The sequence below is a fragment of the Coenobita brevimanus genome, chromosome 89 (genome assembly GCF_032717465.1).
Source record: "Coenobita brevimanus isolate Jiangsu-jjx chromosome 89, ASM3271746v2, whole genome shotgun sequence".
Lineage (NCBI taxonomy): Eukaryota > Metazoa > Arthropoda > Malacostraca > Decapoda > Coenobitidae > Coenobita > Coenobita brevimanus.
In genome coordinates, this window is record NC_137042.1 from 29,097,101 (window position 1) to 29,206,778 (window position 109,678).

Genomic DNA, 109,678 nt, shown 5'->3' on the forward strand with positions numbered 1-109,678 from the left:
GAAAGGATAAAAAAATGATATATATTTTGATTAGTAGCTAATTTTCATATTTTGTCAGTCTTTTATAAATATTTTTCCCTAATGTTACTTTTACATATCAAGCATAAATTCATTTAAAGCTGTTCATAAACTGCATGCAGATCTGTCACTATGTGATGTATATTCATACCATACTGTATTCATATTATTACAGTATGAAGTTTATCATGATAAATTTTTTGTAGAGATCAGACAGCAGTTTCAGGATATGCTATATCACGTCAGTAATTTTTCACTGCCTTCAGTAATGCTGAACTTTCTCTGGAACACACTGAAGAGACTTTACTGTAGAGAACTACCTGTATAAGTCTTCATTGTTTTTGTTGTCAAGAATTATTTTTGGTAAATATTATAACCCAAGTGCAAAAAAAATAAATAAATAAATAAAATAAAAATACAATAGGCAGATTTTAGCCATACTTTTTTTTCTGTCATCTTACATAGTTATTGGTGTATAAATGTATGTAAGTTTACCGCATTCATTAGAGGTCGTGAATGTAGTTCGACGGATCATCTCCTTTGAAGAAACTTGCCTTGTAGGAGATTGAAAGTGCCTCAGCAGCTACTTCTGTACATTACCTGTATTTGAAAACTACTGGAACAACTGAGTGCAGCTCTTGTAATAATGATATATTTAGCTACCATGTGAGCTGATTCAGACACTTGTGTGGGGACTGCATTAGCGACCTCTGATTGAAGTAAAGTTAAGTGTATAGTGGAGAGTCAGTGCTGTAGATATTGTTGCCAGGCAAGCTGGAAATACGTCAGAAAGGTCAGCATTCAAGGAATATGTGCAAAATTAACTAGGTTGATGACCTTGTACTTGCATGATGGTGTGTAAATATTATATTTATAGCAGTCAAGAATGCCTCGTCTGCTTTCCACAGGCTTTGAGACTATCAATGCTTTGTGCCAGCTAGAGTGCAGGTCTTGAGCAAGGGTCAGTATTTGTTTGTATATAGTTGAATTCCTTGATGACTGAATATATCCCAGGTTTGTTGCTGTTAAGTATTGTACATTCCACGGTTATTTTCCTTTATACAGTATTTCGTAGTTTGCATGATCAGATACAGAGATGACTTTCCCTGTCATGAAAATGTAATTAATTTTTAATTTTTTAATTCAGATTTCTTCCTTAGTTTGATCACATTGGACTTAGCTTTTTGGATGCTGTGGTAAATTTTGTTTTTCTTTACTCCCCCTAATGTGGTTGACCCCTTTGCTTGGACCAAGCCCCACTGCCTCTCGGTATTATGCATTTCAGATCTGTAGAGGTATGTCAGTAATTTTCATTTTCAGTGAAGAAGATAAACTTTTTATAATCTATCTATCTATCTATCTATAGCCCGACGCCCTAATCCCGCAAAGGGTGGCCGCAGACGAAACGCCTCCAAGTCACTCTGTCACCCACCATTTGACTCCCCTCCCCCCAACTCACCCCCCCCTCCCTCATATACCTCTCAACTCCATCCCTCCACCTCATCCTCGGTCTACCCCTCCCTCTCCCTCCCTCCACCTCACTTGTATTAATTCAGAAATACAGTTAAAGTATTTTGTAGTGAAATACAGTACTATTACAAATGCTGCTGTTATAGGAAAATATTGTGTATATGGTCTACATATATCTCTTTTAAAACCTTAATTAAACATAAGTATATATGCTGTTTTTAAGAAATGCATAGAAGACTAAAAATATATATATGTTGCTAAACATTGGGAAAGGATAATATGACTGATTGCACGATCATGATCAGCAGCAGAAAACAGCTCATTTTCTTCCCTTGCCATTTTCCTTTCACATGTGCGCTTTAGTAATATTTTTCTTTCCCTATATTATGTATGTGTGTATTTTTGCAGACTAATAACTGGAGCCTGTTCAGTGAAATTCATATACAGTAATAGATGCTAATACTGTTTTACTTCTAATTTTGTTTTTGTGCATCATTGTCAAAGAATACACTTATGATTTGCCAAAAAATACACTTATGATTTATCTGGTGACCACAAGCAAGGGGGTTACTTTTTCACTAGTTCTTCAATTTAAGGAAAGTAAAAATACCATTACTATAATAAAATATTAATAATGATAACTATTTAAGAGACAATAAGATGGGTCAATTGGGTAAGTATATAAATGCAGCTTAGTGCTTGGGCCACAAGTCAACGAATCTCAATATTGTGCTCTCAAGGAATAGGCTGTTGATGAGTATCATCCTTTAAGTACTTTAATGAGCTTTTTGTGATCATTTCTTAGTATTGTATTTATATGTTGACCTTTCTCTGTAATGGAATGTATTGTAATGCACACAATAAAAGTGCTTGAAACAGGTGCTTGTATTTAATCATACATTATAATTACAAGCCACAGATGATGGGTGGTGGTGACCATCATCCACTCACTTGATTTAGTGCTGCCTACTTCGTTCTCCTTTATCATTCTTTTTCCGTTTTCTGTCCTTCTGTCTTCCTGTTTCTCCCATCCACTCTGTCACTTTTTATAAGTCTTCTTCCCACTTCAGGTAGCTCTGCAAAGAGTGACAAGCCTAATGGTTTCATGTAACCCAGGAAACCATTTACAACTCTAGGTGGTAACCATATTACCAAATAACAGGGTGTTTTGGAGCCTGCTCAGGAACCAAACTACTCTCATCCCCGTGCCTCCCTGTGGCGAAGTGCTATCTGCTGCAGGGAACATTGGCTTACTGCATGGGATAGTCTGTCAGAGGTGGTTGCTTGCCTGTGGTTGATAGGTCTGCTTAGCAAAACTGACTGGGGTTACTTAACAACAAGAAGCCACAATTTACTGTCACATGTAGACATGTACAAATATGTAATACAGTAGTTGATGTAAGTACTCCCCTTTACAATTGAATATGAAGCAGGGCACGTGTAGCACTGTCACATAAGTTTAAACTTACCATGGAAATCTATCAAGGAATTTTTTTAAGTGTCTTTAAAGTGGTGTGAAGATTATGCCAATATACACTACTACCTTGAGCAACAACTTCAAATGATGCATTTTTTTTTTTTTTTTTTTTTTTTTTTTTTTATATAAACTACAGCAGGTAAAAGTGTAACTTTATGCCCAAAATGTAGTCAGGGCAGGCTATGACACAGGATCTTAATGACATAGGTAACTGGCTTGAGCCAAGCATGAAGTCCTTCAAATGTATAGGCTGGTTGGGACTGATGGTGAAAACAAAAATGTGTTCAGAGCTGTGCTCTCTCTCCATGTCGGAAATGTATGTAATTAGCTACATTGGAATGAGTCACAGTAAATGAACTGAACTGAAACATTGTTGAAAAGGCATACAGAGTACTTATCCAACAGAAGAAGGTGGTTGGTCTTGCCACAAACCTCCTTCAGCAAATAGTTATACAGTCAGTGGTTATAAATTCGTGGGTGTAGCCAGACGCCCTTTAGCGAATATTAGAAATAGTACAGTGCTAAAAAATGTAAATGAATTTATAAGATATATTACAGAATGAGAAGTAGCATCACAGCAGTATAGAAGTAGAGCATGACAGCACTGACCACAGCCTAAGATGATGACATCGCACTGCCTTATCAGTGGGTTGTATCAAAGTGTAGTCTATATACTTTGGGTTGTATGGGGTCAGTGAGTGATGTTCAAAACACCAACCTACACGACACCACTCCCTCCTTCCCTCTTTCTCTCTCTATTTATTTTATATAAGTCCTTCACTGGTACACACTAATGGCTTGAGTGGTATATTTATTAGCGTCTATGGTTTGGTTGTGGAAGACGTATGCTGAGGCTATGATGTAAAAATAATTGCAAAATATATATAGTTTTGAGTAATAATGAATGTTGCCGATAAATGTAAGAGATTGAATGGCAACTATTTGTATGTGTAACCATACATTTAATCAGTGTAGCTTTTTCTAGAAATTAGGTACATATTTGAAATATGAGGTGTACCAAGGGGAGACCACATAGAGGTGCAAGAAGAGAACAAACGACCAGGACAAGACAGACATACGTCCCCAACCACCACGCACCCCTCTTCCCCTCAACGGAATCCATGAGAGGTATGTCGCCCTGCCATGTTGCCCTCTACCTGGACCAGCGCTCACCAGAATCGGGGCAGGATCTGTGTACCAGCAGACTCCCCAAGTAGGACCATGACGACGGCGACCGTGCACGTGTCGAGAAAAGGAAGCCCACCGTGCTCCTTTCACCTACTGCCTTCTGTAGGACCGCAACGATGCTCACCATGCTTGTCTCGCCTGCAGTCCCAGGGCCTAGCTGAACCGCGGCGGTGTCCACAGTGCCTGCCAGGGAGACCCCGCCCAACGTGCGGGCCTCATCAGCTGAACCTTCGGCGCTTATAGAGGGCCATGACCTTTGCTCACCTCACTCCTCCAGAGGAGAAGCGGGTCGCACCCCTTGCTTGCCTCACTCTTCCAGGGGCAGAGCAGGCTCCCCCGTGGAGTTGCTATGGGAAAGGGTCTGGAGTGGCCCTACGGTAAGTGTTGGGGTGCACTCAATCCAGCCAGCACCCCTAAGTCTCCAGTCACTGTAGGACTCCCGAAGGATGAGAGACCGCAGGCAGCCCCTGTTGGACTACCGACAGAGGCGAGGCCGCAGGCACTGGTTGCAAAGGGACGCCCCCAGAACTCCTGGCCGAGACCTCCCTAGACAAGCCAGTGAGCCGTCCTCCCTCAAGGGCAGGTGCAAGGAAGCATGTCTATTCGACCTGTTTGGCCCCAGCCCCAAAGGCCAACACACCGACGGAGGCCCCTTCAGTGAAAGGCCTCCCTCTATAACACCTCGCAGCCCTCACCCAACGATCAGGAGAGAAGTAGTGGTCCCATGCCCCTTCAGAGAGCACACACCTGACAAGACACCTCCCACACCTGGGCACCACCTGCAGTTATCTTACCAGACCAATAGTCCCAGACTCAGACCCTTATAGTGTGTATAATCTATCATATTGTTTTGTGTCAGGGCACTGTATAAAGTGGTCCTCCTGTTGCTGCAAACGTTTCTTGACTCGCTGGAGTCTCCAGGATAGGTCCTGCCAAGTGGAGATCCCCAACCTGACAACATTCCGTAGACTGGTGTTGTGCTGGCTGGAATCACTATCTGGAGGCTTGCTGAGGATTTAGCAGGACGTACTTACGGCTGATTGTGCACAGGTGCATCAGTGGTTGTCTTCCTTTGCCGTGGGAAATTCGAGGCCTGTAGACAGGTGTCTCAAAAACTGGTTGGAGGCGGCGGTGGTGCCAGGGTCGTCCGTGGTTTCTGGGGACACAAGGACGAGTGGGCACTGTGTTTCCCTCCACAGTTGCAGCACTACGGTTTGAAGTGTTCGCCTCTCAGTTTTTTCCAGAAAGATGCTACCTTTGTGCCTCCCAGCACAAAAACGACACCTGCTTCCATGCCAGATGCCCTCACTTGCTGCTGCGGTTCTCTTCATCCACAGACACTCTGGAGCTTCAAGATCCTCCACTGCCCAGCTGACAGGAACATTATGAATAATAAATTCTAGTCTGGAGTTGGTTGGTAACAGCTTCCAAAACAACGCCATTAAATCTACCTCGTCAAATAATCCACAGCATGGCCACTTCTCACGTTCTTTGAAGAGTAGTACTTCAAATTTAGTTTTGCTACAGAAACAGTCCATCTGGCTTTATGTGAGGAGGAGAGCTCACAATCCGAGAGGAAATTCAGCTTCACTCTGATTTGCTCCAGCTCTCTGCATTCCAATTCATGCTCAGCAACTGATGCATCGCTGCCCTACCCCGTGCGTTAGCGTTGGATAGGACTGTGTCTTTTATCATTCGCGTCGTTTGCACTGGCACACTACGGCACAGGTACTGCCATTGGTTGCTCCTGCCCTTTTCCGATGTCGAGATTATCACAGGCGCCAGTCTGTCCCATGGTCCTGAATATGTGGGAAAGGCTAAGCCCTCGGCGTTTACGGCGACGACTGCGTGAGGACATTTTAGCACGCACACCCACCTGCGTTTTATGCCGGTTTATCAAACCAAATACGCGACAATCCCCTTTCGGGCTCCACCCCGCTAAAGAATTGGAAACAAGAAAAGTGGCTATTTTCTGACCCAACGCTACTGTATTTTCGACCATTGAAGATTGCTTGGACAGAGAGAGAGAGAACAAACATTAACACCCGTTAACTTTGTACAGTACCATTATAAGATTTTTAAATCATGCGGTTCTTACATTGCTACATAAAAGTGAAAGGATGTGTTGGATGCTGATAGTCTCTGTTGAGGATCTTAAAACTTTCCACTGAACAATTTCTATAGTAATTTTGTTTACGCTTGATGGTTTTGATGAATTCCACTTCTGCTGAGGTGGTTTTTCTGTAAGATTATTACAAGATGTACAATGATTATCGTACACAAACATGGCGACAGTGGTTGACATGTAAACAAAGGTTGACGGCCCAAGTTGACCACATTAGGTGGCGTGTAATTGACAAAGGTTGATAGACCTGTTCTAAAAAATAAAAACCATCCTGTTGTGTGGGAACAATATGGTACTATTTAGGGAGAAAGTGAACCAGACCAACACGGGCTCCTCTGAATATGCACAGTTGCAGAATTATACCATTTCAATTGTATATACATAATGTTCACGGAGCCATGCCTAGAAAGATGACTATATATTTGTTACGATATATTCACGAACAGTACAGAAACTTAAAGTAGTACGACAGTCAGGAAATTGGCAATTGGCAACTTGATTATTACTCAAGACAGCTGGGTGGCGTTGGAACACAGGGACGAGATTTTGACAGATATTTAGGTTAGTCATATTGCTAATTTATTTGGCGAATTTATAGTATAGCACTTGAATATTAATGGTAGCATTGAAAGATATGTGCACAGGATGTTCATGAGACGGTAAAAAACAGCCTTGAAATTGTACCAGCTTGGTATGATTAATTTGCTTAAGTAAAGCCTCACCCAAATTATTTTATGCAGTAGAGAGAATTTGCCCCAGAAATGTTGGTGACTGGATTTGTTTAGCTGTACAGTTAAGCTTATGAAGCTATTTAAGTTGACATAGGTAAGTTAGGATGGATTAAGGTGCCATTTTCATTGTTTCATATTTTTAAGTCTTTAAGGTTGCACCATTTGGATTGGTTTTTGCTTGATGAATTCTTTTAACCCTTTATTTCAAACTTCTTTGCAAAGCTTCAGCCTCATGAGCAAATAATGGTGGAAATACGGTACTGTACATACTGCTTGGCTTATTGTTTAGTAGAAATTGACAACATTCAAGTAAATATAAGTAAAAACTGAAATTCATGCAAATTGAGATATTCTCAAGATATCAGGTGAAGAATTGGGGTTACGTTACGGTTCCAGCCCTTAACTGATGGAATTTTTTTTCCTTTGTTTCATGCATGACTGTCGGTTATTTTATTGTGTACTGTGACATTATATCTCCAATTTAGAGGGGACTTCTCTATGGCATTTCTGTCATAAATGTTTTTATGTAGGTTTCAATATAGCCCTGTGAGTAATTTCTTCGATCGTGACATGTAACCAACACCCTGTGATAGCTTCCATCCCCAGCAGTGCCGAGATTGCTGAAGAGGCCTAAACTACACCTCCCAAAGGTAAACTGCTTTTGGTTTAGTTTCCTTCATTTTATACTTTTTAATTTTTTATTTAACAGTTTTTAACATTTCTTTTTGTTTGGAGACAATTGTCACAAATGACTTCTGTCTCAACGGGGGTGTGAAATCAGATATGGAATGAAATCAGCAAAATTAATTTAATTACATCACCTAAAAAGTCAGACACGGAATAATATCCAAGTCAATCAAAATATGTGATAAATCTACTCAAATTGATCCTAACCAACCCTTCATAACCAAACTTAACCTGACCCTGTCCTAACTGAGGGGTGGGAGCAAGGCTCTCCAGACCCCTCCTCCCCCCTTCATGTCAATAACCAATCCAAACTTAACCTAGCATTAAAAGCTGCTTAAGCCTTGAAAAGCAGCTTACCTTAGGGAGAAGGTGTGGTTTAGGCCTCTTCAGCCACCTCGGCACTGCTGGGAATGGGAGCTATGGCTGGGTGAAGGTCATGTGTCACAATTGGAGAAATTATTTGATGGTATTGATACCTCCAAATAGAGAAGACCCTCCTAAATTGGGAATATAATGTCACAGAGGATGCTGAAATAATCAGTGAGTGTGGGAGCAGCAAAGAGAAATTAAATCTAACTGACTTGGTGAGAAATCACTTTATCCTTTACCATAATTTTTGTTGTGATTCATGGAATATTTATAAAATTTTGCCACACAGATGTGCCCTTTTCATATTACTTATTGACATTAGTGTTTTACAGGTTAATTGTTATCTCTGTCCATCTGTCAATAGCCAGATGCTATAGTCCCGTAAGTGGTGGCTGTTTGTCCTGAGGTATGGTAGTGGTTTTATGAGGAGGGGCACTAACCCAATTGTTGACACGCAGGAAACACATATGGGCTATTTGGTTACCACCCATTGTTGTAAATGATTTCCCGGCTTACAGGAAACCATTAAGCTTGTCTCTCAGTGTAAAGCCACCTGAAAAGGAAAGAATAGTAATAAAAAATGACAGGAAACATTGTTGAAGTAAATGGAAGACAGACTCAGAAAAAGAATGATAAAGGTGAAGGAAGATGTAGGCAGCACTACATCAAGTGAGTGGGTGATGGTTACCACCACCTACCACAATACAGTATTTGTTATGCTTCATAGATTACCATAGAGATCAGGCATTTTTAAAATTATACTTGTGAAATATGTAAAGGCTTGTTTATATCACACATGCCATCGCCCCAACAAAGTTACCACCAAGAGCAAAACTTGTTGCCAAACTTGCCAAAGCACATCTTATTTTCAACCTAATTTCAACTTCTTTACTGATATGTTCCCCGTGTAGGGAGAGGAGGAAAGACTACTTCCCCAGTGTCCCTGCTTGTCGTAAGAGGTGACTAAAAGGGACATTTTTGTCTCCAGTTGTTCTCTCCCTACTGTCCTCTTCAGCTCTTTTGTCATATCTCTCTTCTTGGTATTTCTGTTTCTGCCAGCCTTTATTTTCCCTCTACCCCTGTAGTGCCATATAGCCATATTATGGCTTTGGTGCTAATTCTTCATTATTCTCTCTTCTCTGCTGATTTTAGGTTTGAATAGTTTTGTCATTTAAGTTAAGATAGGTTAGGGTAGGTTAAGGTAAGATGGGTTAGGTACCAGAATAGGTTACCATATGTTAGATTATTTAGGTTTGATAAGTTATGACTCTGAGATTTTGCCTGGTAAGTATTCTGGGGCTCTCTAGGTTAGGTAAAGTGGCAGTTCTAGGTGGTTAAAGTTGTGGGAGGATCTAGGGGGTAAAGCCCTCCCCCCCCAGTGAGAAGTTAGTCAAGGATAGATTAGGCTTTGCTGGATCATTCAGTTTCCTATAGATTTTAACATTTCATGCACCAGCATGTCCTGTTAGTGAGATTGTCAGTAATCCATGGGTCCAGTCAGTACATAGGCTGCTACAGATGAACCCACAGGCTTAAGGACCCCAAAATAGGTACAGTATACTGTATTTTATTTTTTTCTATATACTTTTGTAGTCAAAAATAACCAGATAACCACATAGGCTGCATATTGTACTGAAATTACTTTCCTGAAGATTGTAACGTTGTAAGAATACATATACAGTCGCTGTGCCTGTGTGATAAAGTTTTACCTAGCATTTTTCCTTCATTTTCAATTATTTTCATCAGAAATGAGACCAGTTTTTGAGATATTCCCTCCAATTCCCATCAGTAATAGGGGACCCATTGGAAGTCAGGATTTAGGTTTACTCACCAAGGTTAGGGTAGGGATGAGCAGCAAAAAATTTTTATTTCCAATGGAAATTGATATCACATTAAAAAAAAGGGAAAAAAAATAGATTTCTGACTCATCCTTTGTCTTTTGAGTGGTGGAAATGTACAGAAACAACCTAATTATGAAAGGCCATATTACATGACAGCCTACCCCAACCTACCCAGTCCATTTGTGGTCTTTCATGTGTTAGGAAAATATAGGAACAGGTGATTTATGAAAGGACATTCTGTTCATAAATCTGTCCTAGCCTAACCAATTTAATCATGATGGCTTTTATTGGATTGGGAAAATACATTACGGTACCGTGTGATTTACAACTGCCACTGATTTCCATCTTCTGATAATACAGTACATTCCTGTCAGCCGTCGCCTTGCGTGCTTGATAATAGCAACTGAGATGAGTTCCCAAGCCTTCAGAATGTTTGTGACAACATTCCGTATGTTGTACCATTTCCAGAAGGCAGTCATAGTCACAGGAGCACGTTCTGCAGGATCAGGCTGAGGCAAACATGATGGGCCAGGCAGTGGTTCAGCTAGGTGAGGCAGAAACACATGGGACGAGCCAGGAAGTGGTTCAACTGGGTGAGGCAGACACACGGGATGGGCCAGGTAGCGGTTCAGCAGGGTCATCCAGGAACTCCTCGTCTGATGACAACCTCAGCCTCATTGTCACTTTCAAGCGCTTCCTCTTCCAGAAGATGTTCTTCCTTGCAGGTGTCCGTTGCCTTGCATAGATATTCAGACATGAATCCTTCATAGTGATACTTAAAACTTGCGATTACCTCCAGGTCTAGGGGTTGCAGAAGAGAAGTCATGTTTGGTGGCAAAAATACTACCTTTACACAAGGATGCAACCCCTCCAAGTAGGCTGGGTGACCTGGGGCATTATCTAGTGCCAAGAGAATCTTAAATGGTATGCCAAGATCACACCTCCTCCTCCTTGCATCAGGAATAAAATGATTTTTAAACCACCCATTAATAATCACATGCAACATCCACCCAGTCTTAGACTATTCCCAGCACACTCCAGATTCATTCTTATCCCGTATCTTTTATTTTTTTTTATTTTTTTTTATTTTATTTTTTTTTTAACCCACGACTAAGGGATGCATCTTGTGGCCAGCAGCATTGCAAGATAGTAGAATAGTTATGCTTACCTTGTCAGCCTTCTGCCGCCGGCCTTGCCTGTGTTCTCTAGTGATGTATGTCATCCTTGGCATCTTGCAGCTCATCCCAGTCTCATGGATGTTATAAATCTGTTCGTTGGTATTGCTCACCCCTCGCTGATGTTTTCCCTCAGGACAGATATAAATGTCTCTGCTGCTCTGATGTCTGCTGATGCTCGTTCTCCAGTAACTTGCACCCTCCTCAGTTCCTTCCTTTTCTTGAATTTTGCAAACCAGCCACTCAGTGCCTAAAATCTTCCTTGGGGTCTTGAGAGCTTGCAGCAGGCAATAGCATAAAGGTGGCTGACCATCCTCCGAATATTTAACGAGTCAGTTGGCACATCCTCCCTTTCCTTCCGGTCGCAGTATATTAGCAGAAACCTCTCCATCATTATGAGAGCAGGGTCAGACACTCGTATCCTCTTGTCCATGGGTGAGCCTCCATATGCCCGAGCCGGCTTCAAAATGGCGTCCTTCTTGTCGAGAATCGTATGAATAGTGGACTTGTTAACTTGCAATATCACAGTTCTGCTGTTCTCTCTCCTTCCTCTTGATGGCATCCACTTTCTGCTGCTGCGTCAGAGATTTCCAACATTTGGCAGGGTCACGGTACAGCGACATGGTTGGGCTGGGTTAGGTGGCCAAAAAAAAGAGCAAAGATCACACAGAGGACGTGTGCAGGCCAGAGCGTTGGGAGAGGGTAGGCTCATCTGGGGCAGGAATGATCAGTGGATTGTGATGACACCCTGCACGGACACGTGATAACAATATGTCATGGGCTGATGCAATCCACACTGTCTATCGCATGCTACTTTCTGTGAATTCCAACCGCAGTTTTATGCCTCGAGCTGCATTCTGTCTATAATTGGCTGCATAGTATGGCTTTGAAACATAAATTGGGGCCTCCTGCCGCGTTATATCCATCGTCACCGCGTAGTCAGGTTCTGTAAAAAATGAACAGCTTCCTCTGACCACGTTGTATCTATTTTTTTCTGTGTTCTGACATTATTGGGACAAAAAATGGCACCTCCCATGTTATGCCAGATTCATGCTTTGTAAACGCTCGCTGTACAGTAAATCTTCATTATAAGTACTGTAGAATGGGCAACTCTGACTGCTGTGGGCAGTTTCAACTGGTTTGACAAATAAAAAAATATAAAATGTCTGATCTCTGTCTGTCTGTCTATCTGTCCATATGTCTATCTATTTATGTCTGTCTATCTATCTATATATCATTTCATATTTGTTAAATCCGGTATTTATTTTTGTCAAACTAGTTAGAGTTGCTCCCAGTAGTTGGAAGTGCCGCTTTCTATGGCGGCATTTCTTGACATTTGTTTTGACTATTAGATTCTCAGTAACATAAAGAAAAATGCATATTACAGGCATGTAGTTACCTGTTGCCAGTTTGTTTTTATCTGATATATCTCAATCACTCCTATAAATTGAATACTAAGTTATAGTTAAATGAATAAGGTAAGCCCTTGTTATATGGTAGGAATAAGTTTCCTAAGTTACTAGGCAAATCAACCCTCCAGTATAACAGCACTTGGCTCTTGGCCAAGCTAAAAGGGCTAGGGATCTTCATCAGGTGAGAGTAAATTCACTATAATATACAGTAATATTGATTTGGCCTTTTTAACCAGATTTACAGTATTGGTTGTATAAAAAATGTTGTATTATTCTGGAACATGTCTTTGACTTATGAAGACTGTCTTATAAATTTCATTGATGTACATATGTACCAAAGCTTGTTTATCTATCTATCTATCTATTGCCAGATGCCTCAATCCCGTTTGGGGTGGCCACAAACAAATCGCCTCCAAGTCGCCCTGTCCCCCGCCATTTCACTCCCCTGCTCCCAACTCACACCTCCCTCTCTCATATACCTCTCCACCCCATCCCTCCATCTCATCCTCGACCTCCCCCTCCCTCTTTCCCCCTCCACCTCACTCACATACACTCTCTTCGTCAGTCTTTCACCCTCCATCTTGTTTATAATTTATTGTTATTTATTTATTTTTTTTCAGGCAAAACAACACACAAGCATGAAGAGATGACACATCGAAAAGTTGATTTGCGTTCCTCAAGTAAGTTCTGTATTAAGAGCATTGTAGGGAAAAAAAAAAAAATTCATTCATTCATTCATCATTTAACCCAGTGTTGCCCCATAAGGAGCTTAGGAGCCTGGGGCTTGGGAAGTTGGTCCTGATATTTAAGATGAAAGTGACTAGCCTCACTCATCCTTGCGTGGCTTTACATGATCTATAAACCCATTAGTTTATACAGCTACTGTACTTATATAGTACCTTTTAGTTTATGCAACTACATACTTATATTATTTTCCCTGTATTACAGTTCATTCCTCTTAGCTATACAGTTCAGTATTTATAATGTCAGTTGTGATGAATGTCTCTTGTCCCCATGTTGTTGTTGAGGTGGCCTCAGGCTCAGCTGGATGTGAACACAGTGGGCTACAAGAAACCATCCGTTTCAGTCATGTGCTCTTAGAGACCTCTTTTTTTTTTTTTTTTAATTATATATTTTTAAAGGTTATGTTGAAGGATTGTCTTGGTTGTGAAAGTGAGATGTGTGGGGTGAGTAAGTGTGTTGTGATTTGAGAAGTGTATTACAGTGAAAGTTTCATTTCCACACATCATTCCTCTCAGACATTTATCTTTCATCAACAAAGGAATGTTTCCCCCTACTTGTCCCACATCTTTTCATACCTGACCTTGCTGATTGTAAACCCTCCTATATACCCATTTCACTCCCTCTCTTTTATCGGTGTTCACGAGGGTTGCCTTCATGTGATGACACCAATATAACTGAGCTGCCCTGCTGCCTGGTTATATAAACATCCTTAAACTCCCTCCCTGTCCTCTCAAAGGAGGAGGATGAAATGCAGGAGAGTAACTTTATTCTGCAGCCCACCAGGTTCATATTCACATGAACATGGGGTTGCTACTACTGTTACTACCTTTTGTTTTAGTTTCACACAGTGCCATTACATCATACCATCCTTGCGTAAACACTTTCATTAGGTCCACTGTTTTAACCCCTTAAACGCGGATCGTCTCGTTTGCGACGCTCGGCAAAAAGGACATAACGGCAGATCGTCGCATTTGCGATTCTAGTAAATTTTGAATAACCGCGGGCAAGCAGGCTCCAGCTGGTATTGTCTATCAGTAGCACCACCCTTTAGCTACAACTAGCATACTTTACCTTTGTACTACTGACCTCAGTTGTTGCCAAGTATCGCATTTTTCCCCCATCCCCCCCCCCCACCACCACCACCACGGCCTGGCCAGCCTGGCTGTGATACATGGCAGCGCTCTGAGTGCTCAGAACTGTAAATCTGTGCTTTCCTCTCACAAGCAGTTTATGCTAATAGGAAACACTTGTTTCCCCAGTTGTAACACTAGCTTTTTTTCTCACGGTTTGCCCCTGTTTAGCTTCAGTTTACTGCAGGCTTTCAAAGTGACATTATGGCGAGTTCTAGCTCTTCCCAGTCAGTGCAAGCGGCCGACAGGAACGAGAATAAAGTGGCGGGCGTAAGGCAGAATAAAAAGCGCGCCGTGGTGATCTTTTGGGAAGTAATATGATTGAAAATAATGTAGTATACATGTTTTTAGCTGTGAAAATGGAAATGCTTGTTGAGTGACGGGAAGACCGCTGCCACGGTGCATGTCGGCCGTAGGCTCCGTTGATTTTAGCCTTATTTTCAGTGCTTATTGTACAAATACGGATTCCAAACTACCTTTACGTTGTAGTATAAAGTTTACTGTGACAGAATGAGGCTGTGGTAGAGGGGAAACCGGGTAGCTGGAGGTGTGAAATTGAAGATTTGGTTACCCAATTTTGCAAGTCTCCACAAGTCCTTGGGTAGTCCACGAAGGCTCAACACCTGTCTCTGGAGAAAGTTGAATGTAAGTACTATCTGCCATACCAAGTATAATGTTCTAGGGTTAATCTCTGATTTTTGGCTAATATTTTCCTACAGGTACTCAGACCGCGATACAACCCCGCCATTCGGGGGGGGGGTCGACTGTTCACGACCGCGTTTAAGGGGTTAACATTCTTTTTCACACCTCTCACATTCCATACAGCCATATGAGCCTGTGCAGGTACAGGACCTAGATCTTCGTTTTCTTTTTTTTTTTCTTTTTTTTTGTATACTGTATATACATTTACAGTATATATATATATATATATATATATATATATATTACGAGGCGTCTAGCAATTTTTGAGATTGGGATGGTTCCTCTCATCATCATTTCTAATGCCGGCATGGTGTTATAAGCTGCTCAAAGCCACTTCCTAGGGTGCCTGCAAAAGGAGGGAGCTTAAAGTGGAAATCGTATTTACAGTATGTAATTTGACTTTCTTCATAATTTTTCATTCCTGAGTATGAAATAGAGTAAAGAATTGATTTTGAAAGTTATTTCCTCCATTTGCTTATCATTGAGATGTTGAACCTTTAATATCAGAGAGTAGGCATAGTTGCCAGGTTGGATCACTGGGATGTACAAAGCCAGCCATATGCACTGATTTTCTTTTTCAGTGGTGGGCATGGCGTATGACCGTCTGAGTGAGGATGGACAGAGATCAGAGATAGATGAACCAGCCAGCCACCGACAAGTTCTCTATCCAGGCACAGAGGATGAATTAACACTGTTGGCATACCGAGGCAGCCTCTGCAGTAGCTTTCTGTCTTACTTTCTTTGTCTGTTGTCCCTTGGGGTTGTCCCATTGGTTTGGCACTGGCGACCAGAATGGCAAGTCTACTGCCAGCGACGCAAGTCAGCCCTGAGTGATGCTGATACCCTCATATTGCAGGTACTGTTGCTCATATGTACAGTAGGTTGATGATCTTGATGGTTATTAACCCCTGGAATCTGACATGTATTCATTTAGTTTATTCCTGCTACTTCAAGAAGATTTGGTTAACTTAGGAGATCTCTTTTATAATGATGGGATGAGAAACAGTTTCAGTTAACCCCTTTGCAGCCTAAGTTCTGTCTCTAAGCTGAATAAAATTGTGTGAAGGTAGCAGGAATAAATTTTGAAATGGGTCATCAGTCTTAAAGGTTTATTAGACATTATTAAAGAAATAATCCAGAAGGTGGATGATAGTGAAGTTTATTTAATACCTAATAATTAACAACTCTGTCATGTTAGTGATGAACAGATAGGTGGGCCATATGGATCTAGTATTAGCAGTAGTATGTATAGTGAAGAAAGAATGTGAGAAGGAATGTAGGCTTCTTTTTGGCCAGTGTTTGCCAGTAGCCAGAATATACTGTAATTCTAAAGTTTCCCATCTATTTTGTAGGTTTTAATAATTCAAATAAAGTTTTGTACTTCTATTGCAATAGAGTCCTGGTGGTCTGGTGAGCAGAAGGCAGAGTAAAAATTTGCCATGTGCAAGGGTTTGAAACTCCCAGAGGTGATGTGACTGGAGGTTTACTGATCCTGTCAGGGGCAGAGTTTGATCCCCTACTTTTAAATTTACTTGATTGTGGTAATGTATTGATGGGTCCTTATATCTCAAAAGGAGAAATATTTGATTGGCCTTTACCATTTTTACCTTTATTGCAGTAGAAGATATGGTAATCATACTGTTGTACACTTCATTTCCTCATGGACTAAGTGCTTTTCACAGTACAGGTACACATGTGAAGTGAAGTAAATACGAGTATAAATATGAATACAGTATATAAATGAATAAATATATGGTACATACAAAGTATTTGTATTTATATGGTAACAGTAAAAGCCAGTCCTTTATCAGCCCTTTGCAGGGCCATAGTAGGACTTGAGACTAGACTAACTTAGATCAAATCATTTAAACTATAGGGTACTGACCTACATCTCTGGCAGTTTTAAGTTGAGAGAAAACCTGTGACCATCTCTTGGATTTGAATCATGGTGCAGTCACCCTCATCCCAGAACTTCTTCCAATCATGCCATATACAAACAGGATGCAGATGGACAAACCCATGTGGCGAAAGTGGAGATAGAGATGGTGGAAGTTGGTTTTCCATCTGAGTACACAGTAACATCCCATAGCCCTAATGGAACAGTCAGTGGAGTTGAGAATGGAGCACAGGACTCAACTCGCCTTACACAGTCCCCTCTCAGGTATAAATTTTCATATGTTGATCTTTGCCCAGCCATTTTTTCAGAGAAAGAAAGAAAGAAGAATACAGGTAGTCTGAAATTAACCGAGAGCAGAGGGAAAATACTGGAGGTAGATAATGCACATTTGAGCCTTCATTCATTCAGGGCTTGTTCACTCAAGCACAGAATTTTTAATCTCTAATTGACTCAAGCCCTTAGTTTGACAATCATTCAAAAAATGAACTTCATGATTCAGTAAAATTTGACTCATCATTATCTGCTAGTCAGTAGACAGAGGTTGAACAATGCCATACACACTTGGTGATGGATTTGTCACCCATGAACTCAGCTGTCTATTTCTTATCCACCTCATCACTTCTTGCACACCTCAGACACATCAGTCATGGGCATTTATTATCCAGCTCACATGCAGATGCATTTATACTTTCTCTCTATCTATCTATCTTTTGTCAGACACCGTGATCCAATAAGGGGTGGCCACAAACAAATTTCCTCCATGTCGCCCTGTCCTCTGCCATTTCACTGCCCAGCTCTCAGCTCACCCCCCCCCCTCTTATATACCTCTCCACTCCATCCCTCCATCCCATTCTCGGCCTCCCCCTCCCTCCCTCCACCTCACTCACATGCACTGTCCTCGTTAGTACCTTGCTCTCCCTTCTCTCCACATGGCCAGACCACCTCAGTGTATTTCTCCTTATGCTTTCTGTCACATCCACATCCACACCACAATGCTCCTTCATTTCCTTAATTGTCAGTTTGTCTCTCTTTGTAACTCCACATGCTTCTCTCAAATAACTCATTTCCATTGCCCTCACTCTTGATTTGTGTCATTCCAACAAGGCCTAAGCTTCACCTCCACACATTAGAGTTGGTATCACAATACTGTCATGCAACGGCTTTTTTATTTCCATGCGTACTTTCGTATTTCCTATCACTGCTTTCAAAGAACCAGCAACCCTTCTTCCTTGTTGTACCCTTTCAAGCACTTCGCCCTCCAAACTTCCATCCTTACTCATCACACTATCCAAGTACTAAATGCACTCACATTTTCCATTTCCTCATCATCCAGCCTCACTGTACATTCAGTGACTTCATTTCTCTTGAAGACCATAACTTTCATTTACACTTTTCTTTCACAACAAGTCATAACCGAAAGATTCAGAATCTTTTTACTGCAACCACCAAAAGGATTCTGCTTAGTTGAATAACTGACCTGATTCACTGTTGTGGTATACTGTATCACATGCAAGACCAGTTTGTGCAAAATATTCATTTTTCTGAAGACTTTAAGGTAGCATGAGACCACTGAAAGATGCACCAAAACAAGTTTTTGAATGCAAAATTTGAAGATGATAGGGAAGTCCAGATTTTCTAGATTCAGACGATTTGCCAGAAAAGAAAAGAATTGCCTGTTTATTGAATACCCAATTTTTAGGATGGCATTTAATGGAGGCGTACTGTACTTAATATGTACAGGTTTACCTTGATATACGATACCCCTGGATGTGATACCCCAGCTTAATGATGGGGGTAGAAATACCACCATACCCTGCCTAACAATGACCAAACCCCAGTTTCATGATGGGGTTTGATTTTTTTTTATTACCAATTTTGATGCTATTTTAGACTAATATTGTGTGTTTAGGTTGATTTATAAACTGTTTTTAGACACAGATTAATGTGTTTTAACCATAGGTGGGGTAACATTGTCATTTTGGGATACAGTCAGTGAAAGACTGACGAAGAGAGTGTATGTGAGTGAGGTGGAGGGGGGAAGAGGGAGGGGGAGGCCGAGGATGAGATGGAGGGATAGGGTGGAGAGGTATATGAGAGAGGGGGGTGTGAGTTGGGAGCAGGGCAGTGAAATGGCGGGGGACAGGGCGACTTGGAGGCGATTTGTTTGTGGCCACCCCAAACGGGATTGAGGCGTCTGGCAATAGATAGATAGATAGTTTGCTAAGATTGATTTTTTCCAGACATATTTGACAATTTTCAGATTTTGTTTGTTGGTTTTAGTGAGTTATTTATAAGTGTTAGGCTTAGGTTGCTTCTTCTATGGTTGCTAGGCCATTTAGATTGGCTTTAAACTTGTTTTTGGACTCATTTGGGTGGGTTTAGGACTTGGTTGGGGGGGAAACCCAAGCCTCAGAAATACCTCCCTATACTTTACATGTTAAACCTACCCCGAGATACGATACCCTGCCTAATGATGGGCTTTTACCTAACCAGTTGCATTGTTAAACTGGGTTATACCTGTACTTTTGATGTTACAGGGTGGTGCGGTTTTTCGTCTTCCAGCATCTGAAGTATGTATGGGCAACAGAAGAGCAAGTATTTGTCCGAATGCGTGGATATGATGTTGATACACCCATCAGCATATTTCTTACTGATTTCAGGGGCTACACCATTGAGGAACAGATGCATAGGTATAGTAAGAACTTCTGTTATGGCTGTTATTCACCATGTCGTATGGTTGATGCAGTCAGTTATCCATTGAGATATGAGGTATTTCATGCTGTCAGAGCGAATGTGTGAGCTTAGGATATAAGTGATTTAGTCTGAAACAAAGATGCAGTTTAGAAGTTTGATAGCTTACTTTTTTCCACCACAGGCAACAGTTGTATGGCCGCAATGCAATCAGTGTGGAAGTCAAATCTTACCTCAGTCTGCTTGTCACTGAGGTACTCAATCCATTTTATGTCTTCCAAATTGCATCCATCATCCTTTGGTCCTTTGACAACTACATTCTCTATGCCAGCTGTATATTCCTTATCTCCTGCCTCTCCATTCTTGTCTCCCTCGTGGAAACACGTAAGGTAAGATGTTGAACTGCTTTTCAAATTGTTTGCCAATGCCCTCTTGCATTACTGTATATTTAGTTGGAATGGCTACCAGTGACATAGAAGATACCACCATGAGAGTGAGAATGAAGTTTGGCAGTACACTTAGTAACTAGTCCATAACCGTTCACTCATAGCTAAAGGCTTCAGCAACAAATACTGTACATAAAATCAGAATCCAAGCTGAGATTCAATGACACTCAGAGTCTTCATACAGATTTCTGACTTCTTTACCAGTAGGTGATTCTGGAAAGAATACTGTCCATGTACTTCCAATTTAAAGGTGACTAAAAGGGAGAGGTTGGTATGGACTGGGAATCTCCTTTCTGTCAAGACAACCACCGAGGCTATGATTTTAAAATTCTCAGATTACTGTCATTGCATTTATGTGAGAAGTTACTGGTATTTTTCTGTATCACAGTGGATATTAGTACCAAGTGAGGAAATCTGTATCATGTGTTGATATATACCTACTTTTATTTTGTGTGAATCCTAATGGCATAGGTTCATTCTAACAAAGTTTTAATCCTATAACCATTTCTTTATCCAGCAAAGTCAGTCTCTGCACGATATGGTTGAAGCTTCCAATGTCAGTAGTGTGTGTATACTTCGCAAGACCCTGGAGAAGACATCAGGTATGGCACATGCTTTTTAGAGATAAGAACTGATACCATAGATGATGTGTAAATGATTGATAAGGTAACATTTAACATGTCACAAAAAGCCATTCTGGATTAGAATGAATCATTTATAAGGAAGGCATTTATGATAAATATACCCATAGTGGAAAAAAAATGAAATCAGCACTCTGTTCACACTTATTACTATATGTTGTTGTCATGTACAGCCCTAGAAAAGAATTTCCACACCATGCTATCTCACTCATTCACTTAACCTTTCCAACCATCTTCTTGGCCATACACATTCTGAAGTTCAGTCTGATAAACCCAGTTCATATTCATTTTCCATACATTACCGTGCTGTGTAAACACATTGCTTTACGTTGAAATCAGTAAATTTTCTTACTGAACATCATTCAGGCATTTTCAGACAAAGTCTGGTTGCCTATAATGTGCACCACCACTTCATGATTTGCTCAAGGCATACATACGTATGTAAAAGACACCATGCGTCCTCTTCAGAAATACCCATGTTGAGGTTGGCCATGGTACAACTGATGTTTTCTGTGGACTGGAGGTTAAGCTGAATGCCATAACCAGATAATTTCATTTCAACAGTCGCTGGAAACTTTTGGGAAAAAAGTAATGTAGGATGTGTAATGAGATTAGTACAGTAACAGTGCCAGAATAAAAAAAATCATTAAACACTACTAATGACAAATAATGAGATTTCAGCTAGGCAGATTTGTCAGATCCAGTGTTTTCATGCACTGCATGAAACTATAACTCAGTGTACTGTGATGTCATTAGCTCCTGAGCACCGACTCCTCCCACCTGGGTGTGTTCTCTGACATCTTGGTATACTGCTTATGTCATGCCTCAGTCTATCTTGTCTCCTTGCTTTGTGTGTACTTGTATGTGTTAAGTGAAGAATGTTGAAAAAAGTACCATAATTACCCCTATCATAAGTTTAGTATACATCAGTACAGTAATCTGTTTTTGCATGTAGACCATTTGTAATTGATCAGTGCATTTGAGGAGCATGTACTGTACATAGCATTGTTACCTGTGTGATAGAACTGAGGGCAGTTATAATGGGTTCATTGTTTAAAAAGAGAGTTTGGCCTGGAGGCTGGAGAGTGAAAAATTCAATCTTGTAAGGGTGTTTTAGGCTGATACGCTTTTTTTTTCTTCTTCTTCTTTTTTTCCCTTAATGCTTGAGAAGATTACTCCTGAGGGTTGATATAATATGTTTTATCATCAGTTGAGGTTGAGATAAGCACTACTGATCTGGTGCCTGGAGATGTGATAGTCGTGCCCCCTGGTGGCTGTGTTATGCCATGTGATGCCGTCCTCATCTCTGGCAATGCTATTGTTAATGAGAGTATGCTTACAGGTGAGCCATTTAAAGCATAGTTTCGTACTAATATTCATCCAGGGAGATTAGTACAGTATATGAATTTAGTTTATGAGTTTTTGACAGTAAAAAGTTAAATGCACTGTATTCAGTATCATTGCAATCAAAAACTTTACGTATGAGCAAAAATGGACATAAGCCTGTGTAGCAGCATATATTTCCTTAGTTTTCACTGTACTCATTTCTGTGACAGGTGAAAGTGTACCAGTGACGAAGATTCCTGTGACTACCTCAGAGGGAAGTGAGATATACTCTCCAGACAAACACAAACGACATACTCTGTTCTGTGGCACCACTGTCATACAAACTCGCTATTATGGCAATGCTCAGGTCTGTGCTGAAGAGAGGAACAATGCAGATATGAATGAAACAGGGGAAGTATAAGTTAATAGAACTGTATAGGTAAGACAAAATGAGGAATGACTATAAGAAAGGAATGCCATATGTTATGCATATGGGAACTGCAAGGCTTGGTAAATGAGTCTGGGAGAGTGTGTAAGAAACTGAATCTAAAGGTGAATATAGGGAAGAGTAATGTTATGGTCTTTGAGAGAAATGAAGTCACTAAATGCACAGTGAGGTTCGATGATGAGGAAATGGAAAATGTGAGTGCATTTAAGTACAGTGAAAGCTTGAATATCCATGTTTGGAATATCCAGATTTCGACATGTCCGGGCCGTGACCGAATGATATAGTGGTATGGTGATACATTAAATCATCCGTATGATAGCTCCTGTTTAAACAGCGAGCATCCGATTGCTAGCGAACGAGCCACAGGTAAGCAGAAGTGGGTCTATCCCCACCCATGCTAACCGCTCACGTGGGTGGTGGGGTGGAGTTTGGTGAGGTGACTGGTAAGGAAGGGAAGCCACAACAAGAGAGGTACTTTTGTTTGCTCATTCGCTAAACATACAACTTACTTTAAGCAGTAGAAGCACCTTACCAAATGAGTTCTTCTTCTTCCCGATAGTCTCTTATATTTTTCTGATTATTTCTGGGTTGTGAAACATTTCTTGTTAAATATCTGTTTCCTTGTTGTTGTCAGCTGTTGCACTATGATAACTCTTGTTTGATTCATCAGCGTAATGGCAGAGTGGACTATCCTAACCTAAGTGTTTAACTAAACCTAATCTAACCTAACCTAGCTTAATTGTACTAATAACCTAACCTAACCTAGCTTAATTGTACTAATATCCTAACCTAACCTAACCCAACCTAACCTAACCTAACCTAACCTAACCTAACCTAACCTAACCTAACCCAACCCAATCCAACCCAACCCAACCCAACCCAATCCAACCCAACCCAATCCAACCCAACCCAACCCAACCCAGCCAGACCTAACCTAACCTAGCCTAACCCATAGTTGGTAAATGGGAAACAAAATCCACCTTTGAGTACGTTGAGTAAGTTTCTTCCATTGCGCCAGAAACAAGTAGTCATAGGTACAGCTTAAGGATTGTGGTGGTAATAATGGGGGGGGGGGGGAATTTTCCAGCAAGAAAAGGTAATTTACTACCCTGAAAATAGTAAAAAAAAATACAGAATACAAACTGGAGGAATATGAATTGAATTGGTAAAGTCTGTCTGCTGCTTAAAGTTAAGAGTACATTTACCGCTCTTTCTTTTGTTCGTTCTTGTGTGTATGTGTGAAAGAGTATTGATACAAGGAATAATGTATTCCATTAACTCCTTAACTGCCGCCGGCATTGAACAATGCATTACCATACCAGTATCAGTGATGTCAAATTAGCGCAAGCTATAAAAAACTGTAAAACTTCAGTTTAAATTCTGCCGTTAAAAATGGTTAGGGAGTATCAGATATGGGAAAGGAAAGAAGGTCACTAATATGTTTACATGATCCTACTCTACCATCCCAAGCAGTCAGGTGGTCACTTCATTGTGGATGTTTTTGCCTATGTGGCACATTTGCCATAATTTTATGAATTCTTCTGTGAATCGTAGCGAATCACAGAATGGGTTTAGGAATCTAAAAAAACATATTGCCAGGTGTGTTAGATGATTCTCTTTACATCTGTAAGAAAAAGAAATTGATTTTAGAACTTTGAAAAAAATGGTCCCGAAGCCAGCTAGGGGAGCCCACAAATTTCTGAACCAGCGGCCGTTGAGGGGTTAAATAATCAGTGTAACAGTACTTGTGTTTTGTTTCCGCCAGATTAATTATGATTTTGGACTATTCAGGTATCCTTTCTTGCCACATAGCCTAGATAATCAGGCTATCACTGTACTTGGGTAGTGTGATAAGTAAGGATGAAGTACTTGAAAAGATACAGCAGGGACGAAAGCTTGCTGGTTCTGAGAAAGTAGTGTTAAGAAATAGGGAAGTGAGCATGGAAGTAAAAAAGTCGCTCCATGATAGTATTTTGATACCAGCTCTAATGTATGAATGCTAAGCTTGGACCTTGTTGAAAGGACGCAGGTTAAGGGTGAGAGCAGTGGAAGTGAGTGATTTGAGAGGAGCAAATGGAGTTATATGGAGAGACAGACTGTCAAATGAAGAAGTGAAGGAGCATTGTGGTGTAGATGCGGATGTGATAGAAAGCATTAGGAGCAACACATTGAGGTGGTTTGACCATGTGGAGAGGATGGAGAGTGAAAGACTAATGAGGAGAGTGTATATGAGTGAGGTGGAGGGGGGGAGAGGGATGGGGAGGCCAAGGATGAGATCGAGAGATGGAGTGGAGAGGTACATTATAAGAGACAAGGGGTGTGAGCTGGGAGGAGGGCAACGAAATGGCAAGGGACAGGACGATATGGAAGCGATTTGTTTATTGCCGCCTCTTACGGGATTAAGGCATCTAGCAACAGATAGATAGGTAGAAATTTATTATCTTGCAATATATATAAGTTATTTATATCGTCATTAATATATTTGTATTTTTTTCTGTCTGTGATCACTTCTTAGAGTCACTTATAAGAAGTGAGTCTTTCTTACTTGCATTTGCTATCCTCATGAAGTGGATGCTGGGGAACAAAACCCAGAACCTTAAAACATTAAGGTTGTGAGTTAAGGCAGGATGGTAAACAAAAAGCATAGGAGCTTGGTACCTTAGACATTTCAACTTCAATGGAATGTAACACGCATTGTGCTTCTGGCCCACTACTTGCTGACTCCCTAACCTCATAACCCCTGCAGTCCAGTGACATATTTTGTATTTCATCCCTGACAGTTTACTTTGGCTTTGAAGACATTTTTGAACTGAATTAATTAGAAATTGCCTTCATCAGTGCCATCACTTATAGAGGTCCTATCCTAAGTTGAATGAAATAAGTTTTTGAGAGCAAGATTAAGATGAAAAATAAGGTACATCAATGGATTGTGAGTTAATGGCGCATGTTAACAGTCACGCTGTTTCTGACTCTGTAATTTATTTTGGCTGGTGTTAAGGATCTCTAGTAATCTCTAGTAAATGCAGTGGGTATGGGGAATGATAAACACTGAACAATGAGATTCTGCATCTGAATTTATTTAATAGTAAAAATAGTAATATCAAGATGAGGTAAAAGAAGTAATAAAAACACCTAACTTTACTTACAAATATATTTACAGTAATGACAGCAAAATGAGGTCCGTTATGTAAAAGAATACACAGTCATTTACCAAACAGTTCCTGTACTGGTACTGTGTGAGGTGCCCAAGTGCTATCATGCCACACGTCACACAGATGCACACACCCCCAGACTAGCAACTCCAATAATATATATATATATATATATATATATATATATATATATGTACACTCAAATGTCAATTTAAGGGACCTCTATTTAAGGGATTTTGGATTTAAGAGACTCCATATTCTACCTGGCAGACGGACAGGACCATTCAAAAATGGTACGTAATGTCTAGGTTATACACATTAATGTTTCTATATACAGTACCCATAAAATAATATAATCATATAAATATGTAAGATAAGTGAAGCAGTCATTGCCTACAGGTGACTTTACACTCCCTCTTCTGTCTTTCTTTCCTTCATTCTTTCCTCTTCCTTCAGCCTTTGGGTGACTGTACACTGTGACAAGCCAAGTGGTTTCATGTACACCAGGAAACCATTTACTACGCTGGGTGGTAACCATATAACCAAATTTTGGCGCCTGGTGGTTTAGTGGGTAATTATTGTGCTCCAGTCGGATTGAGCCGGTGAAGGTTTATATCCAAGGGATGGTTGGGGTTGATTGCTCATGTAATGCCATTCAGGGATGAGTGAGGCTGGTCACTCTCATCTTAAATGTCAGGACCAACTGCTTAGCCCCGGGCTCCTACGCTCCTCATGGGGCAATGTAGGATTGGATGATGGATGGATGGATATATATACAGTGCTCGTCAGAAGTATGGAGCGCCCTGCGTCCCTCCTGAGAAACAAACCTTTCAACATTGAAAAAACATATAAATAATGCATTTTATTTACCTTTAGTGCTTCGTAGGGTAGCCTTTACGTTTCTTCACGGACCTGAGACGTCTTGGAAGTGAAAGGGCGAGGCTCCTGAGGTGCTGGAGCGGTATTTTGTCCCAGGAGTCACGAATGGCGGCTTCCAGCTTAGGCAGAGAGCTCACGTCCTTCCCTTGGAGACTCTTCTTTATGAGGTACCAGAGGTTTTCAATCGGGTTGAGGTCTGGGCTATTTCCTGGCCAGTCTGTCATGAATGATACCTCACAGTCACGAAGCCAATTGGTGACCGATTTGGCCTTGTGAGCAGGTGCACCGTCCTGCTGAAACACTCGTGCACCTGTTAGCTCGAAGGAGTCTGGTAAATGATCACACAGAAGCTCCAGGTAAACATCCTGATTCACTCTGAGGTTCTTGGGAAGTACAACAAGCTTCCCCAAACCCTTCCCTGAGAAACAACCCCATACCATGAGTGAATCAGGATGTTTAACTGTGCTTTCTACATACCGTGGGTCAAGTGGGTCACTACCTTTGCGTGCTCCTCTGTTACAGGTAACACTAAACGTTGCCTCATCAGACCACAACACTGACAACCATTGCTCCTCACCCCAGTTTAGATATTTATTAGCAAAGGCAAGCCTACGAATTCTCTGGCTGCTAGAGAGAAGAGGCTTTTTCACAGGCCTGTGACTTGTGTAACCAAGCTCATGCACCCTACGAGACACTGTTCTCACTGACACCTCACCAAACACTTCTGGGTTGCTCTCCTTAATTTTCCTTGCACTCACACGAGGATTAAACTCCACTGCACGTTTTAAAACATTAACAGACCTTGGGGAAGTTTTCCTAGGCCTACCAGACCTCGGTTTCTTTGTGGGAACTTCACCACTGTTTTCCTCCCGAAACCGCGCACACCAACGACGCACTGTCGAACGTGCCACACCAACCAATTCACTAATTTCCTTTGTCTGGTGGCCTGCCTCCTTTAGAGCAATGATCTGGGATATGATTTCACTCGATAGTTCACGGGTAGGTGCCATAACAAAGTTTTAAAGGCCAAAACACTGCGGGACACTCGGTAAAAAATGGCGCAATTTGAGAGGGACACTCGGCGGAGTTCCTCTCTCTCAGGCAGCCCGTGGGCGACTGAGGCGGGAACCAACCAGCGTGTCGGAAGGCCTCAGGCTACCGTGACGTCATGCTCGGAGCTCAAACTTGTGGCTCAATTCTTACCCCCAAAAATGGGTGATTCTTTTTGGGCCATAAGTATTGCGCGCCCGGCGGACAACGTTGAATACTTCTGATGAGTACTGTATATATATATATATATATATATATATATATTTCTATTCACCTCTTGTCAGGTGAGTTTCTTATGCACAAGATGATATGGTATTAAAATAAAGGCGTGAAAATGGTATCATGTACAGTATTTTGATGTAAATGCACTCAGCTGGAGTGATGTCACACACGGCTTGTGATGGCGGATGTCACATGGCCTTGCGTTATAGGCAAACCTGACTACATCTTTGAAGACTTGAAGAGTCACATTTTGCCTGTTACACTATTATAAACCACACTTCATTATAATGTGTTACTTGAGGTTTCATTGTATTGTCTTTTTTTTTTTTTTTTTTAATTAGAATACATTATCACTTTCTTTAGTCTTCCCAGATAGTCTTACCATTGATAGGAAGATGATAATGACATCAGAATTAATGTGTTTATTGATTTTACTTGTCAGGTGCTGGCTGTGGTGGTGCGAACTGGCTTTAACACAGCCAAGGGAGAACTAGTGCGAGCCATCCTATATCCCAGACCCCTTGATTTTAAGTTCTACAGAGATTCCATGCGCTTCATCTTCTTCCTTTTCCTCATTGCGTCTGTTGGCATGTCATACTCCATTTATGTCTATATCATGCACAAGGTGAGTCAAAATAAGAGAAACATGTTAGAATCCAGAGTTTATTTATTTACTGTTCACTGCATTGGAGGAAATAAAGAAAATAAGTAAATGTGAGTACAGTCAGTCCTGACATAGAATCTAGAAAGTATGTTGTCAAAATGTTAATTTGAATGTACTTTTTATGTATCTGCTAGTACTCAGGTTCTCTGTTATAAGGTACTGAAAGAAGATGGAAATGTAAACATGGATATTTGAATCAGGAAGGTAAAGAGCCTCATGGTTTCTGTGGTGGAGTACACAAGCTGTTAAGTGTTAATAATCTATGATGCAGGAGGGTGTGGTGAAGACTCTGGTGCGGACACTGGACATTGTGACCATAGTTGTGCCACCAGCCCTTCCCGCAGCTATGACAGTGGGGACATACTATGCCCAAGCACGTCTTAAGGCAAAATCTATTTTCTGCATTTCACCTCCAAGAATCAATGTCTCTGGAAAGATCAAGCTTGTGTGCTTTGATAAGGTGAGTCATTGCTGGAAGTACTTGAATGTAGATAAGTTTTTTGTGATTAGTTTATGTTAAGCAGTAATTCCAATTGTAAACTAAATGTTAACTGCATGTATTGCATTGAAAGTTCATTAATAAATCAGATTGAGTGTTATCTGTGTTTGTTTTTAGTTTAATAGCAGAAAGAATATGAGATCAGTTCCATTTTTTGTGTTTTGTAATTAACCCCATTCTTGGTATGAGTCAGACAGGAACATTGACTGAGGATGGGTTAGAGGTGTGGGGTGTGATGGAGGTCCAGCAGGGTCAGTTGGGGCCCCCAGTGTCAGAGATCACAAGCATACCCTTCACATCTCGCTTAGTGGCTGCCATGGCAACCTGTCATTCCCTCACCCACCTACATGGCTCACTCACTGGAGATCCTCTTGACCTAAAGATGTTTGAGGCTACTAAATGGGTAAATATCAACTAGCTTCATACCTGTTGTAATGCTTTATACCTTTATGCTTCCTCCAAGGAGACACTCTTAGGGAGAATATTAATAGCTGTCTTATTACAACACCACGAGGTGTTTTGTGGAGTCAGGCATGAGAGTCAATTAGGACTTAAAGCTTATGTGTTATTGTTGTTGTTCATGTTCAACCCCAATCTGCTTGGCCAAGAAGACCCATGAACCACAGGCAAGCAACTGCAGATGCAGGGCCATCCCATGTAGTGGACTGATGTTTCCTTGTGACAGACAGTGCTTGCTACAGCAAGGCACATGGAAAAGTATGGAGGTTTGGTTCATAAGCAAGGTAACAATGGAATGAGAAGAGGCAGGCACATTGATATCATAGCATCCCACACTTGAATGGTGCATTTTGCACTGTGGTGAAAGCCCTGTGGAAATGGTTTCTGGATTCTGACATAATGATTCTCAGGGGATTTTGTGTGTGTGTGTGTGTGTGTGTGTGTGTGCCCATCACCTTAGTGTTATACTGTACTGTATGTCTGAGATGGTTCACCTCGATCCTACTGAAGGTCATGTAGTGTCATAAGAGGTACGGGTTCTTTCTTCCTAAATTACTTTGTTTTATTCAGGGGCTTAGGGGAAAAAATAATCCCAAGTGCATACTTTGTCTGAGGAAGTCTGACTAACTTTTTATTAAAGCGCCTGTTTACATAGTAACATACTGCTGAGTTTTTACATTCTTGACACATTGAACATATTAGTTATAGTAGTGGAGGAGGCAGGGCTAGGATAATTCAGTATTGGAGTACTTTGAGGCTAGATGAAAAGGTTGTTGCTATAGTTTAGTGAATTTGAATAACTCACAGAGGAGAATCATAACTGTGAGATATTGCATGATGTGCATGGCATTTGACTGGCAGTGGCTAGTTAGCCATCATGTTGGGTTGGTACTGGTAGGAGAGAGTATTTTATATGCATTTCAGACAACAATAATATTCCCTTGGGATTTCAGTTTTATTCAGTACAAATTTATCTTGCAAGTACTTTTTCAAGAACACTTTCTTATGCCTTAAATGATCTGAAATGCTTGTTGAATAAATTTGGTTGTAAATATGGAGTAATAATGGTAAAAAAAAATTATAAAATGACAGCCAAAAAATTCAGCCCCAAGCACAAGTTTCTCCTTTTATATTTGTCACCATAGCCTAACCTCAGCCTAATCCCACATCAGGAGTTGGAGGAGCCAGTGGAGAACGATACACAGCGCTTTGACTCCCTCATCCCCACCCTCGTCCGCCCCCCTCGCCACACTTCATTTTCCCAGCCCCATGAAGGCCACTTATCATCAACACCAGCCCCATCCTCAGTGTCTCTCTGTGTTCCATCCCTTCTGGTACCTCCCCCTCCCTCTCTCTCCTTGTTAGCTGAATCTTCTGAGCCTCCTGTTAATATCAGCAGCTTGCCCATATCTCACATGGTCCCTTGCAGTAATTCTCAATCCCCTACTTCCTCCTCTACTTCTGTTACCTCACTAGACCCCAGTCATCACAATCCCTCATCATCAGCTTTCACTCAAAGCTTGTCCAGTCACACTAGTACACTCATTCCAGTTCACAACACTTCCTGTGACACTACAGTTACCTTCAGTACCTTCCTCAACATTGCAGTCCCTAGTACCTCAGATCCCCCTTACTTGCACCTCCCTAGCACCTCAAAGCTTGGCCATGGGAGCACTGGACTGGGTGGTGATGGCAACACTGACAGTCAGAATAATGACACAACAAGCTTGAAGCACTCTCAGGGAGTTGGCTTGATGCACCAGGTGATTTGTTGTCACACTCACTCAGTGATTTCCTTCCTGCATGGAGGCTGATTGTTCGAGATTAATTATTTGTGAGCAGTTCAAGGGTATTTCATTGATTAATGTGCAGTCTCTTCCTTTTCTAAGAATTTATCATTGTGGATGGTCTGTTGTGGCTATTTTTTAAACTTGCATGTGGTTCCTGTGTGTTTTTTATTGATTTTTTTTTTTTTACGATGTCTTTGTCTTGGTTGTTTTTACCTATATTCTGATCTTAAATCTAATGTCTCATTTGTGCATAATTTTCCATTTCAAGAAATCTTATCATTACTAGGATATACATGGTTTTATGCAGTACAGTATACTCTCAAAATCTGAAGGCATTAGATTCTCAGAAATCCCGTGAGTACCGAAAAAGACAGATACACCTCTTGGACCTAATTTTAATCGCCAGTTTACTTTTAGTCATATAGAAGCCATCTGTTGTAATAATATTGCATTCAACATATAAAGTATCTACTTGAAAGCTCTTTTCTAAAACTCCTTAAATAGATGTTAGAACATGTGTAAACACTTATATTACTGTACTGTATAAAATGGTGAATTTGTAATTATTATAAATTAAGCATGTTCTGTACTTCTCTTGGTTCAGAAATTCATTGATCATACCCTCTGTTTTCATTATTTTAATTGCAACTTGTCTTTTACTCAAGATGCTTTGCTCATTGCATGCTTGTTTCATCAGTTTCTTAGTCATACTGTGCACTGTGTGTGTGTCCATTGTATTGCCAGTGCAATGCCATCCATCTGTTAGTTGTTTACTTTCTGCATTTTTATGTGCTTTCTAAGAGATATTTTACTCACTGCCTGCTTATTTTTTCTGGTTAGTGATATACTGTATGCTATATATGCTAAAAATTTCTGATACAGTAGAGTACTGTATTCTAGCTGTTTACCTTTGCTTATGCATAATTTACGTGCTTTTAACCTGACTCTGCATTGCAAGCTGTAGTATAGACATGGTCATGTAGGAAATGAGATACAGTTGCCATGTTCATGTTTTTATCTTCACCTGCTCTTTTGATTCCTTTAAGTAGTGGTGGTGAGAGGAATTCCCTTTTGTTTTTCAGGTGCTAGCTATTTTGTAGATGTTAAAGGTACAGATTATTTTTTGTTTTATGGTCATATGTGTTCCTCCAGATTTTTGGCACAAGAATCCTAACATCTCATTTTTCTGTACATAGTCACTTGCTTTGTTAGTGCCATATTCTAGAAGTGAGATCTGTATCACTAGCATGCTCCATCCTGGCTGAATGGAAGGTGGGAAAGAAATGCCATCCCAATAAAGGCTGAAGCAAAGGGTGAAGCTGACTCCAGAAGCTAGAAAGCAGCAAAGAAACTTTGTTCTCAAGAGGAGGAGACAAAGAAGGAGACTGAAAATGAGATGCAAAAATAAGGTGTGAACGTACATACTTGGTGGTGTGTCAGGGGAAGAGGGTATGTTATTGTGTTGGGATGGAGATGTCTAGAGATCTCTTTGTTGAGGCCACCTCTTACAGAATGCAGAATCTGGTGATAGATTGATTGGTATTTTCCTATCAGATTCATCCCAGTTTATGTTTGTTGCAAGGCCCTTCATTAACCCTCTACTCCATACTTGCAACAACAATGTTTATTTCTGGATTTCATTAAGTCTGTTGGCATTTGTCCCCCTGGAAAATGCTATTTGATTCGGTTAGTTGCTCTCCTGGTAGAATTTAGAACAGTTATCACCATTTTCCCTTAATGATATCATAATACTATCACTTCTGTCTAGATTAGAATGGATCCAGCTATTCATTGGTCACCTTTCATCAACCATTTCCACTACCTTGAAAGTTCTCTACTTTAGTAAGATTGGGTTCATTATAAAAGAGATACAAGGTAGGGCAATGGATGTTGGAACAGCCCTAATGTGAGAGGGCAGTGTTTGGAAACTCCCAGTACTGTTGTTTGCTGATGATATTGTGTTGGTAAATGAAGACGAAGGGGAGCTGCAAGGCTTGGTGGATGAGTTTGGGAGAGTGTGTAAGAAATGGAGTCTAAAGGTGAATGTAGGGAAGAGTAAAGTTATTGTCTTCGAGAGAGGTGAAGTGAGTGAATGTACAGTGAGGTTGGATGAGGAGGAAATGGAAAATGTGAGTTCATTTAAGTACTTCGGTAGTGTGATGAGCATGGGTGGTGTGATGAGCATGGGTGGTGTGATGAGCATGGGTAGTGTGATGAGTAAGGATGGAAGTTTAGAGGGTGAAGTGCTTGAAAGGGTACAACAAGGAAGGAAAGTTGCTGGTTCCTTGAAAGCAGTGATAAGAAACAGGGAAGTGAGCATGGAAGTGAAAAAGTTACTACATGACAGTCTTGTGATACCAACTATAATGTATGGATGTGAAGCTTGGACCTTGTTGGAGGGACAGAAGTCAAGAGTGAGAGTTGTAGAAATGAGTTATTTGAGAGGAGCATGTGGAGTCATGTGGAGAGAGAGACTGACAAATGAGGAAGTGAAGGATCGCTATGGTGTGGATGTGGATGGGATAGGAAGCGTTAGGAGAAACACATTGAGTTGGTTTGGCCATATGGAGTGGATAGAGAGTGAGAGACTAATGAGAGAGTGTATGTGAGTGAGATGGAGGGGGGGAGAGGGAGGGGGAGGCCAAGGATGAGATGGAGGGATGGAGTGGAGAGGTATATGAGAGAGGGGGGTGTGAGTTGGGAGCAGGGCAGTGAAATGGCAGGGGACAGGGCGACATGGAGGTGATTTGTTTGTGGCCATCCCTTACGGGATTAAGGCGTCTGGCAATAGATAGATAGGGTCCGTTCCAGCTCATTGCTGACTCACCATTTCTGTTACTGGTCTAGGCTGTCCTGCCTACCTTGAGACACAAACCTTATTGTGTCAGCTCTCATATCTCGCCTAGAGACACTGACTTCATAATGTTAACCTTCTGTTGCTGCTGCTCTTGAAGTGGTTGTTTTGTAACATTAACTCTTTCATTGTTCTGTTTGAGATAGTCTCATAATTTTGACCCCCTGTCATTGTTCTACATTAATCACATACTTCACAGCCTGGACCCTCTGTAGTTTATCCACAGGAGACACCTACTTCATAGTGCTGAACCTGTCACTGTTACACGTAAAGGTTGTGTATTCTTAGCATGAATTCGGTCTTCACTGTACAATCCTCACCTGCATTGTTATGCCTTTGTTGCAGATTTTATCACTGAAATTTGTTCCCATTGCAAGTCCTCATTCACTTGATTCTCTTGGTTTTGATAGCACTTTGGGAGCTACATGAATTAAGCTAAAGACAAATGGGAGCTACACAAAGCATGTTGAAGACAAAACTCCATGGGAGCAAAGTTTCCTTACCTTTTTATTTCTGCTTCATTGAGGTCCATCCTTTGCCTCAGTCTTGCGAAGTGTGATGCATTACCCAGCCTTCATTCAGTCAGGATGTTATTTGCAAATGAAAAAGATCTCCCTTTTGATAGTGACTCCAACTTATTCCATACAAAAGAAAAAGATATTTTGACTATGCAAAAATATAGTTGTTTTTGTTTTAATTGCTGGCAGTATAGCAAATTTTGACATTTTTCATTGCTTGCTCCTTTTATTGTTGGTGTTATTTATTTGTTTGCATTTTTAATGGCATTATAGTAGTGAATCTTTAGTGATACTGCAATTTCTCCCTGCATTTGTGCTGCAAGAATTTGATTAAGAGCATGCCAGATATACTTTTAGTACTCTAGTGTACTTGTGTGAAATATTCTTTTATTGCAGTGTTATGATTTTGGTAATGATTTGTAGATGTTTGTGATTCAGCATCAAGTAAAAAATGCTGTATTGTATCATTGCACTGCAAGGAATGGCGAGTATGAATGAATTTCGCTGTGTATTGAGTGTTACTTTTTGTATGTGGGACTGTAAGTGGATATGATGTACAGTAGCGTAGTTTTTGGGAGGCTGCACAGTAGTACAAGTAGCAGGTATGTTGTGCTGACAGAGTCTTGAGGAGCCTGGTGAGAGCAACTATGACCAGATGGCACCTACAGTAGTCAAGCCCAGCCACCGCCAGGTTTACGTCGACCCACCCAACATTGTGGACGTGGCTGAGACTCCGCTTGAGGTGGCATCCCCTCTTAAGTCTGTTCTCTTCACTGCTTACAAGATCATACCACTGCATCAGTTACATAATGCTCTCTTGGTGTACATAATTCTTATATGTTCAGAGAATTTTTTGTTTTTACCAAATATTTTTTCTACATTTACCCCATTCACTTATTCTTTTCTAAGTAACTTTTTTCATAAATTTACCTGTTAGCCACTCATTAATTTGTTAAATATTCCTCCTTTTTTCGGCCTATTAGAAACACTTGTTTACTGATGATGAGTGGGAGGTCATTTATTAGTTTGATTGAGTGCATGTTTCGGTAAAATATAAAATTAGCATGCTATTTTTTTGTATTGTAGTATTGCTGTATAGACAGTAGAGGTAATTGGTAGTTTTTGTTTGTGAAAAATGAGTATTATTAGTATTAGTATTAGTATGAGTATTATATATTTTTCTTACAGTTAATGCAATTTATTCAGATTTTAGAACTGAAAGTTTGTTCCTGTTCATATTAATCTTGTTGAAAATTTTAAGTGCTGTTAATTTTGTATGCTATAATTTCTTAGACATAACCCAGTAGTGAGATGCATCCTGTATAAATATATACCTGTACTGTATTTCATATTTCAAATTCCTGATAATGTATTCATCACATGACAAACACATAATTACAGTCACAGTCTTTCTAATGCAAAGTTATATAAATTAGATTCCAGCACAAAAATATGCATACTGATCAACCATCACTCTGTCAATAGATGCCTTATGAGATTGGCATTGTGCGGCAGTTCCCATTTAGCAGCAGCAGCCAGCGTATGTCGGTGGTGGTGCGAGTCTTGGGCCAGCCTCAAATGGAGCTTTATGCTAAGGGGGCCCCTGAAGTCATTCAGAGTCTCTGCCGCCCTGACACATGTTAGTCTGTTTCTTTGCTGTTATGTAAAAATGATTTCATCCAAAAATCTGCAAGTACCAGTAGTTTTTTCTTTACTGTAATATGAATTGTTTAGTCCAAACTCTTAATATTGTGTCCGTGTGCATTGTATATACAGAAGGCCCACTGTATTCTCCAAGCATAGCACAGCAGAAATTCAGCACAGATACCAATGATGTGGATGTGGAAGTTAAATCTGTATGAGGAAAATGGGCATCTGTGAGTGCTTTGTAAAAATCATCCTCTTTTCTTTCAACCAGTGTCCATTTCTAAATACAGTACTAAACCTGTGGTGCCTAACATAGAATAGTTGTTGATGGAGGTAAGCATCAATAAATGGAACATGCGCAAAGTGTAAATACATAAACACTGCTCTTATTGCACCATGTGGTGAAGTATGGAAATTGGTTTTAGAATGGATATGGTAAATCCTAGGTAGCCTAAGAAGTCAAATAGTGCCTGTCATGATTCATGAGTACATGACAGGCTTGCAATAGCAACCAGACGTTATACGAACTGTGAATGTTGAGTGAGAGAAAAAAAAAACTGTTTGAGGGTTAAGCCTTTTATTATGAGATACATTATCTAAGTTAAGTGTCATTATGTAGAGATATGAGGAATTTACTTTAAATAATGGATGTTGCTACTCCTCACCTTGCCCTAGGGTGGGAAAGGAGGTCCGGGTGATGATGACGATGATGATGTACTGAAAAGGTTTAATGGAGATAGTTTCTAACTCCTTCAGTATGGGAAGCTTTTCCAGACCTAAATAAAATCCTCAAAAGGCAGGAAGGGTAGAATGACTGATATAGAAAGGGTTAAGTTAACTGCAGTAGACATAGTTAATTTACATTGAGATAAAATTGAGTTCTGTATGCATATAACACGTAGTACCATAATAATTTAACTTTCCGTATCTTGCATGATTGTGACTGCAGTGCCGGAGAACCTTAGTAGTGTGTTGACACGGTACACTGTGCAGGGGTTTCGTGTCATTGCTCTGGCTCATCGTACCCTTCAAGCCAAATTATCATGGCATGCTGCACAGAGACTTCCCAGAGACCAGGTTGGTGTCATTGATATTGTGAAGTACACTAGGCAGATAAAAGACCATTCATCCTGTAGGCATTATCAAATTTTATTATTCTTTTTGCATGTGTGGAGTAGATAATTCTGAAAGTTTGTATGATTGATGGATATGTATTTTTATATTTTCATATGTATTCTCATACATATTTGCATTTTTGTGTTAGTGGAGAGAAGAGTTGATTCCACTGACCAATATTTATGTAGCAAGCAACTTTGCACTTCATAGAGCACAGGAGAATATACCAAAGACTTCCACTTTCCTCTGAAATATACCCTGACAGGGATCAAGGAGTCATGCTTCTGAATCCCCACTGCAAGAGAATTTAAGAAAATGGTTTAGGATGATAGTTTTGACATGTATGAAATTGTATTTACTCTTTACAAATGATAACCTCTTCCTCCTGGATACCTGGTCGGAGGTCTGTAACCCCCACCCGGGTATATTTTGGCCATAAATGAAATTCCGAAAATTGCAAATCCAGTCTTACAAAATAGTTGGGCATGCTACAAATAGCAAACAAATACACGGACTTATCATTTTACTGACGGGCAGTCGAGGAAGGAGGACTGAGTGTGCAAGTGTGTGAGGGGCCTGGTGGTGGTGCCAGGGACGAATGGTGGGAGGCCACAAGGGTTGCTGCTGAGGGAATTGTGAACCACAGTTTCCCATGTGGAGGAAAGACATAGGCCTAGTTGCCAACCTCAACTAGCCAGGGCCATGCAGCTATTCAAACAGTCGTGCAATATGACAAAATTATTTATTGGAACCGATGTGCCGTACATACACGTCAGTAAACATGACCCAGGAGGGAGGGGTTAATGGTGATTGTATGCAGATATATTAATAGTTTTTCTTTCTTTGTCTTTATTGTGTTTAGGTTGAGTGTGAACTAAACTTTGTTGGTTTGCTGGTGCTGCAGAACATGCTCAAACCTGAAACTACTCCAGTCATCAGGCAGCTCTCTCGTGCCAATGTACGCAGCATAATGGTGACAGGTGTGTACACATACTTGCACATTTACACCAGTAATGCATTGTTAACACAGTATTTTATAGATCTTGGTGGATGATTCCTAATGAGATCATTTTTGTTATCTCCTGGAGTCCACAAATTTCAAAATGTTGCTTAGAGATGTCCTGTTGTAACAACTCCGAATTGTTTAATTCTGATGCTGGTCCTTGATTTTTTTAATCAGTTCAGTGAATGAAAGTGTTGAGTGAAGCACTACACCAGTTCTGTATGATACAGCCCTAGCATGTATTCAATATGGACAGTGGGTGTTACTGCCAAATTGGTGACATGTGGAGGTGTGTAGAAGGACTACTGGACCTTGGGATAGGCCTTGAAGCCATTGTCCAGAGTCAGACACACAGAAAAAAGAGAACAAAAAAATATAGGGAGTACAGTCACGGGTTGCATAATGCACGATTCATAGCGTGAAGTAAGTCATAGCATGGAAGGTGCCATTTGTGTCCAAAAACTGACACAGTGCAAAAAAAAATAAGTATAATATGGTTAGAAGAAGCTACCCATTTTTCACAGCACATGAGTACACATTGATGGTGGACATAATGTGGGGGGAGGGCCCAATTTACAGTATGTATCAAAGGCATACTGTGTGGCAAACAATAGAGAGAACATGGCATGAGGTATTAAATTATGGTTGGAAAACACACAACACAGCAAGCTATAGACAGAGAACGGATTGCGTCAGCTAAAAAATGAGACATCAAACTTCACAAGCAGGAAGGTGAGGCGATGGGAGATGCAGTTCAGGGCAACTGACTATGCAAGCAGTAAGCTAAGTGGGTGGCGTGGATAGGCAGAGGGACAGGGAGAGAGACAAGCAGGGGAGGGTGAGGGGAAGGGGAGGGAGACAAGTGGGGGTAGGGCAGGGTGGGGAGGGTGACAAGTGGGGGTGAGGGAGGGTTGGGAGGGAGACAAGTGAGGGTGAGGGAGGGCAAGTGGAAGAGGAGGGAGACCAGCAGGAGTGAGGAAGGGTGGGGGGATGGGGAGGAGACAGAAACTACTACCCCCCTACTCTGTCTCACTCACTCATTCTCTCACTCGTTCATTCTCTTACTCATTCTCTCACTGACTCATTTTCGTACTCAGTCTCTCTCTCTCTCTCACTCACACACACACACACACACACACACACACACACACACACACACACACACACACACACACACACACACATCCCCTCCATCCCCAGTTCCCCCCCACCTCCCCCCAGCAAGCCAACAAGCTCTTCCATTCAGGGTGAGGAATCCTCCAGTGTTTGTATGTAATGAAGTCTTTATCAGGTAGGTAAATGTCCTGGAAAAAAAAAAAAAAATGAAAAATGCCCCAAAAGGTGAACTTGGGGTTGGCTTAGGTACCATGAAATCCTTTAACATGTAAATGTATGGCCATATAACGTGGAATTTACATAAAGCGGGAGCTTCAGGATACCCAATTCCCGTGTTATGCAAGCCGAGACTGTACTTATATGTTGGTAATGTTGAAGGTCTTGTACAGTACTATAAATGTTATTAACTGTAACCTCTTCAGTCTGGAGGGGGGCTACAAGAGTTAATGGAAATTGTTTTAGATTGTTTCTAGCCCTTTTAGCTTAAGTGATCATATATAAGCAAAAGAAAGCTGTCTGTCACTGTCAGTAACCAGAATATAATAATAATAAAAAAAATCAAATAGTTGATCTGGTTTAAAAGCAGTATTTTGCACTGTACACTTCCTCTTTGGAGGAACCTTGAGGACAAGGCCTAGTTCAGATTGTAATTATTAGTTGGCCTTTAGCCAGCTTCTTTAGGGACCTAATAAAAGACCATCCATCCATCCATCATTCAATCCTACGTTGCCCCATGAGGAGCGTAGGAGCCCGGGGCTAGGCAGTTGGTCCTGACATTTAAGATGAGAGTGACTTAGAAATTAAAATACTGTACATTATTAACTAAGATTAACCTTATGTGTAATACGTATATAAGTACTTTGTAATGAAATGTTTAAATGCCGCTAAACATTAGATTCCATTCTGGCCCTGAGCTATCCATATCTTCCTTGTGACTCTGCTCTCTCTTTACTTTCCTAGGTGACAATATTCTGACGGCAATAAGCGTGGCACGTGATTGTGGGATGGTAGGAGTGTCAGACCGAGTGTTAGTTGCCAATGCCACACCCCCAACACAAACCGAGCCAGCTTCACTTACATTTGAGCCTGCAGATGCACCAGATTTGGGAGTAACAGCCATTCAGGAGGTAATCCTTATTTCATTTGAATGAATTAAATTTGGTTGGTTTTGCTTGTACACTGATTTTGTTTGAAGATAATTGAATTACTAGACTGTCATGTTGTCATATTTATGAAAAATGTTTCAGTTAAAGTAAATGTCATTTGTTTGATTGAAGAGTTCAAACATCTTGTGTCAGTTAGAGTAATAAAATTAAAGTTCATTGCAACAAAAAAGTGACAGTTCAAAGTATCACACTCCACGAGCCAAGAGACAGAGGGTTTTGTTCTGTAACCTGCTAGTTTAAAGCATAATATAATAATCAGTGAGATAATTTTTGAAGACTTGATTCTGATCTAAGAATATGTACAAATAAATATACCCAGATCATATGACCTTAATAGGCCCCTGAAATCTACCAAGTTTCAGGAAGAAAAAAAAATCAGATGGGACTTACAGTACCCCACTGACTCCTCCAGCTGTTTAGGCTGATTTTACTTGCCACAAAATTGTTGGGTCACAATTGTTGACTCCTGTATGAAAATCCTGGTTACACCACTGTTGTATAGAGCCACATACTTCCTCTCATTCTGCAAATGTAAAGCCATGATCAATAACAGTCCTACAAAAACAATGCCAGAATGGCACAAAGTAACCAGGAAACTTGCAGATCAAAGCTTGTGAGTACAGTACTATCAGAGATAGGGCACATAAGGCCAAAGAAATAAAGAAAATATAGAAATGAGCCGGTGTGATCAAGTTTGTGCTGGAGAGAAATCTGGTGGTGCAGAGGGCTCCTTGTGAGCATTGTAGCCTGAGGTACTTTCTAGGAAGAGCCATTGCATTAACACTTTGGATTAAATAACCACACTTCAAGAAGCATCATAGTTGGAGACATAATAATGCATCCGCTCGTTAGCTCTCCGAGTCTGGGTTGGGTTGATTGCTCCAGTCACTACTTTTAATGCCTGTTTGGTGTCATATAGGGTGCTTCTAAGTGGAGGTTGTAGAGAGGGAAAATATTATGTTTAATCCCTTGACTGCTAGACATTGAATTGTAAACACTTGCGTAATGCAGAGAAGAGAGAGAGGGGGAGAGAGAGAGAGAATTTATGGTGTTTTGAAAAGTTATCCTGATAGTGAATTATGGTGAGGAATATATCTAGAAATTTGGATAAAATAAAAAATGCCAGGAGGATTTTTATAATCAGTATTATTATCCTTCTAGAATTCATGTTGCAGCCTAAGGATTAAAGACAGATTTTGTAATAAATTACTGTATAAGATTTTTCCAGCCCATTGTTGACATTTGCCTTTTGATTCTTTCCCAGTCAAATGTGGTGGTTGACATGGAAACCAAGATCAGCCAGTACCATCTTGCTGTGAGTGGACGAGCATGGAGTACGATTACACGGCACTTTCCCAGTTTGGTGCCTCGTGTTGTTGCTCGAGGTACAGTTTTTGCACGCATGTCCCCGGATCAGAAAGCCCACCTAGTAGAGGAGCTTCAAGCCATTGACTATGTGGTGGCTATGTGTGGGGATGGTGCCAATGACTGTGGGGTCAGTTACTCATCCTTCATTTTTGCCTAGTTATCCATGCCTGCCAGTGATAATGTTTTCAGTAAAATCTCAGCTTAATGAAGATAATCCAAAGACCCATTGTGATATATATATTTTACAGTAAATTAGTATATATACAGTTGGAGATCATCTGGATTGCATCAGACCACAGCATCACAGCTCCATATATTTTGAGAAATCAGGCATCATCTGGAAAGATCATTGTCAAAGCAGAATGTAATTCCTGTTTGAGTGAGCGTATTTCTGTTTTCTCAAATCATTCATCACCCTGCCCTTGTACTCATTTCAGGCCCTGAAGACAGCCCATGTTGGTATATCACTGTCTGAGGCAGAGGCAAGCGTGGCAGCTCCCTTCACCTCGCACATACCTAACATTGAGTGTGTACCCTTGGTGGTGTGCGAGGGGCGATGTGCACTCACCACCAACTTTTCCGTCTTCAAATATATGGCGCTGTACAGCATAATACAGTTCATCTCTGTCCTCATTCTTTACTCGGTCAGTCAGCAAAGCTGTTTTGGTATTGTAAGTACTCATTGGTGTAATAAAAAGAAGGTAACTGTTTAGCTGTTTATCATTCTAGTAACTGAGTTGTTGAGAATATTGTCAAGCTTTGTTATTAGAGGTAGACTGTAAGATAATGTTGATTTCATGTGTGCAGTGTGCTGGGGGGAGCATGTGAAGATTGCCAGGTGTGAAAGGATTGATCTTGCTGGTGATTCTCTTGAGTATGTAAAAGAGTTTTACTTGGGAGACATGTTATATGCTAGAGAGGGGGCTGGAGCTAGCTCAGTGGCTATCGTAAGGAGTGGCTGGAGGAAGTTCAGGGAGCTGTTGCCTCTCCTGACATTGAGAGGGCTCTCCCTCCATGCTTGGGGATCTTTGTATGCAGCATGTGTTAGGAGTATAATTTTGTATGGTAGTTAGACCTGGACAGTAAAGGAAGAGGATATTCGTAGGCTTAAATGTTCAGAATGACAGTGATAGTGGATGTATAGCTGCCACTATAGTGTGTCCTTCAATGCTAGGCCTGGGGGGCTAGGTTTACAATTGAAGAGTTCAGAGGAAGGATGGAGCTGGAGTGTATTGGTGTTGTGATGAGGAGGGGTAGACTGAGATGTTCTGGGCATGTGGAGAGGATGGAGGATGATAATTGGGTGCTGAAAGTGAGAAGTGTGAATGATGGGGGTAGGATTGCATGAGGCTGACCACAAAAAAAACCTGGGATGAGGTCATAGAATATGACCTCAAGCATAACAGACTGAATAGGGAGGCTGCCAGAGATTGAGCAGCATGGAGAGCTGCCATTAGGTGACCAGGGCCTTTATCATCATCATCCAATCCTACATTGCCCCATGAGGAGTGTAGGAGCCCATGGCTAGGCAAGTTGGTCCTGACATTTAAGATGAGAGTGACCAGCTTCACTCATCCTTGAGTGGCATTACATGAGCAATAAATCCCAACCATCCCTTGGATATAAACCTTCACCGGCTCAATCCTATTGGAACACCGTAATTACTCACTAAACCACCAGATGCCAAAACTTGGTTATATGGTTACCACCCAGCATAGTAAATGGTTTCCTGGCAGTAGGAAACCATTTGGCTTGTCACTCAGTGTAGAGTCACCCACAGACAGAAGGAAGAGGAAAGAATGAAGGAAAGAAAGACAAAAGAAGGAGTGTAAAGTCACCTGTAGGAAGAAGGATGAGGAAAGAATGAAGGAAAGACAGAAGAGGCTGGAAAGAAAAAAGGATGGAGGAGAGGAAAGGGCAGACACCCGAGAGCAGCACTATATCGAGTGAGTGGATGGACCAGGGCCTTTATTTTATTATATTTTTAAGTTCATCAAAGAGTGAATAAAGCCTGACTCCTTTTATCAAGTTTTCTGAGTAGGATTGATTATCACAAATATGGACAGAATGGAGTGTGTGTAATTGATTAAGAAAGTGTATGTGAATGAGATGGAGGGAGGGGAGGGGAAGGGAAGTGGAAGACCAAAGATGAGATGGAGGGATGGTGTGGAGAGGCATATGAATGTGGAGTGTGTTATTTGACGAGAGGGCAGTCTAATGGGGGACTGAGTGACAGGGAAGATATTTTTGGAGCATCTATCACCTGAGTGTATGCAGATGGCTGTTTATGGAATATTTGCACATGCTTGATCATTGCTTAGGCTAAACCTTCGAGACACTGGCCCATGAATTTCCACTTTTTAAATGACCCATAAGGATACATTCATATGGCAGATACATTCCCCCCTCCCTCCTCCTTCATTCAAGCAGTATCAGCACCCAGAAGGGAAGCTAATGTAAGCAACTAACAACCATACCAATCAGCAGTGGACAGTGCTGGTTGAAGGTGATTTGATATGAAGGGAACCTGATCCATGACAGCAGAGGATAGGGAGATGTGGAGGCAATTTATTCGTAGTCACCATCTCAGGTATTGAAGTGTCTGGTGATAGATAGATAGATTAGTAGATTTATGATGATGATGATGTTAATGTATTTATGATGGTAATGATGGTGATGTACTTTGAATAATGATGATGATGTTGGGGATGTATTTTTTCTTGTTTATAGGAAGAAAAAAGCCTTACTAATGATCATTCTGAATGCTTCTACAGGCCTACTCCAACTTGTCGGATCCTCAATTCTTGTATATTGACCTCTTCATCGTAACAGTGGTGGCCATTTTCATGGGTTACACAGGGCCCAGCAAGTAAGTGCATGTAGTTGTCAGTTTGTTGTTTTGTGTGATGTGACTCTTTTAATTGGCTACAATTTTTCTGTACACCAGTACTTCAAATAACATGGCTAAGTGCTCCTGTGTTAATCAAAACTGTGTTAACCAAGTGTTGGAAAAGGATTAGAGAGGCTGAACTGATTCTGGCAACTCAGCCAGTCACCCCTTTTCTTGTATATATCTACCAAAAATATCGTAAACACCTTAACAGCACAAGGAAATTTAGCTTAAGGTGCAGGTTTTATGGAGTGGACAAGATGTCAATGATTCTGGAGAAAAATTCTCATTTTTGTTGAGTCATTGTAATTGGTGTTGAGAAATAATGGCACCATCTCCTTACTTCACTGAATCTGGGATGTTTCCTCCTGTCACCACTTTTGGTACCTGCATCGTAGCAGCTGAAAGTCACTTTTTTCAGTACTCTAATGCATCTCAGATGTGAACAATGGCATTTTAATTAGGTAAAAGATTTTTTGTTTGTATTAGCACCTCGAGCCCTAAGATGTCTTTTATTTTATTCGGGCTGATGCCAGAGTTTTGTTCAGTTCCAGTACTACATGCCTTGACTCGCAGGGTTTGAAGTATTCTCAGTAACCCCTTCAGCCTGAGGATGTCTTTATATTTCATTCCGGCTAATGGCATACAAATTTTATTGACCATTGACAGGATGTCTTGGAGATGATTTCACACAGTGCATCCTGCAGTATTGTTAGAGGTCCAGGGACCACACTATTGGCCATTCATCCCAAGCTGAGGTACCTGCTAATTATGTTTTCTTTGTTGTCTGCAGCAACCTTGTCGCCCGTAAGCCTTTGGGTAACCTGTTGGGGGCCATCAACATGTTCTCCGTCCTTTCCCAGATTGCTTTAGTCATTGCCTTCCAGGTAGCAGCATACCTATACCTTCAACAGCAGCCATGGTGAGTTTTTCATTCTTTGTAGGGATATGAAAAATATAAGCACAAGGCTGTACTTTATAGTAAAACTTAAAATTTCAATGACCTTACTGGATGAATACTGTACTCAGTTTGGTAGAAGAGGACTTTCATATTAGCGATCTTTCACTTGTCTGAGCCCATATACTGTATATATATATATATATATATATATATATATATATATATATATATATATATATGTAGAGATAGATAGATAGATAGATATCCATCAATGCATCCAACCATCATCCAATCCTACATTGCCCCATGAGGAGCGTAGGAGCCCGGGGCTAGGCAAGTTGGTCCCGACATTGAAGATGAGAGTGACCAGCCTCACTCATTGAAGATGAGAGTGACCAGCCTCACTCATTGAAGATGAGAGTGACCAGCCTCACTCATTGAAGATGAGAGTGACCAGCCTCACTCATTGAAGATGAGAGTGACCAGCCTCACTCATCCCTGAGTGGCATTACGTGAGCGATAAACCCTAACCACCCCTTGGATATAAACCTTCACTGGCTCAATCCGATTGGAGTGCTGTAATTACCCACTAAACCACCAGGTGCCATTGTTATATGGTTACCACCCAGCGTAGTAAATGGTTTCCTGGTGTACAGGAAACCATTTGGCTTGTCACTCAGTGTAGAGTCACCCATAGGCAGAAGGAAGAGGAAAGAATGAAGGAAAGAAAGACAGAAGAGGAAGTGTAAAGTCACCCTCCTATAACACGGCTAATATAGACTGACAAAAAGCCGCGACATACTTTTCTGCATCCTACATTCCATGTGTCACCATTGTAAAGGGCTAATGTCAACTGGACATTTTCCAGAGTTGCCCTTTTCACCCCAAATCCCACCTAAACCCTCCAAAAAACACCCTACTGATATTCGTTCTGGTACTCATACAAAGGAAGTTATTCATTATCATCCATCATCCAATCCTACGTGCCCCATGAGGAGCGTAGGAGCCTGGGGCTGGGCAAGTTGGTCCTGACATTTAAGGTGAGAATGACCAGCCTCTCTCATCCCTGAGTGGCATTACATGAGCAATAAACCCCAACCACCCTTTAGATATAAACCTTCACTGGCTCAAACTGATTGGAGCAGTGCAATTACCCACTAAACCACCAGATGCCATACTTTGGTTATGTGGTTACCATCCAGCATAATAAATGGTTTCTTGGTGTACAGGAAACCATTCAGCTTGCCACTTAGTGTAGAATCACCCGTAGGCAAAAGGAAGAGGAAAGAATGAAGGAAAGAAAGACAAAAGAAGGAGTGTGAAGTCACCTGTAGGCAGAAAGATGAGGAAAGAATGAAGTAAAGAAAGACAGAAGAGGAAGGAAAGAAAGGAGGGAGGAGAGAAAAGGGCAGACACCTAAGAGCAGCACAACATTGAGTGAGTGGGTGGTGAGCTTCCCCACTTACCACAACAGGAAGTTATTAAAAATACTGTTCCTAGACATTAATAAAAAAAAGTTTAGGACACTAACCTGACTGGCTCTGCTGGCCACACTTCTGTCCCTGGCACCTCCAAACCCCATAACACTAAGGTAACAATGCTCTGTACCATGGGAGTAGCTACCTCAGATGCTGCCACAAGGCAGGAGACCACCAAAAAACAATGAAGGACGCCCCCAGCGGCCACTGGGGGTACATATGGAAGTGATGTCACATGACCAATCAGAGTGCACCGCTCGCCTGACGTCATCACGCATGACATTTGACTTTCGGCGGGCCATCTGAGCTCCGATGCCTGACAACTCAATGTGGTATATCTGTTTGTGACTGCAGTATATATTTTTTGGTCACACTGTAGGTGACCGCATAAGTACAGGTCCATGTTTCACGATATCACGTTATAGAAGGGATGACTGCACTGTATATGAGAAGAATTTCTAATGAGTGTTAAGCATCTGATAAAAGCAAAGCTATTTTTTTTTTTTTTTTTTTTTTTTTTACATCTAACTTCATTTTTTCCATTCTTTCTGCTCTTGTGCCCTCCTTGTGTTGTTTGAGGACTAATTTTTTTTTCTCTCTCTCTTGATCTGGTGAAGGTTTGAGCCCAACCAGCCCACAGAGCAAACACAGCAAGATAATGTAGTAAGCTGGGAGACTGCCATCATCTTTTATGTGTCCAGCTTTCAGTACCTGACTCTCTGCATGGCATACTCTCCTGGTCGACCCTTCAGGAAGCCATTGTATACCAATGGTAAAAATGTAGTACACCACCAGTTCCAGACTTTGTTCACAGGAAGTTAAGGATGTGATCTGAAATATCAACCAGTTTTTTTTATCATTCATTTGGTGCTGGAAATTGAATGAACCAGCAGATTAGTTTAAAAGGTATTGATGAATCTTTAAATGTGCCATCAGATTCAAGGGTTTAAGGTCAGCTCAGGTCTGTTAACTGTTTTTTGCCCAACATGACAAAAGTATCATTCACCATTTCATTGATTATGTAATGGGATCAAAATTTGCCCATTATTGCATATAGTAAGGTATTTGTCAAACTTTGGGCCTCATATAATTTTGAACTTAATTATTCTAGGAGGCTGTTGGGCTCCTGAGTATATGAGTAACTAAAATTTTTCCGTCATAATTCATTCTATCTTCATGTGGTTTATGTTTTTCTTCTTGGTCCAGTATGGCTTGCTGGTGCATTGGTACTGCTGAGTGTGTGTACCTTGCTGATGCTGCTGTGCCCATGGCCATGGCTAATGGATCTTATGAAAATACGCTACTCCCCTGATGACCCCAACTATATGTTCCGTGTTACCCTCCTTCTTCTCATCATCGCTCACTTTGTTCTCTCACTAAGTATTGAGGTAAGTAGACAGCTCTATTATAGTGAGAAATGCTAGAAGTCAGGGGTGCACTGAAGAATTTAACTTGGACTTGGATCAGTCCACATCTTCAGTCTCTGATGTTGTGGTTTAAAAGTACTGTAAGAACAATCATCACAGTCATTTTTGCAGTAGTTAGTATTTTATGTTCTGAACATCTGTATAACTGTGTTGGACCTTTATATACCTTTCAAACTTTGAAAACACTATGTACCATATAATTTTTGTTGCTTGGCTTATATAGTGTTGCATGTAATTGTTTTAAGGCCCAAATGACACAGAGGCATGATTTGAGGAGCAAAATATATTGAGATGTACCACTGTTATACCTAAAATGTGTTTAGAATTAGACATAAGGCTGAGGACTTACAGTACCTTCGGTCTTGAGACAAAGATCTTTAGAAAATGAGGTTGAGGCCAAGGCCTAGGCCATCCCTTTTCTTAAGGCCTGAAGGCTGAGGGTATTCAAAACAAAGTTGAGGCCAAGGCCAACCTTTTTAAATAGATCTCAAAGGTTAAAACTTCTTGAGAACAATGCAGGCAAGGCTTTGGACTTTGTTATGTTCATAAAATATCAAGAAAAAATGCCACATAGAAATTGATTTTTGAGGAAAAATTATGACATACAGAAGGTGAGATTCAAATGAATTTGTAAAAACTGTTGTCTTTCTTGTCTTTCAGTAAGAGTAAAATTTTCTTTCAGCACCTTCTGGCAAACAGCATATGGCTCAAGAAGTGTTTCCAGTGGTTGTTTTGCAAACGAAGACCAAAGAATAAGTACAAGGTGGTGTTGCAGGAGATGGATGATGACCCCACATGGCCTCCTGTAGGGGTCACTCTTTATGCCACACCTGGCTCAGACTCTTGATGCCGTCACTACTACTGGAAGATCTTGGAAGTTAAAGTTTTTTCCCTACTGTTTTTATCCCACACTCATTATAGACAGCTGACTTTGTAATTGTCATATTTATTAACCCTATGTTCACACCTGACTGTCTGTTATGCTGCCTTTGGTCTGCCATGCTATGTCTCACCAGCTGTTGCACTACCTAGTCAGTACTACATTTAATGCCACAACAGTTATGGAATATGGTACCTCTTCTCTTTCACTAGCTTTCTCATTTTTACACCATACTAGTGATTGTAGATATCTTACAGTTTCCAAGCATTGTCATTCATTACATTTAATCTGACAAACTAGTCACTAAGTAGATTCTACCGTTAAATTGTAGGGTACCACAACAGAGCCTTTGATCATCTCATGGATCCCTTCAGGACATTCCTTGACATAGTGGTACCCTGTATGTATTGTTTGTGGAGCTATGTTAAGATCATCTAAATTGCAGCTCATCCCTTACTTTTCCTGTTTCATGTGAAGAAGAACAGGTTGTAGATTATAGAAAGACTGTATCGTTGCTACACTTCACCAGATTGTAATATTGTATAAGGTCCATCTCTTGTTACAGCAGAGGCAAAATTCTTGGAATCCTACTCATTCCATAATTTCACTCATTTTCAGTTATGCCCCATATTTCTCCTCCCAGCCTCATCATCGTACATGATATATTTTTTTTCTTATCATTGTAGTTAATCCTTTTTTTTTTTACCTGTTTATGCCACCACATATTACACTGACACACTATATTTGTGGAAATCCTTTTGCTTGGTAACCCATTTACCCATCCAGGATTTTTTTCTTTTTAACCTTTGTTTGTTTTCATAATGTAACTTTTGACATTTTTCAGATTAATACATGCATTCTTTTAACACTGAGGTTGTAGTTATTATCTGAGTACCAGGTATTCCTCTCCATATGGTGTACAGTAGATAGATATTTTGTGAGTGGCTGACTTTTTTTTTTTAATTCATGTTTATCAGAAACATTTTTGCATGTTCACATGTGTGACATGTATTAATAAGATCTAGAAAACCATGGAGAAATATGCAGGCATCAGAAATGCAATAAAGGTGAAAATAATAGAGTAATAACTAATCAAAGTGAAGCAGGTGGTGATAAAGTATATCTTTATTTCACCTTTAGTATATGGGACTTGTTAGTATTTCATCTTGTCCAGAATTCCCTGTCTAAGGTGATGGTTCAGTTGGATGTGAGATAAATGGATAATAAATAATAAATTAATAATATATTATAATACATAATAAATTTTCTTAGAATAGTTTAGACCAGTTTTTCTCATAAAAAAATTTCAAAGTACTTTTATTTTAATTTATGTCTAAATGGTTTTAACACATTGAAACAGATGTTATGTCACTGTGAACTTCATATGGAATATGAGGATGCATTCAGATAATGATAAGTCACCTGTAGATTTCTTTTGTACCTTAGCTTGATAAAATGGGTGTGCCATGCCTGGGTATGGGTAGGTGATTACCTATCTTAACTCAGGCTGTGCAGTTTTTATACTATGCGGAGTGCCAGATGCTGTCGCCACAGAAAATGTTGAAGACTGTTGCAGACAATTGAAGTGTTGGATACCGTGCTGTGTTAGCTGGTTCAAAACATACTTGGCACATTTTATGATGTACTGTGTCCAGTTGTCTGGAAGGTATTAAGCATAATTTCCTTTTATGGTACCCTTGTGTACAGTGATATAGTAATGCATGTTTATTCCTGCAGTTCTTGAAGTTGCCATTAGGATAGCAGATACAGTGATATGGATGTCAGATGATATGAAGATGTCTAGTGAAGATATATTCAAGCTAAAAAAAAAAAAAAAATAGTAATAAAAATAAAGATTAGAGTTACCTTAAGTACCAAGAACCGAGAGCCCAGAGTAGGGAATGCTGGAGTCGTATTGCATTTTTTTTTTTTTTTTTTTTTTTTTTAAGCCTTTCCTACTTAAGAATTGAGAGTTTTTGAAAAATTCTAGTCTAGGAGTGTTCCATATTTCCCAGCTTAAAATTTTTCAGTTTGTTGGTATTTGCTTTGAGCACATTACAGTATAATCAGATTTACTGTAAACAGTACTAAACACTGATGAACACAAACACAGAATGTACAGTTTAACTCTTCAGCACAACACTTTACTATTGGCTAGGGATCTGCATTCAGAGCTGAAGATTGTCCATATTCCTTGAATTGGGAAGACATAGGGGCTTCATCTGGATGTGGCCCACAAGAGTTAAAGTTTAAGGGGTAGTTGTTGTGTATTGCTCATTTAATGTCACTCAAGGACAAGTAACTGGTCAACTTTGCCTCGAATGTTTGGACTGAATATCATTGCCCAGGACCCCTATGCTGCTGATGAGGCAATACACAAGTGGGTGATGAACAGATGGATGGATAAAATTTTTATGTACCATAGCGCAGGGAGAGAAACCTTCGGTATCAAAGTAGAGCATAATAGAACAGTGTACAGCATATTTTTATATATACTGTAGTACAGTTAAGAAAATTTGTACTTTTATTATGCTAAGTACAGTGGTACAGTACCCATATTTCCATGGGATATTTAGCTTCCCATTTTGGTAATGATGCAGCTTTAATGTGGTACTTGATGTACTGTACATTTAGCAGTTAGAGGTTCGGAATAAATAGGTTTTATTGGTTTAATTTTATGAATACATAATGAAGTATGTCATAAAGTGCCTGTATCCAGTAGTATTGTTTAATATTTATTTTAAAGCCTTATATACAGTATATTCCTTGTATATATGGTTTGAGGTGAGATATGATTGTGTGCAGTAAAGAAATACCTTTTTACTAGAGTAGGAACTAAATCTGATTAATTTACCAGTTAATTTCAGTTGCCAGTGGAATTTCTGACAACCATATTTTGTTTGAACAGTTTTAACACTCACCACACAGTCAAATCAGGTATAGTATAACCAAACATTTTTGGTCTGATGTGAAGTTTTTCCTTTTTTAGCATGTACATGAAAGTATGTGTTACTTGTTGCTGCTCATATCCCACTAACACTTTCTCCTAAGCATGCCTCTTCACAACCTGCTGAGGAAACTGGTTAAATGCAATATGTTCACAGATGAGCCATCCCTCCTGGAATAATATCCCACTAGCTTCAGAATCCTTAATAATCCCATCAAATTTTTCAGTTTAGCAGTCAGTCTGTGTTTCATTTATAGATGTATACCATTTTTTAAAGTTATTCTCTCTGTCAGGTTGGTGTTGGTAGAGTGTTTGAATGTGTTATAGTTGGGTGATATTGGTTTGGGGGTCTTTTCAGCTGTTATCCAACTTCATAAGTTCTGAGCTCTTATATTGTGATTTGGTACTGCATTAGTGCTCAGTTTCACGCAGAGGGCCCATACAAATGTAGGAGGCCTACTGTATGTTGTGCCTGCCTGCTGTTACTCATGCTATAATTAAGCTATCAGATTATCATTATTATTGTTATTATTATTATTATTATTATTATTATTATTATCATTATTATTATTGTTAGGTGGGGGTGTTCACCATCCACTCACTTGTTGTAGTGCTGCTGTCGGGTGTCTGCCCTTTCCTCTCCTCCATCCTTCTTTCCTTCCAGCCTCTTCTGTCTTCCTTTCCTTCATTCTTTCTCTGTCCTTCTGCCCACGGGTAACTTTACACTTCCATTTCTGTCTTTCTTTCCTTCATTCTTTCCTCTTCTTTCTGCCTGTGGGTGACTCTACACCGAGTTACAAGCCAAATGGTTTCCTGTACACCAGGAAACCATTTACTACGCTGGGTGGCAACCATATAATCAAGTTTTGGCGCCTGGTGGTTTAGTGGGTAATTATTGCCCTCCAGTCGGATTGAGCCAGTGAAGGTTTATATCCAAGGGATGGTTGGGGTTGATTGCTCATGTAATGCCACTCAGGGATGAGTGAGGCTGGTCACTCTCATCTTAAATGTCAGGACCACCTGCCTAGCCCCGGGCTCCTACGCTCCTCATAGGGCAATGTGGGATTGGATGATGGATGGATTTTTATTATTATTATGTGATGTCCTGACAGCCTGGATGTTGCTACTGCTCACCTTGCCCTAGGGTGGGAAAGGAAGTCCTGATGATGATGATTATTGTTATTTTTATTATTATCTTATTCTGCCAGATTCTTTCTGGCTCTTTAGACTCTACCTCACTCCACCCTAGGGGGAGAAAGGAGGTGTGGATGAAAATGATGATTATTATTAGTCGTATTTATAAATAGAATGAAATACAAGAGACATCCTTGGGTTGAAGGAGTTAATGATGATTGTGTCAGCTCAAGAAGTCCCTCTTGGGTTGAAGGAGTTAATGATGATTGTGTCAGCTCAAGAAGTCCCTCTTGGGTTGAAGGAGTTAATGATGATTGTGTCAGCTCAAGAAGTCCCTCTTGGGTTGAAGGAGTTAATGATGATTGTGTCAGCTCAAGAAGTCCCTCTTGGGTTGAAGGAGTTAATGATGATTGTGTCAGCTCAAGAAGTCCCTCTTGGGTTGAAGGAGTTAATGATGATTGTGTCAGCTCAAGAAGTCCCTCTTGGGTTGAAGGAGTTAATGATGATTGTGTCAGCTCAAGAAGTCCCTCTTGGGTTGAAGGAGTTAATGATGATTGTGTCAGCTCAAGAAGTCCCTCTTGGGTTGAAGGAGTTAATGATGATTGTGTCAGCTCAAGAAGTCCCTCCAAAGTTGAAAAAATATGTGATGGTAGCCAGAATGAAATAAGAAATTGTTTTTAGACTAAAGGGATTCATTCTCATGTAGATCTCACTTAGGCAGGAGTTTATTGTACTGCCATTATATTTATTGCAATAGCTCTCTTGAACTATAAAGTGTTGGAATAACTGAAATTGTGAAGTGTTTGTTTAATGTATTACTTAATTGATTTTTTTAAAATTTAATATGCATAAAGCACAAACTTATTGACCAAACTCATCTGATATTAGGTATGTGAATTGGAATTTATGTTTTATGAGTAATAATTTGACACCTTTTGAAGAGACTGACTGCAGATACTGAGCATAAATATTGGTACCTACTTTAACATCATGCTTTTGTGTGATATGGTTGTGAGTCCTGAAAGCAGTTATGAGTGATGTAAGATTTTCCATCTTTGCATCATTTATGTAATGCATTGAGCATAAAAAGTTGAGTGCAGTAATGTGTAGTACTTGACTGTATGTTAAAGGATAAAATAGTGAGTGATGACTTGTTTCCTAAGTCTTTATTATATATACAGTATATAATACATTTATTATAATGATGGAAGTTCAGTATCTGTGATATAGTATTCTGCTACAGTCTCCATGTACATGATCCAATAACGAAAACAGTCAAACACAAAATAAAGCCTTGTACCTGTATGTGGAACTGTAAAAGTTTTACTCTAGCTGTTATTTAGCTCCTCTGAGTGAATATCATCAATTTGTACTCTTTAATGCAACATATCTCCAATATGAGAGAATTGTCTGAGAGGAGGAGGATGAACATTCCCTACTTGAGTTTACCATTAGGAAAACTAAACCTCAGTGATATGTTTGCAAGATAGAGGATTGACTCTTCTGCTGTATTTGCAGTTCTCTTCTTCGGTAAAAACATATTACAGTACTCTTAATATCATTATGTAATAGAGGTTAATAGTACACTGTACTTTTGTTATTTACAGTACTGTCAGTATAAGTGAGAGATTAGTCTTGCCTGCAAGTAGTAAAATTGATATTTCATGATATCATATAATGTTATGATAAATAACATTTCCTATTTCTTCAGCTGCATTTGAGATCCTGTGATTGGATATCATTTGGGCTGTACAGTGCATGTATTGAAATCTGTTCATTTGTTAAAAGAAGACCAGTATGCAGTGAATGGGGGTCTTGATAGATGAGAAACCTGGTATGACATTTATGATACTGGTAAGTGGATGAATATTCAAGATAATGTCAGTTTTTAATCAAAATGTTTCTCATAGTGGTTAACTGATATTTCACCGTACGTTCTTGTGATAATGCCATGATATTGTGCCATGAATGAATACAGTGTTTGGAATACTTGAAGTAAAATGTAAATTATAAGTAGATTATTATAATGCTAGAAAGGATGTAAATGTCATTTATATTCGGTGTGATGAATTACTGAATCGGCAGTCAGTTACTGAGTCGGCACAGGAATGACTGAATTGGCACCAAATCAGCAGATTTTAATAGCAAAATATGATATTTTTAATTACCATATAGCTTCATACAAATTCCACAGTGTGAATTTTTGTCAACACATTGTTTTTAATTTGACTTTTAATAACAAATTTGGCAACGCATTCAGGTTTAGTACCTATTCTTTCTGGCAGGGTGAAGGCTATGGATATTTACTTGTTCCAATTTAATAATTAGGGATGGCTACACAAGGCTGAAATATGCATTAACATGTTTCAGTTTTACCTTTTCCATTTTTTTTAGCATCCTATACAACTGGATGAAAAAAGGATAGGTACCTCCCCTCTCTAGTGATTCACCAGTGTTCATGTGTATATATAAAACAGTTTGGAATTAGATTAACCCTGCTCAGGTAGAGGTGGGGCTGAGAGACCCCCCCCCCCGACTCATTTTCTAGTTCATTAACTTCTAAATACCTGGGAGCCCTGTTCTTTTCAGTAGCTTCCTAACTTTGTGTATCCATGCAAGGGGTATGTGAGTATAAGTTGGGTATGTGAGACCCACGTCTACCCGAGATGTGTGAGATATTTTGTTCTCCCTGACTGCAGATATGAATGCAGTGTCTGGCAGCCCCTTTTCATACCATGAAGCACCATCCCATACCAAGTTTTGGGACCACTCAAGCAACCATTCAGATTTTTTTTTTTTTTTTCCTATAGAAGGCCAAAATTTATTTACTGTTTGAAACCATTTACAACGCTGGTTGGTAACCATATAACCAAATCATACGTGCTCCCTACGTGTCAACAAGTGGGTTGGTGGAGGGTTAGTGCCCCTCCCTGGAAAACAAATAACTCAGAGTCAAATGGCCACCCCTTACGGGATTATGGCGTCTGGTAATAGATAGATAGATAGATTTTCTACTTTTTTTTTTTTTTTTTTTTTTTTTTTTCCCCAAAAAAAATTTGTTAAAAATATAAAAACAAAAGAACAGTTCATTTTTTTTTACATGTCTGTGTTGCAGAAACATGAAATATGTTACTCTATTTTCAGTATTAGAATAAAGGAAACAAACATTTTTCCCTAATTTTTATATTTTTGGGTCTGAGAGACCCACGTCTACCTGCTATGCAGCGCGGACCAACATCTACCTGAGCAGGGTTAAATACCTTCCTGAAATATTTTTGTGTATATGTCAGTCTTGTGCACACATTCCTAATTGTTAAACAAGGACATTCTGTATACACAGTCATCACCTTGACAGAAGCAGTTCACGTTAAGGCCAGCTTTTTATTTAAAAGTTTAATAAAACTGTTAACTGAAATTCTCATAATGGAATTTGTATGTAGCTGTATGGTGATAAAAAATATAATATTTTGCAATTAAAAGTGCCAGTTTGATAATCTTGCACTAATTCAGTAACTGTTGTGTTGTGGAAATACCAGTATTTTTATACAGTTAAGTTTCAGTTTTTTAAACTACCCAGTGTTTGCCTTATCATAGAGCAGGCTTAATGCTCCTAATTCAGGTGGTGATGGTTAAAAGTAATATTTTTATTGTAATACAAATACAGGTACTTGTTGGTTTAGGGACTTATGCATTAATATCCAGTACACAATACAAATATGTGAGTTTTAGAATAATTCATCATCATTTAGAATAGTTCATTGCTAATAAAATAAATAATGAACATTCCTCATGAAGTAATTAGTATAGGTTGTGGTTACCTAGACCACTGAACAGGAATTAGAGGAAGTGTGTCTTTTAGCTATATTTTGTCCAGATTCCACAAGGTTGTAATGAACTAGACAATAACTAATATAATTGCTGTCATACTAAGTCTTTATCATTTCTCATGGTCCAACTAATGTAAGGTATGTTAGGGTATTTGTTGATGCATGTAATGTATGTGTTTTTTGTAGAGATGTATAATATTAATTAAGGAACACTTGGTCCATGGAGGCGCCCTCTTGGTGTAGTGTTACATACAGTTGACTCTACATTGAATGACAATCCAAGTGGTTTTCTGTACACCAGAAGCATTTCACTCCACTGGGTGAAAATTGTATAACCAACAGATGGGTGCTAGATGATCTAGTGTGTTTTAAGACACTTGAACCAAATGTGGCCCATCTGGGGGCAGTAAGAGGTGGTTGGGGTTTATTCCTCACGTAATGTCATCATGGGCTGAGTGATTAGTCATGGTGAAAAATGATGAAAACCAAACCTTTCTCTCCCCTTTGGGGACACTGGACACTTGTCTGAGATATCTGAACTTCATAGCCAAACCCAGTGCATCCACACTCCTTATGGACAATACTGTACTGTACTGGATAGGATGGTGAATGGATGAGTGGATGGATGGATGGATCGAGATATGTTCAATGACTAGTTCAGAACATTTTGAATGGTGTGGCAAGGGTGGATACAGACTGTACATTGAAGGGAGGCTATGGCACAATAAAATTTGAATGGATACCAGATGATAAGCATGTGTAAATATGGCAGTTCAATGCAATAAATACGTCAACTTAAGACGTTGTACGTCCATAGTTCAAGTAAATCATAAATCATTTCGAAAGCTCCTTATATATTTCCATGTTTGCACTCAAGGCCAACACTTTATACAGTATTAAGGGAATGAACAGTTAGTTCTTTACAGTACTCACTTTTGTGTGGTGTGGTGTGACAGAGTGGTATGTTGTGCAGTACAGCAATCCCTTGATATACCAAACCCTTCATAATAAATTTTATTTTTAACGACCACCTTGAGCTGGCCGAGTGCTATGTTCATTTAATAAATTTTTGTTTAGTAAAAGAATGGACACTCGAGAAACACTGACCAGCGTGAAATACTGGTGTCCCTACACCCACAGACATGCACATGCACACACACATTGCAGTTACTTCCTGAAAGGTAAGAATAAACATAAATTAGTTGATAGAGCAATTTTTGAGAAAAAGAGCCCTTTACACCTATCTTTATGTTATTGTGTATGAGTGTACATCTGAACAATTCATTATGTTTAAAAATCTGTTTGGTAAAAGCCACTGCGCCTGAGAAATTACTGAAGAGCATGGTGTTCGACTTTAACATCAAGGGTCAGGTTGTATTGTGAGGTGTGGTGTGATGTGTTGTATGGTGTAGTGTGATGTGTGTTGTGTGGTGTGGTTTGGTGTTTACTAAAGTCAACAGGAGGGAAGCATTTTGTGTCTGAAAATTGTTACTGAGTTAGAGAAAGCTGCTTCTAAAAATGCTACCATGTCTAAAATCTGACGTGGACATTTGATAGGAAAGCATGAAAGAAAAATGTAACTATTCTTATGGGTCCTGGGGGAGGGGGGTGAAATCAGTGATTAGGAAAAGTTTTAAACCCCTCACCAGTGCTATACTTGTCAATCCATTTAGCATATTCTTGAAGCTGATAATGAAAGGACCCACATGCACTTGGATGTATAACTTGTTCCACTCATCCACTACAAAATCTTTGAAGCTTTTCCCACATGTCTTCTTACCAAAGTTTTTTCTAGTCAAACAATTCTTTGAGTTTTGCCCCGTCTGCCAATTTTCAGTATCTCATATTTATTCCTTCATTCATATTTCATTTAAATAATATCCCTTACTGAATGCTTTTCAGCAGAGTTCAATTTCTGTGTGGGTAGTTATTTATATAGATAGCATTTGCCTTGAAAGCAGGGAAAAGCTCCACCCTGGGTTTACATCCCATCTTCAACCTTGTAGGTGGAAAGCTCCACCCATTAGTTACCTTGTGGATTGATCTCCACCATTTCCAGCCTACTTGGCTGGAGGTAATGGTGGCAAAAGGTGATTTCAATCAATGAAAGCCCAAGCATACTTGGCTACTTGGGCTATTCAATATGGCGATTATAAAGGCTTCACCTAGGGCTTAACCAAATAATAGTAAAATAACGTAAGATTTATGATACGGGTATGTAACCGCAAATTTCGTTCTAATAATGGAAAATTTTTAGTACAGTGTTTTAAGGAAGGAGTGCTGGAGATTTTGCTCATAAATGGAAAATACTTAATGCCATTTAGATAGTCGGTAAGCACTCATTGATTTCTTCATAGTACTTTTGGTACCATCAAATATTTATTGATTATTTTCATTGGTTCCTACTTTACTGAGTATCGTTTTTAAATTGTCATATTTTACCACAAATGGCAACTGGTATTCTCTCGACACGGGGCTGCGAGAGAAATCGTCCTCATTCTTTGGTGGCGTTGGGAGAGGTAGGGTGTCGGCTGTTGTCGTGGTAATTATGCCTTTTGTTTTTGTGTGTGTGTGTGTATTTTTCACTAATTTGTACTGAAATCTTGTTACTTAGTTGTTACACACTTAAAGTATTGTGATAGCTGTATTGTATATGAAATAAAACCAGTTGAGTTTGACAAGTTGATAACCATTGCACGTGCGCGCACATGGTGGTTTGACCCCAGACTTGCGGACGTGAATAAGGTGAGACTATAGGCTCATGTGTTGCCCTGTAGTTCATCATTGTGCATTCGGAGGATCGGGAAGATATTGAAGGACGTATATATAACCGGCCAGGTTAGTCTGGTTATGCATAACTTGTATCATCTACCACGCGAGGCAATGCTACATATCCCTCTACATTCCGGCGGTTGTAAGGAAAATAATTTTGGCATTATTATAATGTCAGCCAAGAGCACAATTACGAGATTTTGAACTTTTTTTTTTTTTTATCAATAGCATTTTCGTCGCAAATTATTTTTATTTTACTCAAAGATAACCAAACCTAACCTTTGAGAGTAGAATGAATATAATTTGTGATGAAAATGCCATACAAGAAAAGTGCCTTGGAATTGTCAGAAATACCGAGAAAATGGATCAAAATCTACTGTAATTGTGTTTTTGACAAACTATAATTTTACCATAGTTTTAGTACTATATGCAACACAATTTCCTGTGTTTAATGTACTAAATGTAAAATTCAGGATGCTGCCTGGACGCTATAAAAAAAATAGTAGCTGCTGCTTTTCTGACGATCTCTTGATTCTTCGTAATCAAAACCAACCGAGGGGGGGGGGTTCCCCTTCAAGACATCCTATGGTTTTATTCATTAGGATACCACTAAGTTATGGCAAACCGAAGTCTAGGAGCCCTCAGTTCCTGTTGGACGAAAGCTTGAGAATGTTTTGAGTTAAGACAGGTTAGCTTTGATTCTGGTATGTCTCTCATTTCGATCAATTTAGATTTTATTTCGTAACAGACCAGGCAACATGTTTCAATTGATTTTGTTGATTCTGTTCCAATCTGACCACACCCCTAGAGGAGTAGGAGTCATTTATGACATTGTGTTATATTTATAATGACTCCAAACATGCTTGTCGCCCTGTTGGTCAAACTGTACACGTTCACCTTGTGAGTGTCGACTTTTCGTTCACATTTTCTAGTAGATTGAGTCACTCTAAGAATCTTTTTTCTATGACATTGCTCGGAAATTAATAAGTTATACGTGATTTATATCTGCCAATCACAGACCAGAGCGCGTTGCGTCAGCCAATGAAATTCATCCTCGACGAAGACAAGGATACTGATTAAGGTAAACTTCTAGGTTAGGTTAGGTAATTTTGATAGGTTAGGTTGTTAATTTCCTTTAGCTGTAAAAATACATTTCACGTGGCAACAGTAACCAACCTGAGTGTTTTCTGTTTCTCGTGTATCATCAATTTACGAAAGAAATGTTATAGAAGAAAAGATTCTTAGAATGACCAAATCTACTAGAAAATGTTAACGAAAAGTCGAAAAATCTCATGAGGTGACAGCCCTGGTTATGTGATGGAGGTGGACTGCTTGGTATCTGGCATCCTCTGTACTTGTTCAGTCCCTTATCCCTGAGGTCACTGTATGACCTTGTTCCTGGCCTTTTTCGGTTTGCCACGCAACCCCTACCATTGATGTTTACACTTACCTCCTCAGAATCAGTTGTAGTAGGTTATAAATTGTTTAAAAAAAAAAAAAAATTCAACTAAGGTGAAAAGTTTTCATTTGTCTAACCAAACCAGAACGGTGGTGGATTGAATTTAGTGCTGGATTGACTTGTTACCAGTGAAAATAGGAGCCTTATATGAACATCATTTAAAATACTGGGTATATAACATATGGCGGGGTAATATCAATAAAATAGTTTTTCCTTATTTTTCTGGTTGGCATCACTTGAAATTAAACATCTATGGTAGGAAAGGTATACAGTATATGGAAACGACATACTATATTCAATTTTGTGCTCTAAAACTTGCTGCATAAAATTAAAATTAGTATTGGGCAATTTGGAAAATATGCAGATAGGGTGATAATGCCATGCTGCTGCTTCCTATACATGAACTTTGGTACAAAAGCAAAGCTATTATTATGCAGAATTTGCCATATTAGTATAGTATTAAGCTTTGAGCTGTGTTGTAATAAGGGTGACACTGGCCACCCCTAAAATTGATATGCCTGCCCATCCCAAATTTCCAGAATAATATTCCTGGACCTTCAGTACTCATTGGGCTGTCCCATAATGAAGAGTAACTTAATATTTACATTCATGCTCTTCCCCTGGCTTTGAAGACCTCAAAGTGAAGAGGTTGGTGCAGATTATTTTTCATTATTTATGATCTGTACCAGTTTAGCTTCACTTTTAAGCAGCTAGCAGTTCATTGTGGCAGTGTCTTGTTTTTACCTGCGGCAATAGCCAGCAACTAATTAATGGCCAGTTGTATGCTTCTGGCAAATGTGTTAAAAGGAGGCCTTTGGAGACGAAAGTGGTAATTTGACACGGAGAATCCAAATTTGCTGTTATCTGACACCTGTGGTGTGGTGAGGTTGTGGGACATATATATTAAGACACCTCCAGAATCTGGGTAGTGGATCTCTCTGTTAAGGCTAGTTACTTTTTACAGCAAACTGTTAGAAACTAGAGCCTCGCTGCAGGTTCCAGAGCAATTCTACTCTTGTAATGTGGCCTACATGATGACAGTTATTGATGCATACAGTGAGTGAAGAATGATCCATACCTTGGAGAACTGAGTGTTTGAACTTGTTCATTATACTTAATGTATATATCTTCTCTTAGTAATGTAAAATATTATTTTTCAGATGGATCATCTGTACAGAAGAAACAAGTCAAGGAAAGGTAGGTAAATTTTTGTGCAATTTCCAGTTGAGTGGATGTGGAAAAATATATATGAATATATGTAGTGGTCTTGGATGAAAATTTTCTAGTGTAAAGCCCATATTATGATAACTCGGCTTCAGATACAGAAGTTAGTAGCATTCCTTAGTGTGACAGTCGGGCGCTCATTTCCAAACTTACTGAGATTTAACATCACTCGCTTATATCTTTCCCAAGTTGAATGAAGTTGTCAGGTAGCACCAAGAATTAAGTAAAAGGATGTCATCTGGATTCAAGAGGTTAAGAAAAAAATAAATGTAATGTAAGTACTGTAGTGGGTAATTATGGCACTCCAGTCTGATTGAGCTGGTGAAGGTTTATATCCAAGGGGTGGTTGGAGTTTATTGTTCATGTAATGCCACTCAGGGATGAGTGAGGCTGATCTATCTATCTATCTATTGCCAGACGCCTCAATCCCGTTTGGGGTGGCCACAAACAAATCGCCTCCACGTTGCCCTGTCCCCCACCATTTCACCCTTCATCTTCTCCACATGGCCAAACCACCTCATAATGCTTCCTATCACATCCACACCCCAACACTCCTTTATATCCTCATTCGTCAGCCTGTCTCTCCATGTGACTCCAGAGGCTCCTCTTAAATAACTCATTTCCACTGCTCTCACTCCTGACTTGTGTCTTCCAGCAACGTCCAAGCTTCACTTCCATACGTTAGAGTTGGTATCGCAATACTGTCATGTAGTAACTTTTTCACTTCCATGCTCACTTCCCTGTTTCTTATCACTGCTTTCAATGAACCAGCAACCTTTCTTCCCTGCTGTACCCTTTCAAGCACTTCACCCTCCAAACCTCCATCCTTACTCATCACACTACCCAGGTACTTAAACGTACTCACATTTTCCAATTTCTCACCATCCAACCTTGCTGTACATTCACTGACTTCACCTCTCTCAAAGACCATCACTTTACTCTTCCCTACATCTTAAATGTCAGGACCAATTTGCCTAGCCCCATGCTCCTACGCTCCTCATGGGGCATCGTAGGATTGGATGATTAGGTGTAGGTATACTGTATACATATTTCTCAAAACTGTACTGTATTTGAATACAGTTGGCCCTTCATATTCGCATGGGTTAGGGGACACAGACCCCCCATGAATTTGGATTTGCCACGAATGTTTGTTGCACCTTCCTGTAAATGCCTCTACAGCTGCAAATCACCCCCTGTGAGCAAGTTGGCACATACTGTACTTAAACCATATCTGGGAACTGGAAGCAGCATAAAATATCAAATAGCTTATGACTCGCCCACACATGAGTGTGGGCAAGTCATCATCTACATATGTACCCCCACTTCTTACAACTGTAACTATTAAAATTCAGTCTTGGATCCACAGAGGGGCAATCTGTTAATCTGTGAGACCTGCGGAAGTTGATATCGCAAATGTGAAGGGCTGTTTGTATGTTAAATGTAAAAAATATGTGAATTTAGGTATACATATTACATAAAATTGTCCTGTATTTGGGCGAACATCCAAGTGATGGTGTTTCTTTGTAGAGGAAATAGCAGTTCTGCTATTGATTATCATTTACTGTGCATCGGCTAAACAACCCATGTTTTAGCCCCAGGTGCAACCCGTGTTGTAGACCCAGGTGCAACCCATGTTGGTGTAGTTGTAGACCCAGGCGAAACCCATGTTTTGAATCCAGGCACATCCCATGTCTTGGTGGCCCCAAGCTCATATGGATGTAAACCAGGTGAAAAGCAAACTGAAATATCCATTTTCCCACAGTTAACCATCCTTTGGGGGGCCTGGGAGTTTAGGGATACTGTACTTGTATAACGTTGTATTGGTGCAGGTGTGCAAAGACATACCATACGTTTTCAGTACCCAAGCAACGCAGTTCAGAGGCAGTACACATGCTAAGTCATCTTGATCTCAGTACTTGAATTTACTGTAAGAATCTGAACTGTGGAGGTCCAGAGCATGACTTAACAGTTCCAGCACCATTGACGATCAGCTGTCTCAGTGAAACTGATACAGCTCTTTGCACAATGGAAGAGAAGGGTAAGAGGTTTACCAGCAGACTCTGGCCTATGCCATTGCCTTCCTAGATAACCTCATACATTGATGTATAATAATTTTGTCTTTAATCATTCTTAGTTTTAGAAGTATATGGGTTGAGGTACTTAATTTTAGCAATATATGGGTTGAGTAATTGCCTTTAAAATAACTGGACATTAACATTTTTTTTTTTTTTAGGTGGAATATGTGGCCCAGGATGAGATATTCTACAAGCCATCAGACAAGGTATGTGTGGTTTTTTGAGCAGTTATGCAGAGTGCTTGGGTATTACCCTATGCACATGCTGAATTTCATTTTGGTTTTGAAATAGTATGCACATTCTGGACACTGAAATTCCTTGCTATGATGATAATGGAGATGGGTTCGCAATTTGTTTTGCTGAAGCTAATGCTGAATGTCTCCTGCCTGTCTGAATTTACTTGGAAAAATATAGTGGCCAAATAGTTTATGTAACGATGGCCTGGATTTTGTACGCAGTCTGATTACTTTGCCCACTTTCTCATAAAAATAAAAGTAGCTTCAGTGTGCCCTCCTTCTCATAAAAATATAAGAAGCTTCAAATCTTAGTACACTGCATGCTGGTCACCCATTTAAGCCGTGATAGGTTTACTGCCGTTTTCTCAGTCGCCTCGGACTGCACACCCGAGGTCGTCTGCTAGCTCCCGAGAACGATTTGGTTTTCTCAGTGGCGTTTCCGAGGCCTGTGACACGGCCATTATTGGAACAGTTGGGCGGAAGCACCCAACTGTTAATCGGCAGGGTACACCGCCCGAGCTGGGCAGGCTGCTCTAAAATTTATGTTTATTTTTAAAAATAATATATGAAAATATGTGTGTTATGTACTGGGTAACGTTAGTACATATTATTTTGATGTTTTGGTGCAGAGTATTGTTAAAAATTTGTACACTCTCAAATGTTTCGAGTATGGTGCAGCCACAATAATACTAGCTATCGCCAACAAACCAGCTCCATCGTCTGCCTTGGCTGCAAGTCACCACTGCAGGTGGTTGGCAAAAGTAATATGTACCTATTGTACATTCAGATATATGCTTAAAACAATACCAAATCATGTTTCCTGGCTTAATTAAGATGCCTTAAACCATTGGTAATGTGGGTTAATGTTCCGTGAGTGAGTGACTTTGGCTCCTCTTGCTGACCAATCATTCAAAACACACTATGATTTTGGCCATGCAAAAAACTACTCAAAATATAATATACCTATATTTATGCAAAATTAAATATGACTGGTCACTATTTGGTAGTAAAGTACTGCTAACTACCACAGGTGGGCCTGGTCAGTACTGCCAGCTCAGTGCTGGTCGCTCAGGCGCCAGGTTCCGAGGCTCGGGTGCTCGCACGTGAGAAATTCATTGACTGAGAAAACCAATCTCAGTTATCGGGTGCTGGCGTCCGAGGCTCAGGAGCGGGTGCCCGATTCGGGTGCTTAGGCGACTGAGAAAACGGCTGTTAGTTAATACTGTACATTAATGTAAGAGTTTGAGTGATTGTGAAATGATGGGGACGAATTAAGCAAGCTTCTGAGGAAAACTGAAAAATATGGCATAGTTGTTCAAAGGTTGTGCACAAGAAAGAATGTAAAGTGATCCGAGTTTGAGAGTGGGAGTAGGCATCTCAGGTTAAGATTCATTCATCATCATCTGGACCTCTCCCACCCTAGGGCAGGGTGAGAAGTAGTAACGTCTAGACAGACCAAGTTTGCCCAATCCAATGGGCCATTTTTCCATTCACTACATCCAAGTCTCTGGAATCTTGGCTATATCTGGTACACCAGAAACATTCACCACATTCTGTAGCTTCACAAATGTATCCGATAATCAGTCCAGACGCAGTCCTGGTAAAATGGGGTGTCAAATCACTGATCATGTACTTCTCACAAAATTAATTCAGCTAGCTCGATCTCTTGTCAGTCCCCTAGCCTCATCGACGTCCATATCTCTTCCTCACACACATCCACCATATCCCTCCACCTTCTTGGCCTACCTCACTTCCTCAGTCCCTCAGATTTGCTGAGATATACCTTTTTCACCACTCTATTGTTATCCATTCTCTCCGCATAGCCATATCATCTCAGTACACTCTTCAATTCTGGTGTCCACAGACATCCTCACTCCACATCTTTCACAAATCACATTGTTTCGTATCGTATCCACTCTCTGTACTCCACATACATTCCACAGCAGTCCCATCTCCACAGCTCACTCTTGACTTTTCATTTTTCTGCCACACCATAATCTCACATCCATATGTTATGGTTGGGACCAACACTCCTTCATGTAAGCCTCATGCAGCCGCAACACTTAAGCCTCTGTTTATCAAGACCTTCATAGCACCAGCTACTTTCCCTCCTTGTGTCACTCTACTTTCCACTTCTTTTGCACATTTTCCTCTCTTTTCTATCACTGTTTTTAGGTATTTGAACTCTAACCAATTAGAGGCTTCACTAAACCCTGTTTCAGAGATCTGCCACCAGGTGGTCTAGAATCACCCAGCCTCGATTAAATATTTTTGCGGGGTTTTAAAGACCTGTGAAATTGTATGTAACACTAAGTTTATAATTGTATTGCTATTTATAGGAATCTTTTTTCCTATTCAATCAAGTATATATATATATATACAGTATATATTGGGAGTTTACTAAAAAGCATGAAAGCTTATTATGTATTTTTGCATTCAGCACATTTTTACTAAGTGTCATGAATCTCAGTTGTTGGAAAAATATATCATACAGTTTCCAAAGATCGTAATCTTTCATCTGGCAAATCCTGACATGATTCTATCCATTGTACACTTAATAATAGTAAGAACTGCACAGCCGAAATCTTACGGTGCCGAGATCAGCCGACCTGAATTTTTAAAGGCATGATATTCCTCTTGCTTTGAGAAAATGCCTCAGTTCTGTTAGTCTATTTTTCCTCATATATTTTACCTGTGCAGTGGACAGTGATACTATATTTTCCGGAATCATTGGTTAATTTCAAAAGGCGTGGGAGTTAGTTGTGGTGCGTACACACCAACAGCACCGCCCTGGGCCCCTGGCGGCGGCTGCACAAACCATGCCACGCTATCCATAAGAAAGCGCCTCCATATGAGTTCAGTGGGTTCATACGATCTTCGGTTGTTTAAGTACCATAATTCTTTCATTTCTTGTGTAAGATACAATTTCTTTATACTCAATTACAATTTTTCCTTACTGATGTACATTCACCACCTAAAAAAATGGCTGATCACTACTCAGGCAGCATAATAATCGCCTGTAGTCTGTCCCTAAACTGAGATGAACGCAACCTTCCATTTCTACTATACTGTATTTTGATAAAGAAGCCATTTTTTCTCCAGTATTATATGTAGATAAATAAAAAAATATCCTAGTATCAGTAAAGTAACAAAAATTGTATTACAGAGGGTAATTCAAGTTGACCCCACTTCTGCATTTTACATTAAGTTATCTGGTGAGCGGTGGCATCTTTTTCCAGTTTGTGGGGGCTCCTATTTGGAAGGAATTTGAGTAAAGTGGAAGAAATGTAAACAAATATTCTGGGAAAGAGGTAGAAAGTTAGACAGGGTGTTAAAGAAGTTAGTCGGGGCATGAAAGATAAAAATGGCAAATTACTAGTGGAGAAGGAGAAAAAGTGAGCAGATGGTGAGAACACTTTAAGGAATTGGTGAACATGGAAATTGAAAGTAGTGCGAGTATAAGTGGCTGGGGAATGGCTGGGAGAAGGAGAGAGGAGGAAATCGTAGGATAGAAGATGTGGAAGCAATGAAGAAAGTCAAAATAGGGAAAGTCCCAGGAATTGATGGAGTGTGTGGTGAAATGCTAAAACATGGGAAAGAGATAGTAGTAGAATGAGTATGGAAGATGTGCAGATTGCCGTGGGAGGAAGGAAGAGTCCCAGAGGATTAGAAGTCAGGTATGATTATTCCCCTGTACAAAGGAAAAGGGGAAAATGAAGTTTTTGGTAATCATAGGGACATTTGTCTTCTTAGTGTAATAGGAAAAGTATATGGTAGGATACTTACTGAGAGTTAGGGAAGTAACAGGAATTAGTCGGAGAAGAACAGGGAGGTTTTAGGATGGGAAGAGGTTGTGTAATCAGATATTCATTCTTAGGTCTTTAGTGGAAAAGTTTCTTGAGAAGGGAAAGAAGTTGTATGTGGCCTTCATGGATTTGGAGAAAGCACAAGACAGGGTGGATAGACAAAGATTGTGGAAATTATTGTATTAAGAATATTGGAGTAAATTGGAAGTTGCTGAATGCCGTGAAGAGTATGCATGAGGGCGCTAAGGCTGCAGTGCGTGTGGACAGTGAACAGAGTGAATTTTTCTGTTTGAAGGTTTTATTGAAACAGGGATGATAATGTCTCCATGGTTGTTCATTCTGTATATGGATGGGGTTATGAAAGAGATAAAATGTAGGGCAGTGGGTGTTGGAGTGGTTCTAATGAGAGAGGGCATTGTGTGGAAACTCCCTGTACTGTTATTTGGAGGTGATTACTGTGTTGTCAAATGATTTTGAAGGGGAGCTGCAAGGCTTGGTGGATGAATTTGGGAGATTGTGTAAGAAATGAAGTCTAAAGGTGAAAGTAGGGAAGATTAAAGTTATGGTCTTGGAGAGAAGTCACTGAATGTACACAGAGGTTGAATGAGGAAATGGAAAATAGAGAGTGCGTACAAGTACTTGGGTAGTGTGATGAGTAAAGATGGAAGTTTAGAGGGTGAAGTGCTTGAAAGGATACAACAAGGAAGAAAGGTTGCTGGTGCTTTGAAAGCAGTGATAAGAAACAGGGAAGTGCACATGGAAGTGAAAAAGTTACTGATGACAGTATTGTGATATCAACTCTTATGTATGGAAGTGAAGCATAGACCTTGTTGGAGGGACAGAAGTCAAGAGTGAGAGCAGTGGAAAGGAGTTATATAAGAGGAGCATGTGGAGTCACATGGAGAGACAGACTGGCAAATGAGGAAGTGAAGGAGCATTGTGGTGTGGATGTGACAGGAAGCATTAGGAGAAACATTGAGTTGGTTTGGCCATGTGGAGAGGATGGAGAGCAAAAGACTGATGAGGAGAGTGTATGTGAGTGAGGTGGAGGGAGGGGGAGGCCAGGGATGAGATGGAGTGGAGAGGTATATGAGAGAGGGAGGTGTGAGCTGGGGAGAGCAAAAGACATGAGGAGAGTGTATGTGAGTGAGGTGGAGGGGTGGGAGAGGGAGGGGGAGGCCAGGGATGGAGTGGAGAGGTATATGAGGGAGGGAGGTGTGAGCTGGGAGCAGGGCATTGAAATGGTGAGGGACAGGGCAGCATGGAGGCTGTTTGTTTGTGGTCCATCTTTATGGGATCAAGGTGTCTGGCAATAGATAGATAGATACCCATGGCAGTTTGCACCCCATTTTAGATTGGTTACTGTGAAAACGGTTTATTCATGGGAAGGCTTTGTGGTGTTTCTGAGAAAATCAAAAGCTTGACTGGTGAGTGCATGTAACTGGACAGTGTTGGTAATTCGGCTGTAGTGTTTGGCCTTCTTAAATCTTGATGGTGCATACCCCATTTAGTATTGTGAAATGGTGAAAGATCATACTGTAAATTTTGTAATGATCAAGATTGCATTTTAATGTCAGTTTAACCTGGTGATTGGATTTTGTTTCAGGAATGGTAATGCTGTGCGTTCATCGAGGATATGTAGGTGAGGAATTAATAGTACTGCATTCAGTCAAGCCCATATTCAAAGTGAAACCTCTCCTATTAGTAATGTCATGACTCTATTAAATCTACCCCATTAGTCTTTTTCATGTGTGTTAAACCTTCCACATTAGTTTTGCCATAACACACTAACCTTTCTCGTTAGTCTTGTTGTAACATCGTTAACCCGTGGATTGCGAACCACAGCTCAGGCTGGATAGCGTCGTGTTGCGAGCCGCAGCTCAGGCTGTGCATGCCGTGCATCACCATTAACTTCTTTACCCCTATGCAAATCTGCATATGGTGCTACACAAACACAGAGTAAGAGAGATTTTTTTTCTTTTCACCAGATGATGCCTTGGATGTTTAGCTTCAAGTTTATAGTAAACAAATTGTTATTATTTATTTTTATTTCTTTCTTTCATTTTTCACTACTTCCCTACATGAACTTACACATGACCCTACGCAAAGACACAGAGAGAGAGATTATTTTTTTTTACGAGATGAACAAAAAAAAAAAAAAAAGCTTTTAAATTTTTGCACACCACATGGATAAAAAAAGGTAATTGTGCAGTCCACGGGTTAAACAGTCTCCATTAGTCTTGTTATAACACTGTATAAACCAACTCCATTAGTCTTGTAACACGTAAGATCCATAAATACTGGTAAGTTGCATTTGATGTCAGATGCATTCTCCATTGTCATGCAGGAATGCATCATCGTATTTTGTCCAAGCATCCCCAACCACTTCCAAATTCATCATGTTTATAACTGACCAGATGGTGTGACGACATACCGTATCGGCGGTCATTTACCAAATTGGCACCTTTAAGAGGAAAATATTTTTATCACTGTGTAGGTTCATACATACCAAGTTATCTGAAATCCAGTCAAAAAATATCTTAATTAAACAGTTGGTAAAAAATCTGGATTGAGAGTGAAAATGTGCTGGAGTTAGTGGGTATTTCATTTTTGGAGCAACTTCTGTTTTGCATAAATATTGATTTACAGTGCAAATAAATGTATTGGCATGTTAAATCAATATTTATGCAAAGTAGAAGTATGTCAAGGTGAGTTGTTGAGCTAAAGGTAAAACACTTCTGCTGCCTTTAGCAAGTTTTTGCTCTGAATCCTGATTTTTCTGTTAATAGTTAAACACAATTTTGATTGGATTTCAGATCATTAGTTGTGTATGAACCTGTGTTAATTATAATATTTTCTAATTAAAAGTGTCAATTTGGTGCAGATTTGGTAAATGACTGCCGATTTAGTATTTTGTCACACCCCTAACAAGATGTTATATTTTTGTTATTTTCTCTTAAGTATTGTCTGTGAAGTAATTTTTATGTAGTTATGGTTTTGGAATAATCCAACGTATGGAGATGCAGTAATTATCCAACATGAGATACAGTTTTTAGATGTGGGAGTAACAGGTTGACTCAGGAATCGTTTTGTCCGTATTTTCTTCTGCCTTTGACCTCCAGTTGTTTTAGTGCAGTGTGTCCAGACTTCTCCATTTTTTGTCTTTTTCTTTTTTTCATTTTTTTTTTTTTTTTAAGTTTGTTTCCTTCATGCTTTAAAAAAAAAAAAAAAATGAAGCAGCAACTCTGCTCTTCTCAGATTTTTGGACATCAGGTGCTTCATTCCCATTGTAGTGAAGCCACACCACTGCAAAACCGCACTATCCTCCCATACTTCTGTGTGTAATATCAGCTTCCCACATTAAACCAAGGGCATTAACTGAATAACCCAGAAGCTTCTGCAGCTACTACTGTTATACTGGTTTCACTACAGAGTCATTGTGTTGTCCAAAGTAATTGAAAAAATGCCTGTTAAATTCTGTTGCCCAGTTTACAGTTCATGATGAGTTGTGAAATATTGGAACACAGTGATTGCATCTGTATATCCTGAATCATTTATTGAAAATAGGACTTAATTATTTCAGGTAGGTTTGCCAGAGGTAGTTCTCCAGTATTACAGATATACAGTATACTTAATGCAGTGTGTCCAGTCATCTCAAAATGAATGGATATTGACTGTGGCTCTCTCTTGTCATTTTTTTGAGAGCAGTTTGCGGGCCTCTGGCTCCTTCCTGGTATTTAAGAAACTAGGTGATACAACCCCAGCCAGTGAAAGAATTAAGGGTTCAGACTATCATACTCCATTTGAGTGTGTCACATGATTGAAAACTAGCCATTTCTGAGATTGAATCCACAAGTGCAACGCATGGCAGTCACATGGACTGAGGCTTTCTAAAAACCTTAAGGTACCACATGGTCACCTTGTTTTTGTGTCACGTGTGATCATGCTTGTGCAAGTTTGAATCCATAGGAAATGGGTTTTCAGATCATGTACCAGTATTATGTGGGTGCAACAAAATACCGAGTTGGTGGTCATTTACTGAATCTGCACTTTTAATTGGAAAATATAATTTTCAATACCATTTAGGATCATACACGCCTAGGCTAATTAAATTAAACCTGGTCAGAATTATCTGTTTAATTTAACTTAATAAAAAATCAGAATTCAGAGTGAAAACCAGCTAAAGTTAGTGGAAGTATTTCACCATTAGTTTGACAGCGCACCTTAGCAAACTTGTAGTTTGTGTAAATATGGATTTAATGTGCAAATACATATATTTGCACTGTAATCAATATTTATGCTGATTAAGTGTCAAGGTATGTTGGAGATCTGCAAGGGAAATATCCGCTAACTTTAGTGCATTTTCGCTTTGAGTCTTGATTTCTTATTAATAAAGTTAACTCCTTTGTGGCCAAGTGTCCGTAATTTGTCAAAACCTGCTGGCTGACCCTAGGGCCGATTTTTGAAGTTTAGATTTTTTATTTACTGTATTTATTTTTTATTGCCATATTGAGGAGTGTCAGATACACCTAGCTATGCAAGTTTGAGCTTCCTAGACCCATCTTGTGCTGCGTAATGAAGGGCAGAAAGTGTGCAAATTTACACAGATGATAGCTGTCACGCCTAGGTATTGCTGCGATGTTTAGCTTTTATATATAGGCTGTGTATATATATATATATATATATATATATATATATATATATATATATACACACACACACACACACACACACACAGTATATATATATTTCTCATGGAAAAACAATGTCAATTGTGGTGAAATAGTGTAATGACAAGATATGTGTATTTTGAAGTTTACTGGTACAAAACATGTTCCAGTAAAAAAAAAAAAAATAGCATTTTTCAGTGTTTATTATGTTTATGGTAGTATTGAGTTACTTTTGTACTCTGGGTGGTGGAGTTTGTGAGAAAAGGGAGGCAAGAGATTGTTTTTAGACCTAAAAGAGATAAAGGTCATCCCTTGAGTGTGCAGGCTGAACAGTGAAGGTTGAAATGCGAGACGACCTGCGATTCGCAGCTTGCTCAAGATGATTAGGGAGGAAAGGAAGTGAGGCCTTTCCACCTACCAACACATCATGTGTTGGTGTAATGTTCTTGCAAGGTAAAAAGTAAGTAAAATGATCCAAACCAGTTCAACAGACATGAGCAAATAGGTAAAGATATCCCCCCAAAAGTGTTTTTTCTCGTATTTTCACGTCTTTTGTTAATGCCAGTATTTATTTATAATCGTAAACGGGGTGGTTGTGTGTCTTTCGCATGCTAGGAGAAAGATGATATTTTGTCTGGGTCGAGATAATGGGTGTAACCGTGTGTTTAGGCATGGCCTCGAGCAAAAAAATCGTAGGTCCACTCGTCATGGCAGCAAGGCTTGAACTGAGAGGTCAGGTGAGGGGAGGACAGTCTCAAGATGTCCCAGATGTTCGTTCTTTTCCCAAAAGTTTTCACAGTTTTTTATAAGTCAGTGTTGAATGATCCAAACCAGTACAACAAACCTAAGCAAATGGGTAAAGATACTAAAACAAAAATGTATTTTTTGTTTATGCCCGTACAGTATTTATTTATAATCGCAAACAGGGTGGTGTGTGTGTGTTTCTCATCTGGGTTGAGATGATGGGTGTAGCTTTGCATGTTTAGGCATGGCCACGAGCAAAAAAATCGAAAATCCACTCATCACAAGTCATACTGCATTGATGGCGACAGCCATGGAGGGTTTAAGCACAATTTTTTTAAATTGATTTTAGATAATTAGGTGTGTATGAACCTATGTGGTGAAAAAACTATAATACACTAATCTCTTAATTATTCGACGTAAGAGCAAAGGCATGTCTGAGTAATGTCTCTATTTGATTAATGGACTTCTTCCCTGGTCCTCATTCTTACATAACCTAACTTTATGTAAAAAAAAAAAACGGCTACACTAGAAAAATGCAATGGGCAGACAAAATATAATGGTAAAATGGAATTAAGTCATGGTAAAATAGAGTAAAATCATGGTACAGTACAGTAAGCTAGAATAAAATCAGCAACACCCAGGATTTGACTATTCAGCATCAATCTTATCCAGGATCTCCTGCTTCAGCACTACTGTCTTCCTTTTCCCGTGTGGTGGGTCCATCATCACATACCCTAGGAAGACTTACAAGGCATAGCAAGGCCTGAAGCAGGTTGGGAACAACCACAAAGACCAGCACATGCACCACCATATCAACTGTGAGAGGAACTGTCAACTACACTGTTGTCGGGCGGGAAAAGGGAATGGCCAAGAGTGTCTTTAGCGGACGCTGGGTGAACTACCCAGCCAGACAGGGTGGTGCCACCGGGCTGTTCCCACCTGGCCTGGCTTGAAAATGATCGTGCAGCAATAATTTCCACCTGATTGCTTTCATTTTGTCCAGATATTAAGAAAATATTTACAAATACAGTAATGGTTTCAAACGGCCAGATCACAGCATCTGGGTAATGATTGTCAAGGTATTTGAGAGATTACTGTATTTTCCTATCATAAGTGCTGATTCAATAAATGACCGCTGTTTCGGTATTTTTTCACTGGTAGTACATTGCTACTTTGGGCATTGACTGGTAAGATGCCTTTGAACATTATGGTTTTGGTAGCCTACCCTTAGGCCCCATTTTAGGGGTTGATATTGGGGTACTTGATGTGAATTGCTAATTTTCAGCTTGATAATCAGTATTCATTGGCTGAACAACCCATGTGGGAGCTCAGTCCACATTTTACATTAGACACCCTACCCAGATTTTCCACAAATATCAGTTTAGGAAGGTCTGGAGCGTGTGTACCTAAACCATTGACGATCAGCTGTCTCTGGCAAATTGATGCAGCTCTTTGCACAATGGAAGAGAAAGGGTAAGAGGTTGACCAGCAGGCTCTGGTTATGCCATTGCCTTCCTAGATAACCTCGTACAAGTACAGTATGCCCAGTAATAGCCTTGTTTTCTATTTATAGGATGAGTACAGTACAGTAGGCACTCACATAACGTGTGATCCTATAGCGCAAAACTCACATAATATAGGGGACAAAATTTTATGTCTGAATTTAGTCACAGTGTGGAAATGATAGACATAATGCAGGCAGAGGAAGCTACCCATTTTTTTTTTAAACACCTTGCTCTGTGGCGACAATAGACATAACTCGGCCAGAGGCTCCATTTTATGGTTCAGACAGTCATAATGCGGTGGGAACAGACACATGTGGCCAGTGATAGTCATAGTGCGGGTTCCATTGCTCTCATGTGTCTACATGTGGTGTCGTCACATTCCACTGAGCATTCCTGCCTCAGTTGAGCCTACCCTCTTCCCTCTCTCTGGCTGCACACGTAATCTGAGTGATATTTAGCCCCCCCTTTCCATGGAATGTCACTGTCCTGGGGGGGGGAACCTGAAAATTGCTCCAAAAGGTGAATTTGGGGCTGGCTTAGGTACCATGAAACCCTTAAACATGTAAACATATGGCCTTACAATGCAAAAATCTCATAAAGCAGGAGCTTCAGGGTACAATATTCCTGGGTTACGTGAGTGCTCACTGTAATTGCCTTTAAAGAACTTAAGGCTGGACATTAAATTTTTATTATTGTCAGGTGGAAGATATGATCCAAGATGTGGCATTCTACAAGCTCAGCAGAATAAGGTATGATTGTTTTTAAGATACATAACCATAACTAGCAATGGAAGGGACTTTTGTTGCTGTGGCCCCAAGCTCTTAGATACAGTTGGCTGTAAAAGAAGCTGGGCAGTCGCTCCAAGGCTACCCACGTGGAGAGAGGAGGGGGGAGGGGAGTGGGCTGAGTGTGTGGGGGAGGAAAAGGGGCCAGTCTAATCACTCTTTGCCAATCTCTCTCTCTCTCTCTCTCTCTCTCTCTCTCTCTCTCTCTCTCTCTCTCTCTCTCTCTCTCTTTCTATCAAATAGGTGAGAGGAAGGGAGGATGGCAGGGATTATAGGTTAAGCGAGGTTAATATTCAGGTAAATGCAGTACTGACCTTTACACTGTTTGTCATATTTATAGGTAGCCTTGGAGTGACTGCCCGGCTTCTTTTGGAGCCAGCTGTACATACTTTACTTGTAGACCATGTGGACTGCAGGCTGGAGGTGTTTGTCAGGGGTGTTTGTAAAATGCTGTAGTTGAAGCATGTTTGTCCCACTGAGTGAAGATGTCCCTCCCTAGCCCCCAAGCAGTGCATGTAGGAGCAATACAGGGGCTTACAATCCACCTTTAATCCATCACTGTAACCAAATTTGATGTAACAGATGGGGGAGATTCTGAGGATGACTTAACAGTTCCACCTAAACCATTGACGATCAGCTGTCTCAGGGAAATTGATGCAGCTCTTTGCACAATGGAAGACAAGGGTAAGAGGTTGACCAGCAGACAGTGACCCATGTCATTGCCTTCCTAGATAACCTCATACAATTATTCTTAATAATTGGTCATCAGTGTTAATTGCATTCAAAGAGCTATCTATCTATTGCCAGACGCCTCAATCCCATTTGGGGTGGCCACAAACAAAGCACCTCCAAGTCACCCTGTCCCCTGCCATTTCTCTGCCCTGCTCCCAACTCACACCCCTCTCTCTCATATATCTCTCCACCCCATCCCTCCATCTCATCCTCGGCCTCCCCCTCCCTCTTCCCCCCTCCACCTCACTCACATACACTCTCTTCATCAGTCTTTCACCCTCCATCCTCTCCACATGGCCATACCACCTCAGTGTGTTCCTTTATATCCTCATTCGTCAGCCTGTCTCTCCATGTGACTCCACAGGCTCCTCTTAAATAACTCATTTCCTCTGCTCTCACTCTTGACTTGTGCCCTTCCAACAACGTCCAAGCTTCACTTCCATACGTTAGAGTTGGTAGCACAATACTGTCATGTAGTAACTTTTTCACTTCCATGCTCACTTCCCTGTTTCATATCACTGCTTTCAAAGAGCTGATTTTATAATTTTCCGGTGTGATTTACGACATGACATTCTTCGAACTTCACCAGATCGAGGTGCAGATTTTGAACAAGTTTATTGAACACCAATCTTTTTTATTTATTTTATTTATTTTTTTTTTTCCCCCCTCAGAGTGCTTGGGATGTATGTAATAATGTGATTCTTTAAATATTCAGGTCTTCACTAGTTGAAAGAAACGTGTACTTTACACAGGAAAAAATCATCCAGTATATTGCCACTATGCTGGGAATCGAACCCAGGACTCTCAGGTGAGCCAGGCAGCAATCCACCATGCATAATGGATTGCTGCCTGGCTCTGTCGTGAGAGTCCTGGGCTCGATTCCTGGCATAGTAGCAATATGTTTGAGGATCTTCTGTAATCATTCCTTGTTAATTGTAAGTGAAGAAGACACCAAAAAAGTTGTGAATGTTGAAAAACCCATTGCATTGTATAGAATCATCAAATGTGTCAGATGCTGTATAAAATGACTGTAATTGCTGCTTGACATTCAACAGCAGAGTTTCAGATTATGGCATTTGTTAGTGTTCTTCATAGACAATTTGCAGGGTAGGATAGTAATGTTGGTTGGTTTCATTTTACTTTCATTGCCTCCTACCAATATACCTGTACTCTATTTCTTTCAATTTTATTTGGACCCTGAGCAGTCAGATGGCCATTAAACTGTCCCGGTAATCTGTCATCATCATCACCACCTTCAGGACCTCCTTTCCCACTGTAGGGCAGGGTGAGGAGTAGCAATGTCCAGACAGCTCAAATTTGCCCAGTCCAATGGGCCACGCTTCCATTCACTCCTCATTCAAGCCCCCAGAATCGTGGCTGTATCGGGTATGCCAAAAACATTCACCATGTTCTGCAACTTCACATAAACGTGTCCAATAGAGTCAATCTGGATGCTCTCTCATTAAAATGGGGTAATCTATGTGCTTCATAAAAATTTTTCATTGTGGGTTTGAAAAATTATTCTGGATAATGTCAGATTATTTCATTCAGCAATGGGAAAACTTACTGAAGGGCACTACAGTAATTTACAGTGGCAGTTGTTTGATAATATTCCACTTATTTCAGACCAGTCTCTGAAACAAAACATGATCTGAGAATGACTAATGTATTGACAGAACAGCCTTTTAATGACACTATCTCTATTGCCAGACGCCCTAATCCTGTTGTGGCCACAAACAAATCGCCTCCACGTTGCCCTGTCCCCCGCCATTTCACTGCCCTGCTCCCGACTCGCACCCCCCTCTCTCATATACCTCTCTACTCCATCCCTCTATCTCATCCTCAGCCTCCCTCTCCCCCCCTCCACCTCACTCACATCCGGTACTCTCTCCTCATCAGTCTCTCACTCTCCATCCTCTCCAAATGGCCAAACCACCTCGATGTGTTCCTCCTAATTCTTCCTATCACATCCACATCCACACCACAGTCAAAAGATTTAATTTCTCCTCAGCTTGAAACCTACAGCACAGGAGATGGCAAGCTTTAGCAGAGCAGTGCATCCACTAAACATTGTATTGTTAAGCTGATTTAGGAAATTATAGTTTAGTATTTCTGCAGACATGTTTAAAATGTACTTTTACCTTGTATTTCTGAAGTCAATGAGATTTGTTTGTAGCATACTTTTACCTTCGTCAGAGAATTATGTAAAGATTGCTTTTCTCATGTAGGTTTGGATCTTTGCAGATTAATTCCAAGGAAAGGAGACCCCATCCTGGACAGATCTTTAATCCTGTTGAGATCAGAGGTAAGAAATTTACAAAATTAATGAATGGAGCTTTGTATACACTGGCCAGTAGCATGAATAAAGGATATTGTGGCACTAGTGGAAACTCGGGATTGTTGATTGTACATTGTGGAGTTTTATTTTCTGTGCTAGAGTAGCCATTCTTCCTTCCCTAAAAGGGATATGTTCTCTCAGGCTGTAATTGCACAGCACAGGCTTGCATAGTATGAATAGGTTATGATGCCAGCCTAAGTGCGATTGATACAATTTTGTGGCAAGAATGTGGATCAAGTTGTGTGCATGCATCAATGGAGTAATTATGAATCCAGTTTAAGCAATGGAAAGTCATTGAAGTAGTTATACAAGAAGTGTACAGTATTAGATTTTACAAGAAATGTAAGGTGGATTATGATGCCAGCTTAGTAGAAGTGATTGTAAGTCAGTAATATTATTTCCTTGTTTCATTTTCACTTCATACTTGTCACTCGTTGCATACTAGTCTCACCCAAACATTCATGTTGACACAAGCATGCCCTTCTGCTGTCCTCATAGACGCTCTCCATTCTGACAAGGTCATCTTCTATTTACCACAGTTTCATCCTCCATTACATACTTGACTCCTGATACTGTACCGAGATGTGTTATTGACCAATTCGTTTCTGTATTCACCAGCACTTCTGTCTTGGTGTTTGAAGTACATTCAGATATTGACAAAAGTAACAGGGGTGCTTCTGCTTGTGGGATGGGAGGTATTTCCAGTGATACTTAAGTGATGAATGGATGGTTGTGAAGTAATCCTCACCAGGTGGAAGTTCTGCTTACAGTCTTCATTTCCTTTGCCAACCTCATTGTGAGTGTGATGGGTTAGAAATATGGTTTATTTGTGGAATGTAAGGTTATGACATGACATGCCCGCATAATGGAAATATCAGGAAAATGTTGACCTGATTAGGTTCATAATTGTATGAAGTAATGTTGGCCTGATTTAGATTATCATTGAATGAAGTGTCAATTTTCTCATGTTTTAGCAGGTGGATTCCCCCCCCCCCCCCCCAATGATCAGTACAAAACCATGGTACTGTATATGTATTATGTATGGCACTTAAGTCTAGTTTTCAGGGTTACTTTGCTTCATTGTATAGGTATAAATTGCAACTGCTGATTTTTGCTTTCAGGAATGGTGATGCTTTGGTGTATGTGCCCTTCAGAGATGATCTGCAGGTAAGGATATATAGCATGGATTTAACCTGTCCATCAGTTTGTCATTAACATACAGTTTTGGCCAGCAAGTTGAAAGAATGTATTCACATGAATTCATTATGGGGTACAACGATACATCCTGTAACCCATTCAGACCCATGAATATTATCATCAGTTGTTTTCTAGGCATTTCATATTGATGCTTGGGTCTGAATGGAAATTAAGTTGTGGAGAAGCATGTTCAGATTTGTAGGTTATAGTTATGTTCCAGCGAGGGAATGAGATATTGAGGTTTTATGTATGAATTACATTTTAGGTGCCTATCATATATGAAGTAATGTTTTACTGTATGACTATACTAATGGACTGAAATTCTTTCATTTCTGTACAATATTTACCTTGTTAGAAAATTAATGACTGGAAATGACTTCTGCTGGACACTTTTATCCATCAGTCTGTCATTTGTTTTTAACTCATCTGCTCCAAGAATATTATAGGACTTTTATTCATTAACTGGTTCCTTGTGCTTTTATTTGGCAGTAGGAAGTAACAGCAGTCAATTGATAGTGGCAGTTAAAATGTACTTCATATAGTACGTAGTCTTATGTCTGGTGGCATTTTTTTGTATTTTGATGGGACAACAGTTACCAAAGGGTGCTGGAACCACTGTAAAGTGGCAGTTGTGTGATGAAATTCCATTTTCAGACTAGAGTCTCTGAAAAAAAATTGATGATATGGTAATCTGAGAATTGCAAGTATACTGTATTAATTGAGAAACATTTAATGAAACTGTACTTAAAAATGTAACTTTTCCACAGGTTAGAATCTATGGCAGAAGAAGTTGCAGATATTACTGGAGTGCAGCCATTGAACTTTGCTTTGGTAAGCTTTCATTAAATTTGCAGTTTTGCATAAATGTAATGTGATAGGAAATTTTTTGAATTTGTAGTTCTGCATACATGGAGTACAGTGTTTATAGATGTTTACCGTACATTTGAAAATAATGAAGTAGGTTGCTGTTCTTGCGCAATAGCATTGGCTTTTTGTTGCAGTTTTGTACCACCCAGGATTGGTCTTTTTTTGTTGCTATTCAGATAAGAGGTAAAGAGTATTTAATTAAATTTCTGAGTAAAGCCTTGTATAAACTTAGGATAAATATAGCATGATTGAAGGATATTGTGGCACAAGCAGAAACTCTGTATGGTGCTGTATTACACTATGTGGAGTTTTATTACATGTGCTAGAGCAACTTTTGTCACTCCCACTTAAGGGATGTGTTCCCTCAGGCTCTAATTGACAATCACAGGCTTATGTATTATGGGTAGGTGATGAGGCTAGTACGAGTAAAATTGATATGAATATCTGGTAAGACTAGTTCCAGTTTATTAATGTATGATTGGAGTTGAAGTGATAGTGTAATAGATTATCTCTTGTTACCTAATATAGATTTGTAAACTTTTTTTTTTAGTAGTAGTAGTAGAAGTGATTATGGATGATTGATGTCGGTACTTGCCATAGTGTCCTCCCATTCAGTGTAGTGCTACCTGTGGGTGGTGGGGCTTTTGTGTTATTGTGGAGATTATTATATGTTGCTGATCATTTGCTGTCCTTATCTCATTCTAGTAGTTCAGTTACACTTCTAGGAGCTGCTTGGCATGGGCCAACTGGCCTGCTGCAGTTGTCCTCTCTTCTTATGTTCTTATTTTCCATTTACCAGGAACTGCAGAGTAATTTGTCATCCATCCATCCATCATCCAAATCATGTCTCAATATTAGTGTGTCTGCCATCATCAGGCTGAAGTTGCAGTTTTGTAATTCTGCACACAAGATATAACGTTTGTAGTGTATTTAGTTTGCTTTTTCATTTTTATTTATTTATTTTTATTCTTTTTGTCTTTTTTGTAGGTTGGTACCAAGGAAAGGATAAATCATCTTGGAGTGGTTGTTAACGTTGCCGTTAGTTCAGTGGTAAGAAATACGCTTAAAGCTTTGTGTAAACTTGCCATTTAAATAGCATGACTGAAGTGTAATATGGCACTAGCGCAATGCCTGTATGGTTCTTTACCATGCAGGGTTTTATTTTATGTGCCAGAGCAACCTTTGCTACTCCCGCCAAAGGGACGTGTTCCCCTAGGCTCTAATTGCAAAGCACAAACTTACTTTGGTTATGATGCCAGCATTAATGGGATTGAAATCATGAATATGCCTTACAAAAGAATTGTGAATGGAAAGCTTGATTTAGATAGTGCTGAGATAAGGTCACATGTAGGAAGTGTATCAGGAGGATAGTGGGGATGTTGGGTGTGGCTTCAGGGTAATGTGGAAATTGGTGTGATGAATTCCCAAATTGGCACTTTAATTGGAAAATACAGTATATAAATTTTATCAACTAGAGTCATATGCGTTCATCTGAAATGCAGTAAAAAAATTTGTACTTGAACACCAAATAAAAGTCAGGGTGCAGAGCAAAAGTGTGTTAAAGTAGCAGGTATTTCTCCTTTGCCATCACAGTAAGGCACAGATAACTACATACCGCCAAGATTTATAATTTTCAGTTTTATTTTGCATCGATACATAAAGCTCCCGTATGGGTGTTTTTTCATAATAATAATATGTGCAAATTTTTCTAGTTCATTTAAGGGGAGTCCCCTGCCTAATAATGAGGTCACAAAATTCTTTGTGGTGTTGGTTATACACGTTAAGGGATGAAGATTTATCGGTTTTACACAAATGTACGAATATTTCTGGATTATACTTTAATTCAAATACTCCCAGTGGTCACCAGGAAAGGTATTACAAGAAAAAAAGTTGTTTCACCAGATAGTCGCTGCCTCTGGTATGACATGCTCTGCAGATCAAAACACAGCCAGTTGTTTTCTCAGATGTTTCCCACACTTTTCTTCTTATTGGTTCTTTCTTGGCAAATGGGAACTTGGTCCAGCTTCTGACATCTCTTGCACTCATCTTTCTTGAGTATGATCTGCAGTGAGCCGCAGTACATAGTAGTGTGTCGTATTGAATGTTGACAAATGCTCGTACACTATTCATCTTGGAGCTCTGGAGCTGAGACCAAAGTCAACCCTAGGGTGGGAAAGGAGGTCCAGATGATGATGAGAAAAATCTGCTAATTTGACAGCAGTATCTGTGACTTTACAATGGTTTGAGTTCATATAAAGACATACTAATATAGCTCCTTAGTTGTACTGATCATTATTTACCTTGTACATAAGATTATGGCTATGGTTGGTATTCGTGAAATGTAAGCCATATAATATTAGGCACAGCATCTCTAAATAATATTCATCATTATCATCATTTGGATCTCTGCCCTAGGGCAGAATGAGGAGTAGCAATGTCCAGACAGCCCAAGTTTGCCCATCCAATGGGCCATGCTTCCATTCACTCATCATTCAAGCCCCCAGAATCCTGGCTTCATCTGATACTCCAAAAACATTCACCACATTCTGTAGCTTCGTATAAATTTATCCCATAGAGTCAAACTGGACGCTGTCGCATCAAAGATGGGTGCTGCTTCTCCTCACAATATTAATCCAACCATCTTGATCTCTTGTCAGTCCCCTAGCCTCAGCGACTTCCATGACTCTCTTCTTCACACTCATCCACCATATCCTTCCACCTCCTCCTTGGCCTACCTTGCTGCCTTCCTCCTTCAGACTTGTTCAGATATGCCTTTTTCACCACTATTGTTATCCATTCTCTTCACATATCATACTATCTCAATACATTCTCTTCGATTTTGGTGTCCACAGACTTCCTCACTCCACATCTTTCACGAATCACATTATTTCGTATCCTATCCACTCTCTACTCCATGTACATTCCTCAGCAGTCCCATCTTTTCAGCTCTTACTCTTGACTTTTAATATTCATGCCACGCCATAGTCTCACATCCATATGTCAAAGTTGGCACCAACACTCCTTCATGTAAGCCTCGTGCAGCTGCAACACTCATGCCTATGTTTCTTATCAAGGCCTCGATAGCACCAGCTACTTTCCTTCCATGTATCATTCTGCTTTACAGTGCTTTTGTACATTTTCCTCACTTTTCTAACACTGAACCCAGGTATTTGAACTCTCACCAATTCTAGTCTCTCCATTCACTGTAACATCACACTGGGAGTCACCTTCTCTCTCAGTAACCATCACTTTACTCTTTTCAACATTTACACTCCAGGCACAGCGCTCACAGACATTAACAGAACTCTGCAGTAGCCTACCAAGTTCTTGTGTGGTATTTGCAAGTAGTACTGCATCATCAGCATACAACAAATTTGAGATATTCCATCCATTACCATTTATTACCAGTGCCATCCCTCTCTCCATTACATGTGCTTTTCCTTCTCTCATCACCCCATCCATATATATATATATATATTATTGAACAGCTGTTGGGACATGACAGATTTAGTAACTCTTATTTACTTCTCAGATTGTGAAAAGTTTCTGCATATATGAGTTGAGAGATGAATCATAGATTCTTTGCTGAGTTTGTTCCTCTGACCCTGTGATCTCTGTCCGTCGGAACCATAGTCTCTGATGAAAATCTTATTTTTCTCTTTTAATATGTTTGCTGGTGGCCACTGGAAATATTTGAATGTACATCAAGAAATATTCGTACATATGTGTAAAACTGACAAATTTTAATCCCTTGATGTATATAGCCAACACCACAAAACTTCTGAACAACATAACAAAGTATTTTGTGACCTCATTATTAGGCACGGGACTCACCTTAAATGAATGAGAAAAATTTATACATAATTTTATTATGAAAAAACACCCGTATGGGAGCATTACACGTTGCCTGCAAAATAAAATGGAAAATTAAAAATTCTGGAGTTATATAGTATCTCTGCCTTGTTTTGAACTAAATGCAGCATCTATTTGTAACTGATGTAATGTCTCAATTGTCAGGGTGTCTGCCATTGTCGGTTGTCACCAGCCGAGGTCTCTCATGAAGTTGCAGTTTTGTAATTCTGCACACAAGATGTGATGTTTATTGTGTACTGGTATTTAGTTAGCCATTTTTAAAATTTTTTTATTTTTTATTTTATAGGTTGGTACCAAGGAAAGGATAAGTCAAACTGGAGTGGTTGTTAATGTTGCTGTTAGTTCAGAGGTAAGACATATGCTTAAAGTTTTGTGTAAACTTGCCATTTAAATAGCATGAAGCATAACATGGCTTTAGCTGAATGCCTGTATGGTTCTTCACCATGTAGGGTTTTATTTTACATGGTAGAGCAACCATTGCTACTCTTGCCAAAAGGACATGTTCCCCCCAGGCTCTAATTGCAAAGCACAAACTTACTTAGGTTATGATGCCAGGGTAAGTGTAATTGATTATGAATATACCTTACAAAAGGATTGTGAATGGAAGGCTCGATTTAGATAGTGCTGAGATAAGGTCACATGTAGTAGGTGTATCAGGAGGATGGTGGGGATGTTGCTTGTGGCTTCAAGGTAATACGAATGGAAATGTGAAGAATTGCCAAATTGGCACTTTTAAGTGGAAAATATATAAATTTTATCACCACAGAGTTCATACACTCAACTGAAATGCAGTTAAAAAAAATTTGATCTTAATTTAGTACTAAGTAAGAAGTCAGGGTGCCTAGCAAAATTGTGCTAAAGTTAGCATGTATTTCCCGCTGTCAAGGCGTGTTGCCAAGTTTGGCAGAATGCCTTGACAGCACCATCATTTGTCCTCCCACCCACCTTTCCTTCTCTCTCACTGGCCCCTCCCTCTTAGTCCACTGTGACTTGCCATGCATAAAGGAGCCAGTCTGAGGCATTGGGTACCGAAGGATAGGTGATTATATATGATCACAACTGTACAGTACCACAGTATCCCTCCTAATTTTGGCAGTGTTTTGTGGGTCTTTTGGATGTTTCTAGATGTCGAAACACACATTGCAATATGCAATATAATACTAAACAATGAGAAAACACTGCATTAAAATACGTACAGTGCCCCTCCTAATTTTGGCAGTGTTCTGAGGTTTTTAGACGTCAAAGCACACATTGCAATATGCAATATAATATTACACGCTAAGAAAAATATGCATAAACAACAACAAAAATCCCACTGATATGCACAGTACCTCTCCAGATTTTGGCAGTGTTCTGCTGTCTTTCAGCAGAACACACATGGGAATATCCAGTGTAATGCCAGACACTAAGAAAGCAGTGCCTAAACAACGAAAATCCAAAAAAAAAAAAAAAAAAAAAAGTGAAGACTGCGGTTGCAGTATTTTTTACCCTCTTGGGAATTCAAAAAGTTTGAGACAGTAAGAGTAATGACAGTTCACAAAGAAATTTTTTTTATCAATATGCCCCCCTGAAAATTGGTTATATTGGCATAAATTGTGTACCACTGTCTTCGGTGTTTATAATATAAGATAATCTAATAAAAACACACAAAACTTATGAGTAAAAGTACAGTTAGCTCGCCCCAAACACGTTCTCACCGAATGCACTGGCAATTATATGCGGTATGTGCTGGGATACATATAAGACAATGTAAGATTAAAGAACCATTATGAAGAACTATTTATGCTAGAGAGGACTTTGAAAGACCAAACCCTTGCACATCAGCACAGCGCGCCCAGTTTGTTTTGATCATGTGATTCGCTGTACTGCTTTTCCACAGTACTGTATTTGTAAGTTAAATATTTACATTACTGTTCTGGTAAGTTTATGTGCAAGTTAAAGTACTATAGTCGTTCTATTTTATGAAGGCAGTTTGGGTGGGGCGGCGTAAGACCTCTCACCACTAGCTCTGTTGCCACATCACCGCCACCACACACGTGTGATTACGCCTGCTCACCTCTCTGTCCCTCTCTCTCTCTACCGCCACCACACACGTGTGATTACGCCTGCTCACCTCTCTGTCCCTCTCTCTCTCTCTCTCCTATTTTAAGTTAGTAACTACTTATAAATGAATTTTGAATACTCTGTATAGATGTAATTAAAAAACCATAGTATAGTATAAATCCGGTACGACTTTTCAGCGTTGCTTTTGCGACGTCAAGTGGAGTGACAAAGGAGATAGCCTTGTGTTTGTGGCTCATACTCGGTCAGTCTCCCGCCATGGAAGCTTGCCCATCAAAATTCAAAACGAGAAAAAAATAAAAACAGAAGTAGTTAATATAGATATAAATATGAGTGAGAGAGAGGGGGGGGGGAGAAGCACGTGTGTGGTGGTAATGTGGCAACAGAGCTAGCGGTGTGAGGTCTTAGGAGAACCCACCCAAACCGCCTTCATAAAATAGAAAATACGTGGTATGTGCTGGGATACGTATAAGACAATGTAAGAGTAAAGAACCTTTACGAAAACTATAAATTTATGCAAGAGACTTTGAAAGGCCAAACCCTTGAACATCAGCACAGCGCGCCCAGTTTGTTTTGATCACGTGATCATGTGATTCGCTGTACTGCTTTTCCACAGTACTGTATTTGTAAGTTAAATATTTACATTACTATTCTGGCAAGTTTATGTGCAAGTTAAAGTACTATTATATAACATTGAAGCAGGAAAGAAAGTCTTATAACCAGTTTACCCGATAGACTTCCGAATATTGCCTTTTTTATTTGTTCGTTAAAGATTAGCTGTACTGCTTTTCCACAGTACTGTATTTGTAAGTTAAATATTTACTGTTCTGGTATGTACTTGTAAGTTGAAGCACTTAAATAAAGTTAAAGCATTAAATAAAGCCTTGTAACCAGTTAACCTGATTTATATGATTACCCACGATCAGCGGGTTCTGAGACAATTCGCCGTCAAAACATGGACGATTCCCTGCCAGGACAATGCACACCCTGGACGATTCCAGGTCATTTTATAAATATACTTATTATTGATTAATCAATCCTTTAATAACTATATTTCAGGGGGATCCATCAAAGTCTAAGTTCAATAGTGTAGGCTTTGGATGTTATTTATTAGTTGCATCTTTAGTCAATAATTAACTTGTTTCTTCCTCGCTGTAGTCGCCTTTGAATTATATTCTAGCGTCACCCATAGCTGTCTTCATTATTGACGGCGAATTGTCCCGAGACCGATTGGTGATGGAATGTTGCCTTGTGTTTACATATTTGTATGTTGAAGTTTTGGTGTACAGTACTGTTTTTGTAAATTATAACATTAAATAAACCGTTAAACCACTTAGTGCTTCATATTGATTACAAATGGCAGATAACAGCAAAGCACCACTTTTAGGGGGTCTAGGGAGCAAAATAAGGAGTATTTAAAACTTACATGGTTTAACGAAATCCACGCGTTCAGGGCGAGCTTGCTTTACAAAAAAGCAGTGAGACTAAACTTGGAGAGTAAAGAATACCCTCAAATAACTTCCCCAACATCCTAGTGCAAAATTTTGTCCACACCGTGCAGGAGCTAAGCGTATGTCTAGATGCAGAATTTGATAAGCTTTCACGTGGTTGCTTGAGAATTTCGACACGGCCAATAGTATTCAAATAAATCGGAAAAAAACTAAAACACCGGTGCAGAATGGTAGGCAACAGAAGGGTGGAGGACAACTGAGGGAGAGAGAGGGAGGAACGATGGTCGGCTGTGAACATGGGGAGGGATGGAAGAGGGACTGTGAAGGGGGAGAAATGAAGGATGCCACGGGACTTTCACGTTTCGGTGAGGAGGCAGACAGACATTTTTGCTCTGGTGTTGGGATAGGCTGTGTTTAACGTTCCCATCAATCCTGCCAGCCGGGGAACTTTCACCAGTCAGTAGGGAAACGTACAGCCATTCTCACTCACCTTGTGGTTCATGTCTGTTTTCTTTGCACGCGGCTAGTTTGTTTCCACTGATCGGGGTGGCTGGGTGCTTTCAGCCATACGTTGGGGATACGTACAGCCATTCTTGCTCACCTTGTGGGTTAGTGTCAATTACCTGCGCGTGGACACTGAAACTGGTAGGCCACAGAACAAATTTCTTTTTCTTTGTTGGCAGCAGCTGGAGCTTTCACGAACAGTTACATACAAATTAATCCGGTTATTGTTATAATATAGCCAAGGCCTGATGAATGGATATGGACTGTGCGGGTAATTATTGAGGGATTACTGTACTTTGCTTTATCGCGTTCATTTGCTATGTCCATACACTTTTCGCGGTTTACATCTACTGTACAGTGTGTTAACCCAATTGGTACATGGATACAGCTAGTTCCAGGTTGTGTCCTTCCATGTGTTGGGAGAAAAAAATCACTTGGCAAGTTTTATTTGCCTTTTTTGGGCAAATGAAGACTGCAGGAAGTGCTACAGGTGATTATTATGCTCACATGATCCTTTGTCTTTGGATTGGCATGTTAGCCCCTAACTGTGATGATCCTTCAGCAGTTAACAGTTAAGTGACTGCTATGTTATTCTTGGAAGACAAGACAGTTTGAATTGACCAACACGTAATTGTGCATCAGGGAGATGGATAAGATCCCTTGCGTCACAGTCTGTTATTCTTATATGCAGTACAGGTTCACATGTAATGACTACCTCAGTTACATGTTACATGGGTGAAGCAAAAACTCCCCTGGGCATGAGCATGCCATTCCTGAGTATTCTATGAGGATGAAAATTCCACGACATCAGACAAAGGGGTTCGAAGCCTACACTTGTAGCTTAAAACTTTTGGTTTTGAACTTGCATATGCTGTACAGTATTACAGTATGTTTTATATTTATTTATATCTATCTCTATCTATCTATTGCCAGACGCCTCAATCCCGTTCGGGGTGGCCACAAACAAATCTCCTCCATGTCACCCTGTCCCCTACCATTTCACTGCCCTGCTCCCAACTCACACCTCCCTCTCTCATATACCTCTCCACCCCATCCCTCCATCTCATCCTCGGCCTCCCCCTCCCTTTTCCCCCCTCCACCTCACTCACATACATTCTCTTCGTCAGTCTTTCACCCTCCATCCTCTCCACATGGCCAAACCACCTCAGTGTATTCCTCCTAATACTTCCTATCACATCCACATGCACACCACAATGTTCCTTTATATCCTCATTTGTCAGCCTGTCTCTCCATGTGACTCCACAGGCTCCTCCTAAATAACTCATTTCCACTGCTCTCACTCTTGACTTGTGCCCTTCCAACAACATCCAGGCTTCACTTCCATACGTTAGAGTTGGTATCACATTACTGTCATGTAGTAACTTTTTCACTTCCATGCTCACTTCCCTGTTTCTTATCACTGCTTTCAAGGAACCAGCAACACTTTCTTCCCTGCTGTACCCTTTCAAGCACTTCATCCTCCAAACTTCCATCCTTACTCATCACACTACCCAAGTACTTAAACGTACTCACATTTTTCAATTCCTCACCATCCAGCCTCGCTGTACATTCACTGACTTCACCTCTCTCAAAGACCATCACTTTACTCTTCCCTACATTCACCTTTAGATTCTGTCTCTTACACACACTCCCAAACTCATCCACCAAGCCTTGCAGCTCCCCTTTGTCTTCACTCAGCAACACAGTATCATCTGCAAACAACAGTACAGGGAGTTTCCAAACACTACCCTCTCTCACCAGGGCCACTCCAACATCCAGTACCCTACCTTGTACCCCTTTTATTACCCCATCCATGTACTGATTGAACAACCATGGAGACATGACACATCCCTGTTTCAACCCAACCTTCAAATTGTGGTAGGTGGGGGCGCTTACCATCCACTCACTCGATGTAGTGCTGCTTTGAGTGTCTGCCCTTTCTTCTCTTCCATCCTTCCACTTTTTCCTTCACTCATTCCTCTTTCTACTGCCTACGGGTGACTACACTCCCTCTTGTCTTTTTCCTTCATTCCTTCCTCTTCCTTCTGCTTATGGGTAACTCTACACTGAGTGACAAGCCAAATGGTTTCATGTACACCAAGAAACTATTTACTACATTGGTTGGTAACCATGTAACCAAATTATGACGCCTGGCGGTTTAGTGGGTAATTAAGGTGCTCCAATTGGGTTGAGCCTATGTAAGTATATCCAAGGGGTGGTTAGGGTTTATTGCTTACGTAATGCCACGCATGGATGAGTGAGGCTGGTCACTTTCATCTTAAATGCTAAGACCAACTTGCCTAGCCCCTGGTTCCTACGTTCCTCATGGGACGACATAGAATTGGATGATGGATGGATCTAAGATAGATGAGAACTTGAAATTGATTACTAAAATGTAAAGAAGTTTGGGATGTTTGACCAGCAAATTTTGGCCAAAGCCTTGGTTGTAAAACAACTTTATACATTAACATCCATGGCCTGGGAATGTATTTCCAAATACATGTTTTTGACTCTCATATCCTCCAGAGCTAAGCTGAATAGGAATTGCCTGGTATTAGCTACAGTTGAATAGGTACTTTGAGTTGAATGGGTAAATGATTAAACCTTATACATCAGTCTGATTGATTATTTTGGACCCAGTGTCACCTGGACATGAACCCAGTGGTAAGGAGACTGAAGTTGAGGGAAGTCTGTATGACTACCACCCAATTATATCAGTGCCACTGCATATCCCTCTCCAGCACCAGTCGGATGTGTCATGGCTTTAGACAGTAGATATTAGATTTTCTTCGAGGTATAGTCTCACCAATCTAAAAACAAGGTTTGGGTGGGGTCTGGCGCTGGGTGCAGCCATGCCATACTTCCTAAACAAGCGATGAGTAGATTCTGTTATATATGTAATAGGCATTACAGATATGTACACACATACTAATACAATATAAACGTAAGTATTCTAGCATAAAAGGAAGGTAAACTTGTAATGCATATTGCTCTTGTACATTAATACAGAAATGTGGCATACATATTTTACAGTGTTGCTGAAAAAAATGTAGTTACTTTTACCGACTTTCACGGTAGTTCTAAGTTGGGTAAGTAATGTAACAATTACGTTTATAATATAATTTGAAGGAATCAGTAGAACATACGCTATTTTCTTAATAGAAATGAATAAGTTAAAACACTCACGAGCGGAAACATCCAGGCCCATACTAGGAATCATAAATTATATAAGAGAGAGAATGCGATTTTTAAATTCATTATTTTGGTTATATTTATAACTTAAATTAGTTTGTCTTTACACACACATACACAAACACACACACACACACACAGAAGTGGATGAAGTCATGTCAGGCCAGGTGGCGAGATGTGAGCGGCGAGCTCTAACGGTGTCAGGTCAGCCACTAGCCAATCAGAGTATAGGAAACAAGGCAACGCTGTACGCCGGGAAATCCCCGGCTGGACTCCACCCAAACCTTGGTTTTAGATTGGTGAGACTATAGTAGCATTTCTATGTGGCAAGGGAGGGTATCTATCCACCATCTCATTTTAGTGCAGGCTTCAGGTTACTGCATTGAGTGACAGGTCAGTTGATTTCTTGTTACCCAGGAAACCACTTTTTTGCTTGATAACCATGGAATCAAATGAATGCCTGGTGGTACTGGTATATTGTACGACACTTAAGGTCCTCAGGGTTTTAACATCCCAGATGTTTGGAGTTTATTGCTTGTATACCACCACGTGGTTGAATGAGGAAGGCCACCCTTGCCTTTAAATGTTGGAACCGAGTAGCCTAGCCCAGGACCCCTGTGCTGGCCTAAATGGGTTTGGTGGGTTAGGTAAGAGGTTTGGAGAATGGAAGCGCTTTGTATTTTTCTATCTTTGTGTTTAACCTTCAGAATAGCTAATGTTTTAGTTGCATTTCATTTCTAAGTTTATAAATATCTTCAGTTTTCAGATTGAGTGCAGCAGGAAATGACATGTGAACTTGACCAGATCTAGGCGAAGTTAATTGTCCAACTTCAGTGTGCTGTAAGTATAGTATTTATTTAATGGTTTTTATATCAGTGCTTCCTTTCCCACCCTAGGGCAGGGTGAGCAGTAGCAACATCCAGGCTGTCTGGACATCACATAATAATAATAAAAATCCATCCGTCATCCAATCCTACATTGCCCCATGAGGAGCATAGGAGCCCAGGGCTAGGCAAGTTGGTCCTGGCATTTAAGGTGAGAGTGACCAGGCTCACTCATCCCTGAGTGGCATTATGTGAGCAGTAACCCCAACTACCATTTGGATTTAAACCTTCACCAGCTCAGTCCGATTGGAGCGCCGTAATTACCCACTAAACCACCAGGTGCCATAATTTGGTTTTGTGGTTACCACTCTGCGTAGTAAATGGTTTCCTGGTGCACAACAAACCATTTAGCATGTCACTCAGTGTAGAGTCACCCATAGGAAGAAGGAACTAGAAAGAATGAAAAAAAAATTTATATCAATCTTAAATAATCCCGTGTCATTGTCTCAACCAATTCCTGCATAAAATACTGTAAGAGGTAAGATCCAGAAATAAAGTATTTAAAGAATCATAAAAAAATCATGCATGGTTTCTCATTTTGAGGTTGTAGATGATAGTTGTTTTATAGTCTTAAATTTACTCATTCTTGCCTCACGTTTTACCTGTTGTTTTACAGTATGTGATGAAATTTCATATTATTCAGACTAGAGTCTCTGAAACAAATTTGACGATATGGTAATCTGATACTGATAACCTAAATATGTGGAGAAGTATTTGATGACAGTATTTTAAAGTAATGATTTTTCACAGCTTGGGGTTTGCAGCAGATAAAATGGCATCGTGCTGGATGTGCCTGCTGTGATCCACTTTTCTATTACATTTGCTGAACTGTATTGCTCAGGTGAGTTTACTTAGTTGTGTAATTTTGCTTGATGTCGAACAACCCCTGTCTGTCTGGCCAAGCAGATCCATCAACTGCAGGCAAGCATGCACCCTTGCAGGACTGTCTTGCATAGTGAACAGATGTTCACTTGTGGCTCAGTGTCTTGCTGCAGAAAGGTGCAAGGATAATTGAAGTTTGTTTCTTGATTGGATGGCACATTTGCATCAACCACCCAGTTAGCAGGGGCACAATAGGTTCCACTTTACCTTGCAATGTGGTTACCACTCAGTGTTGGAAATGGTTTCTTGGTTACAGAAAACCATTTGGCTTGTCCCATAGTGTAGAGCCATTTGAAGTGGAAGGAAGAGCAGTAAAGGTGACAGGAAAGAAAGGGATAAGTAGGAAGCAAGGAGGGCAGAAAGAGAGAAAGTGAAAGAAAGTAGTAGGCAATACTACATAGTGATTTGATGACTGCCACCACTTGCTACCAGCTTGATATTGTTTAATCTCTACTTCCATCAACATTGAAGTGTTTGATGGCCCCCCCCCCCCCCCCACTAAGAAACTACAATAAGCCTTCTTGGATTGACTTTTTGTATAACTCGCCACTTTGTTGGTTAGGAATGGTTAAATGAATTTCAGAATCAGCCTTGAGCAGTAATATCCAGACTTCGTACACCTTTTATGGACCAGGAAGGGCTGGGTAGTATAAGGGCCCAAAGCTAGGCTACCATAGTCCAGATCTTTTAAAACAAGAGAACCCTACATCCCTTGCAGTGTTTGAGTCATTTAACCTGTGGATTGTGAGCCACAGCGCAGGCTGTCCTTCCAGTGGCTGTGCGTCACCGCTAACTACTCCACCCCTATCCAAACTTACTCATGGTGCTACACAAAGATGGAGAGAGTTTTTTCTCTTTCACCAGATGATGTCCTGGATGTTTATCTTCAAGTTTATAATAAAAAAAAAAAAAATTCATTTTTTTCACTACGCCCCTGCACAAACTTACGCATGGCACTATGCATAGATGGTGAGTTTTTCTTTCTCTTTCTCTCTCTCTCCAGATGATGCCCTGGATGTTTATCTTACAAGTGTATGATACACAGTTTTTATTTTATTTTTTTATTTACTTTTTGCACGTGACAGGATGGGATTCAAAAAGGTAATTATGCAATTCACGGGTTAAGAAGCATGAATATAAGATATACTGTACTGTAAAACAGCACTAGCGCGAACTCTTGATGGTTATGTATACCATATGGAGTATTACTGACGGTGCCAGAGCAATAATTTGTCAACCCCGCTGAAGGGATGTGTTCCCCAAGGCTCCATGATAAAATTACAAGGTGTTCTTTATGCTGTTGACATGCTAGGATTCAGTTCAGTGTAACATTATTGTTTCATTATTTTTTTTTTTATATTATTTTCTTCTGGCTCTCCCAGTACACATTTCCTTGTGGATGTGCTCATCAGGTTTTTTAAATATTTTCTTCTCTCTCTCATTGCTCTCACGACCTCCACATCCCACCAGACTGTTTAATACATCCTTGGAATACCATACTGATTTAGCATTATTAGCTGGATTTGCCAATGTATTTCATAGATTTTCTGAACCCAGTTAATTGACTCATTACTGCTTGTTCATATCCACCGACCACTGATTGGGTTTTGTAACACTTTAAAAAGTTGTATAGTGTAGTTGGTGAACTTTTGTGCTAATTTTGATTTTGTTTCAGGGATGGTGGTTATGATTTCTTGAGCCATTACCAGCAGTAATCTACAGGTAAGGGATATGTAATGCAGCTTGATTTCATTTCTTTTCTTTCCCTACCTTATCATCCACCAAATTTAATGACAAACATACTTTTGGTCAGCAAGTTGGGGAAGAGTATTCTCACAGGAATCCATTATGGAGTACTGTGGAACATAATAAATCTTGCATGCCGGTTATGCAGTGGCCAGAATAAATTAAGTTGCTTCATTCCAGTGATTTTGTAGTTATGTAGAGCTAAATAAGTCATCACTGATCTCTTTACAGCAAGGAGACTGAAAAAGCAATAATTGAGTAAGGTATCATCGTTTGAAGTGAGGTGGGGCGGCCTAAGAGTCTAACAAAGATGTCTTAAGTTCGAACCTGACATGCGTGGCTAAGCTCCTTTCATCCCTACGTGAGTGGGGTTGGTGGAGGATTAGTGCCCCTCCCTGTAAAACAATTAACTCTAAGCCCTTGGTCACCCCGTTTGGGATACATGGCGTCTGGCAATGAATGAATGAAAAAATCATCGTTTGGAAGTGGTTAACTTGGCTATAGGTCTGACTAGGATATGAGTATTCTGGATATGATTATGTATCGTGTTAATTGTTATTTGTAGTGGTAAGTGGGGACACTCGCCATCCACTCACTTGATACAGTGCTGCTCTTGGATGACTGCCCTTTCTTCTCTTTCTTCTTCTTTTTATTCCTTCATTCACTCCTCTTCCTGCTGTCTACATCAACTCTACACTGAGTGACAAGCCAAATGGTTTACTCTACGCCAGGAAACCATTTACTACGCTGGGTGATAACCATATAACCAATTTATGGCGCCTGGTGGTTTAGTGGGTAATTAAGGCACTCGAATTGGATTGAGCCGGTACAGGTTTATGTAAGAACATAAGAAGAGAGGATAACTGCAGTAGGCCTGTTGGCCTGTGCTAGGCAGCTCCTAGAAGAGTAACTAAACTACAAGAAAAGACAAGGACAGCAAAGAAGAAGGCTCTCCCCTGCCCTCCAAACCCTCCAGCCGAAGCTGGCAGGAAAAAGTCAGAAAGAACACCACGCAGTATAGAAAAACTGGTGTGGACATTTTATAGGAAAGTGTGAAAGGAGAACAGAGACTATCGTAGTGTAACCGGAAAAGGAAAAAGTACGAATTAGTGTTGGTTATAAGATTTTTTTTTTCTAAGTGTAACCTGAAAAGGAAAAAGTATGCATTAGTGTTGGTTATAAGATTTTTTTTTTCCATACCTACCCCTTATTTGTCATATGCTTATCTAACCTATGCTTGAAACTCTCAGTGGAAGAGGCAGCAACTACTTTACTAGGTAGCTTATTCCATTCGTCTACTACTCTATTACCAAACCAGTTTCTACCTATTTCCTTATTGAAATGGAATTTTTCTAGTTTGAAACCATTACTTCTAGTTCTGTCGTGCATGCTCACTTTAAGTACCCTGCTAATATCTCCCTTATTTATACCCTTCATCCACTTGAACACCTCAATTAAGTCTCCCTTTACTCTTCGCCTCTCTAGCGAGTGCAGACTTAGTCTTTTCAGTCTGTCTTCACACGACAGGTTCTGAACATCATGAATCATTTTTGTCATTCTTCTCTGTACATTTTCTGATGAGTTAATATCCTTTCTATAGTAAGGACACCAAAATTGTACTGCGTAGTCTAAATGTGGCCTTACTAATGCTAGATAAAGTTGTAGTATTACTTTTGATGACCTGTTGCTCACGCCTCTTGAAATAAATCCTAGGACCTTATTTGCTTTATTTCTCGCTTTAATACACTGTTGCCATGGTTTGAGGTCGTTATTAACCATAACTCCTAGATCTCTCTCGCATTCCGATTTGCTAATTTCTTTATCTAAGTTGTATTTAGTATCACCAGTGGTCTTGCCTACTTTAAGTACTTTACATTTTTCAACGTTAAATTCCATTTGCCAAGTTTTAGACCATTTGGACAATAAATCAAGGTCCTTTTGTAAGTTATGGCAATCGTCAGTCAGGTTAATGATACTCCCTATTTTCATATTGTCGGCAAATTTGCTGATGCTGCTAGTTATTCCTAAGTCTAGATCATTTATATACTATCTATCTCTGTCTATTGCCAGATGCCTCAATCCCATTTGGGGTGGCCACAAACAAAACGCCTCCACGTCGCCCTGTCCCCCGCCATTTCACTGCCCTGCTCCGAACTCACACCCCTCTCTCTCTCATATACCTCTCCACCCCATCCCTCCATCTCATCCTCGGCCTCCCCCTCCCTCTTCCCCCCTCCACCTCACTCACATAGACTCTCTTCATCAGTCTTTCACCCTCCATCCTCTCCACATGGCCAAACCATTCATATACTGTATATAATAAATAATAAGGGATCGAATACTGAACCCTTTGGCACACTGCTAGTTACTAATTCCCAATCCGACTTAGTTCCATTTGTTAATACTCTCTGCTTTCGTCCTTTTAGCCAGGATTCTATCCATTTTAAGATATTGCCGTCTATACCGTGTGCTCGAACCTCTCTAACTAACCTTTCGTGTGGGACCCTATCAGAAGCTTTACTCAAGTCCAAATAAATGACATTGTAAGCTGTATCGCTATATACTGCCTCATAGACCTCCGAGTAGAATGACAACATGTTTGTGGTTGGCATATTGCTCATGGAATTCCACTCAGGGATGGGTGAGTCTGGTCACTTTCATTTTTAAACGTCAGGACCAACTTACCTATCCCCGGGCTCCTACGCCCCTCATAGGACAACACAGGATTAGATGATTAATGAATGATGAATGTGATGGCATTATGTGAGCAATAAACCCCAGCCACCCCTTGGACATAAACCTATACAGGTTCAATCCAATTGGAGCGCCTTAATTACCCACTAAACCACCAGGCGCCTTAATTTGTTTATATGGTTACCACCCAGCATAGTAAATGGTTTCCTGGTGTACAGGAAACCATTTGGCTTGTCACTCAGTGTAGAGTCACCTATAGGCAGAAGGAAGACGATGGAAAAACAGACAGAACATTATTAACATATATTTACGTCACTGTGGGACATTGGAGCAGTGAACCATTCACATTATGCATTGGAAAATTTGTGAAACTTTTCAGATTAGATTTGTTTTTTAGGTAATCTGAGATTATTGTGAACATACATACAGTGAATTGAATGAAACCTAATAAAACTACATTCTTCAGGTCTTAGAAAGTGGCATGTATTGCATTCATGTTGGGCAGCTGCAGCTGACTGGAGCATCTGCCAAGATGAAGTAATTGAATTTACTGATTTTATGGTCAGGTATGTTATTTCTGTTTTATTTTTATAAAGTTATGTGGATAGATGATGATGTTTAAACTCTTACCTACATTGAAAAATAATGAAATAGCATAAATGACTGAGGTTATTTTAGCCTTATGATCACTGGAGAAGTCTCTTTTCTGCAGCTTCACCTTTTTTTTTTTTTCTTCAGGATTGTATTCCAGAACTGCATGATATATGCAGAGGTCAGGAGATAAGAAATTAGTCAACCATTGTAAAACATGCAAGTTGGGTTCCTCTACTCCAGGGATATACTGTACTTTGTACATTATCTTGGATTACACCAGTCTACGGTATTTAAGTACGGTAAGCTCCAGGCAGATATTTCATTAAGATGGCTTTTAGATGTTTTACAGGTCATAAGGTGAAGGAGAGTTTGCTGAACAATGAATATGAAATATGTATGTGATGAATTTAATACTTTCTGTAGTAAAATGAATATATGTTTGATAGATTATGATGTTTATACCATCTTTCGGCTGAAAACAATGATGCCAGCTTTTTACTGATGTGTGTAATGAGATTCTTTAACAGGTTGTTTTGTAGTGCACCTTTTTTTATTAATGTTTTTTTTTTTAAATCTAGGTGGGTGATCATCAAGTTGGACTCCAGTCTCTTCTGATATTACCCTTGTCATCATCTCCATGAAACTGTTTATTATTGATTTGACTTGCATGGATTATTTATATAATACATTGAACTTTATAAACTGTACATTGGTAGTGGGTAGTAGTGTACTAAGTATACTTTTTATATGTCTTTCATTATAAAGCAAAAAAAAAAATTTAGCTAAATATGTGTTACAGGGTCGTAGTAATTTACAATAACAGTTGCTTTTGGTGCTTCAGTTTTCCTCAAGATCTCATTTAAGTATTTGTGCACAGCGTGTACGAATTAATTAAATAAATGGTTATGTTTTATTCATTAATTTTTTTTTACAACAATATAATGAAAGCATTGGAGTTTTGTTTTATATTTTTATTACTGGAGTATTCGTTTTTTTTTTTTTTTTTTTCCAATGTGTAAAATAAAAGTTTTATAGTTTTTAGTGCTTTTTTTTTAAAATGAGGACTGACAACCAAAAATGTCTTAATTCTGCCCTTATTTGTCATATATGTCTAGCTTAGTCTTGAAACTTGGTGGAAGGGACAGCAAATAAATCACCAGGTAGGTTGTTCCACTCACCTGTTATTAACAACTACTTTCTTCCATACAAAATCAGAATTTATGGTTTGGATCCAAAAGTGCGAATTCTGTTTCGTCTGTACATTTTTAAGACCCTGCTAATATCTCCCATATTTAATTTGTACACCTCAGATCTATACACCTTTTTAGTGAGGTTCTAAATATCTCATATATATATATATATATATATATATATATATATATATATATATATATATATATACTGTATATATATATATATATATATATATATATATATATATATATATATATCACAGTGGATCCCAGAAGTGCTGGGCGAGTCACTGCACTGGGAGGGTACTAAGCGTACTGCCCTCCGCCTATCGGCTCATAGTCGCGAAGCTCATAGGTCTCTACCCGGGGGTTCCCTACTTTATAAAGATTTGAAAAATCCCAGCTCTGTCCAATTCTGGAGACACTGGGCTCCAAGGGGTTAAATATTTATTTATTTATTTATTTCGGCATTTTCTAGGGGGTAGGGGTTACTTTAGTGACAACAACACATGAAAGGATTACTGTAAGTGCAGCTTACTAAACACTAAAGTATGGCAATGCCATTGCATTTGTAATTCTGCAACAAGGATCACTAACACACTCCCTCTGCATCTGGATAACCAGACATTCTAGGTGCACATTCATTTGATCCATCCTTTTCCCTTAAAGCTTCGGATTTCTTGAGTTCTAAAATGTCTGTTATCTTGACAGCAGCGATAGAGGGGTCTTATGACATTTACAATGGGGTAGCATTGCTGACAGTTTTCTGCATGCATCAGATGCAAGTCGGTGGTAGGAGCAAAACTTAATACAGTATTGTTTTCAATTATGTACAGTGTGCCAAGCTTCATTGAAGTATCTCCCGGGAGCTCTGTAAGAAGCGAGTTTGTGCAGTTCATCCATTTCAGAGAGTAGTCATATTGCACAAGTCTTTGTTGTCAAAAATAAATTATGTGTTCATGTCGATATCCTCTGTCTCCATAAAATCCAAAAATCACACTCGAAATAAAATTCTTGAGTTAGATATGAGCATACCTCATGCTCAGAGCTATTTGCCTGTGTGGAGTACTGCACTCATGTGGGCTTAAGGGGAGGGGGTGTTACTGCATTGTGTGGTTAGTAAGTGCATACTTGTGTTTGTGGGGTGTATGAGTTGCGAGTAAACGACTTGCTTGCTTTTTTAAAGGGATGGGGTCACATGGAGGATACTTAATGGAAAGAGAAGAGACGCCCATAGAGTTTTAAGAGAGTCTGTGTCTGCGCTATTCCACCTATCCTGGTTCCAGGTTTGATCAAATGGGGTTTTCCGTCATGGATAAGGCGTAGATATTCTTCGGTACCTAGGGAGAAACGGCTGCCCGCCTCAAATGCCAAGTTTCCAAGAAAATGACCCATAACATAATTACCTATGAAGCTTATGTGATTACAGTTCACAAGATTTTTGTTTTTCATACTGACAAATAAAGAAGTGAAGGAGGATTGTGGTGTGGGTGTGATAGGAAGCGTTAGGAGAAACTATTGAAGTGGTTTGGCCATGTGGAGAGTGGTAGATCAACGAGGAGGGTGTGTGAGTGAGGCGGAGGGCAAGGATGAGATGGAGGAATGGAATGGAGAGGTATATGAGAGGGGGGGTGAGCTGGGAGCAAGGCAGTGAAACGGGAGGGGGGGGGGGGCGACATGGAGGCGATCTGATTGTGGCCACCTCTTAAGGATTGAGGCGTGTGGCAATATATAGATATATATTAATGAAACTAGATGATCAAAAGGTCGGCAGAAATGAGATAGAAAAGGACATCACTGGATGCCCGCGCGAGCCACACGGAATAGAAACACGTTAACATTAAACGACCACCCCTTACGGAATTATGACGTCTGGCTGTAGGTAGGTAGATGATGGATTATATAGATTGAACAAACAAGGAATAAAATTGCTGAAAGGACAGCAAGGGAATACAGAAAAGGACTTCTTTCTCAGAAGTAGTGGGGTTTCTTTTGGAGGGTGAAGTGGTCCTACTCATTTGGAAGGTTAAGAGTTTGTCTCAATTCACGTTGAAGGTGAAGGAATATTGCTTATAGTGAGGGTGAGGCAGTGTTCGTTAGGAGAGAGAAGGGGTTATTAGGAAGGTAACGAGGCGTTTACTCATTTAGAGAATGGGGGAGTGTTCCTTATTTGGACCATGAAGGGGTGTTGCGAGGAGCGAGAGATGTTATTCATGGTGTTAAGGGGGAAGTGGTATCACTGAGTTGGAGGTGGATAATTAAAAGGTAGCCGGGCAGACAATGGAATGGGGCGGACAGGGAAAAAAAAAAAAAAACGGAATTAGAAACGGAAGACATTAATACCAGGTACACAAGAAAACCGAAGGGTTGGGCAAGTATGGTCAATAAGAAAATTCAGTCACCCAGTACGACACACACGGCTTCCTAAATTTAGACGATACTTTCATGTTCGGGAAAGGAAATTGATGGGCAGGAAAAATAGTAAACGAGATAGAAACCAGAGGAAGACGCTGATCAACAGGAGATTTATATTTTAGTCCTCATATCTAGGGAAGTTTCACGGTAGCGAGGAATATCATCTGGCTTTCTTACTGAAATAAATTGGCTGTTAGCCAAGATAGTGTCATAATTAGATTTAAAAAAAAAAAAAAAGTTTATACCACGGTAAAAGAAAGTGGACGTTGTCATGATATACTAGGGTAAATAAGTGGGTGTCAAAACTTTATATACAATTCAAGCCAAACCACTGGAACGTCGCTGAAGGTCAAGCAGGAAAGGGTAAATGTGAGCAAAGAGTTTCATTAACTAATACATGGGGCAAATTTATCATGGTACCAACTGCCCAGTAGTGACAGTACATGAGGTATACTTAAAATAAATGAACAGATAGCAGAGGAGCATATATAACACGTAATTATGTATTAAAATATGAACAGGTCTTGTGCCAGGCAAGTAAGTAACATTAGAGGGAATCTTGAGAGGGTGAGAACGACGCCCATCAGGATTGGTAGTGAAATAGGCAAAATGACGGTGGCAATAGTAGGACAGTTTACTGTGTGATGGGAGAATGAGTCAGCCATGCATGAGAGCATTACAGAACTTACAGGGGTTGACGGTGGTTGGAACGCACTAAGATTTTTAAGTGTTCGTTAGGATTTACCAGAATGAAAGAGTGAGTGTGGCATAATATTAAAAAAAAAAAAAAAGTGTGGCGTGTTATATATACTTAAATTCGGTAAGCTGTACTATATTATCAGGGTTTGTGTACTAATACCAAACTTTTTTTTTTTTTTTTTTTTTTTTTTTAACCATCGCCCACAATGAGGAGCATTAGGCCAAATAGCATGACGGGCCAGAGTCAACACAGCAATACACTCACCTTGCAGGAGATGGCCAAACTAGGGGGCCAGGCATAGTGGGAACATGAAATAAAACGCTCTCAGATCGGCTAGACGCACCTCCTCCCCCCTCACAGAGAGAATGAGTGGGATCCCCTCACCCAGGTCGGCCACTCGGAGCAGGTTGTAGCTTCGAGCTGATACGGTCGTGGGCATCGAGTGTCAGGGGGTGACAGTAGGAGGACACATCTAGGTGATCCTTAGCATCCACGATAGGAGGGCGAGATGGACTTCCCTCCTCTGTATGAGGAGGGGAGGGCACACCGACCTCCTCCCTGGCCGAGGAGCCGGTCGACGCATCCTCAGCCATGGAGATGGAATCAGAAGAGTCCCACCGCTCCTCAGTCACTGACAGCGGTTGGTGTACGTCTGCAAAGGTCTGGTGCATGACCATATCCGGAGCCGGGTTGGTGATCGGTGCGGTGGTCTTCCGATTGCGAGGAGCCTCCAGTTTTAGCCTGTTCCACGGTGTTGTGTGGGGGGCAGCAGGTCGCGGCTGCCGGGCCCGACGGTCCAGTGACGAGGAGCAGAATGTACATCGCGGGCAAAGCACTTGGGGGGATGACAGGATGAGGCTGCCCGTTCTTCTCAAAATTTTGGGGAGGAGAACGTGCAAAGCCCCCTTATCACCCCCACAAAAAGCCCTTGCCGTCGTGATGCACATTTCCACGATGGTGCTTATCTCCCTAGGACTCCCATGACCCCTGGCCTGGCACCCCCGGGTCGCAAGACATCGCCGTGCATGGGCAGAACCCACCATGGCCACGTCCCCCAGCCCAGTGGCATCCTGAGCCTCAGGACCCTTAGGAGTCCCAAGGAGACTAAACTCCACCATCTCGCCATCCCCAAGGGAACGTTAGAGGTGCCATGGGTTTGGTTTAATAACAGCCTGGCGGTGCACGAAAACATCAACGCCAGTATCCCGGCGCTTGATGAAGCCGTACCCCGCCGTGACATTAAACCAAACCATGGTCCCCCCGATCTTCTTCTGAGCCACCAGAGATTGTGGTCGGCTATTTGCCCCCCCTCAACGGGGCGCAGGCAGTAGCAGGAGGTGTGTCTGTCATCGTAGCTGATTGTTGACTTCCTGATCTCTCACCTGCTCTAGATCAAGCTGCTTGAGAGGTGTGAAGATCATCCTATGGTGTGTGCAATGGTGTACACAGTTTGTGGGGGCAGGTGCTCTAGCTTAAAATAAGGGCACCACACTCTTCTCCAGTTACTACTAAGAGAGGCTTTGTTTGGGGGGGGGGCAAATGTGTTCTGTTTCACTGAGAACTCTAATGCTGTTCTACCTGCATGTCTTTCTTTCTGTTTCTGAATCTTCCCACCTCATATTTTGCAGTACACAGTAGAATGATGATGAGGATGAGGAGAAGGAAGAACGAGGAGGAGGAAGAAGAAATGGCTGTGTCCTCTCAGTTGCCTCCAGGTGAACAAAACTGAACTGAACAGCCCAGCTATCATAAATTTTCATTTCTGTGTCCCCTGAGTGGAGCGGCATGTCGTTTTCTAAAAATCTAGTGTTGGTCATTTTGTGTTCTCCATTTCTTTCCAATCTCCTTCCCGTCTTCTCTCGTTCCATTGCTCTTCCACCTTTTTACTTCCCCCTCTATCCCCCCTTTACTTACCCTTCCCCCTCTTTCCCCCCTTTACTTACCCTTCCCCCTCTTTCCCCCCTTTACTTACCCTCCTCTTTACTCCTGTAGAGCCATCTCACAGAGTCGAGGTTTGTTATTTTCACCAGCACTTCAGATAACTACAAAACACCCATATCAGTTATTTTTATTCCAACCCCCAAAACTCTCTTCCAGGTGGTGTTGATGCAGACCACGGCCCAGGCCTCAGCGAGACATGGGCTGCTGACGAGCGCTGACAACACCACGGAGACATCATGCTTGAGGGAAATAAAAGTTGCTGACATTGCTGAGGGAGAGAGCTTGGATCTCTCTACAACGTAGCCTAATGAAGAAAACTTGGAAGTTGGAAATGACATCGTAGACGTGGACCTCACACGAGATCACAGAGATAAACTGCACTTACCTGGCTCTAATATTGATATTTCTGACAACTCCAGGTCAAATTCTACCCATCCGCCAGTGCTTGAATCCAACAGCCTGGGCAAGAGAGACTGTAGCACCGACGAGAGACACACACACACTCAGAAGAAAGGGATTGGGGACCTCACTGGTGATCAAGAAGACGAGTCACAATCAGTGGGTTCGACTGTTGCTATTATTCACGACACCGTGGCCAGCTCCCACCCTCCCCTCAGCGCCTGAACTGACAGCCTAGGAGAAATGACACTGGGGAAGCAGGAAGGAAAGGAGTGAACAGGGACCTCACCAGTTTTGAAAAGAGAATCATATTTAATGGGTTCCATGTTGCTATTTTTGAGTATGACAGCAGCCTAGACAGAGGAAGAAACAACAGCCTCAGCCACAACATACAAGAGAGTGACGTGGCAGGACTTATAGGGGAGTACGGAAAAGAAGTAGAGTATTAACAACATTCACCAGACAAGTCAGATCCCACCCTCCTGTCAGCATTTGAATCAGACTGCAGCCTACACCTGAGAGGAGACAGAAGCCCCAGCCACAACGTGCAAGAGAGAAACGTGGAAGAACTAATGGGGGGAAAACGGACGGAAGAGCGATAGGAACAGCATCCATCGACTTCATCCACTCTGGTGAGGGAGATGTCGATGGTGTGGGAGGTGTGGATGTGGAAAGGACTCGTGCACCTTCAGACAACAAACCCATCCTCAGAGTTGACGACCTCGAGCAAGCGGGACTGCTGTGTCGGAATTGGGTAAGTTGCCTGTGTCTTGATTCTACGTTGTATTTCTTTTTTGTTCTTGTATACCTCCAGTCTGTTTCATTCAGCGTAAGTGAAGCTTTTAGAATTGGAGAGGTCAGGTATAGACTTCATTTGTTCCTCCCATGTATGAGGCCTTCTATGACGTATTTTTCATTTTTTCATGCGATCTCCAGATTATTTTCAACTGGAGGGGTTAAATACAGCCTTTATTTGCCTATTGAGTACAAGAGCCGAATAATAACGCCTGGAAGGAACAAGAACAAATTGCCATAAATCATAACACTTATTTGAAGGGGTTAAAATTGTCAAGAGGGAGGCAAGGTTGACTGTATTGTATGAAAAGATAATATGGCGCAAAGATTGGTGCGTAGGTGACACCAAATCCATTTTCGTTTGTCATTGTGATGGATCGCTTTACATGATGGCATCAGGGGTGGAAAAAGAGAGAGATGGAAGATGTTCGGCGATGGCCTTGTAATAATGCGGGATTCAGGCAGGAGTTGAAAGGAAGGGTGTTGCGGTGGCGGGAAAGATTGCAGAATTATATGCCGTTTTTCTACGTACATACATTCATGTGTATATGTAACACTCGTAATTCCCTCTCTCTCTCTCTCTCTCTCTCTCTCTCTCTCTCTCTCTCTCTCACACACACACACACACACACACACACACACACACACACACACACACACACACACACACACACACATTCACAAAACCACTTATAAACAGAACATGCGAAACTTTGAGTGTGACTATCACAGGCATGGAAATCTTAATGAATGAATAGCCAATATCAGCCTAGGTTAGGTCACTTAGGGCAGGGTTACCATAAGAACATATTATTATTAAGAAGAGAGGATAACTGCAGTAGGCCGGTTGGCCCATGCTAGGCAGCTCCTAGAAAAGTAATTGAAATACTAGAATGAGATAAGGACAGCAAAGAAGAAGGCTCTCCCCCGCCCTCCAAACCCTCCAGCCGAAGCCGGCAGGAAAAAGTCAGAAAAGAACACCACGCAGTATAGAAAAACTGGCGTGGACATTTTACAGGAAAGTGTGAAAGGAGAGTAGAGACTATCATAGTGTAACCTGAAAAGGAAAAATTATGAATTAGTATTGGTTATAAAATTTTCTTTTTTCTATATCCACCCCTTATTTGTCATATGCTTATCTAGCCTATGGATTAGGTATAGACAGATTAGGTTAGACTGGGTTTGAATAGGTTTGTTTAGATGTTTTTTGGTTGGTTTGCACTAGGTTAGGTTAGGCTGGGTTGGGTAGGCTTGGATTAGGTCATTTTAGGCTTGGCTGGGTTAGGTTAGGTTAGGTTTGGTCAGGTTAAGTTAGACTGGGTGAGATTAGGTCGCTTTAGATAGGGTTAGGCTGCGTTTGATTAGCTTTGGTGGTGAGGTTGGATTGGAATAATTTATTTTAGGTATGGTGAGGTTAGGTGAGATTATGTGAGGTTATATGTAGTAAGATTGGGCTAGGTGACACACACACACACACACACACACACACACACACAATACTCTCTAACCGATGTTGGTGGTGGGAAAATGTGTGTATGTAACTTTGGTGGTGTGGGGAGGTTACCATGGTAACACACTGGCACCACACACACACACACACACACACACACACACACACACACACACACACACACACACACACACACACACACACAAAACCATTTATAATCAAAACAGGCGAAACTTTGAGTGTGACTTTCACAGGCATGGGAATCTTAAAGAATGAATAGCCAATATCAACCTAGGTTAGGTCACTTTAGGCAGGGTTTGGTTGGACTGGGTCATTTTTGGTTGGGTTGTGTTCAGGTGGATTAGGTATATACAGATTAGGTTAGATTGGGTTAGAATAGGTTTGTTTAGATATGTTTTGGTTGGGTTGTACTAAGTTAGGTTAGGCTTTGTTAGGTTGGCTTCGATAAGGTCATTTTAGGCTTAGCTGGGTGGGGTAAGGCCATGGATGGTCAAGTTAAGTGAGATTAGGTCGCTTTAGATAGGGTTAGGCTGCGTTTGATTAGGTTTGGTGGTCAGGTTGTGTTGGAATAATTTACGATAGGTATTAGGAAGTTAAGTGAGATTATGTGAGATTATATATAGTTAGACTGGGCTAGGTGACACACACACACACACACACACACACACACACACACACACACACACACACACACACACACACACACACACACACACACACACACACACACTACTCTCTAACGGAAGTTGGTGTTGGGTAAATATGTGTATGTAACTTTGGTGGTGTGGGAGGTTGCCATGGTAACACAGATACCTCCCACTAGTCAGTCAAAGGCTCCTTAGCGATTTATTTTTGGATAGGGCTGGTAAATATCCTTTTGTACTTTACTTATGCAGAGTATGGCAGAGTTTAAAGGATTTATACAGTCTAATTGAAGAGTATGGTGTAATAAGCAAAATAAATCGCCA

At 40.3% G+C, this 109,678-nt stretch overlaps 2 protein-coding genes across 2 annotated transcripts; both read left to right on the forward strand.

Moving 5' to 3' along the window:
- The first annotated feature begins 13,137 nt into the window (after positions 1-13,137).
- On the forward strand, positions 13,138-49,872 carry LOC145411370 (polyamine-transporting ATPase 13A3-like). Its single transcript, XM_080281402.1, has 23 exons — positions 13,138-13,173; positions 15,651-15,925; positions 17,070-17,230; positions 19,504-19,656; positions 19,842-20,046; positions 20,621-20,705; positions 21,955-22,086; positions 22,301-22,437; positions 28,264-28,446; positions 28,757-28,945; positions 29,178-29,387; positions 35,225-35,347; positions 36,091-36,244; positions 37,202-37,329; positions 38,231-38,348; positions 40,448-40,614; positions 41,918-42,148; positions 42,459-42,665; positions 44,796-44,890; positions 45,705-45,833; positions 47,908-48,062; positions 48,497-48,678; positions 49,400-49,872. Exons 1-23 carry the CDS (start codon positions 13,140-13,142, stop codon positions 49,562-49,564), a joined length of 3,618 nt encoding a protein of 1,205 aa, XP_080137528.1. The 5' UTR covers positions 13,138-13,139; the 3' UTR covers positions 49,565-49,872.
- Positions 49,873-62,895: 13,023 nt separating this feature from the next.
- Positions 62,896-100,773, forward strand: LOC145411316 (uncharacterized). Its single transcript, XM_080281340.1, has 15 exons — positions 62,896-62,933; positions 65,194-65,241; positions 70,684-70,719; positions 76,696-76,745; positions 79,758-79,818; positions 80,973-81,018; positions 81,816-81,879; positions 82,903-82,965; positions 86,075-86,137; positions 93,756-93,836; positions 94,631-94,721; positions 96,438-96,484; positions 99,669-99,768; positions 99,941-100,095; positions 100,375-100,773. Exons 3-10 carry the CDS (start codon positions 70,686-70,688, stop codon positions 93,765-93,767), a joined length of 393 nt encoding a protein of 130 aa, XP_080137466.1. The 5' UTR covers positions 62,896-62,933; positions 65,194-65,241; positions 70,684-70,685; the 3' UTR covers positions 93,768-93,836; positions 94,631-94,721; positions 96,438-96,484; positions 99,669-99,768; positions 99,941-100,095; positions 100,375-100,773.
- Positions 100,774-109,678: the final 8,905 nt, after the last annotated feature.

What these genes read in the sequence shown, in the direction of transcription:
- LOC145411370 (XM_080281402.1), top strand. Translation starts at nt 13,140, where the DNA reads ATGACACATCGAAAAGTTGATTTGCGTTCCTCAA. An exon ending in GACCCTGGAGAAGACATCAG is followed by an intron (nt 20,706 to 21,954) that starts GTATGGCACATG and finishes TTTTATCATCAG; the next exon opens with TTGAGGTTGAGATAAGCACT. An exon ending in GGTTACACAGGGCCCAGCAA is followed by an intron (nt 44,891 to 45,704) that starts GTAAGTGCATGT and finishes TGTTGTCTGCAG; the next exon opens with CAACCTTGTCGCCCGTAAGC.
- LOC145411316 (XM_080281340.1), top strand. Translation starts at nt 70,686, where the DNA reads ATGGTAATGCTGTGCGTTCATCGAGGATATGTAG. An exon ending in TACAAGCTCAGCAGAATAAG is followed by an intron (nt 76,746 to 79,757) that starts GTATGATTGTTT and finishes GGATCTTTGCAG; the next exon opens with ATTAATTCCAAGGAAAGGAG. An exon ending in TAATCCTGTTGAGATCAGAG is followed by an intron (nt 79,819 to 80,972) that starts GTAAGAAATTTA and finishes TTTTGCTTTCAG; the next exon opens with GAATGGTGATGCTTTGGTGT.